This window comes from Coturnix japonica, chromosome 4, assembly GCF_054131305.1.
Source record: "Coturnix japonica strain WE chromosome 4, WE-NBRP24, whole genome shotgun sequence".
Lineage (NCBI taxonomy): Eukaryota > Metazoa > Chordata > Aves > Galliformes > Phasianidae > Coturnix > Coturnix japonica.
Genome location: NC_140666.1, coordinates 58,390,361 through 58,534,539, shown reverse-complemented (window position 1 = coordinate 58,534,539; position 144,179 = coordinate 58,390,361).

The following is a 144,179-nucleotide window of genomic DNA, read 5'->3' as shown; positions in this document are numbered from 1 at the left end:
AAAATTTAGAGGTTTAAAAAGTACTCATTTTTCTCCCCACGTTTATTATAGGTAACTATATCCTTAGTAGCTGCAGAATGTGAACTGTCTGAGTGGTGCTCAGGTACCAGGAGGAGAGCTAAAATGCTTCAGACACGGGCTGTGTTGCTTCAGCTATTGCCATGGTGAGGGTATTTTGCTCGTCAGAGCTGTTTGTATGTAAATTGAACGCAGTTATTTGTCTTTCAGAGTTACTTAAAAGTTAAACAGCCCTTTTAGAAGGAGACTTTAGTAAAATCCACACATGCATTCCACCCTTTTCCCCATAGGGAAGCAATTAGAAAAGCAAAGGAAGCATTCCCAAACAGCACTGCTTAACAGTTTTGTTTTTGCCTAATAATGATGGTGACAACTTAATGTCTCTTTAGTCTTTCCATTTCACTCCCTTGTGGTTTAAACAAAGTCAACTTTGAATCTTCTATTTTGTAACACTTCATGAGATTGTACTGTTGTTATTTTTTCCTGTTCCATATTAGGGAAAAGATGCAGAAGATAATTTGTTTGCTTATTTATATCCTACATATTCCTAGGAGCTGCATGTAAAACACAAACTTCCAGAAATGCAAATCTACTTTTTGAAGCTTTTCTTAACTGGAATTTTCCTACCTAATGTTCTGAGTGTTGGTAGGTAATCCAATGTGATTATACTTCCAAGGTGAACGCTAGCAGTTCTATAGTCAAAAGCTATGGATTTCATTCATTTAATCAGATCGTATTCTGTGTGGATATAGAAATGATGGGCTGAAATTCTGTGGCTCATGTTATGGAGGAACGTTGAAGAGCAGATCTTAGCAGCTCACTGTACTCTAAGAAGTGTTTTGAGGATCTGTCAGTCAGACTATGGGCTATCATGTCAGGCTCCTGCAGGATGAGAAATATACAAGTAGTAGTCTTGATATTTTTTTTTCTTAATGTATTTTATTTTATTATAACAAGTCATCTGAGGCAGAGCATGAATCCTTCTCTCTAGCCTCCAGAGCAGCTCTGATGGTCTCCAGTTTCCTTTCATATGTGCTACACATCTTTCAGCCCTGCTGCATTTGAAACTGGGGCTTTGTAGACAACTCCATTCCACCTGACAGAATCACACAGCTGGACTGTTCTAACACTCAATAATACAGATTCAATATACAGATAATACTGCAAAACAATACATTATCATGTAGTCTGAGCAATATGGACATTCGTGGTTGCAATGTGTTCCAACTTCTGATAGAATAACCTTAATACCTTGTTTGTACATGCTATGTGAAATTTGCTAGACATCAGCAGAGCAAACAGTAAAACCTCTACTGCTGTGTATATAGAATATCTACAACAATGAAGTTTTGAATCACCCACTTTCTTCTGTCCCCTTCACTGAGCTAAAAGAATAAAGGGCACTGATAACTGGTCAGCGTCTGTAGTAATAAATGGACATAGAAACACTGATGCTGAGTTTTTTGGGTACTGTTGTCAATGGGCTCTGTGGATTTTGAGGTGCTTCTCCAGTGTCAGATATGAACGGGCAGTGAGCTCAGTTGGCTGGTGGCAATTTACCTCTTGGCACTTAATTATCACACTCTACCCTTGAAACTGTCTCTGCTTCTAATTTTGTCTCTTTGTTGCCCTGGTCCTCAGTACTCTCAGTCCAAGATTCCAAACTTAAGGTTTCTTATCTTGTTTCTTGAAAATGTAGCGATTATGCACCCCTGAAACATACTCACAAGGCCTGTTGAGAGGAGAAGCGCCTTATTTTCTGGGCAGAGTAGCAGGTGGAATATTTCCAACAAAATCTAGCATACCTCTTTCAGCTCATGCAATTTTTGTTTACACACAGAGCTCCATTACTCCACCTTGCTAGACAAAAGAAACACCTATTGCATACCTATTCATGTGCAAGCATGAAACTCTATCCCCATTTGTCTGCTTTCCTCTGCCATCTGCACTTGCATGAGGCTGTATCAGAGTTTTATGGAACTCTTAGTGGTCATTTAGAGTGTGTTCCCCTTATTTGTTCTGCTCTTATATGGTCATGAGTTGTCTAAGGATGTTGTTGTTCCCATTTTGTCCTGATGATTTCTTGGTTTCAAGGCCAAGAAAGAGAATGTATATTCAGAGCTAGAAAAATTTCTGCTATCATGCAATGTTTCTCTTCAGGGAACGCTTGCAATTATCCAAGCATCAGATAATGAAATAATCTTTCAACTTTTAACCTAAGAATGCATATGTTCTTTCTTATTCTTGGTATCAATCTTGGTTCCAGCGTATTTATCTGACGCGTCTGACCATTGCTTGGATCCAGATGTCTGCTTCGTTCCTCTTTCTTAGTAAGTTCTCACTGCCTCTAAGATATTCTCTAGAAAATCACTGAATAAGTCAAACAGCCACCTAAATTTTAGTTGAGATTTTCACTTGAATACTTAATGAATATACTCATCCGCCGTGGAATTACCATGCGATGATAACTGAACTTATCATCAAACTAACTGCCATTGATGTTACTTTGTCTGTAACATAATCACTTCACCTTTGCCCTTTATCTCTGGTTCCCCAAAGGAACATCATTATATAATGCCCACTTTTTTCATCACTTAACCGAGTTCAGTGCAGAGAGCTACAATAATGACTTTGAAATGTGTGCTTTTCACTTTTGTATCTTGTTTCTTGAAGAGTCTGTCAACAGACTAGATTTCAACAAAGTGTACTTCAGCATGCACCTTTGGTTGTCAGTGTTAGTAAGATGTTCTAACCTGGATAATTTCATTTCATCCCCTTTGTAAAAACAAATTTGTTTTTCAGACCTTTTTTTCCCCTTGAGACCGCAATGATGTAAATGAGAACAATACTTTGTGCATTTATGCATGTTCATGTCTCAGAGCCTGCAGGCAGAATTTCCCATAAACATTTCATAGTTTCAAACAAAAACAGGTTTTCACATTAAAAGCTGCTTTTTATGTCTGTGAAGAAGTGCTGTCTGAGCTGGAAGTGCTCAGGCAAGAGCATTTCATTAAGTAATTCTTCTCTCAACTGTGCAGTCTTGAAAGGTTCGTGTTTGACCTCAGAGAAGGATGTACACATGTGAAGCCAATGAGCTCTTCCTGTCCCAGGAGTTGTCCTTTTGGACAGTATTAGAAATTACAATAACAAATACAGTATTTTTAAAGCTGCTTTTCAAGGCTAACAGCTAAAGACCATTTGAAGTCCCTGCTCCATTTTCCATTATATCACACTCAGACTTGAGTGGTGTGGTATCTAGTCCCCATGGAGATATGTGCTAGTCATAACTCCGTATCTTTAGATGTTATTTAGAAGAAAAAGCACTATTTGGATAGCCAGTATAAATAATAAGCATAAACACAGAAGTGATGTAACAGCCAAGATGATCAGAATCATAGTTCAAGTTCAGCAAGAGCTATTACTTTACTTTGAGTGTATTCAGTTAGGTAGGTTTAAGTGGCTCAGTCGGTATGCTTTGATTTGTTAAGAGTAGACTGCAGCCAGTTCAATTTGCAAACAGTAGCTCAAATTTTGTATTCCCTTGTAGCCTACACAAAAGCCCTATATCGTCCGCAGATATTATGACTTTATTTGCAGAATGGCACTTGAAAGTGACATTGCAGTTATTGTTTCTTATCTCCATGTCATCAGTTTTAAGATTTCATTCTGCCTGGAATGAAAGTGTTATTCTATCTAATGGAATTTATATTTTAGAAGTAAATAGCAATACCTGAAGACATCCTGGATGTCACTTTCAATGTTGTTTTTGGTCAATTCAGCACACCAGGAGCACCAGTAATTGTGTAAGTTTCTCTCACCCAGATATTTGTGCTAGGTAGCTTATGTTAATGTTTCATAGCAAACAAATGGTAAGTTTTCAAAAGAGGAAAAACAAAAATAAATGGTATAATTGCAAAGAAAGTTTTTCTAGTGCCATTGGAAATAGTGTAACAGTTAATAACATATTGGAAGCTCTTACCTTTATATGCTGATGGCATCTTAGACCAATTTAAAATGCTGGTGATTTGGCTTTCGTCTCTTTAAAAGACGACTGGAGACTAATGAGCAACCAACCCCTCTGACCTTTTGAAACTGCAGGTATCTTCAGCCTGCTGCGAAATTCATGCACATCTTTTGTGTTTACAGTGATAGATGCAACATACAAATGCACACATGTAAGAACACACAATTGAACTTCATGTTTCTTGTCTTAATATGTGTGAGTTATTCTTCAACATGCAAGACTGCACGCTTTATCCCTAATCCACACCTGACAAACTCTTTAGTAATATTCCCAGTTTTATCATTCTTCCTGCTGTTGTGACCCACTATTTTTTAGAAGTAGTCAGAATGCAGCAGCCCAGCCTGTTTTATATTAACAAAGACTATTCTTCTTAAAGCTGAACTTTGTGAGTGTGTTTTAAGCTCTCTTTCTTTCTTAAAAAATTCATGTTCTTGAAAACACTAGGTTGTGCATTTGCTACAAGAAGCTATGCTGGTTATGTACTTGGGATTAATTTATTTATTTATCTAATTATTTATTTTTAAATAAAATAACAAAATTCCCCATAGATAATAGAGTCTTGGAAGTACTACAAAGCACCTGGCTTCCTTCTGTTGACTGCACCATGTGGTAATCAAAATATCTAGTTCAGTGCTCTGCCTGTCTTCCAAGTATAGTCAAAGCACCAGTATTTCTTGGAGGGCACTTGCTAAGTTTTCTTTATTACTTTAAGCCAATTCTTGTGTAGATATTACTTCTCCAGATGTGAAATTATTCATATTTGAACCAAGTAAAATTGTCAAGTTGAGAATAGAACAAAAAATTACATTGTATTTATGTCTAGGATACGATTTTTTCTTTCTTTCTTTCTTTTCTAGAACAATCTCTGTACTAGAAGACTCATTTTTCTAATATGCAGTATTTATGTTACTGAGTTCATCCAGCAGTTCTCTTTGACTTAACCAGGCAAATACCTCATGTGTTTGTACAAAATAATATACCCTGTAAAAGTAAGATCTAGATTACTGCCTCCATTTCAACAGTGTAATTTATGGAAAAACTGTTGCACCAAATAAAAACTGCTGTGTATGTAAAGTAAAGAATGGGCTGGGCAAAATAGCAAAAGTTGTTTGTTTTTTTGTTTAAATTTGTAAGTGGTTAGTGCAGGAGGTCATCATGAACATTTTGCCTATTAGTTCTCCATCTAAAGAAGAGAAATGTATTCTGATATATAAAATGTACTCTGAGATTATGTTGAATGTGCATATGGTTGCTTGATGGCTACAGTTTGCCTAAATTTTTATTTTTATAAAGCTTGCATGTTATGAGTGCCTGCCTTTTTATTTTTTATTTATCAGGAAGATAAATATTTATTGATCAGGAAGATAAACTTATCTGAAAACTGATACTCCATTCTATCTCATCCATCCAGACTCTATAAAACTTCTTTTTGTAAAGCTCTGATGGGCCCCGCCTTGGGTGCCTGTCACAGACATTTTCTGAAACGTCAAGATTACAGGGTTCCTAATAGTAGGGTTAAAGAGTTATTTAGGGGAAAACAAAAATTAAGTATATTTTTTTCCTATTACATTTGCAAATTTTGTTCTTGTGTCCAAAGACTGAAGCTATATGGAATCACCATGGCTTCCTTCTTCAGACAATCATCTGCTGTTACTCAGTTCAGTCTTTCACTGTATTTTTGCCTTTTTCCAGTTCTAGAAACCCTTTCATGTACGCCATTACCTAATGAAATATGACTGTATATACAAGGGCTGCTCCAAAAGTGTTGGCGCGCAATGTCATAAGAGGATGTTGGTGTTATGGAGTAGATTCCATTACATTTTGTTGCTGTGTGACAAATGTTAGTAGAGGAGCAGTCTGTGACAAAATAGTGTCTGATGTGGAAGTGTGTATGATGCAAAGGTGCGTCATTGAATTCTTCCACGTGGAAAAAGAAATGTATCTGAAATTTTCTGAATATTTCTGGAGGCCAAAAACTGAATGTAATTTGTACATTTCAGCAGTTGGCAACAGCAACAGCCAGGCACTTACAGTGGTGCAGATTTTTAGGAGCACAGCATAAAGGCTCATGTTCATTGTTGATGAAAATTCATAGGCAATGTTGGTGAAAAATGTTGAAAAACAGTATTTTGTAGGTGAGAATTTTCTCTATCAATTAGTATTATTGTGCTCATGTGTGTCATGCAGTTTCCATGGAAAGAGATCAGAGGCATTACTTTCAGAGCAACCTATGTACTAGTGAGGTAGCAAAGGCTTCTTAGATAAGACTTTAATTTCTCTGCTTCTGAGATTTATGAGTTCTTCTGTAATGTGCCTGCTGTGTCCTTTGTTACAGTCTGTATCTTCAGCAGGTGGTTAATGGTGACCCACCCAGTATGATCATTAATTATGCTTTTTTACCGTATTAGATTAATTGCATGAAAATTCCCATATTAAATTGCAGTTGACTCTGACCTAGTTAACAAGTGCTTAATCTGTTTTTGAACAGGTGAAGCTTGCCTGACTTTTTATAGAAAGCTTCTGCAATTTTATTGTTTATTGCTGTTTGGTTTATAATTCATCTGTGGCAATGGGATCTTCTAAAATCTTATGAAAGATACTCACTGAATTACCAGTTCTCTGGAGTTGTGTTGCCTTCTGATTGAATCACACAGAATAATATGACCCATTGCTCTTATTTGTGTCAATTTTATTGCACCGTGTTATGTCATGAACATGGTTTGTGGTTGGAAAGGGAACTGTACTACTACACTATGGTAGTGGAGAAAAAAATTAAGAGATAAATCATGAACTTCCCTTATTATGGACTAATAGCCATCCTAATAGTCTTGTTCTATATTTACGTGTAGAAGCCAATTTTGTTTTAAGTTGAAAGTTACATGAAGAAAAGCTACATACTGATCCCACAACTACTGAAATAGTTTATTACCTTGAAATAGGCAATACATTCATTCTTCTTTATTCTGAGTAGTATATATATGTGTATATATATGTACTTGTGTATGTATATATGTATATATATACACTAAGAAGCAATTATTGTTAGCTTACATGTTGTTAATTTTGTATATGCTTTATTTTATTTACTATTCTTATTGACTGCTCAAGATAAACATACTTCCCTCCCAAGACTTTTTTTTTTAAATTTATCATTTTTTACTTTATTACCAGTCAGTGTGGTATCATATGCACAGCAAGTTGTAACTCTGATGAGCTGTGTCAAAGCCTCACAGTGTTAGATCCTATCTTCATGACATTATTGGAACTAATGCACTCCAGAAATAATTGTGAGGAGTTAAAAAAATGCTGTGCAGGAAGGCACTGTGACATGCAGCTATCTGAAGAAATTTATCTTCAGTAATACAAAGAGTAAAAGCATTTATTAAATTTGAGGAAAACTGGAAGCTGACAATCTCTTTTTATTTAATAAAATTATGTATATTATGTATATTGATAGCAGAGCTTTGACAAGCTCCTCGGATGTTTTAAACAGAATCATTATTCGCATATCTGACTCTGTTAATGTTAAGAGGCTAAGCTGATTTATTAGTACAGTATTACCTTACGCTTGGATTATTCTTTGGACATGTTTCCGGAGGGTTTAGTTTCACAGTCTCTTGGACATCATATTTTGTTGACTAGCCATCATTTTAACTTGGCCAAGAGCTATCAGATGAGCTTTCTGCCCAAGCTCCATAAACTACATCTGTTCTCAATAGCTGACAACACAGTAATCCTCCTGTAAAACTCCTTCTTGGGTCAGGCTATATCCTCACTTGCCCTGAAAATTCATCCTTTAATTAGTTAGCTCTGCAGATCTGTCACCTGCCTTGTACACTATTTCAATAAAACTGCCAATATTACAGCATATAGGATGTAATTAGAAAGAAAGAAGAGATATCACTAATGACAAAAAGGCAACACTATGGAAATTGGAGTATTTAGCAGCACTGAGAAAAAGATGCATCTCAGATAACATAACCCATAGCTATTGCTTTGTTTTCCCCATGAAAGTCAAGGCATTTGAATTTCAACTGGTTCTATTTTCTGTATAATGTCTGTACTGTCCTGGAGCTCACTTTGTTAATGATGACATTGGATGAAACTGCAGAGATGCGGTCACATTTTCTTTTTTTCTATTACCATATAATTTAGAATAAGGAAAATAAGAGGATGTGGTCGCAGGTAACCATACCTTCATTATTTACATCTTGTCTCTAAATCAAATTTCAGGAAATAAGAATCAGATGAGGAAAAGGAAAGTAACTGCTAGCAAGAGAGGGTGGATGTTTTGGGCTTATGTATCCATCCTAACGGAGATTACTTCCTTTAAGAGTGTGTGAAAGAATCTAAATTAACATTGTGAAATGGCAGCAGGGTATTTTGACTGCCTTCCCATAAAGCCACTAGTGTGAGTGCTCTGGAGATTAGATTAACTTGCTTTTCTAAAGTAACTTCACTGTCCTCACATTTCTAATCATTTTATGTACATTTGTCTTTTATCTAAGGTGCTTGCATTGTCTCTTTCTACTTTTATTAATGATTTCTCTGGATGCATGATGGCTGAAAAGTGACCTGACACAGTGGCTGCATAAATTTGGAAAACACTTTTTGAAATCTGTAGTACAGTCCATGTACTATTGGGTGTACAAATGAATTTAGTGTATCATAACACTCCTAGAAAACCAAGAGGACAAAGAAGATGGGATTGCTAAGGGAGACATTAGATTTCATTTCACACTGATAATAGTTTAGAGATAGTGCTGAGCAAAATGGGATTCAATTCTGCAGCACTTCTTTATTGCAGCTAAATGATTTCAATATCCAGTCTAAAGTGATACTGAGAGTGTTCAATAGAAGGGGGATGAAATCTGAGAACCCTGAAGGCTCAGAGCAGGCCACAAATCTCAGGCTGACTCAACGAATCCTTTCAGAGCCATCCCACCTGACCCTAAACCATCTTATTTAACCTGGAGGCTGCTGGTAAGTACCTTGCAGTGTAAGATATTGTTTTATGTTAAAAGGAACCATGCAACTAGATTGCATTTTGGACATCAATTGATACTACTGTAGTTACGGTTTTGGCCATGAACTTGATGCTTTCAGAAACATTTATGGCTGTGAGTTTATTGCCCAGCTGTTGTTGCCTGGTAGGAATATCATATCTGGGAAATGGTTTAAACCCTGTAGCCTTTCAATCTGTGACTGTTGAAAGTAGATGAAGTTTGCTATACAAACATGGAAGATGACCTATAGTCCCCTAGGCACTTGTCACAAATTTTGTATTTGGGTACATGTGTTTCTCAAAATAAAGAGGCAGCTTTCCAACCAAGATGAATATCCTGCTTCTGATAGACATACAGCTAAAAAAGGTGAGTGTTGCTATTGTTTTATTTATTTAGCAGTATCTGTTATCAGATTAATTTCTCACTTTCTTGAGACTAACTAATCTGTTAACATTTTGTGACACTTGATAGCAGTGGGCTATTCATACTAAATTAAATGATAGTGTTACAAGCCTGAGGAGGGGCAGTGGAACAAATGAAAATATTTCCTTTAGCTTTTTTTTGAATAAGAATTGAAGAAGATTTAAGTGAGGAAAATGAAGAAAAATGCATCAGATAAATCTTCTGTATGCATTTATTAATGAGAATTTCATAGTTCTATTTTTGTTTTCAGCAAAAGAGGATTGTTGGTTTTTTTCTGCAAGAATTACTCAGGAGCTACACTGTGTTGTCCTTGCTTTTCTCTCAAAAGTATTTAGTTTTCTAGACTGCACCTCACTTTCTCTACTTCTCTAACACAATATGGGGAAAAAAAAAACCAGGAAGGTTGATAGAATTTAAAATTAATTACTCTCAATTCAAAACTCACAGTTTTTTTTTTGTGTGTTTGTTTTTACTCTTGGTATGTGATGGCCACTAACTTATGTTAGCATAAAATATTTTGTGCTGTTTCCATTACATTCCCTGAGCACAAGCCCCAGCATTTGGTCTTTTCCTGTACTGTACTGCATGTTTGTTTGTTTGTTTGTTTTTTCCTAAAAAACAATTAGATTAAATAATACACGAAAACAACTGTTGTTCTTAATGTGGCTTTACTTAGTACATGTACTACATTTCCATTTCAATGCATAAATTGTGTTGACACTTGACTCAATCTGCAAGGGCACAGATAAAAAAGTGAGCTCTCAGCACTTCCCGTATTAAAAATGCCCTCAGCGGCATAGTGTAATTTTGGCTAGACAACCATTTAGCTTTCATTCTCTGGTCAAAAAGTTTGCTTTTAAGAACATTGACAGCAGAGGCAGGCAGGCACTCATGTCTGTTTACAGCACTCCTCTGAAAGATGCGTCACAAGCTGGCAGGCAAACAGGGCAGAGATCCTGGCTTTACTGCATCTCTCTTCGCAACCAAATGTAGCTCCAGGCTACAGTGAAGCTGAGGCCATTAATATTGGCTTCCCTACTAGGTTTTTATGTAAACTGACAACTCTGGCCATGGACAGGCCTTCTATATAGTAATCAGTGATTGCCTCTAAAATTTCATTAGAACTATAAAACGCAATAACAGTGGTGTTCTCATATTTGAAGTGGCACACTTTCTTTTTTGTTTTGTTTTGTTAGTGTGAGCAGATAATCTACTTTGTACAGAGATATGTTGCTTGTGGACTGTGCAGCAATTTATTGGCTTCTATGACATCCAGGGACCCTATTTTTTTAAGATGTAGAATAGCTTTGTAAACTGTGTATTGGTAGTGTTATTTTTAATTTGCTCTTGGCAACTGAATTTTCTTTTCTGCAGCAGAGGATAATGAAATGAGATGGATTTGCTGGATTCTCGTTTATTTAAAAAAATAATCACAATGGCAATTTACATATGTTTTACTGTTGGATCTAGATTTTGAATATTTACCATAACTGGATTAGATTCTAGTTATGTGCGGAACTGACTGGAAAATAAACTGGCATCCTGATTTGCATTCATTCTGCATCAGTGGTTCCTCTGTCAAATTTGTTCACTGTGGAAGATTTGGCCAAGAGCTGTATCTGTGTATTACCTGCTACTGCAGGCAAAAGTCTGAAGTATGTGTTGAACCAAATCCCTGACATATATAAGAAATGACATATTGCTGCACTGAGAATAGGAATATTGGAATTAAAATATACTTAGTGTTCAGTCAGGAAGCGAGTGTTTTTCTTTATTTTTTTTCCTTTTTTTTTTTTTTTCTTTTTGTGCCTAGATCGCCACAAGCAGATCTACATAGCGTGAAGGTAACTGCTGAGTGGAAGGTGATCTTAGTGTATGATTTCCATATGACTTCTGTATGCTATTCCTGCCCTATGAGATAGAGATGGTTTTGGGGGAATGAGCTGCTTGTGCTTTGTGACTACGCTGGCACTAGACCAGACAGCAAAAGAGCTTTCTATTAGCAACATATAGATAGACTAAAACCTTCCTTTCCAATAGAAAGTGTGTGATACAAGAGGAGAAAAAAATAAAATTTGCATTTATTCTTGTTTATACTTTTTTGTGCTTGTGGATTTTATTTCTAGATATAGTTAATTACAGGCAACAGGACCAAATGAATGTGAAGAAACAAACAATTGTGTGTGCTTGCAAAATGTGCAGTGCTGCCTCCTAAAACAAAACAAAACAAAACAAAAAAGCACAAACCAAAACAAACAAACAAACAGCGTTGTCTTTCTATACTAATTTTCAGTCCTTAGTATCTCAGTTTCAGGGAAAACCTCTTTTCTCATGTCTAAAGCCAGACTATCAGCATGGGGTGTCTTTTGTTCTTTGCTGACTCAGGTACAGCTGCTGATCTCTCTGGGCTCTTAAACAGAACCCAGCTCTCTTCAATGTGGGGCATGAATGAGGTATTCTGATATCATCTATTGAAGAGCTAAGTATTTGTTTCACCAGCCCTTTTTCACCCTGGTACTAGGCAAATGGTTGGTAGAAAAGTTTAAATCAACCTTTATCCTGCAGTTCACTGTCTCCTTCCTTGAGCTGTTATGTACGAAACTCATGCCCTTATATGCAGGCTGATGTTATAATCTCACCAATATATTTGTGTTCATATTATTACAGATTCATGTTTAGAATTTGTAATTCCTCTTCTTTCCAACCATAGAGCCTTAGAGGTGGATTTAGTACAAACTCTTGAAGTAGGTAATTTGTTAAAAAGCAGAACCACTTAATTGAATGTAATACTGTGCTAAAACACACATACATTTTCTGGGACCTATACTAGAGCAGCTACCTGACTATGCAACACTGTGCTGCATGAATGCACATTAATTTTCTGAAGCTCAGCCTGCCTGGACTGTAACTGAGAGGTTTGGGAAAGCTGTCTCTGAATTTTACTGGTGTGACAGATCCTGATTACAGCCCAGTACTGTGTGTTGGTGAGACTTCCCTGAGCAGCCCATGAGGTATTATTCAGTGAAGCTCTCTAAGGTGCAGCCATGATCAAGTCGAGAGCCTGTTGGTAAAAATCAGAGACCGGATTAAGAAAGGATGTTGGGTAGTCAGGTTCTACTACAGGCTGCCTGATCAGGGCAAGCCTATGGATGAAGCCTTCTTGCTTCAGCTACAGAAGTGATGATCATAGAGATGGAGCACTTCTATCATGAAGAAGGACTGGTGGAGCTGGGCTTGTTTACCATGGAGAAGAAAAGGCTCTGGGCAGACCTCATTGTGGCCTTCCGGTACTTGAGAGGAGCTTGCAAACAGGAGGGGGACCAACTTTTTTTATACAATCTGATAGTGACAGGATAAAGGGGACCAGTTTTGAACTAAAAGAGGGGAGATATAGATTAGATGTTATGGGGAAACTTTTCACTCAGAGGCTGGTGGGGTCCTGATACAGGTTGCCCAGAGAAACAGCGGATGTCCCATCCTTGGGGGTGTTCAAGGCCAGGTTAGATGAGGCCCTGGTTTGATGCCTGATTTTATTAGCTGGCAGCCTTACCAGCTGCAAGGGGACAGAAACTAAATGATCATTAAGGTCTCTCCCAACCCAGTCCATTCTGTGATTCTGTGATTTTATTTTTCTATTATTTCCTCAGAAGACACAGCACCAAGAAGGGAAACCCCAAACTGTCACCAGTCTCTGCAAATTGATTTCAACTATAAGCAGACACCTATGTAGTCCTCCTTCTCTAGTACTCCTCCTTCTCTGTCTTTTAAAAAATGCAAGTATCGAATAAATATAAAAGTGACTCATTCTGAGCTGAAGTAGCAGATGTAGAGATTTTGCTTACATGTACACTACGGAGAAAGACAATGCAGCCTTAAAAATAGTAATCACAGACAAGTGAGCTAGACATTTAGACAGGATTTGAGTGTCTCTTGTGTTTTAGGGAAAAGGGAAGTGCTTCACTGATGTGTCAAAACACAAAGTTGCCAGCTGAATCTCTATCCCAGATACTTGCTGTAAAGCCTTCAAAGGGCACAGGTGCCAACCTGGTGCAGTCAGGTGGTGGTTTTCAGGCAGTGCCTTTTGGATGGCTGAAGCCTATGCAAACTAGAAATTGAAGGACAATAGCTGAAGAGATATGAGAGATGTCTGGTTCTGTGAACTCACTAGGAAAGTCTTTGACTATCTTTATTTCTGTTACATCTCATTGGACTTGCTTTGGAAGTTTTAGGTCAAGGTAAGAAGAAAAGTGTGAGAAGTTCACAGTGTTTGGGCTGGAAATTTTTGATAAAGTTGAGGTATCAGACTTCAGAGAAAAGGATTAAAAACTGAGAAATAGTGCTAAGGAAGTAAATAACAAAGAAAAAAGCCTTTAGAAAAAGGAGGCAGAAGTGAAAAGAGGCTATTTGGAATATCAGCACTCTGTCCTTGTAAGTTAGCTCTGTTGTGTACCCATGCCATCCTGCCAGGTCTGTGTGAGCCATTAAGTTAGTCTGATTCTGTCACGTTCCTCATGGAAAGTTACGGTTCTAGTGTGCCCAGTTATATGTTTGGTGTAAGCCTAGATGTATCATTTGCTCTGCTGGACATGATATCAGAATACAAAATGAAATTAGGAAATGGAAGGACTAAATGTTTTCATTGTAGTATTTGAGCAACTTATCTATGGTTGATGTGGTGGCTACCATTCTATATTAATCATGCTTATATTGAACAGTTTGGAATCATTTATCTGTAAGGAAAGTTGCTTTACTAACCCCAGGAAGATAATGGTCATCTTAACAGCTAAAGAAAAAAATTACCTTTTGCTAGCTGTGGACCACAGGGCAGCGGGCAAGGTGCACTATCCTGAGTCCAATTACTGCTAAGAAGTAAATTATGCTTTACACATCAACCATGCAATAACCAGACATGGTTACTATTACTCTTGCAAAGTCTATTTCTGGATATGATTGGTAAGGGACTTTTAAAATCAGCTGCTAATAGCTGCATGCTCTATTTTACACCAGGTACCAGTGGCTTCTATTTCAAGACTTACTAAGTTGTGCTCAGCCTCTTGTATTCTTTATGAAAGTATGCATTTTTTATTTCTAGCTATTGGTGTGCTGAAGTTTCATTGTTGTATCTGTTATGTTTATTGAATTCAGGTTCTTGAACTCATATCAGAAGATTTGTTAAATACTGATGCTTCCATGAATTCAAAGGAGAATCAAATTCTGTGCAACACAGATGTAATCAAATGGGTGAAACCTCAGGTTTGCGCACAAGTGTTTACATATGATATTTCTTGTATTTAACTAAGGTGTTTGGTAACAGTCCTGATCTCCCTGCGCTCTCTGCTTGAAATTGGCTCAAGGAATAGCAATCTGAATACTTGCCCTCCTGCCATTCTACATTTTGAGATGACAGTTTTCCATTAAGAGTAATTTAACTACTATCTCTAGAAAATATACTATGCTGCTTTTATTATAGAAAATCACCACTTTGTGACTTTACAGCTATACTGCCATTGTCACTATATTATATTGGGCTGCCTAAAAAATGGGGCAGTGTTCTAACAGTATACATGGACAGCGATTCATAAAAATTAGTTGCTGCTGTGAGATAAACCCAAACATGTGGAAGTTAGATTATCAGGGAACTGTAATTACCCATAGAGAGGGGAAATGTTTTGGTGTGCTTATTTCACGTCCTGTGGACAACTATCTTACTATGTTTTTGACAGTAATAACACCAATAATTATGGAGTTTCAGGAGCAAAGAGTATCTTTCCTTTTATCTCAGATAAGATCTGACTCAGGTTCAGCAAGTAAGTGCTCAGCTCCACCTGCTTCTTCTGCCTTTTCCTGCATCCTGACCACTTCATTTAAAGCCCATGATTCCCAGCAGGTGGATGTGCTCTATATGTGGTAATTGAAAAGAATTTTACTTGGAGAAAAGAAGAAACAAAGGGAAAAATTTCAAAAGCATGACAGGAAAAAGAAGTATTTAAAATTAAGAATAGAGTGCTAAGCTGAGAAGAAATAATGTTGAGTTGAAGCACAAGGAGGAGGTGAATTGTAGCAAGGGCAATATGATATAAATATGATATAAATAACAAATTATAAGGGATGGAAAGTGCCATGTGAAAAAAAAAAAAGGAAAAAATAAAGAAAAAATATTTTATGCATAAAGGAAGCAGAAAATAAGAAAACAAAGGGAGAATCAAATTACAGCTTGCAGGTAACTTGTATTTTCATCCGTACTTTGGCTTTCCCAGAGTCAGGTCTCCTGTCAAAACCTCCTTCTTAAATTAGCTTTTCTTTTCTTTTTTTTTTTTTCCTTTCTTCCAGTCTGCCTCCTTTTGTGCCCCATTAAAATTGCCAGAGAAGTCAGCAGGCAGGTGAGGAATACAATGACCAGGTGGGAGTTTTTCTTTCTTTTTTATTTTTTCTTTTTCCTTCAATTGCTGTTGTTGGTTCTGGTGATTTTTTTATTGTTGTTTTGAGCCATGTTTCAATATTAGTTACTAATTGCAGACCAGATGGACAACAGGTAGTGTGTCGGTTCCTTTAATGACAGTCTCCTGGCTTTATATATAGGGAGTAATTTCTTGATTAGGAAATTGCCATTTTGAAAAGTGACCATAATCATTGGAGCTTTGTGGTGGCAGCTCTCCCTGCTGTTAGCAGAGATATGTAATGACAGCAGCACTGCTAGGATGAAAGAGATGCTTCTTCACAGAGCCCTAATACTGCATCCTTTTAAGAATATATTATGAGACACACTCAGAGACAGGGTACAACACTAGTGGGAACTTAGGGCTGGTTCAAAACAATTATTTCTGTCAGCCCGTAATAGAGACGATACTATTCAGGCACTTCTGTACTTTATTCAATAGAATGGGTTGAATTTCTTTTTTTGAAATCAGTTACTCATAAAGATCTTTTGTCAAAAGGCAAAATAGAAAAGAAATTGTTCAAAAACGTTTCAAAACATTCAAAAAAGTGAATGAAATTTTCTAACCATTTTCAACTTCTCAATGTTGAACTGCTTTTCTTCAGCCTTGCCAAACTGGAATTAGAAATGAATTCTCACTATAGTTATTTCTTTATCTCAAATATTAATTTTACTTAAAGACTTAAAGAGTGAATGCTCTGTCACATTTCCGAGTTGGCTCGAGTACTTCTGAAATAGATCTGAACTTTACACTAAACTTTTTTACATTTCAATTGCAAAGAAGCTGCAAATGAACTGTTGTTTGAACACAGCTAGAGGGCTGTTGCACTTTTTTTATTTTTTTTTTTTAAATCATTCTACTTAATAATCACTTGTGTAGAAGCTGTTAATCAACTCCATGCAGATAGCAAAAATATGTGATATCTGCGTGGTCTTATTTAAAACACACAAACAACTTATAATAACATTATTATGAATGTCTGGAAAACTCAGCAGTCAAATAGATCAGAACAATCTAAAAAGAAAAAAACACATAAAATCTGGTAGATAGCATGGTAATTTTTTTTAGATATTGGTCAGGAGTGATCTCCCGAGTTCCTAATTGACAATGACAGATTAGCACTAATAAGATAAGCATGACAGGGATGGAAAATGAATTGAATCAATGGGGGTACATCTTTGACATGCCAAAAGTAATAATAAAAAGCTGGTAATATTTGGTAATTCTTTTATCTTTTCAATATTATGTTTAATCATGTGCTTTCAGATTTCCAGCTGCTTTAAAAAGAGAACCTTTCTGTGACCTGAGATTTAAATATACATATATATATATATATATTTATAAAAACTTTCTAAGCCTCTTTATCCTCTGTAAGTTGCTGTTAAATACCTGACATGCAGATATCTTGTATGCAGATTAGTTTGGTATTAATTTATATCTCTCTATATTTTTTGCTGCTACTGCTTTTATGCTGCTCATGACCGAAATTTTACTTTCTTCACAGTAATCCGATTAATGTCTCCCATTTAGCAGAATATTGCAAAGGAATAAAAGCTAAACATTTCTAATTTCACTAGAGTGTTACTTTACTTGAAGATAAGTACTATAATATAATCTTGCTGAGTTGGTGCCATTACCAAGATGTAACTGATTTACAAATTTACCAAGAAAAAAATACGCTGTTACAAAGGTACTGGTCTAAAGTCTAGTCAAATCTTCTGTAGAAGTTACACAATAGGGTAATTTTTAAATTATGTTTCAGTTGCATGTACAGAATCAGTCCTTCAAATTTGAAATGACTACTGGTTTTGATTCATCGTATAGTGGCATATTTTAATTCACTAAGAAGGTTAGTAACTTAGTGCATTTATTGTTTAAGTAATTCCTTAAATCCTAAATGCTTACACGAGCCACTTTGCTGGCTTATATTTACTTTCATTGAAATATATTACAGGGAATACCTGTTATAAACGCCTACGTCATTAAATCTCACTGTAAAAATCTGTGTGATCCTGGAGGGGGGGGAAAAAAAAAAAAAAAAAATACTAATCTCTAATACCTGTTTTACCTGTTTTTAAAAGCTCATTCTTCTGATATAATTTAAAGAGACATAGAAAATCATAAAGTGGTTCAAAGGAGATTTTTCAGATATCACTTTGAGAAAACTGAAACAAAGAAGAAATTTTTTAGAAATTTTTCTAAAACAACATTTTCCTTAGAATTTTAGCTTGTTGCCTACATATCATCAACCCTTCATCTAAATGTCTGTTGACTTCTTATTTGAGGCCCTGCTTCACTAAATTAATGAGCTCAGTAGGTCAAATGGTGCATGTTCAGGAAACTTAAAGTTATTTTTATAGCCACTAGAAAAAGAGAAAAAAATAAATAAAAAAAAATGCAGCTTTAGGATTTTTTTAACTGCTAGGCCTATGGAAGTTGTTAAGGCTACGCTAAACTAGTGCTGCTTTCTGTATTTCAACTTCAGATAAAGGATACTTTTCCAATAGACAAACACAAAGCTAGTTTGTAACAGAGCTACTACAAAACACTGAAATTAAAATAATAATAATAATAATAAAATAATAATAAAAAAGAGGGTAATATCGCAAATAATATATGTACTGTATACCGTTTAGTATGCAACCTGAGAAGCTCTTGCTATTCTACAGAACTGAATAAACATAGGAGTTTCTAAAATGCAAACTTCTCCTGTTTTTGCATGAGGAAATGAAAGAAGACCGAGTATTGAAGGCTTTCTCCCCAGCTTGTTTGTTCTGTCTGTGCTGTTTTCAGTTAAAATGAGCTGCAAATGTGAACATTTCTGCCTGCAGGTATTTGGTGAGAGTGATCAGAAAACTGCTAGAAATTGTAAGAAGTTAAATGAGTGGAGATTTGGATGTTTCTATATATATTTGCCCCATTTAGCTATACTTCTGTTCCTTATCACATCTGAAAAGCTGACTTTTTGTTGTTGTTGTTTTTTGGTAGAGAATTTCAGAAAACTCTCTTTGGAAACTGAATGGAAGGATGAGCAGAAGCCCATGCTGTCCTGGGAAGGTGACTTGCTGAGGACAAAAAAAATGTGGTGAGAGACCTTGAAAGCAAAATCGTGAAGAGAAATGTACTTAGTCCCAGTGGCAGAAGTCACAGCCCAGGTAACTGCCTCAGAGAACTGCAGTCACAGTTTCTCACTTCATCCAGATTTCTGTTGAGCCTGAAGGCTTTTCAATTTCTAAAGTCCACAATCTGGCAAGTGTATGGCATGCTGCATGCTTTCTCATGGAGGACAGAAAGAACAAGAGAGAAGTTAAATAAATGTTTGATTCCTACTTTGTCAACTGAGTTAATATAGAAAGGAAGGGACAAGTTTAAAGTTTTTGGAGGAAGAAGACAGAACAGAGACTTCTATTACTGCGTCTTTCTGCTTTGTGAAAACAGCAGTGTGTACTGAGAAGATAATCAGACATATATGAAATTAAAGAGTGATTAAAGAGATAACTCCTGTTAAGCTGACAACTTACATAAACTTAGCAAGGCTAGGATAGCTTTATTAAAAGAACAGAAAGAGTCAGCAATGTGGTTATATTTTTAAGAAAATTACTGGAAAGTTCTGACAAAGAGTGAGCGTGAGATAGAAAAAGTAATATTGATTATACTGTAAAAGTATATTTTACCAACTCATGCAGCAGATTTTTGACCACATTATTCTAGTGGCCTGTGTTGAGGAGTTCCTGATCCTGTGAGTGGCTGCTACTTCATTAAATAACGTAGGTGATTCTGAAACTAATGCCTCCTATTTCTTTCCACAGAAACTACAACAGATACCAAAAGCACAATAATATTATTTGATAGAGCAAATTCTCAGTAGAAAACACTACTTTTCAACTAATCACAACCACTACCCAGACAGACGTTTTCACCAATGGTGAACAAGAGCCTGCATGCTGCACTTAAAAAAAGAAAAAAAATTTGCATGTCTGCCCATTCCAGCTTGTCTGTCATATAGTATTGCTGTCACCACTGATAAAACACACCACCCACTGGCTCACTGTGCCTGCATCCACTGTGTGATCTCCATCAACGTTCAGAAAGCATTGATGAATGTCAATGGCTGTCATTGTTCCCACATGGAGGAATTTAATGACACACCTTTGCTTCATCCTCACTTCTGTGTCAGATACCATTCCATCAAATTGCCCCTCTGCTGCCATCTGTCACGCGGAGACAAAATGTAATGGATTATCATTTGGGAGGTTCAGCCTCTACTGCCTAACACCAGTATCCACCTCTGACGTCATGGGCCAACAGAACAAATTAGGAGGGCTAATTACTACCAAATTGTTAATTTAAGTCCACTGAAATGCAGTTTGTATTTTCCTCTGTAATACTTTTTCCTTATATTCACTTCAAGCTTCTTCAGGTGTAATTTTATTTAACTAAAAGAATGAATTGAAAAGAAAGAAGGGAGAGTTTATGCTTAGTCTTTATTTGCTCAATTTTTTATATTTTTTTTAATCTGTTGGTTAGTCAAGGTTATTTGTTTACAAAAGCCAACTTGAAGCATCAGTAGCCCTCAGCACGCAGGAACTCCTCATGATAGCATGGCCAAAGCCTGCAGTTTCCCACAAGATGGCAAAGCCCAGTGCCACATCCCTCCTGAGGCTCAAAGACCCAACTGTTTTGTTTCAGACAAATGGAGGAGTTTCAGAGAGCTTCATTCTTCATCTTGGATGAAAATAAGTGGTTGAATACCAAATTTTCCATGCCACAGAAGTTCTTTTTTATGCTTTGTTCTCAGTCTCTTCTGGTTCTGAATTCTTTGGACTCAGTGCAGCTGCCACATATCCAGATGAATTTTGGTGAGTCGTAATTCATATTTTTGGTTGTTTGTTAATAATTCTTATTATGGAGATTCTTGGACAGCTACATAAATGTGCCATATTCTCCTATGTTAAATATTGTATTCAGTCAAAGGTGTCAAGGAGCTGTTTTTCCCCTTGTGTTTAATTGCCAGTACCATTGACAGAGAATATCAGTAAAATATTCAGTGACATATTCATTTCTTTTGAAAGCAGTTATTTTAGCAACTGTTTGGTTCAAGGGTGTTGGTACTTGTTTATTTTATTGCAACATTTTGAGCATGTATGCTTCAGTTGCACAAATACTTATGGGGGATTTTTATCTGCGTAAATATGCAGAGGCGGTAAGAAATATACATCAGTCCTCCTTTGTTTGACATTTGCTGCTATTGCCATTTAAACTTTTTTTTCTGAACTGGGGATTAGGAAGAGTTGTGTCTGACAGAGGAAAAAATACTCACAAACTTTCAGCAGGGAAAAAAATAGTTTATATTTAATTTCAGGTATTGGTGTACAGCTCCTTATGTTTCTGTAGGATTCACTGGCTGTCTTCCTTAAATCACATTGGTTACTTTTTTGTATTTTATCTGTATTATATAATACAGCTTAAGAGTAATTCATCTCTCCAGAGATAAGAGAGAAACTTTGGAAACAGAAGAAATAATAGAGGGATGTTAGAATAGGCACTTTAGCAGTCCTGTATTTGTAGCCCAGATTAATTTGTGACCACTTATGAAAAAGTACATCAGAATACTACCGTGTATGAACAGAAAATAAAACCTATTGTCAGCAGACAGATTTCTTAAAATAAATCCTCTTATAAGCCTCTAGTCCTGTATGGTTGTTTTCTTACATTTTTCAGTTCTTATGCTTTAAGGACTCTGGTTCATTATAAACTTTACGTAAGGAGTCTAATCATTGCAGTTAATATTATCTATGTGAAACAGCAAAATGAAGGTTTTGTGGTTTATTGTTTATTAGCAAAAAGCATTCAAATTATTTTGAATTCAACACAAGAGTATATATTATTGATTTGAAATACCATGCTGTAGAAAAAATGTGTACATACAGACATATTGCTTCTAACAGGGGCACATCAGGAAGGACTCTGAGATTCAAAGTTTTCAAGTAAGAAACTATTGTTTAATGACAATATGAAAGTACATGTGTACATTTTTCCTGACTTGATGTTATGTTACTTGCTTTTCTCTTGGACCAAAACCAAATACATTACATTGTCCTCTTACAGCCATTAACATATAATGGACAGTGTTTGCTCCTTGATCTGCTTCCACTGCTCCCTCCACAAGAGCTTTGTTATAGTGCAGTGAGCCAGGATTGCTGCTGGATCTGTAAAAATAATGACTCGTATTTTTGACTGACTTTGCTTATGAATTTGTAGTTCATGTGAATGGAGTTCCTTTTGTTTCGTTAAATGATATTTCCCTGTGCTCCAAGAGAAAAGTAGACCTTCAGGCATTGGTCTGTAATGATTGTACTGGCAGGATTTCCAGCTCCTGACTGCACTGGCAGTGTGAAAGCAGATGCTGAATGGCGATGGCTGTACTTGTCTGAATGTATTTTTCTGTAAAATTTCTTTAAATAAAGTTGCTGATCACTCATTAAGACCCCATAGTGACCACTCAGCAGTCACCTAATATGGCAATTCACCATCCAAAGAGCCATTTCTTTTAAATTTAGTACAGAAGAAACTCCCCAGCTCCTAATTTAGGTTTAACCTGTATGTGAGGCTTTTCCAGATTGCCTTCTTTCACAGGTTTTTCTTATCTCAGATCCTCTTTGCATCTAGTACAACACTAGTATTGTGAATTTGTTGCTATAGATGAAAAAGAAATGGAATTTTCCCCATTAATGTAAAGCATTGTATTTTGCTAGTTATCAGTACATAGTTATGTAAAGATAAGTTTTGACTCTTGAATGGTTAGTTCAGGAGCTGGAATTATGTCACAAATCATAAATAATTAGCCCTGATTCAGCAGTTCACTATGATTAACTTAATAAAATACACACTAAATATAAATCAGCAGTTAAATTCATGAAATTCCTGTGCTTCTCAGCAACTACTTTTTAAAACTAAATGAATTTTAGTGTTTATTAAAAAGTGTCATTTACTTTTGTAAATTGCAGCAAGCAACTAAAGCAGAGGTCACCAAAACACAAAAAGAAAGCTATGCAATAAAACTCAGACAGATGGTTTCACCTCCACAGCTATAGGATTCACAGTGGGGCTGCCTCCTCACTCTCGCAGGAGAACCACCACCCTCTGTAGAGAAACTTGTGTAATAACTATATTCACTCTGACAGGAGGAATTGTGAAGTAAGAAGTGTTCTCTCCTTCTATTCTGATATTACTCCAGAATATATATATATATTTTTAGTTATAAAAGAAAATTACTGACTTCATACTTTGGATACCTGAAGATAATGTACTCTTTGATTTTTTTCTTCTTAATTTTAGTATGCTTTCCCTCTTACTTTGCCTTCCCACATCATCAGTATACTCCAGAATTATACAGCATAGATAATAGTTACAGACTAATTTCCGACAGTATCAAACTTGAGAGTTTTTATGGAATTTATTTTTTGTTATTTTCTTATTATGATAGATTTTTTTTTTTCAAAACATCAGAAAAAAACCACTTCAAAGCATTTCTTCCTGAGGTGCACATGGAGAAGCTTCTACTCTTGCATCTATAGATGCAAGCATTGTGTCTCTGTGCTCCACCAAATTTGTCAGCAACTGCATGCATTTTAATCAATAAAAAGGCTGCAGAGAGCTCTCTATATTATGATGATGTATGACTGCGAAATTCTTTTTATTCAGAAAAGAAGGCAGTGGGTGGTGGGGCTGATATTTGCCTATGGTATTTCCATAAGCAAACATTCACTTAGTTGCCAAACATTATTATTGCTGTTGTTAAAATTGCTGCATTTATTTTATTTGCTTGGTAAGTGTTTTGCTGGGTGGGAGTGCCTGCTAACACTTTTTTAAAGGAAGCACAACTGTTTTTGCATTGCATTATTATTTTTTTGGTTTGTTGGTATAAGCAAGTCCTGCACTCATGCTTTTGAAAATTCAAGCTCCTGAAGTTTCACATCAGTGAATCCTGATTTATGATTTCTTGAGTACAGACAGGACTGTTCCCTGTCTGCAGTTGGTAACATTAGATTGTAAGGGAGGACCTGGTCACAAGATCTCATCAGCCTGGCAGGGAGCTAGCAGCTCAGCATAAGGGAGCAGCCAGCAAGGGGCTTCCTTCAAGAACTAATTAAAAAGAGAAAAAAAAGGATTTTTCTTGTATCACAGGTGGTACCATGGGCTTGGTGAGCACCTGGGGCTACAGTATGTTGCTCACTTTAGGCTCCAGTTGAATGGCTTCAGTGCAGCTGCTGGAAAGTTTGCAGGTTACCTGTAAGGGGAGATTGAAGAAAGAACGTTTAGTAAGTGATTTGAGTGATTCTGCATGCAGGAAATCTGAAGAGTTTCACAAATCCTACTGGGCTGCTTGCTTAGCTAGTGTTATGTTTTTCCTTTAGATACAATGGACACTGTGCAAAATGAATGATATCACTGAACACTCTCTAAGCAGAGAACATGACAAAGAATAGCAATAGTGGTTAACTTACGAAAGGTGATTCAATCAATGAGTAGTGCGTTCTGTGCTTAATGAATATTTTAATATAAATATCTCCCACCAATTCTCTCAATTCTCTTTCAAACACTTGCAATCAGAAGTACCTCGAAATCAAATAGGTGGACTCTGTTATCTTTTTTTCTTTTTCCTTCTTTTTTTTTTTTTTTTTTTAATTTTTAATTTTAGTTCAATGGTATTATTTTACTTATTTCACTTTTGAAATTACAATTTCATTTTTACTTCTTTAAAGTAATAGCAGAAAAACAAAGAGTATAATAAGAAGCCTGGGAATGAATGGCAATGGCTACTTCTGTGGAAGAAAGAGCTATTGAAACTGGGTAGTACGCAACCCTTATCAATAAAAGCAGGCAGATCAATTTTGAAAAGGCTGCCAATGAACACTCCATGTCTTTAAATCTTGGAAGCTGGGTCTGAATACTTAGCCGAATATGTATTCTACTTTAGCTCTGAAGTTTTGGGATTTGATGTAAGAATTACTGCATGACATCTTCTGGCCTCTGTTACAAGGAAGGTCAGATCTGTCGATCACGCTAATCCCTTTGGTTTTAAAATCTTTTAAACTATTGTGAAGAAGCTAGCTGCCAATTAACTTCTGTGCCTGGAGTACAGATCTTCAGCTGAGAGCTTCACATGCCTATTCTGATTTACCTTCATTTACTGGCAGAAGTTAAGAACAACATCTGGTTGCTTCCTAACCTCACAGGAGAGATTTTCATTTAACTTGTATTTCTTTCATTACAACTTCTGTTTCTGTAGTTTGTATCTGATTTATTTTACTGGAAGACTTTATTTTAGTTTATTTTAACGGGTAACAAATAAGGCACACAGACATTCATGCTGAAGTTGTCCCAAAGTATTAGGATTAAAAAGATAGAACTAAATTTATTTGCCTTTTTTATTTTTTTATTTTTTATTTTTTATTTTTTAATCTGAGTACTCAAGTACTGCTATCAGTACTGGATTTTTGTGTGTTTTTGTATATATGGTTATTCTGTACTGTTGACACTCTTCTATGTCCACTAGCAGTAGTGCAGCTTTCCAATGAATTGGGGTAAGATTTCTGATTCAGTGACGGAAGAGGATTTGTACTTGGTGACAGAGTGGAGTTCTTTTGGTTTAAGATGAGTGTAACCTAACAGTTGTCATCTGTTGTTTATTCTCTTGTCCTCTGCTGAAAGAGGAGATCTCTTGTGGTAGGTTGGCTCAATTTGAGTTTTAATGTGTGTGTCACTGTGTATTTATGGGGCTGTTTTGAGCTGGTGGGGAAGGTAGGAAGGTTTATGTGATGATCCTTGGAGATGTCCTATCTCCTGCAAGGAGAAGGTTTTCACAGGAGAGCCAAGAGTTGAGGGTGTTTAATGCTGGCTTCACCCTAGAGTGCTCTGTATGAACTGTGGCCCCAAGTTGTGGAGCAATTGCCAGACAGGGAACAAGAGCAATAAACATCTCTGAAACTACATGGGAAGTCACTATGTGAAGAGGAGAAAATATCCCAAGTGTCAAAAAATAGCTTGGTAAAAGAGAAAGACTACTATGTGTACAGTGTATATAAATGTTAAGGTAATGTTCATTTTCTTGAACAACAGAGGTTATATTCATGGTTGTAAGATCAAATTCATGTCCTACTGCTAATGTTGCTCTGCTGTTTTGCTGGTTATATGTAGTAATGTATACCAAATCATTACAGCTTAACAATTACTTATGCAAATATCCTTGCAGTGCCCCAGTGTTATGACTAGGAATTAAACCCATTTTTGGCATAGGTATTTTGTGAGAAACAGGGCAGTTCACAATACCAAGCTGCCAAAGAATTACTTCAGACCATAACATAGGGGTGAAACCTCCTGGAGAAGCAGTAGAAATCTTTTTGTTTGAACGTACAAAACAAGATAAAAGCTATGTTGCCTTTTGGGTCAACTGTCTGTGTATGCTTCTGTCACTACTGCTTCTAACATTTATGCGTACTGCACATTTTAGGATCATACAGTTTTTTTATATGTTTTCTTAACCTTGCTGTTCAAAATAAACTGTAGCAAAATGGGATAGCATTTTGATTGCAGTAATCATACCTACCACACTTAAACATTCTGAAGTGTTCTTCATCGCCTAATTTTCGGCTATCAGTAGTGTTTATGAGCCACTTTTCTCACTCTTGAAATCATAGCTTCTGCAGCAGAGCACCATAAGAGGTTGTCAGCAGCCTTTTAAACTGTGAACTCGTGTTTTTGAGTTTCTCAACAATTTTTTGCCTCTTGTTTGGGGGGAAGGAAGGAGAAGTAGCCATATTGTCTCATGACTTCTTTTTTTTTTTTTTTTCTCTGAGTGTTCTTATTATGAGACTCCAAAATTTTAAGGACAACATTAAAAAAAATCCTGATGGAATCATAGAATGGCATAGGTCATAAAAAAACAAACCCCACACTGGAAAATGATTTAACTGATTTCTTCCATAGTTTAGTGGACATTCATTATCAATTGGCACTGACAAGCCTGACCTAAACTATTAAACTATTAAGGTGCTTTTTTTCTCTCATTCTTTATTCATGAAGCATCATATCAACAAACTTAATTAAACTGACCACAAAAGAACTTAGAAATAGGAATTCAAAAGACATTGGATTTTTTTTCACAGAAAGCTAATTAGACTTCAAATTGGGAAGTCTTTACTAAACATCTCTATTGCTTTTTATTAGAAGTAAAGAATAAAAGGAACACCAAATGTCAAGGAATAGATAATAAGGCTTGTAGCATATTGAATCAATATTGGCAAATCTAACTGGTATGTCTCTGATAAAGGAAAAAGAACAAAAAAAGGAAGCAGAGAAATATAATGAAGAACTGACAAGTATAATGAGAGTCTTCATTGTTAATTCTCCCTCTACTCTTATCAACTTATAATTTTCCAGAGATGTTTAATTTGTTTCTTTTATGTCCTGTGATTTGTGCTAGTAGGTTTTTATTTCAAGTTCTGGGTTTTTTATTTTGTGAGTCTGGTTTTGCCTTGTTTCTTATTTGAGTGCTGAGGCTCATCTGAGTGAAAGCCATTAACTTTCACATGGTTTTCAATCAAGACCTTTGTAAAATGGCCAATTTCACATTGGCTTTAATGGAAAATATAGATTGCTTTGTATTTGATTTAGACCTCACCCTAAGCTTGTTTTCTTTTTCTCCCCTCAGGTTATAAAGCTTCACATGATTTTTCTAAGTATTTTCATAGTATAAGCATAACACTTGGACAATTGGCCTGCCTCTAATTAGTTTTAGACTGCACTGAAAATAAGTAATGTAGTTTCTAGTCATTTGTCTGCAGTTGATATCGTGAAAAGTAAAGAATTCAGTGGGAAATTTTGCTTCCACTGGAGCTGGAGAAAAAATTTCCATCAAATTTTTTCTTATATATCGAGGCATGCATATGTAAATATAATTAAATTTTAGATCCTGGTATGCTTTTGGCTCACCCTTGATAGAAATATTGATTATCTTTTATTGAAATATTTACTGCAGCTGTTACAACCAATATTTTGCAAACTATGGGTTAACTTTTTCCAAACAAATTCTTCTATACGAGATTTTCAACTGAGTCAGTCCAAATGAAGTGAAAGTGACAGTCCTGTTTAGAGATCTTATTTAAAGAATTGAGATGCCGAGTCTTCTTTCACTGATGTCAGTGCCAATTTCTGCTAAGGCAGTAATAACACCTGAAGCTGGGAGAGTTTTATAGGGAATGGGGGCCCTTAGAAGCAATTCTCAGTGTTATTTATATCTGTTATTATTTTTAAATATACTTTTCTGTAGTATCCAAGTACTTTCAAATTTCAATATTTACCTATCAAATGAACAGATATGGCATATGAACAAGTGAAAATATGGCTTTGATCAATGAGGGAGAAGAGGTAATTTCTGCTTGCTTCACTTACAGGTATTGTCAGTGCCTAAAAGGAAGAATACACAAAATAAAAAGGCAGTGAAAAAGCTATATCGATATTATTTTTCTTTGGAAATTATTTTGTTGTTCTTTATGGCTGCAGCTGGAAGGAAATACTTATGTTTGAAAACAAACAATCTGAAGGCTCAAGAAAGAGGTTTGTTATTTGTTTTTTTCCCAAACACTCATACTGAACATGACATATTTCTGATTGTACTGTTGAGACTGTATGTAAAACGGACTCCTTGTTTCATGTGTGCCACAGCGTTGCTCTCAGTGCACTATTTGCAAGGAATCCTAACGCATTAGTGGGCTGTGCTGGTGCTGAAAGTGGTCTGTAAGAAGTTTTATGGTTTTGTTTGGATGTAGTATTTGTGTCTAATAGTGTTATGCTACACTACACATGTGCCTCCCAGCTTCATCAGACCTATTACACGCTTACACTTCTCAGCCTAGTCACACTTGAGCACGGTTTGCATCTCTCCTCTCCTCTCCTCTCCTCTCCTCTCCTCTCCTCTCCTCTCCTCTCCTCTCCTCTCCTCTCCTCTCCTCTCCTCTCCTCTCCTCTCCTCTCCTCTCCTCTCCTCTCCTCTCCTCTCCTCTCCTCTCCTCTCCTCTCCTCTCCTCTCCTCTCCTCTCCTCTCCTCTCCTCTCCTCTCCTCTCCTCTCCTCTCCCCCATCCCCTTCCCCATCCCCTTCCCCATCCCCTTCCCCATCCCCTTCCCCATCCCCTTCCCCATCCCCTTCCCCATCCCCTTCCCCATCCCCTTCCCCATCCCCTTCCCCTTCCCCTTCCCCTTCCCCATCCCCATCCCCTTCCCCTTCCCCTTCCCCTTCCCCTTCCCCTTCCCCTTCCCCTTCCCCTTCCCCTTCCCCTTCCCCTTCCCCTTCCCCTTTCCCCTTCCCCTCCCCTCTTCTCCTCCTCCCCTCCCCTCTTCTCCTCCTCCCCTCCCCTCTTCTCCTCCTCCCCTCCCCTCTTCTCCTCCTCCCCTCCCCTCCCCTCTTCTCCTCCCCTCTTCTCCTCCCCTCTTCTCCTCCCCTCTTCTCCTCCCCTCTTCTCCTCCCCTCTTCTCCTCCCCTCTTCTCCTCCCCTCTTCTCCTCCTCTCTTCTCCTCCTCTCTTCTCCTCCTCTCTTCTCCTCCTCTCTTCTCCTCCTCTCTTCTCCTCCTCTCTTCTCCTCCTCTCTTCTCCTCCTCTCTTCTCCTCCTCTCTTCTCCTCCTCTCTTCTCCTCCTCTCTTCTCCTCCTCTTTTCTCCTCCCCTCTTCTCCCCCTCTCACCCCTAAAAAAAAGCAGGTCTGGTTTCTTGGCTTTTCAGGAATATAGACTGTTATTTTTTCTCACTCCTCTACTGAAAACCTGATGTCACAAATGCATGCAGAGTGTACACAAATCTTTAGGGAAAGGAGCAGATTTATATTTACTGAAAATCATCATTGTGTTACCTTTAGAAGCATGAAAATGTAATGGCAAAAAAATTATTCAAACCCCATGTATCCTGACTGCAAAATGAATTTGTAGAAATACAGAACATAATAAGTAAATAGACTCATTAGGCAGCATTTTCAGTCTTCTGCTGTTTTATTTAATTATTTTCATTTACTCCTGTTTCATAGAAAATATTCGCTTCTGTTTCTCTACATGAGCATATGGTCAATATATGGATATCACAACTATGTCTTAATAACCAGCTGCTATTCGTGTGTAAATCAGGATGGCTGAATAGCTCGCTGGCTGGAATAATATGCTCAGTGTACTCAGTGCTTACATTAAAATGTTTCTGAATACTTTTAGTCAATTTCCATTTAATTTTGGTAGCTGCTGATTCTTACTATAGATCATTGATAAGTCAGAATATCAGATAGAAAGGAGTTTAAAGGAAGTATGAAAACTCTTGGGAGGGCAGGGATGCTGGAAGCTCACTATTTCTTCTCTGCCATTATAGATCAAGGATTTGTTGGATGGGACAGTAAAAAACTGGGGTGTGTTTAGCAGAGTTAAGAATGCTAGAAATTGAGTAATTGAATGACTTGTGTAGAGTGCAGATGGGACTTTCTCATCACAAAACTCAGTGAATTAAATTATTTTCCTTCTGCATTCATATCTAATAATGTCCTTTTGATTTCACCATAAATGACTTCACCTCCGAGCAAAGAAGCAGGCTGAGTGGTGAGGTATGTATAATTGGCACAATTCATTCAAGCCCCATTTAAAAGCAATGTATTATGCATACACAAATTTTAAAAAGGACAATTATGGAGACACATCTTTAAAAATGTGCTTTTGTAGTGAATAAAACAAAATGATTTCCTCATGCTCCTGTGCAAGGTGGGTGGCTGTAAAGCATGTGCATAGATTTCTGGAGATACAATACAAAGGGGAGGATAATAATAATATTTTCCTGTCTCTAAAGAATCTGCACAAAAATTCCATCAGCATTTTGCACAGTATGATAAAAAAAAAAAAATGCATTAAATCCTCAGCATCAACAGAGGTTCAAAGTGAAACAGAATCAAGCTGAATGAGGTACCCATAAAGAAAAGAAATAGCTAAATGGATATTAAGAAAGTCAAGATAACTGCAAAATTAGCAACACAATAGCTTACAGAGTCTGCTTTTGCTAACAAAAGGCAATCGTTACCACCTAAGCATCTCTATACAGTCCTGGTAAGAAAAGGTAATTACATTCTGAAATGAACAAAATAGCATGGTTTCATGAAGACAACTTACATTTTGAAGTTAAGGTACTTGAACTTGAACTTCTCAGTTAAAGGATAGAATTTCTGATGACATCATGATGCCTAATGCTGCCAAAAGTTGTCTCAAGTAAAGAATAGGTTCTGACTGCATTACTCAGTTTCTTATCTTCATATCAGTGACTCCAGTGGTATTCTTAAAGGAGAAATTTGTGGGCTGCTTTGATGCAGGGACCCTCTTAGGCATAATTACTGGCAACACAGAGCAGACCCTCTACATCTGATGGACCGTACCACTGGTCAGAAAAGACATGGAAGAATTTCTTAGAAGGTGGAATCTTTCCTGAAATGAGTCTCCCATCCTTCAAAGAAAATGCAATCAAGTTTTAAAATAAATAGAGCATCAGTTGATACTCTGCAATTTTAAGAGTTTTTTGCAAGTGTTTGTGTACAGAGGTGACTTCTCAACCCCAGAGGTGGTCAGAAAGCTTTCTGAAGCAAGACAATGCATTTGCAGTTAATGCAAATTTATTTCAGGGAGTAGAAGCAGTTAGAGCTGGTCTTGGATTCAGTGTGAAATCTCAACCCAACCAAATCTGTGCAGGTTGTGCTGTCAGCTCTTAAGTTATGAAAAGAAGTCAGATTCAGGTAGCAGACAGTGAAATGAAGAAAACACAATTCTTTTTGACAGGGTGCTCTATTAGTTTGCACTGAGGTCCTTGAGAGGGAGAAATAGGAGCCTTCCAGCTGGCAGCTCTGGAGTTAGGAAGCATAAGAGATGGCAGGAAAAAATCTGCATTAGCAATGGATGTTATGATGGCCCCAGAAAGTCTTCCTGATGTCCAAAACCTGATGTACCCAGCTCATATTTGTTCTTAGCAAATCTGTCCCATTGAATAGGAGCCTGTGAATGCACTTGACAAGTAGCTAGCTTCGGTTTGGTTGTTTTCAATACCATTATCAATAGGGAACATAAATTGTAGAATCATAGAATGGCTTGGGTTGGAAGAGACCTTAAAGATCATCTAGTTCCAACATCCTGCCGTGGGCAGCATTGCCAGCCACTAGATCAGGCTGCTGAGTGCTCCATCCAACTAGAATGCTGCTAGAGATGGGACATTCACAGCTTATCTGGGAAGCCTATGTCAGTGCCTTTCAGCCCTCCGACTAAAAAAATTATTCCTAATGTAATCTAAACCTCCTCTCTTTTAGTTTAAGACCATTTTCCTCTGTCCCTTCACTATCAAATAGTGTAAAAAGTCATTCTCCCTCTTGTTTATAATCTTCCTTTAAGATTATAAACTGGACTGCTACAGCAAGGTTTTCCTGGGGCCTTCTCCAAGCTAAATAAGCCCAGCTTCCTCAACCTTTCTTCACAGGAGAAGTGCTCTGGCCCTCTTATTATTCTCATGGCCCTTTTCTGGATCTGAACTAACACCACCTTATCCTTCTCAAGCTGGGGGCTCCAGGCCTGGAGGAAGTACTCCAAATAGGGCTTCAAAACAGGTAGGGTAAAGGGAGACAATCTCCTCCTTCACTCTGCTGGCCAACCCTAATTGGAAATGTATAGCACTCAAGATCAATGTAGTACACAGACCAGAATGGAGTGGTGGCAGAAGGCTTCGTTCAGCTTAAAATTTTCGTGAGTCACTAAAACCAAAGTCTTTCTGTTTACCTGGTGGGAAGTCTTTTTCTCATTTAGTAGTTGACTACTAATACTTCTGGTTGAAGTAAACAGAAGATATCTACAAGGACAGCTCTGAAAGTAATGCCTTCAATTTTATGATGTTGGTCCCTGACCATATTGGTGGTATGACAGTAGAGGTTGGATCTTCCATACAGTAGTCCATTACATTTTCTTACTGTGTAATATATGGCAGCAGAGGGACTTTCGAACAAAATGGCATCTGACATTGAAGTGTGTATGAAGCAGAAGTATGTCATTGAATTCCTTCATGTGAAAAAAATGATACACACTGACTTTCACTGACAATTTCTGAATGTTTCTGGAAAGACCAACCGGTGGATGTGAACACAGTGAAGTGGTGGGTGGTGGTGTTTTAGCAGTGGTGGCAGTAACTCTGGTCACCTCTGCTGAAACAAACTTATATGAACATGGTGTGTATGCTCATGTTCATTGTTCACAAAAATGCATAGCTAATGGTGGTGAAGATGTTGAGAAAAGTAGCATTTTGTAGCTGAGAATCTTCTCTATCAAATAGTACTAATGAGCTCTTTCTAGCTGTAGTAGTTTCTGTGGAAATAAATAGAATGCATTATTTTTGGAGCAATTTACATATTTTGAGGTTTGCTTTTTGTAGTTTTGCATTTAAAGCTCCTTATTGGTCTTCAAAAAGCAGAAGCTTCTATTATTAAGAAGTACTTCAAAATCATATTTCAGATCTGTTCAAAATGTAGAATGTTAAAGAATAGGTAAAAAGCCCTGCAGAAATGAGAGGTTAAGGAAGGTCTAAACTATTTTATTTGGACCTGATTGTGTTTTCTTAAATATGGAGAGAAGATTAAAATCAAGTAACTGAAGCCTTTACGCAATTTGTCTTTGGGCATGGGGTATAAGTAGAAGCCATACCTGAGATCACTGTGTTACTGAAGCAGCCTGGAGAGAGCCAGTGTCGTTTTGCTTAAATTTAAGACATCTTCTGGCAGCACATGCCCATCTGCTAACCCTCTGGCTAAGAGTCTGGTCTGCAAAAGTAATAAAAAGATGCAACTCCTGTTTTCTAGTATGATTTTTGCCCCCTCAGACACCTCAAAGAGCTTTTTGGATGCCTGAAATTTGTAACAATACAGCAAACAGCTAACGAAGGCAAGGGCAGAAAGAAAAATAACAGTCAAAAGGAGAAGGAGGACAGGGACAAGAAAAGAAAAAGCCAGCATGTTCTTGCAGAAATTTGGGTGGGAGGTGTTGCTGTTCATTTTGTTGTTGGAATTTTTATAGAGGGAGGCTCTTGTGTGTGGAAGGATCTCAAAGGAAGATCTGACGTTATTGAGGAGCTGAAAAATAGCAATACTGATTATTTTACCAGTGAGTAATTAGAAACATATTTTAAAGATTCTGATATATGTTTAAATGTTTTTGGTAGTTTTATGACTTGTTTTAATGTTTTTTGTTGTTGTTGTTGCCATGTGAAAGATGGCAGCAGAGGGGCAGTCTGACAAAATGGTGCCTGACATGAAAGTGCATATGAAACAAAGATATGTCACTGAAATCCTAAATGTGGAAAAAATGGCACCTGTATACATCAATACTTGATGAAGATTGGTGAAGACCAGCCTATAGATGTGAGCACAGTGAGGCTGAAGATGGTGCATTTCAGCAGTGTAACCACAACAGTGGGTCACCTGCTCTGGTGCAGATTTTTATGAGCATGGCATGCAGCCTCTTGTTCATTACTGGCAAAAATACTCAGCCTGTGGTGATGACCTATGTTGTATGTGTATATGTCATCATGAGAAAAACTTATATGCAAAGCAGAGTAAATACTGATGAAGAGCAGAGTAAATGCAGGGTAAGAATTTTAAATTAGTGTTGGAAAGAGTGGGAAGTAAAGTGGCAGAAATTAAATCATAAAGGCCTTATGAATGCTAATGTCTGGATGTTAAAAATGGAATGCTGAAGCAGGTGTATCTCTGTGAGGAATGAAGGTAAATGTAAATGTGTCTTATGAAGGACCTGAGATGGGATCAGTAAGACCTCCCCAGTCCTCTCATTAGTTCTATAGGTGGAAACAAATCTGAGTGACAATGGGATTCAAGTTCCTTGGACTAGTGAAGTTACAAGGATTTTGTCTTGAAACTCTGAAGATGTCTTTTGTCATCCCACTAAGGGCCAATGAAAAACTAGGAGTTAATTTCAAAGATACAATGGAAGGGATGTATGGAAACATGGAGGATGGTATTATTTTAATTGTGATCTGCATTATTTTAAAAATAAAATACAAAATGTGAAATTGTAGAAATGATAGATGTTCTTTTTAGTTTTTTTTTTTTTGTTTGTTTCAGAAAGAATTTTTTCACCAGTTTGAGCTACAGATGGGTCTCATGGGATTTGCTTTCAAACATAAGGGAGATATTCAGGCTTTCAGATTTCATTACCACTTTCCTCATTATTGTGTGCCTTGAGGAGCTATAAATAACACATGGCTAATTTGTGAATATGACACGTTCCAGGGGATATGTGTATTTTAATCAGGGCACCTTCTGACATTTGGTAATTGGTTCACAGATTTGTTATATAATTTCATGATTATTGAGTTGCTAGAAGGAAAAAAAAAAGCTAAATTTGTTATCCAGAATCTACCCTCATTGGACCCTCGTAGCATCTGTGTTTCTTACAGGTCTAACTACAGATTTTGAGTCAGTGACAATCTAAACTATTGTTTTTGTTTGTTTGTTTTCTGTTTCTTATAGATTTAGTCGTATAATTAGTAGCTGTGTTCTTTACGGCATATTTCTTCTAGTCAAAACTTACTTTCTATTTGTGTATCTATCACTAAAATACTTTTTTTTTTCAGATATATTTATATTGATCTGGTAAAAAAAAAAAATCAGTTTTTATGTCAAAGGTATGTGTTTGTTGATGGGATTATTTTACTTGTTTTTAAGAACAAGTTTTGCTGGTATTCAAATTATGATCAGTTGCCTTATATTCTGTGAAACACCCATTGAACATCTGTACAAAACAACCATCTCCTAAAACCATTCTATTTCAAGGTGATGTAAGTGCATTACGTTCATGCTGAATTTCTTCTTATGGTTTGATCTTTTGAATGGAGATGTTGTAGTGCTAAAAGGAGCTTCTCCTTTTCAAGTCCTTCACAAGTCCTGGCCAGGAAGCATCAATACAATCTGATTGTTTGTGTTATGGAAATCCACTGATTTTGATAGAATTACTCAAAATCGAAGTCTACAATTTGTTATTGTTAATGCTGTTATCCGCATTGAAAATCTTGTCTCTGATGAGGCTGTTGTGACAGTTGCATCCTCTAATGGCTAAAGGGCAGATAGTGCATGAGGCGATCTGTGCCCTGGCACATGTGGGTCCTTGCTCCAGGCAGTGGGTTTCTCCTGTGCCAGACAGCACATTTATTTATGCAGGCTCTGCAGGATATGGTCCTCATCTCAGGAGTGAATTTACATCATTTGCAGCACAGGTACACTTTTAGGTCTTTTTACAACATAGACACTTGGTTTCTACCCACAGACAAGTCCAAGGAAATTTCATTAATAAATCAGTCTAACTTCTGCTAGATAAGAAGGCAACATTTACTTATTCAAGCAAATATTGATACTATTACTTTTTATTTATTTATGGTGCCTTTGAGGCTGTCCAGGTAATGACTAATGCAGTGATATTGTGCTGACTTTAGCTGTCCAATGCTATAACAAAGAGCATTTTTTCAGTGACGTGCAGTATTTCTCTGCGTTCATGATGTTGGCCATAAAATAGAGACATTCCCATGAGGCAGATTAAGGAACATCTTTGATGTTTCCATTCAAAGAATATTACTTCCATAAGGTGGGCATTAACAAGACAGTAGTGACACATTTTCACGACAAGGTTGCTGACTGAACAGATCATTAGAGAAAAAAGGATCAAAGTTGCTTCCACATGTTCTGTTTCAGTGAGATGTAAGTACGTCACTGACAAAAAAGCGAAAGTAGAAAACATCACATCAGGCAAAGCCGACTCCTCTTGTCTTCCTCCCCTTATTTGCTTTTAGCAAATCAAACCTATTTGCATTTTGAAACAGGCATGTTAGAATCTGCCTGTGATGGTTAGTATAACTCTGATAAGAGATTTATGAATACAGTATCAGAAAAGTTGATGGCCATTCTTTGCTACTAGTGATCACGACAAATTACAAAATCAAAAAATGAAGTTTTTAGTCCTTAATGGCTTTCCAGATCTCTGTGTCTGGAATTGCTTTTTATTTTTTTCTTTTCTGTAAAGACAAGGCACACATTTAAGATCAAATGTATTTACAAAGCACAGAAAAAAATATAGGTTGTTCAGCAGAACAGGAAGCTTCTAGTGTTATTTTTCAGAATATTCCTAATAACTCTGTAATCCCAAGCACAAAATTCCCTTCAGTTTAATTGGAAAAAGAAGCTGACGTAGCCTGTAAAACTATGGCTCTTCTTTCTCTCCTGTAACTACTGATAGGGATATGCAGTATAAAACCTGGAGCCCAAGGGCATGGGAAACTGAGTTAGCTCCCAATAACAAAGTGTTCTGCAGGTAAGAGAGGCTCTTACATTGCGATATAATGTCTTCTGAATATGTTGGATTATCATTACTCACATTCATCTTTAAATGCTGATCAGATTCTTGTATATCTGAAAGAAAGTGAGGAAGAGCTGCCCTAAGTTAAATGTTATGCAGTAGGGTTGTAAGACATGTAGCCAAAGTGCTTCTCAAACTTTCTACAGATACTCCAACATATTTGAAGCTTTTGACAGTAAAGAATAGGCAAGGGCAACAATGATTGATCCGTGTTTTTAAGAAAAAAATTGAAGCCATATTTCCACCAGAGGCTTTCGACAGACATTGATATATTTATCAAGAAAAAAAATACCAAAACAAACACAAGCACAGCCTTTGCATCACTAACATTGTAGCCTGGTGCCAGAATTTACAGCTGTAATGTAAGATTCATTGCCACTCTCTTTATTTATTGGAAAAATCTCTTGCAGCTGAGCAAAGGCATAAATATAAAATTAAATCACAAAAACTACTTTGAACTAGTGCTAAAGATACTCCTTAAATTCATGGGGCCTGGACAACATCAAACTAATACTGGAACACAATTGAGACAAATAGTCTTTATTTAGCCATCCATTATGCCAAACACCACTTTACAGTCAATATGTAAAACCACAGATTATTTGAAAGTATTTGTTATTTGAGCACAACTACGGGATTCAAAGACAGAATGTTTGAAGAAGATACATCCATGAATTTCTGTCCTTATGATGTCTCATTTTCGTGTCACTGCAAAATTACTTTTATAGGATGCTTTACTAGTGTATATAAAGGAAACTTTATATGTTCTTGAAAAATGGCTTTCTAAACTACTCTAGCCTGCCAGATGATTCTTAAAGTGCATAGATATGAGTATTAATGCCTGCATTATGTTAATACTATTTGTCCTTTTAGGTCAGTACAGACTTCTGAAGTGTTTACAGTCTGCATAAGCAGTCACAAGCATACAATAATAGTTATTGAGTATTATGGGTTTATAATAAATGTATTTTTAATATTTTCCATTAAAAATCTTCTTAAGAGTGCTAGTTGTAATTGCTGGACAACTTCAGAGCTATGTTATTTCAATTTACTGACTTTATCATAAAAGTCAGTAAAAACTTTACGTACAACATGCAAACATGCCTTCTTGCTGTAGTCCTGATTGGTGCTATGTGGATGTCCTGCACATGCTTGTGTGGTTGCACTTTTTGAACAGATATCATTTTGGGATCACAGGACATGTCAAAGGTAACTCTCAGAGCAGAAATGGAACTGACTTTGGATCTGTGGGTGGGGTTCATGTGGGCAAGAGAGTCTGACCCCAAACCCCTTCCATTCCTGTGTGCAGCTCCCTTAGGAAAGCTACTGGAAATGCTGCTGCCCATCATGATAAGTGTGAAAAGGGAAAAAAAAAGAACAACTATGTTCTTCAGTCAGCCAATGATGGACTGGAGCCACTAGATTTCAGGGATTTTAAAAAGGGGCAAACAAGACTTCTTCTGTGTATATAAATGATATCAACTTCAATTTTTTGAGGTCAAGAAGTAAAATTTTCTCTACCACTTTAATCATTATGTTTGAGTACTTAATCTGCTCAGTCTTGAGAAAATGGAAGAGCAGATTCTGAAGAGATAGAGATCTGCCCTTTCCCAAATAGTCCTGCTTGATTTCTTGAAGCCTTATTCAAGTCCTACCAGATGCAGACTCCACTGAAATTGAAAGGAAACGTTTGTGCTGACTTCAGTGCTTTCCATGTCACATCTGTAATTGCCACTTTACCAAGGACCTGACTATAATTGTTTTTACAGTGTCTCTACTTGTGGGATATTCTCACATCCTTGTGTTACCTTGCAAACTGATGGGGGACTTTTTGCTTTCTGTCTTAATACTTCTTGTGCTAGGACATCTTATGCTTATTTGAAGCATGAAACCATGAGATGGAAATATATTTCAGGGATATTCTGAGTTTTCCTCGAGTATGATGTACTGTGTGCATTATAAAGAACTGAAGAGAGTATGGTATAAAAAAGATGAGAGTATATATACTAGCAAGAAAAGAAGATGCGGAGACTCATTGTGTAGATGAAAAATTGCATGATGGCTTTGTGATCAATAGAGGTCTTGAACATGGTTGAATAAGAGGAAAACAGGAGAGAGCAGAAGGGTAGCACTGGCAGAAAACAGAGCTACAGATATTCCCTTAATCACTCTTCCATGGGAGGAAGATACATGGAGGAGCAGAACTACTTTCATGTTCTAAAATCCAGGAGAGAGGTCAAAAGACAAAACAGCCCCAAGAGCAATTGGTGCTAATGTGCTATTTTGGATAATGATGGTCTGCATTTCCTATACAGTGATTTTTCATCTCTAGATCTCATAGCTCTTTATCTCAATTTTGCAGATTGCAAAACTGATTAATTACACTAGCAGCATTAGTATAATTAGTGCTGATTATTCTCCAAGCTTTCTCTTCTTTAATCATCTGGGCTCTGAACCTGTAAATTGGAACTAAATCCCTATTTATCAAGTAGCATAGATTTTAGCATCTGGAGAGGGTAGATTTTTTGCTTATGTTGCTTTACCTTAAACTCAGATATTGTTGTAGAAGATTTTTTTTTCTTTGGTAACATTTGATCTCTTGGACACTAAGCATTTGGAAAGGAAAGGAAAAAAAAAATAAAAAATAAAGAGCAGCACAATGTCTGCTTCAATGTGTAAGTGGATTGAAATGTCTGGTTTTATCTCTCTGGGATGTATAACAGTTATCACACAAAGTGAAGGCAAATTGTGCAACTTAAAAATGACAGGGACAAGGGAAAGGCCTTTGTTCTCATCTGTGAGACTTCGTGTCCAGACCTTGTGTCACCAATATTTACTTTCAGAGAAAATTGATGAGATTTACCTGGAGATGCCACAGGCTTTTCATGCCTCTTGGATTAGCATAGGAAGTGCCTTAGTTTTCATTTTCCTCGTCCCGGCAAACCAACCCAAGTAGCTGTGAAGCCCAAGGATTCCATAGCTTGCACCACCCCCCTCCTACCTCTACCCCTTAGCTAAGTATTGAGGATTTTCTGTTGACTCCTAATAGTAGTAGGTTCTCTAGTTTGCTTTTATTAGGACTTTGTTATATTCTGGTAATTCTTCATTTTTTTATTTTTGCTGTTTATATAACAATCCATTCTTTATCTACAAATGCAGGAATAAAAGCATGAATGGCTTACTGAAGACACAGAAATTGCCTACCATACTACCAGTGTTATTCAGAAACTGTATTGATATGAAAGAATCAGGGAGAGAACTTCAGTGGCCAATCAGGACAGGTTGGAATTTTCTCTAATCAAAAGATGACAGAAGAAAAGTAAATATATGGAAGCAATACGTGAATATTCTAAAAATTCTAAAAGATACAATATCTAAAGAAATAAGGAATGTAGAATGCTTGTTCATTTTGTATTCTTTGTATTATGAAGTCTGGTTATGGTGACATATCATACCTTCATAGGAGGGAAAAAGAAAAGTGAACCATAGCTGTGATTGAACGATGTAAGTAAAGGAAGTAAGCAACTTGCTTTGTCTTAGATCTTTCAGCAGTGCTAGGAGCTGATAATTCTTACCCTTTCTTTTGGGGCTTTTTTTATTTTCCCTCCTTAAAATGCTGTGAAAGTATTTACTAATTATGATGAATAGTCTTTTTCTAGTTTCAGTTTCTTCTATACAAAAAATCTTTTTCTGGCACACATATCATATAAATGTCTACTTAGCTCAATGATTTACTATTGATTGCTTTTATTAAGGCTATCCTATTACTCATGTGCTTCTAACTCTGGCATGTTTTTTCTGTGTTTAAATTTTTAATGTTCCAAGCTAATATAAAGATTTCAAGGATTTAACGATGGGTGCTCAGACTTAGTATATTACCCTAACAGTGGCTGGCCTGCACTATCACCAAAGCACAGACAGTTGCTGACAGCTCAGATAGAGGCAGACCCACTGAGGAGAGGGCAGGGCTCCCCCGCATCCCTTTGTGCCAGTGGGGAAAACATGAGAGTTACATGTGCACATAAACAGCCCACAGGAGAAGACCAAACCAGGTGTCTGATTCCAAGGCACTGAAACTTTTGTTTAATTGTTTGTTTGTTTTAATTTATATACAATAATAGAAACATTTAGAATTGGAATTTAGCAATGTTTTGCTGTAGTCTTTGCTACTTTGACAAGCTGATAGCAACAGGGACCTTACTTTCAGCTTTTTCCTGCCCCAGTCTGATCATCATTCTCTGGGCAAGTAAATATACACCAACTCCCAGCATTTTACCCATTGCATTGTTTTTTTTTCTTTACTCAAAATGAAAAGAAACAAGGAAAAAAAACCACAGTCATACATCTTGGTCCAGTCGTGAACTGCTGGTTAGGTGAACAACTTGCTGGAGATCTTTAATTGTTGATTATAATTTACTGGAATACGAAACATTTCAGACTGTGCCAAAACCATTTCTTCTAGTTTGTTAGAGTTAGACTGTAAGTAATATTCTGCTACACAGAAGTGGTTGAGAACCTAGGGAGCAGGAGGAAGAGATGCTGGGTTGAAACAGTGGACTGTGGGAGCTTGTCCTCTTTTTCCCACTGTTCCCCACAAGTGTAGATTTACCCTCTCTGATCTTGTTACAGTTCCAAACAGGTTTTTGACAGGGTTTTGAGGGATACCTGTACGCCCTGGAGTCTCCACAAACTTCTGTCCACAGACATAGTACTGTGAATCAGCTGCTTGATTTATCTTGTTCAACTATGCATTTCAAATGAATTTAAACCTTGTTTAAATTTGATGGTTATTATCATGTTTCTACATTTCAGATGCACTTAGTCTTTTTCCTTTATGTGAGAAATATGTGTATATATGTATGTATACACACACACACACACACACACATATATATAATATATAATATCTATGTATATAGAGAGGTATGTATCTTTATACGTTGATTCATCTCCTAGATTTGGCATATCAGTATTCTATAGGATATGTATTTAAATTACATTAATAAAATGTTGAAGTTTAGTTTCAGTGATATTACTGAGAAGGGTATGATACGGTAATTGTAATGTATGATATTTAGCAGCATTCACTGGAGATTTAGCATGTATGAATTTTTATTAGAAAAGTAATACTTGCCTGGCAAACATGGTTATAGTGAGAAGGGAAAATTAATCTCTGGATTTACAGTATCTTTTTTTTTTTTTTTTTTTTTTTTAAGGGAAAGTATTTGTGTTTCTGTTTGCAAGTAGTGCTGAGTCCATGCTTGTCCTCATCCAGTTGTTTGTACTTTATGCCCCATCAGTCAAATTCTTTGTTTCTCATTTTAAATAGGCACAGGAAATTCATGGTCCTCCTTCAGATTTGGCTCTGTTTTTCTTCAGGTATGGTTTCTCTATTTGAAAAAAAATTAGGAATAGTTATTTTCTTCAAGTCTTCTGAATCAAAGTTGTTAGTGTACTTAGTGGATTAAGAAGTTGGAGAAAGTCAGATCGCTGTTGAGGACAACAATGTGTAATGTGTGTCAAGCTAATATAATTTTTTCCAGAGTTGATGGCTTTTTAGTCTAAGTTTTTAAAGTTCATTTGTCTACATCTGCAGGGGAACTCAGCAGGATCTAACTCATATGTTGCACACTACTCACAACTAGGAAGGTGTTTGTTATTTTTGTACATAAAAAGAGACTTGACACCGAAGAGCCACAGAAATGAATATTTTTTCTTTGTATGCTGGATTGATATTCACATTGTGGCGATCTGCAGTACGTGTCATATATTAAAACCAAAAACAGAATATTGAACCTAAATTACACACTTATAATACTTTCAACCTGAGCTCACCCAGCCCCTAACTTCTTGTGTCATTTCATTTGGCATTTGGGACTCTGTACAAGTGCCAAAGAACCAAAGAACTCTGTACAAGTAACAAACTATCCACTTCTGTATAATGTGCTAAATCACACATATTGAATGGTCTTCATGACAGTCTTGTGTGTTCAGCCCATCTCTTCACTGAATCTAAGCAGCAGAATGCTGTTGTATGTAGGCACAGTTGTTACCTCTGTATTGATCTCTGCGGGCTGATGGCACTTGAGTGGGAAGAAATTAGAAGGGAAACAGGATGTTGTTCTTCAGTATCATTTGTGGAAGCACAGGTGGAGTAATGACAGAAATAATACTCTATCAGCCTAAGAAAAGGGCAAAAATAAAGAAACTATTGATTCTTTTCAACATCGTTAGAATCAGGGTTGTATCACGATCACTTCCTTTAGAGAAATGACTCAAACTCCTCCCCTCCAATCCTGTCATTTTTATAATGATTTTTTTATCAGATATCCTATTTTCTGTAAATTATCTGTAATAATATGGCACAAATTTCTTAACAGGCAGCAGTCTTCTCAGTAAGAAGGTTTGTTTAATTATTTTGTCTTGAAAAATAACATTAGGCAGTTAAGTCAGAATTGTAAGAAAAGTGATATTTAAAATAAGATTAGGGGTTAAAAAAAAAAAGTGTTATTTGTATTTCCTATTTCAATTTTCTTCTTTGTCAGACTATTTATCTTAAATGTATGTTTAAGTCTTTCTCAGTTAGGATTTGATGCTGAAGACCATTAGAGAAGTAGTAAATACTCCAGAAAGTTAAAGCAATGATGTTTTGTTAATTAATTATGTGAAAGAATGTGATGCTCTGTTTGGTACCATACTGGTGAACACTGGAGTATAAATACAATGCAGTATAAATTATTTAACTACTTCTTGTAAGACTGAAGGCTCAGGAATTTCATCCTGAGACATTTCAGTGTTTCTATATCAGCATACCAATATAGCTTCTGCGTTTTTACATCCTTATGTCACTTTACAGTCACTCTTCTCACTGACCTGAGGAACACCTCTACCTTAAAGGCAGATATTGCAAAAAAATATCTTTGCACAACTGTTAACCTCTGTTTCACAGTTTCTTGAAAGATTTAGCATTCTTTCTTATGGAATCAGAGAGCTCATTTTCTCTGAAAATGACATAACTTGTTACTTTTGAGGGGTTTGAATCTCTCTCTGATGATTTCATTGAAAAGTGTTTCTTGTTTCTAGTGTTCTTATCAACAATATCTTGCACTTCATATTAAACATAATTGTATGTTTAGAGGATAAATCTTTTTAGATAAAGGCTTTAAGTTTCACCTAAAGGCTTTAAATTTAAAGTCAAGTAAATAAAAAGTTGACTAATTGGCCTATGTTCTTTACACAGTACCAGAGTAGCCTTTTTCATACTTAAAACAAAACAAAAAGACACTCCATGCTACCTAGTGTGATAATGCACAGGTGGGCAGCAGTTCCTTGAAAAGTTTCATCATACAAAGGTTTGTGTGCCTCTGATTCCAGTAGTGGCTGAAGATGCGGAGCTGAGCTCAGTGTTTTGTCATCTGGCCAATGTAAGGTTCGCTCAAAGAAGATGACCAGTATGTCTTAGCTACTTTTTTTGTAAACTCTGCAAAGACTCACAGAGTGGTAAACATTAGAAATGACATCTGGTCCAACCCCCTCTTCAGGTGGGGCCACCCAAATCAGACTGTCCAGGAGCATTTCCAGTCAGCTTCTGAAGGTGTCCAAAGGTTGATACGATTGTCTCAAACCTCCTCTTTTCCAGGCTGAACAATCCCAGCTCTCACAGCCTCTCCTCACCTAAGACAGTCTCAAGTCCTTTGATCATCTTGATTCTCCACCACTGGACTTGCTCCAGTATGTCTAGGTTTCTCTTGTAATTGGTTACCTATATTGATCTGGAGCTGTTACTTTGGGGAATAAACACCTCTCTTAACCTGCTGGTGATACTTTGCTTAATGCAGCCAAACCTTCATTCTGGCAAGAGCACATTACTGATTTGTGTTCAACTTTGTGTTTACCAAGACTCCTAGGTACTTTATAGCAGAGCTACAGAAAAAGTCCTGACATCTTTATCAGATGTAACCAGATGAGGATAATGTTGTTTCTCTGCTTGTGATTAACAGTTTTTGAATTCCTTTTCCTCTACTGCAGTGCTAAATAGGTTGACTGAAATTCCGTAGTTTTCCCATTTATATGGGGAGTGAGGGACTGAAGCAAGAGGGGTTGTTAGTATACAATACCTTTGGTTGTTTTTCTTCTATATGGTGAAATATTTTTGCTCATCTACTGAATCTTCATTTTTCACTCCTTTTGGGATAGACATCAGAACAGTGTGAACTGTTCTGCTCAAAATATCAGCATAAACAATAGCAGAGGAAAGGATAGCAGTGGAAAGAGTGACATCAGAGGGATTTATTTTCAACCTACAGCTTTTAAATCGTTTTTACAGTTCTCCAAATAATTCTGACTTCATATACATATAAATAATCACAAAGTATGCAATGGTTTGCCAAAGATGGTCCTATTTTTAAAATAGTGTATAATTCAAAGAGAAAACACTGAAATAGGATCAAACTTAAATTTTTAAAGCTTCATGCTATACATTGTTATTTTTGCAGTAAATTAAAGAGGCTTCTAGCTTAACTGAACTTTCACCTATACACTAGATCAGTACTTCTGATTAGTTTCAGTTTGAATAACAAAAGTTATTTTTTCATGAATTGCTTAAGTATCAGCTCAAATTCGCTGTTTGTCACGCATTTATTACAATGAATACTTGGTGACACATGAAAACAGACCGCATTCTATCAGTGCCTTAGAGCATTTCATTATTTCAAAATTTTTAATTCTCTTTGCAATGGAATTCTGCAAATGATGAATTCCACATGGTTTTGTAATTGCCATGGCACCAAAAGCTTCTTTACCTCAAGCTACTGAAGGTATGTTTATTCTTTAACAAAGTAGAGAAACCAGAAAAACTAAAAAACAAACACAGTTTTCCTTGAACTTTGCTCTGGTCTCACATATTTTACTCTACTCATGTTTCAAAGGGTTAAAACAATTGTTGTATCTATGCAATTCCTGTTCCAAAGGGTAATATTTAGGATGGATATATCAATTTAACCACTCCAAGAATAAAACAGAAAAGAAAGCTATGAGGATGCAGTTATTGAGCCAATGTGTACATTCTGGATAATGGTTCATATACCACGGTAGGATTCAAGGTCCCAGAGTGTCAAAATATAAACCATGCCACTTAGATTTAAATCTCTATTTGTGCATCAAATTAAATTTTGTTCTAGGCTTCTCTAGGATTCAGGCTTATGCTAAATGTTTTACTGAACTGAGATGGCAATAGTGACATAGGGAATTGCTGCTGATGAATTGTAATATTGTTGACAGGACACAGTGAAAAGACAAAATATTCTTGGAGTAGATGAGCCAGGACAGCCAATTTATGTAACAAAATGAAGGACCTGTAAGATCTTGTGCAACACACACGGTTTTGTGTAACTGGAACAGCAGATTTTTTGTTGTCACATGTAAAGAAGCATGTAAGGTTCTAGAAAATATTTGCCTTTGAGCAGCAAATCCCCAGTATGAGAGAACAGTGTTTCTCTGTATTTGAGCAGTGGTTATCTGACCTTTTTTCCAAATTGTTTTAGGTATACTCATGCAATATTTCAATCAATTTTTCCTTTGCCTGGTTTTGTTGTTCTTTGGTTGGTATAGGGAGGTGCTAGAAACGCAGAGTGAGGTATTCTTTCTCAAACTAACCTTTAGGTCCCCAAACTAAGTAATAACCGCTACTTCTATTATTAATAATCGCTACTTACTATTTCTAAGTGGATTTGACCTTAAGGTTTACTCACACCAAAGAACCAAAGAGGAAAGAGTTGATACTATGAAGGAAGTAATGAGTAAACCACTGTTCCAGGAAAGCTATCTGTCATCATTTTTAATTTAAACTGATTTGTCAAACATGAACTTTACAAAATAGACACAGTAGATCAAATGAAGGGGAAGTAATCTCCAGATACAAAGGGCAATGCAGGCAGAAAAGTGACCTCTGTATGTGGGTGGGAGAAAGTTTGGACAAAGATCACTAGTCCAAAAAAACAAAATTAGCAAGAGAAGCAATGTAATGCCTGGATATTATAGTGGTTAAAATAATACATAATTTCCATTAATGGCTTCTTATGTTGGAATTAAGATGATTATAGATATTTACTGGATAGACTTACATGCAGCTCTTGAGAGAAGTGGTAACTTAATGGCTTGCTCTCTGCCTCATCAAGATTTTTAGTTCTGAGGTGGCTTTCTATGGTATCTCTAAGCAATCTAACCAGAGTGGAAGAGGAAAAGAAAGCCATCTCTTAACTTCCTTCTTACTTGTATACACCAATCCCTATGGAAAAATAAGGATGTTCTCTTCCTTCATGCTGTGTATTCCTGGATAAGAACTATGTTGTCCACCTCAAACATTTTGTGTTTAGTGAATGACATTAGAGAGAATCAGTAAACACTGCAAAGTGAGAAAAATAAGTATCTTGTCTTAGGGCATACACATCATCTTACAATTTTAAAATATTTTCCTGTGAATGTGTTACCTGATGTTTATTGAAAATGTTTTTTCTCCCGCTAGTCTATTCTGCAGGACTGCAGGGTGATAGCTAGTTCTCACATGGGGCTAAGAGCTGGATCTGGAACCTGAAGCACTTGTGGGTTGTCACATTAGGCAGAGTTGTGCTTCTGCCCCACAATGCAGATGTGCAAGTTGCCCAGTTGTGTCATGTGTGAGAACCACAGCAGAAAATGGTATAATTCATGAAGGAGTTGATTAGGATGATAACTAATGTGAGGTGCCAGCTAGTGTTTAGCTGTTGTAAAATAGGGTGTAGGGTGAATACAAAGACTGAGAAGTACCAGGTGTATGCATCTCTTATTTTAGCAACGCTGAAACCCACAAGTATGCGTTTGGAACCATTATGTCCCTGCAGATGTCAGCGCACTTGTCTCTCAGAGGTATGTTCCTAGATGTAATGTGCAACTGGTTCTTACTTTTGCAAAAGGACTAGAGAAATTTTAGATACTGATCTTCATTATTTGACCTCTGATCTTTTTATTCATCTTTTATATCATCAATTGCTACAAACCTCTGAACCTGGCAGAACTGAGTCATCTATAAAAATACAAATAGGTAAAAGTTGGTTTTAAAATCACCATTTTCTTGTCCATTAGGCGTATATAAAATCAGCATACCCGTAGAAGTGCAAACAACATACATGTGAGGACAAGCTGAAATTTAGTATTTTCTGGCAAATTAGATTTATCCTTCAGCATCCACATACTGTCTCATAAACACATCTGGGCACTGCTATTTTTGAAAAGCTTATTTTATCACTTGCTGAATGTTTTTGCCCCTCAAAAAGCATTTCTTAGCTTGACAGATTTGTACTTGAAATAAAGCAACCACTCCACACTGCTATGCATGCCATGTAATGAGCCACATATTTTCTGTATGAAAACTTTGAACGTATAAGAACAAACCTTTTCATTAGTTGACATATGAACTTGTATTAACTAATAGTTGTACATTTTTAACTCTTTGTAGTCATTTTACTGCCATTGCCTTTTGTTCCGTACTACAAATAAGATATAAGGTAGACAGTGAATGTAGATCTATATCTAGTATTGAATTAATCATAGCCAAAATTGTGCAGTGTCCATGCTGCAATGAGTGATGTTCTGATGTAGAGTTTGGCCCTACTGAGTTTTTTTCTTTTATTAACTTTCTGATGGGAAATTTGATCACCACAATTCAGTTATTACCATGGCCTGGTTCCAACATGGGGCTACTCCAAAAGTAATGCCTCCTATTTTATTATGTTGGCTCATGACATCAGAGGCAGAAGGTAATAGTGTGGCAGTAAAGGTTGAACTTTCTCACCAGTATTCCATTACATTTTGTTGCTGAGCAACAGGTGGAAGCAGATTGGCAGTCTGATATGGAAGTGTGTATGAAGCAAAGGGGTGGAATCAAAATCTGTGGATCAACATGCCCACTACCACTTGCCTAAAAATTGTCTAGATCAAGAAGAGCATGTGAATCACAGGGCTGGCACCTGAGCACTGAAGGATGATGATTTTCTGATCCAGCTGTTCAAGCTTCCAGTTTCTTTTGCTGTTTTTATTATTTTATTTATTTCCCTGACAAACATACTCTGAGCTCACGAGTGAAAGCAAAACTGAACAGATCTGGTATTTCTTACCTTTCTTAAGAAAAAATACTGGCAGGTAAGAAGGAAAACATACACAAAAAAGAGAAACACCCAAACAACCTAATTAAAATTACCTGAAATTTAAGGAAAATTCAAATATTGTAGTAGCATGTATGTATCACCAAATACTGAGGCAGCATATAAAATATGTTAGAGATTAATAAAGGAGATTTCACATTTAGGAAAAATTATATAGTTATACAGTATACACATTTCATTTCATGTTGTTCTTGTAATTAGCTGTTTTGTTCTTGATAATAAATTCCTTTTCCTTTTTACAGATGTTTATATATCTTATTTAATCAGACAATGTACATATTTGTCTTACAGACAAATGCATTTTGTGTTATGTACTGCATCATTGACGCTTCCAAAAATTACTTTCTATATCTAGTCTTCATAGATCAACAGAACACCTCTGTAAATCTCTGTGCCCGAGAAAGCTTTTTTTTTTTTATTTTTTTATTTTTTTTTACTAGAGTTAAATTCTCATTCTGATGTTCTGTAATCAGCTCTGTCAGAAACACTGTGAACACTGCGGATATTTATTTCTTTAAAACATTAGCCTGCTAAAAATTCAAACTGCTAATTATAAGCATGAGAAAGGGAATCTGCATATTATATTTAAAATCATTAAAAGATTGATGAGTGGAAAAATCCTGTCAGATTAATTTCTTTACAACAGCCTGTGCAATTAAGCAATGAATGAATACTTGTAAAAATGTTATTCCTTATTCTCTTACACTAACTTGAGATTGACTCCAGCTTACAAAACTATATTTTCCTCTCCTTTAATGGCATGTACACATGGGTCAATTATAAGAAATCATAAACATGAGGCTTGAAATACGTGAAGACAGAATCTGATGTGTATTTTCTGGCTGCCTTTTGTGGTAGCAGTGAATGAAGTAGAAGTAACACAGAGAAAATATTGGTTTTGTACAGATGTGTACACCTAAGCATTTACTATGGTAAATCATTCACCTGGTAAGGTGGAAGTAGGTACCTGGAGAAGAATGAAAATCCTTTAATCATCTGTGCTAGGGTTTTCTCCCTTTGGCCATCTGCCAATGAAACTTCATTTTGTTTGAATACATCTGACCACATAGCAGTATCTAATCTGAAGCAGGTAACTCAAACTTTATTTTGTACCACTTGCAGCATAACTTGGTGCCTTGCTTACTTAATTATGATCTGCATTAATACTCTGGGATTTTTCAGAAAGTCTAACCTAATTTTACTTCACTAGGATTTAAGTCCTTCTAACTCTTCTTTGTTTTTTTCTCAACCATAGAAGTAGATAATTGTTTCCTTCTTTCTTTAGCTAGGCCTTATATATGCTTGCATGTCGTTTGCCTTCCTCACTGTTTACTAATCTGAATTACATGACTCCAGGGGTCCCTGGAGACTTTCAAGGCAAGGCTGGAGAAGGCTCTGGGCAACCTGGTCTAGCTGTGGCGACCCTCTTCATTGCAGAGGAGCTGGACTAGACAGCCTTCAGAGGTCCCTTCCTATTCTAAGGATTCTATGCAAGACTGGCATCCATAATAGGCTCTAAATGACAAACAAATATGAGCAGGCACTTAACATCCAGAATGAGCCAAATGATACTGAATTTAGACAGTAAATGCACAAAATTATATCTTTCTGGGAACATCACTCTGAGCTGGAAGTACCTGGAAGTTGGTATAGTACTGGGGATGTATCATATGTTTGCTCTGTTCTTATTTGTCTTTAGACAGGCATCTTCTTGCACCTGCTCCTGGAGGCAGACTTGACATACCTGACCAAGTACTGTTTGGCACTTGTATATTTTTAGCTTGCACTCAAAAGAGGATGTCACCTATTACCTTCCATCATTCCTCTTCTTGATTTACTTCAGCGACTATTTTGGAATAATTGTAATGTCAGTTCTGGGTTAAATCAAATGGGAATATTTTAACTATCTGAAATTGCAATGCTCATTTTACCTCAGCATTCTCAATGTTCTCTGGCACTTTTTCTAGCACACCCCACACTTATCCAACTCTGTTTAGCCTTGGAAAGGTATGAGTAAAATAGCTGAGGGTCATATGGCTACTATCCATGCATAGCTAATCCTTTATCAGAACAGAATTGAATTGCAAAGAAGATTAAAATCTTATGCTTATAAATGTTTTGATGGTAGCCAGTCTGGAAACAACCAGAACTGAGTGAAATATCTGCAGTGAGATGAAGATGATTATCTCTTTGCTTACTTACTCTGAACTGGTGGAAGTACAGTATGCTAAAAGCATTATTCAAACCAGTGTTAATTTAATCTAATCTGATATGTAGGTGTGATCTGTCCTCTCTGTCTAGAGTCTAAGGAGATTAATGAAACATCTATTAGTCTAAGACTGGCACAGTCAGAACTAGGTTTATTATGGCTTACATAAGGCTCACTTTTTTTGGGTAGTATAAGTATTCCAGCCTCACAGGGTCCACCCTTTGCGCATTTTATCTTCGTAGTGCACTGAAGTGATATTCTGACCCTCAAAATAGCTAACAGTCATTCCAGTTTGACTCTGCATGGAATTAAAACAAAGGAGATACATTTATTTTGTGAGAAAAATATGAGTAGATCAACTATGACAACTGTAAAACAAACAGCAAATGGTAGAATAGCCAACAAACTGTTCATCATCTTAAAATAAATGAATGAATGAATGAATAAATAAATAAATAAAAGGTCTATCATCATCTAAAAAGGCTAATATCAAGGGAACTGCAGCCTAGCCAGTCTCACTTTGGGCTCGAGGAAATTATGAAGTGAGTCATCTGTGAACATACTTCTGGGCACATGAAAGAGAAGGTGGATGGGAAGAGGCAGCATGGATTTAGCAAGGGTAAATCTTGCCTGACCTTGATATTTCTATGATGAAATGACTGGATTAGTTGGCAAAGAAGAGTACTGAATGTCATTTAACTCATCTTAAGCAAGGCTAAACTGAAATGTAGTGCCAGAAAGTTGCATGAACTTCTTAAGGAAGAAAGTTTTAGTGCAGTTCATCTCTGCTAAGCCACTGTGGGGAAAAAATTCAACAGTACAGTATAGGGGTAGGTATCCAAAAGTATGTATAAACCATCTCTCTTAATCTAATAGAGAAATATTTGTGTGCTTTATGAAATTACCCTGCATAGTTCATGGTGGAATTAAGTCCTTTTATTTGGCCATTGTTACCATAATCATGTCAGTTGCACAAATTCAGTGATGATCTAGAAAAATCTGAGTCAACTCTATTTGTGTGTCTATGTGTAAAAGTATGTCCATATATAAAAATATGTATACATCTGTGATACACGTTCAGTAATGAATTGGTGTTACAAGCAATAAAAAGCAGTACTGACTGAGACCAATGTAATAGTGTCTTCTGGTAGTTTCAGCTACTGAGTAAGAAAAAGATAAATGTCAATTTCCTAGGCATAGTTGATGGTGTTGACAATTATTAATTTGCTTTAGTAAGCCTGAAGAATTGAAGCCATGTAGCTAATATGAGTTCTAGCATTTCTTTCAATTTTTGAGAAAGACATGCTAATTGTGAACGTCCATTTTGGTGGTGACTAGATACTATTGTGATAGATTCTTCAGAAGTGCTGAGAGAGAGATAAAGTTAGGCTAAACTGATGTATTTCATATTATGAGCAGCTGTATGAGCCCTAAATACCATACCCAAGTGATTAATTTCTGAATGGTGGTGAAAAGAGAGGGGGTGCTTAAATAAATCAATGGTGATTTTAATAAACTGGGAGCTTCTAGGTATTAAATCTGTCTGCATCTGATCTGAATTGCAATTACCTGTCAAAAATTCATCCATCATTGCAAGTTGCAGACAAACTTTCTGGCAGCAGATGTTTCAGGAAAGCTATTTCATATGGGAAATATACCGTTTGTTGTATAGCAGTCCCAAGAATAAAAAAGCAAAGTAGAAAACATTTCATGGATAACAACAATAACTTCTGTGTCATAGCTAAGCCTTATTTATTGGTGAATATAATATGTAAATGGGAATTTCGAGAATAAATCAGTCAGTGAAAGACTACTTATAATTCAAATGATCTCAAATAGATGTAGTAATTAATTCAGTATTTGAGTACTTGTGAAAGCTATAGTATTTCTAACAACTTTAAATTCATTATCAGATACTGTATGCGAGGCTAGAAGACCAGTGCCTGCATTTCAAAAAAAGGCATTATGCTTCCATCAGCCACACTACAGGAACTGTTTAAAGAGCTAGATAGCCTTCAAAATGGTGTTTTACTCTCAGATATGTTGGAAGCTTCTTCAAAAACAATGCCTCCTATTTATGTCTGAGGAAACTATAGCAAAAAAAGAAAGGGCAGAATGTGAATGAAGGATTGAATTCATAATACCGAATTTTATTTTCTCATTTACACCTTTTCCGTCATTTGATACATGATTGGTCCCTTATCATATGGCAAGAAGGCAACGTAATGAACATTTCTTCGCAGCCATCAGTGAAATTGTCATATAACACTGCTATTTCTCATCTGAACATGCACCTTGAAAATGACCTTTGACGACAGGTTGGACATATGATTAGAAGATTAAGGTCCCAGCCAAATGATAGACCGAAAGCTGTTCCACTGTCATCTCTAGCAAAATCCTTCATTCTGTTTGCCAATTATAATAGCAGAATCTATCATTCTTTTCAATTTTCATTATATCAGGAATTTACTTTGTACAGTTTCTTTGTTTGTATAGTATTTTAAAATCACATTCCACTAAACATGGTTTCTAACATAATTGAAAACAATTCGCTTATCAAGTAACTGCTGATGGATGGATCCATTTATATCTTATATATGATGTGCTGGGCTTCTTATCTTGTCACCTCTGTCTGGTGTTTGAGAATTCATCTTTTATATTAGTAGCTCATAAAGTATCAGCTTGATACACTCTATCAATTGTGTTAATTTGAGCTCTACTCTCATCATCCTATAAAACTGACAGCTACCAAACATTTGGAGAAAACATCTTGGTTTGTCATTTATGCTGCAATACGTCATTTTTTGGAACTCCTCAAAGAGAATGAAAGCATAAATTCTTGTGGCCTCTTCCAAATCACTCTGAAAGTAATGGAAGGACTGTTAGTTCAAGAAATTGTAAGTCTGTCTATGAATACCTTAAAGAGACAAACGGCTTAATATATAATGGAGATTAGGTATTTTCACAATGCAGTTTGGTCAGAAACAACTCTGCCAACTTCCTTTTTTATCCCCATGGTCCATATTTCTTTGTCAGTGCATAATGTCATTGCACTATATATTTTATGCATAAAAATGCTATTAAGAATGTATTTACATATTGTATGTTTATTAGTCTCCTTTATTTCATTCTTACTTATTTATGCAGTATTAGCTGTAGGTACTTTGTGCGAATCACTTCTCAGGCCTGTTACAAAATCTTGTGTCTTCTCCAAAGGGTTTACTGCCTTAGCACTGGTCTTTCTTACCATCTGTTAGTTCCCCTCTGCCAAATACACAGAGGAAAACCAAAATATGGGAAGCAAGTGGTCATCTGCATTTAATAGTGTAATACATGGGTGCTTGAACTGGCCCTGAGCACTAATTAGAGGAGAGAATCCATTTCTGGATAGTTAATGAGAAGTAGTAAGTAGAGTGTAAATTACAGTGAACCTTGAAAGTAAAGACAAATAATTTTTTTTAATGCAGTAGAGAGGCTGGAGCCAGCAAGGGGAAAAATAGAGAGGCAAATGGCATGGAAAATAATCCTGGCAGGAAGCTTCATAATGAGCAAATGGGGAAAGATAATTCATATCAAGCCCCGAGCTCAGCAATAGCTAAGACTGGAGGGTGCAAGCGTAAAACTCATCATTTTCCTCTCTTTGGTTTAGGGATCTCAAAAGGATAACTACCAGTTTTAAGAGCAGCTGGAGGAGCGAATGCTTCTTTCTGTTCATTCTGAAGATGAAAACCAGGTGGCATGGAGTGTGCTAAGGCAACCACCGGCAGTGCCTGGAAGAGCAGCATGGCATCGATGCGAGAAGGTCAGATGTTGGGGCAAAATTTCCTGGGGCTTCACATCCACGAGATGGTGCCACAGCATCACTGGATGGGCAGAAGAAACAGCTTTGAGGTGAAGTGGTATGGCATACAAATGAACACTTTCTTCTAGTCCTGATGGGTTTCTTGCCTCCTTGTGCTAATGGTAAGGGTATGATCAGGACCTATTTAGCTATCAGCTTTAACTGTTTTGCTCTATACTGTTTATTGGAGAAAAAAATACAGCTTACCCTGGGGAGAGCAAGGTACTAGTGCCAGTCAAACAATGCCAAGCTCCTTGATTAGAAGCAAACTATTTGGAAGTGGAATTCTTCCCAATTGCTGTTTTTGTTGTTGTTGTTGTTGTTTGTTTTTTGTTTGTTTGTTTTTAATTTAATTTTGCAATGGCAAAGTTATTGAAAAAAGCTGTTACAGCTACTTTGACCATGCATTCCTACAGCTTTAAAAATTGAATTTATTCTTAGTACAGACCATACAGATTTCAGGCTTGTATACATAATATATTTCAACATTGCTAAAACACCTTTGCTCTCAGCACATAAATATCATGATAGGGAATTATAGAAGCCCACTAGAAGGACAAGAGGTCTAAAACATAAAATAACTTCATGTCTTTTCTAAGACTGACAAAATAAAGAGGACAACCTCTTGAACCATTTTCCTGAAAGAAGTGACCAGGTATTTTAGAGGCATTTTTCATTCTTATTACTAACATTTTATCAGAAGAATGCAAAATGTATCATGCAGTAAATTTGAAGGCATTCAGGGTCTTTTCTATTATGACCATGAATGTTTATTTGTGGGATAAAATTGCCCATAAGCAGCAAAGTCTGTTACTATCATATATATATGCCTGGTTCTGTTAGCTCTTGCTTTACCCATGACTGCTGTAATGCAGTACTGACTTTAGGTGCATCAAATATAATCAAAATTATCATAGATCCAATACTGCATGACCATGTTTCTGTCATTCTTCATTGTGTACTGTGAGCTTTCTTTTATTAAAGAGAACGAGTATGAAACTGGAGTCACCCAAAGGAATTGCAGCTACCTCCCTAAACTATCTGTTGATATCTAAAGAAAGCAATTTAATCCAGCAGTTCTTAACCCATTCAATAGAAAGACAAAAAATTTCAGTTTTCAAGACACTAGCCTTGAAGTCAACTTAAAGATAAATGATGTTCTTTGCTGGTTTACATTAGGGATCAAGAGTCTTTGTTCTCAGTAACACTGTGAATAAATTAAGCAAAAGAAGGCACATCCTTTAGCTCTTTTTCAGGGTCTTGGATTGTAATTTTTATATTTGTTTTTTCTATCCAGCATTAGGCTTCAGTAACAATGTTTAAGTAATGCTGGGTACAAAACATATATATATATATATATAAAAATATATATATTTTTTTTTTCTGGAAACATTTCTTTACCTTTTCCCTTCCCCTAATGTAAACATGAACATTTTTCTTAATGATGCCAGAATTTTGAGACTCAACTTGAACTTTTAGTTCTCCGTAGGAGATCCATCACATATTTTGTGATGAGAAATATCATTCATACCAATCACTGTGTTATTGATGCAAGCAGAGCTCAATGAATGATTCCTTTCATTGCAGGATCATCTCCTACCACCTTTGGAAAATACTTTCAAAGCTCCATGTAACTCAATATTGTTAAAATGTCCCTTATCTATAGCTTAAAACTGTTGTTAATGGATCCCAGTGTCACTGTGACCATTGTAAACTCATCACAACTATGATGTCTAAAACATTAAGGAAGTTTCAATTTTGTATGCAGGACATAAATTCTTTTTTCTAAACATAAAAGTCAGAAAATCCATTTTTTTACAGAAAATATGAATAACTGATTAGGTTAAGAAAAACAACTGTGTTTTGTTTTATGCAAGACGATAGTTTAACTTCTGTTTGGAAGGTGATTTTGCCTAGTAGTACACCATGTAGTATTTCCATCTCTGCAAAATTTGTCACCTTGTCAATATTTAACCAATAAGAAAAGGAAGCAAGTAAATGCTGCCTTCAGTGCTGTTGAACTAAAGCAGACAGCCTTTTTATATTTACATGTGGCTTATTTCCCCTCATGTTCTTGAGACTGAAAATTGAGAAGGCTAAGGACACTTCCAAACCATCCTCTGAGATAGTGGTTTTTTTCCCTAACTTTCCTTGTTTGCTTCCTTTTTGCTCTTTCTTTTTTTGAATTATCTCGGTTTTGCTTCGCATTATGGCTTTTAATATTAACACCTGAGCACAAAAAATCAAAAATTAAGATACTGTTCCACTTGACTTAAAGCATTATGCTGAGCTGTTGAAATAATCCTAGTAATGCCAGCTGCAGAAATTAGGTGAAGATAATTTTGCATTATGTAAAAGATTTCAAAACTAATTGCATTCATTTTTCAGTTAGGGAACTGTAGTATTTGGTACTTCCAGTTTCACTGAGCTTAAGCTGTTCTTACTGGACATAAGTCATACAGAAAAGTCCAGCAGCTAAAAAAACCTAAGTAATAAATAAAAAAAAACAACTTCAGCAGCCTACTTGGAAACGGAAAACAGAATATTGTTTAGTTTCATAGCAGATGAAGAGAACTGGTTTCTTGGTCTCTGAATATATATAGCTATGATTTAGCAGAGCAAGGCAATAACTAGCCATGTCTGTAGAAAAGAATATTTATGAGACATATTTTCCTGGCTTTTTTAAAATTGAAACGGTGTCATTTCCATTGTAAACTTTTTCCTTATCTATCCAGCAGCCTGTCTTTTTTCTTGCACTATTTCAAGTCCACAGTTAAAACCTGCAGTGCTGAATCCTTCACATTCCCAGGAGAGATTTATACAAGATGGAGGGTAAATGGGTACTAATTCTGCTTGTTTTCATGTTCTGTGGCAACCAGTGCCAGACAAGGTCTTTAGGATAACAACCAGGCCGGGAAATCCAATGAGTTTCTGCCAAAACCTGGTCAAAATTATAGGACCCATGCACTATGTTTGTAACTAGCAGACTTGGGCAGGGCATGGCCTTAGAAAGGTACAGTATTGATACTGACTTCTCCAAAATAAGGTGCACTGAAAGGTTTTGTTAGTTGTTTTAATAAAGGCATCACTTGCAGGAAATTTCTGCCCAGATGCACAAAGTAGGTCAACCTGAATTCCACAGACCTTTGTACTGACAGGGTTAATTTTACTTCTCAATGAAATTGCCTGTAAATATATTCAGAAAATTTTCCTATGAAGTCTTCAGTGGGAAAAAAAAAAAAAGAAAAAAGAAAAAAGAAAAAAAAAAAAAAGAAAAAAAAAAAAGCTCAGAGATCCAAATCGTAAAGTGTACTCAGAAGTTACTATCTGTTTGGATAAGATATTTTCGTTTCTGTTCTCAAGCAATGGCAAATATCAGGCTTTTGCCTAATACAGCTTAAATCATATTGAGATGCTTCCTCTCCAGATCATTTGCCCATAGCAGCTGTGGGTGAAATCACAGATTCATCTGCAGCAAAAGGACAGTAAGAAGCAGTAGGGGACTATGCTGTAGTTAACATACTTAAGATGGCAAAATTGACTTTTATTAAATGTAAATGTAGCATTGGCCAACAGAGTATGGAAACAAGCTACTAGTACTCTTAGATGTCAAAGTGTTTTCCTCATAGTGATGTGGGGGTTTTGTTGTTTGTTTGCTTGTTTTATCTTCATGGAATAACTGGCAAAGATATTCTCAAAATAAGATATTTCCTCCAACTTGTATTTATCGTCTCTTTGGATACAACACCATACTAAGCGAGATGGAAAGATGGAATAGATGAAGAAAACTATTTTGGCACATCTGTAAATAAGGCCTGTGCATTTCATTCCTTAAATGCTTCAAATAGTTGGTAATTGCAACTGTCTTAAAATTCATAATATTTCCACAAATACTTTTGACTTTTTCAAGATAAGAAAAGGGATTTTTCAATTTTGAGATGGGTCTAAATTTCAAAAAAAGACATCACAAAGGGTGACACAGATTCTTAAAAAATAAAATAAAATACCGAGAATATGAATTTCTACATGAATTTCCTCTATATAAATATATATATATAAAGATGAGTGAATCAAACTGTACTCTGACAGATACAATCTTGCAGCAATAATTTCCAACATTTGCATGGTCTGATGGGCCACAGAAATTAAAGTTAGCAAGATTTTTTCTCTATAATCAAAGTCATAGAAAATTAAATATGTGAGATTTAAAAGGAAGAAACACGTGATGTCATGTGTCACCTCATAGATGGTAGTGTGTCTTGGGGTTGCATCTACATGGCAATCTCTGATCTGTTCTTGTAACAATGAGCATGAAATAATATTGAAATAGGTTTAAAATTCCTACAGCAATGCACCTATATAGAGATAAATGACTTTAAATGCACCTTTAAGCAATTGTGTAGATCTCTAAGCTAGGAAGTTATTCATATGAAATTATAATAAAGCTCTGAACACAAACAGAAATTTGAAAACTGCAGCTTTTGGCTGCCTTTCAAAAAAGGCACTTTATTTTTACTATACATCTACTAATCCAGAATGAAAATACAAGTGAAACTGAAGGGTAACTGTTGTGTCCTGTATTGACTGTGCAAGTTATTTTACATAGTTCTGGGAATGCACAAGTTTTTCATGCTTTCATTTATAAAAATATTGCATCATTAGGTGTCTGGGGTAGATACTAATAATAATATGAGAGACAGCTCTTTACCTTGTATTTTCAAGAAAACATGCTGCAGTGGCAAGACTGTTCCATGTAAATGGTGCCCTCACATAATTTTAACACTTCCCTTCAGTTCTGTCTTCATTCCCTCTCGCTTTATTGCCTGATTTTTATAGACTCATTTTAATTTTAAAATCCCTAAGGTGAGGTCTTTATGTTCCTGTTCATCTAAAAAGCATCATGAAGCCTACAGGGATAAATACGTATCATTCATGATTAATGCTTAACAAGGTGCCTTGCAGTTCTTGGCCTTAGTATTGACTGTTGGCTCACACATGCACCATCCAAGAAGGTGGCATTAAAAATCATTTTTTCTTAGACCTTGCCATGGTACTGTACGTGATATGTGTAAAACAGTGGTGTGGGGATACATTTGTTTTCAACCAAGGATTCTGTCTTTGCTACAATGTAGCATGAATTGTTGTGTGGTTAATTCACATTAGAGAGATTATATTTTACAACTATAATGGTCAGAAGCTTAAATTATTTCAAACAAAACTCTAAAATCTTGGATTATATTTCTCTTATTTCTTTGATTTCTTGCAAGTTCTCTTTACTTTAGTAGAGAGGTAGTTTCACACTATTGGACTGTGCCTCTTGTGCTTTCTGAAGTTTTGTTCCTTAACAAATATGTGAAACACGTAAGCAGTGAATGTGTCAGTAAAATATATTCAGTGTTAATCCATCATTTGTAATCATTAATAGTTTTTATTCTAAGCGTCCTGGAGTACATCACAGATGAAGGGTCAATTTCTTCATCTCTAATTTGCACAGATTGATATTTCAACATGCAGATATTTCAAAGTTGAATGTAATTACTTATTAATTTCCCTGTGTAAAAGCTAATTATTTTATAGTAGCATTTCTTTTTACCTTCTTGTAAATTATAAATGTGCTTGCCATGAATTCAGTGGTTGAAATAGGGAAATAACACCAGCAACAAAGAGAAAAAACAAACAAACAACAAAAATTACCATAATTCTGAAAGTAAATACTGTAGATCTTCCCATTTACAGATACTGGGCAAAACATTTGGATGGGGGATGCAAAGCATTGATGTAACCAGCTCCTGAGCTTGTTCTGTTTAACAAATGCTCTTCTGGGATTATTATTATTATTTTTTTTAATTAATTAATTTATTTTTTTAATCAGTTAAGCTTGTTAGCACATGTAAGTAATTCATGACAACCACTAGTTTTCATATTCCTCTTGTATGCAAGCAAGTTTTCATTCATTGAGCTTGTTGGGGTACTGCTAAATGGATGATTCTTAAGCATGCTCAATTTTTTTCCACAAAAATAAAATTGCTGTATTTTAATCTATCTCAAAGTAATATAAGTCTAGGGAAAAGGAAACAAACAAGGAAATGTTTTATACTTGGGTTTATCTTTTCATATTTTTTAGCAGATGAGTGGGCTTTTTTCAGAGCCACCTTTTGAAGTCACTATGTTATTTTGTCATTTCTTTCTGAAAGAGTAACGATACTGAATCTTTATCATATTGATCGTTTTACAAGTTTTCATCTGGGGTCCAAGATAATACATAGCATTGTTATTGCATTATTATTTTTCATTTGTATCCTATTGATTTGCTGCCAGCAACTTACAGGTCAATTTACAAAAAGATGAGATATGATTTTTTTATTTTTTTTCCTAAAAGATTATGCCACAAAGGGGATGTTTTTATAAGGCTGTAAGATCTCAGGGTTTGTTTTTTCTTCTCACAGGAATGCAAGACATTCATAAATTAGCAGTGAAGTTCTACCTGGATTTACACCCAGAGTATCCAAGGCTTCCGTATAATTCATATGAGTAAGTGGCTAGGCACAAGCTTACACTTAAATTGCAATTTCACTCCTAGGCATGGTTCTTTTGTCATTTCTCCCTGTATAACTTAGAAATAATAGCATAATTTCAGTATAGTTATATACATATAAAAGAGATTAGAGAGACTTTATATATCTAATCAAAACAAACCGACAAGGTTTAAGACATCCAAATGACAGTTACTAAAATTATAGATGAAGATTTATTTTTGGTGCTGGACAGCTCAATATCTGCACTGAAAAGGCCCTTCTTACTCAGGTCTTGCTCTTTCCCAAAGCACTGAAATTCCTCTCCAAACCATTGGTGTGGGTTTCTTCTATGGGACCAGCATTTAGCCCAGCTCAGTTCTCAGAAACTTATAGCCTTTTGTGGCTGACCTGCTTTGCCAGCATAGAAGGGCTGAAGAATTCTTGCATCCTCCATTCTCTATATCTGCACTGGAAAGGGTACCATTAGGCCATAATTTGAAAAAATGTTTGTTTTCTCACCCAAACCTCCCTAAAAAATGTACAAAGAGTACATTAATGTCAGTACTCAGTCTGTATTTAAGAGGCCCACTTACAAAGGAAAACAAGAATACTTAGCCAAGTTTCATTACTACTTAATTCTATTGTCATTAGAATTTAGCTACTTGGAAAGCAAGTGTCATGGTTATGATTTTTGGTTACTGGTATTCCACATAGTGTGTAGTGCACTGGGAGTTAAAGTGTTAATGCTCCAGTTCGAGGTACCTGTCTGGAAGAGAAGAACTACATACCCCAGGGGGCCTTGCAGTCAGAGAGGAGATATAATTCCTGGCAAGGTCACCTGATTGCTCTCTTCTCTCTTCCCCTTCGCTTCACTTGGCTTCTGCCCGTCCCAAATGCATGCATCATTTCAGCGTTAGCGTAAGGCCTTCGGTTCATAATATTTGATTCATTACCTTCAATTCTCGGTATATTGTATTATAGTGTGTTATCTTACTTTCCAATACCATATTTAGTAAATTCATTTTTTTCTCCTGATTAGTTGCTGCTGTTTTTAATTATTTTGGGGTCACCTATTTCCCTTTTCCAGAGATGCGGATTCTGTGAAATCCCTCCATCCCACTAGTCATGGAACCAGGCCCAACCAGCCTGTAAACCATTGACAGCAAGGATTAAAGCAGTATGTAAAATAGTGCAGGTATGCATATGTTTTTATTACTTTGGTATAAATCTACCACATGATTTTCAAGGGGTATTTTTAAAATATTTAATGCAAATTGTGCTAAATGCAGTGAGCTTGTGTGTATATACACCCTGATATGTGCTTTTACTTTTCCTCTGGAACCCATCCAGGTATATCAAACCCACAGTGAACAACACAAGGCCTTCCAGTTCATGCTGTGCTTACAGTGTATTGAATGTCTCTGGCATACTTTCAACAGGAGAAAGTTTGACAAGAGAATTTTTTATAGCACAGAATACCTTTTTCTGCCAGTGAAAAATTTCAGTTTTGAAAATGATCTGACATTCCATGCAGGCTCGTAGACTGAAATCAGATATTGACATAACACAATACAGGACAAAAAAATCACAACACAGGACACTAAAATAATCTTCTCAGTTGACAAGCTTTATTCTAAATTACAGACCATTCACTGACCTTGAAAGTAGAACAAAGACCAAATCAATTCCTTTTTCTCAGTGTGGCACAAAAATAATCAAGTAGCTGAAGGTGATACCCGTATGTTGTAGGAATATTTCCAAGACTTTCTTTTCTGTTCCCTTACTTGTCCATTTTATTTCACGTTTTGACAAAAATTTGAACACAACTGTATAAAACAGCAGTATTTAAAACATATACATAAAATCTCAGAATGTGCTGTGGCAAATATTTCCCTATGCTTTTTCATTAACAATGGAGAGAATAGATGACTATACTCCAGCACTTCTTGACATTATTTTTAATCATTATTGAATTGAAAATATAATTTTGCTTTCTTGATAATGTTCATAACTGTTTCGATTGATTTAGATTTTAAAAAATTATTAAAAAGAGACTTCAGGAAAAATGCCAAATCTTGTAATGTATTCATAAGATTTGCTTTTACACATTTATTTATTTATTTAGGACAACTGAATATAATATTCAGCTGTTAGAACATCTAAGTTTTTGTTTCAGAATTTTTCAGGAGTCAAAGGTTTTTCAAGATGGTCAAAATCTATGATTTCATTAGGCTACAATCAGCATTTTTTTTTAAATTTGTTTAATAGTTTCACAACCATATAGAGATCATTGTTCTGCCTAAATGTTAGACATCATTTTATAAGTAAAATGAACTACTTTCTACAAAACCAGACATCTATGTGTATTTCAGAGTCCTACAAAAGGAAAGCCTTGCATATGTAAATAATTTGAGCTCAACAAGAACAAGGAACTTTGCAAATGTTTCTAAGTTACAGTACTGACACATTTAGAAGAGATGACAGCCACTTACTTTACAACAGGTTCTCAAGTTTAGAGATTGACTGGGACATTTTGAGTGCTATAATCAACATCAGAAATTGGAATACTTGGAGAGAATCAATAGGTAGAATGATGAACTGAAATTGTTGATGATATACAGCCCACGATCTATGTATCATCATCATAGTATCATAGTATCATAGTCTCGTGAGGGTTGGAAGGGACCTTAGAGATCATCGAGTCCAACCCCCCGGGATTCGAGCCTCTGTGTAGCAGAGCGGCACTTCTACCACTTGCGCCACAGGGGGATTCGAACCCAGGGCCTCCAGTATTGCAACGTGGCATTCCTACCACTGCGCCACCGGGGCACATGGTAAATACATTTCCATTTTCTGTTAAATACACTACAGAACCATGTTTGTAATAAGATTTGCTGTACATTTTAGTTGTTTATAAGTAAAAAAAAACAAACAACACAATGAAATACAAGTTTCTTAAATGCACATTGCTGGATAGGGACAAGGAATAATTATATTAATTACATTTATTTTCAGCAATAAAATGCAGTCCCTGCATTAAAAGATGGTCCTAATACACTGATATTAAATGCTTCTGGAAGTTCTCTAACACACTTTTTATTGTTTTATATAACCCTAGTCCTGGGCAAAGTTGAACAGCTCATCTGCTGTAAGGGTAGAGTGTGTCCTTCCACAGCCTGTATGTCTTTGAAGGGTTACTGATGCACCATCTGCTTACTTGGCCCTTAGAATGTGAATAATTCATGGAAGGATCCCAAATGTTGAATAACAGGTTCAAATTTGCATTGAGGATAAATATTTTTATATAGCTTTAATGCAATTACTTATATTATTTCCTCACATCAAGGCAGATCTTTCAGAGATTTTTGTATGTAAATCCATCTATTCTGGTAAGTTATGAAAGCACATTACAGGGTTTTGGCAAACAATTCCATTTTATACAGTGCTATTACAGAGGAGCTGCCCAAGCAAATCAAGTTATCAGTCTGCACATCAGAGCCTTAATCATCTCAGTTTTGCTTTTGCATGCAGCAGCAAATAGGATAGTCATTCATATTATAATAATCTCTAATTTAAGTTCAGCCAATGTTGCAAAACCAACAAATTGTTTAGATATTTTGTTTCTGATATGAACACTTACTAGCTCAGATTTCAGAAGACATTTGATGGCTAACCTTTGACAATATCATGACTGTATACTGCACAGAGCTATTCTGTTTGTTTTGTATGCATAGACAAAACATTGCATAGATGTTATCAACGATCCCTTAGCGGTCAATCAAAATATAACTTATTCCCATGCAGTACGGGTAAAACATATATCTACGAGCTCTTTTTCCAGGGTAGAGAAGACAAGATTTCATGCTAGATCAAATCATGTAGATTAAATGTCAACAGCCATAAACTTCAAGTAGGACTTGGAGATTCAATTACTGGATTATGCTGGTCTGTTCTAATTCTTCATAAATCTTTTATATATGTCTTTTAATATCTTTACATAATATCTGTGATGATAAATTATTGTGTGATGACAAAAACATACAGAAACTTATTAATAAAACCTCTGTTAGAAAGCAAGTGCTTCATTAAAACCGGGAATAGTTATCATAGCCTACAAGTGGTGTGGACAGGACATTGTTCTGCGATAATAAATGTGTTTCTCAATTTAATGTTCATATATTCTTTGAAGAGGATGAATTTCCTCAGTCAGTACACTGGTCAGCTTTTGAGTGTTTTGTTCTGTTTCTGTTCATACAGAAATTCTACAATTCAGCATCAAGACATTTGTAGATAGGGCATCCTCCTGCTAGGCAGTTCTACAATGTAAATTATTGCACAGCTTTCTTCAAGAATAATTGCCTTCTTGTTATGTGATGATTTTTTCCCCTCAGTTGTCTTTTCTGTTCATACCTCTAATCATGCAATGAGAGGAGAGAGTGAAGTGCAAATTTATATTTCTGTGTCCCAGCACATCCCCATCTCCCAGGCTTTTAGTTCTTGATAGATTTCTCTTTTTCTTTTTTTTGAGTTCTGAAAGGGTCAAGCCATCACAGGAGATAATCCAGTCATTATGTTTTCCATTTGTGCTGGCTTTTTTGTTTGTTTGTTGTTATTTGTTGTTTTTTTTTTTTTTACTGTTTAATAATAATTCAGAGAAGCATTTTTTGGAGACAATTAATTCTCTGAAAATTAAGCACACAGACACTGTAACTACCTCTCTTTTCCCCATGACATCTATCATCGTTATTAAATGACTCTAGAAACACCACAGAGATTGGAAATCCTGTTCAGATTAAACAAGTGTCCATATGCTACTCTCGATTAGAGGAAGCAAAATGCACCTGAAAACCTGTCAAATGTAGGAAGAGATGAGAGTTTACTACATTCCCAATCGGGTATCCCAGGACATATTTTTGCAAGGGGAAAGCTCATTAGCTGCAAGAGAGCAAGTAGCAGTACTCTGTGAAAACTTGGGTTACAAGGCATGTTACCTAGGACTGGAAAACTAAGAAAATACTGTGAAATTAGTTCTTTTAAAGATGTATATTTTAATGTAACCTTTGTATGTATGCACTTGTGTTTGCAATTTGTGCATACATGTTTTTAAGGGCTTCCAACGATATGCCTTAATTTCTATATTTTGAATTGTCAACATGTTATTTTCAGTCATATGTATTCCTATAAGTAAATGTACATTCAATTGGATATATATTAAGTTATAAGCTATTTGATGACTTGTACAATTAATATCACTTTATTTTCCCCAGTGCAAAACATTTATCTTAGATTTTAAAATGGATTCAGTATGATGAATGGAAAGCACCTTCATCTGGTGATGCTGAAGGAGACTGTGGATTCCGGCTGCAAGCCAGTCCTGTGGATGGCAGTTCAGTGGGAATTTGGTTTACATGCCACATCCAGTGGCCAAGAGAACTAAAGCAGACATTTTCCCCCCTAATTCATAACCTTTTGATTCTTTGAGTAGATACAAGCGCCTACATTGGAAGATCTGTTTGCATGAGCTAAGAAAAATCTAGGAAAAAAAACCCCAAAAAACAAAAAACAAAAAAACCCCAAACCACCACAAAACAGTACTGAGATCACAAAGAGGTGTTTTGTTTTGTCATAAAATCCAATGAAAGCTGGGATTTCTGCTCAAGTATTTACAAGAGACTATGAATCCTTCACCTGTCTGTTCTATACATCCTATATCTGCAGTCACTTGCAGGAACTTATTAACCAGCAATGCTGTAGAGCTTGCAATGTATTTTCTTTCTGTACTGTGGAAGCCATCAGTTTTCAAATTCCTGTAAGACCAGAAGAGCACTCACTGTGGCAGTGTAAAAGCACCAAAGGTCTGGACTTCCTACTCTGGTAGATCAGTGCCTTCCATTTTTGTCAAATTCCAATTCTCTTTTGGTAATGGGACTGTATATGGCGCTTTGTTCAACCCATGCCAGATTCTCCACTCACTTTTAAACTGTAGGCTATCTTCTATTACAGGGATCATCTGCAGAAGATCCATGGATATATTCACCTTGCAAGACAATTCTTTTTGCTAGGCTAACTTCTGCTTCTTTTTTTTTTTTTCTGCACAGTAGCTTTTATTCAGCAAACACTGAAAACTTCACAGCTAGTCTTCAGTCTATAGTGTATGATATTTCCTTTCTTGTTTTCTTGTGTTTTTCAGCCATTGCACTCCCTACTCCCTTATTATCCCCTTTAAGAATGTATGGTCATGCTTTTCTTAAAACATTCATCTCATTTAAAAAATTCAAATTACATCTATCAGTATGAATTAAAATAAATAATAATTAAAAAAAAATCTTTTTTAATCTTTTTTTTTTTTTTTTTTTTTTTTCAGGATGTCTTCCCAGGGCTGAGGTGTCACCTCTGAATTAAGTCCACAAAGAACAAACCAATTCTGAAGTGAGTACTGTTGCTTCTTTTTAACCATTAGTACAGATATTTCCCATGATAGTTGCTTTTTAATGAAGTCTAAACAAGTGAAGTCATTATGGTTTATTCCCTGAATTATTTAATCACCTACAGACAGTCATGAGGATCTTCAGAAATGTCTAAATTGGTTCAGAACAAGACAACAGAGCATGTATTTTACTACTGAAACACCATACCAGAGAACAGTCTAACACTTTGTCTTTTCAGTGCCCTTAGATTAAGACTTGGTGCTTGGATATACAAAGCACAAGATACTTGGAAAGATTCCAGGGCCACTGGGTAAGGATATTTACTGTGTTATGCAGTTGGTGAGTCTAAATGATCTAATGATCTTTATGCCCAGAAAAATCTCTTATTCTACATAATACTCTTTGACCTTTTTCTTTGTCATTTATTCATCTCCACTTAGGAAAGACTGATGTGTGACTTATTTTACTGATGGCACGCTCTGTGTCCCAGTACCATTGTTAATGTGCTATGATTCTTCATTCAGTCATTAAAGTTCTATTAAAGACCCTGATATTGTGTTTATGTGGACACTGGAAGAGTTCTAAGCAGGTTGTTATTACTCTTAAACTGTCTTGTACTATTCAGCATACTCTAAGCAGCAATTACAAAATGGGTTACTTACCATCAAACCCGTACACAGTAAGCTAGTGAAATATGTTTCAGAGGTATAATTCACCCATCCACCAGAGCACAATAAAACACCATCTGTATTTCTGATTTTATTGGTTCTGTCTGCTTTCATCTGGTGCCTGAACATTTTATCTGTCCATACTGTTTTTTTCTAATGTAATAAAAAGATCAGACAGGATTTTGCCCTTTACTTTAAGTGTTTGCTGTGTTTAGAAGTAAATAACAACCAATTTTTGTGTTGTATATTTTCAGACATTTGAAGGAAGAAAATATTTTGAGAATAAGCATGCTCTACTGCATCCAAACTATGGTTTAATAGGAACAGACTCTTCTTAACACCTTATTTTTGTTTTGCTCTTATATGTACCTGTACCTGTGCCGTTTTTCTTCAAAAGCAAAGGAAGTGCAGGAACTGATTTCCTTACAGTAGGTTTGCATGTTGAATTAGTTGTTAGGTGTCCCTACCTTATAAAAATTTCCCCCTGTGCCATTTCCTCCACCTGTCTCGACATCAACTTACTTTGTCACTTTCTGCATTTATTATGGGAGTGGATGCATGTGTGGATGTATTATGTAGATGTGGATACATCTAGCTGACAACTCTATTCCCAAGACAGAAGCATCATCCATGGGTGATAAAAGTGTCCCAGTATTCTCCCATCTGCTACCCAGGCTGCCAGGAGTCTCACCTATCTACCAGAAAGGTGACAAACATAGATCCCATCAACTTGTGGCCTGCATGGATTGTTCCCAAAGTGTGATAGTGCCTGATTCTCAGCCTCAACCTGCAAAAAATAAGTTCTGATTGGAGCATCTAGTTTTTGATACTGTGTCCTCTAGCTTACTAGCACACATCTCTGGGAGTTAGGGACCTCTATGTTTCTTCATGCATTTTAAAGGAAGAAGTGACACATGGGATGTATAAAAAATAAATTAGGGAAATATAAAATTTAACCAACCACAAATGCCCTTAGCCATGTCTGAAATGCTGCTGAAAGGTGCATCACAACACAAAAATTAGAGAATTTCAGTACAGTTGTCTAACTTGAACTAACTTCTGACCATAGGGATCAATCAGGACTCTGAATCATATACTTTCCTATAAAAAAATGCAGGTGAGGCCACCCTGTGACTTATTAAAACACTGAACAACTCTTTTAGCTAATGGCAAGTTCCATTTCAGAGAGACTCAGTAACTTAGTTGTAAAGGCTTCACTGGGAGAGGAAATATTTGGATTCCAGTGCCTGCAAAGATGGAGTCTAAATTGTTTACATCAGGACTGTGATGAGTGGAGATCCTTGCTTACAAGCAGATAAGTCTTTTCAGAAATGAGCTGACACTGAGCACCAAAACAGATCACAAGAACTACAATAAAAATCAGTGTTCTGCCAAAGCTAAAGGGATAGGAATCTGTCAGGGAGAATGATAGAGCAAGAAGAGTTTATTATAACAGGCAAAAGAAAAAAAGTGAGTGAAAAGTGTAAGGAACTGGAAAGGACTTTAAGGGACAAAATGCTGTTTAATGGGGGAGAAACTGAGAGACAAGCAGATTACAAGCCAGTGTGATGATTAGCATTTTTTCAAGACAGTTTGCAAAAGGTGACAAGTTGTAGATTAAAGGCTTTGATTTGCCTTTTTCTTACTCTGATTATGTACTTATATCACTCATTCAATACAATAACCTATCCTGAACAGTTGTAGGAAGCAGCATTTTTTTGTTGACTTTTAAACTGGGGGAAAAAAAATGGAATTTGAAGTTTGCATTTCTTTAATGGCTGAAGGGTAAAATAAGGAAGTATAGCTGAGTGAATTTTTTGCTTGTCATTTGGTAAATCAACATTCAACACATAAAGTCCAAAACTATTCAGTTCACGTGATCTCTGTCTCCATTTTAAAAATGTATAAAAATGAAAACATTTATTCCTGAGCCTGGAAGACCCTTGTTTTTCAGATATTCCATTAATGGGAATCATGAGTGCTATTTTATTTTGGAGTCCGAAATAGCTGAGATTAGAAACAAAAGCAGCTTTGGGATTCCTTTCTTCCCATCCTTCTTGTTTTTTTCTATTCGACCAGGAAGAAGTGAAATCTAGGTGAATAACAGTAAGACATCCTACATTAAGTCAGCAAGTGAAGTTGAAAAGTCAATCTTAGAGGCTTAGAGGAGCTGTTACTAGTAGAAAAACTGCCTGCAAAACAAAGCCAGAAGATATCAAACATCCTAAGATCTGCTTTCACAAATCAAAAAGGTACATAAAGTAGAAAAAATAAAAAAAAAAATAAAAAAAATCCTTCCTCTGGTTTGTTTCCGCAAAATGGCAAAATGAGAAAGTGTGAAAGCCCGTAAGTGAAGAGAGAATATGAGATGGTTGTCAGTGTAACGTCAGCTTCTAGCAGAACAGAAATAACTCACAAGTCTTGGAATAAGTTCTCTACTGCCTTGCACACTGTACAGTCTTTTAATCAAAAGCCAGAATGAACAGTTTCCACCCAGCCTCAAAATACCACATATTATGCAGAAAGAGGACTATTGCAGAAAAGCTGTTTTTCCTGTCTGTAAGATCTAAAACCACTACTATGCAGGGTTCTGTTTGAGAAATGACCTTAGTGGCATTCCTTTTTCCTTTTGTATAAAATGTATTTTGGCTTGTGTTTTGTTTCAGCATACTGCTGCAAATCCTTGTGGGACACAGTATGGGAGCCCTTCCAGGATGTGACCTTTAGATATTGACAGAGGAGTTGTATATGCATATATTCTCATATGGTAAGTTATATATTGACCATAATGACAATCTGAGCAGTTTCATTCTTAGGTATTTGTATGGCATCACAATATAATTAGTCTTCCATAACACATAATCTTTGGGTTAATTCTTTTGTTTGTCTAGAGCCTTAAACACTGTATTGCATTTTGATAAAGACATTACACCATTTAAAACCAGTATATTATAGTATCTTCCATCAAAAAATGAAGCATAGGTAATAATCTATGATGTAAAGCTATTAATGTATCAATCATTGAAAAAACAGAGCCACAGATAAACCACCTCCTACCCCTTGTTTCGTGCATACAGAAATTGTCTCTCTGATTTCTTTATCCTCGCAAGGATAAATGATTCTCCTTAGGAAGTAACTTACTTGTCTTCTGGTCATGTGCATGGCTGCATTTGAGACCATAGTGCTTGGCTACAGGGACAAGGTCCTTTTTTGTGAGATCCAAAGCAGTGCTGCCACCAGTTGCATTGAAGCCCTGCAGCTGATGTCCCAGTGCACAATAGTTGCAATTGGCATAGCAAGCCAACAAGCTACAGATCAAGGTAAGCAGCTACATCTCTCCCTGCACACAGCCCTCACTGCATAATAATTAATGTAGGCTTTCAGTACTCCTGGGGTTTATGCCTTGAGAATTAGAGAAGATATGCATCTTCCTAACGGTGCTGTGCATCATTGAACAGACATGGTTGTTTATGGTGAAACAAAACTGTGATGTACATATGGAATCAGTTAACTTCAGTTAACTATAATGGGTTTTGAGTGGTAAAGTATCTATGTCCATGAACCTCAGTACATGATGATAGTCTGATATAAATGTCCTCTAGAAATTAAAATGCCAATGCTGCATTATATATATAAGCATTAAGAAGCTTTTTTTCTTTTTTTTTTTTTCCTTTTTTTTTTTTTTTTTTTTCTTTTTTTCTACGCTCTCCATTTGGTCTTCTAACCAAAATCCTAAATCCTAATCAACGAATTTTGCTATGGATTGTATTACATATGTATATATATTTTATACATTAATGTAAAAATGCATGGACAGGTCTGAATATACTGCTCTTAAGTTAGTCTAGGTTTAGCAAGCACTCAGCAGACTTGCCAAAGCATGCAAAAATATTTTGGCTTAACTGTACTAGTATCTTTTTCAGATCAAAGTGGGTTATTCTTTTGGACATATAGTTTCTTACACTGAAACTGCCTGGAAACATAACAGAAGTAAATTAATTGCATGGTAACATTTACAGCAAACCCCAGGTTCAGAAGGATGCAAAGGGTCAACAAACAATACAGTAAATGAGAGCATGAAGACACAAAGTTTCTCTTTATTTTTTGCTAAGGATGTAAGCTGGCATTGTTGCTCTTGGAACAGCATCTTGGACCCCTGCTAGCTGTGCAGCGTCTCAAAACATTTTCTGGTTTTGTTTCTTGCCTTTGTAACAAGGGCTGAGTTTTGTTTGGAGATTTCAGCTTTTAATGAGTGAAAATCTGAGTGAAGTTCAGCTAAAGTCTTCATCTCTTTCCTGTAATAGCTGCAATATAGAGTTAAATTAAATAGGACAAAACTGATCTCCAGTCAAGTAAGCTATAGCTTTTCTGTTGGCTGTTAGGTCAATTTTCATGCAACGCCCCTAAATTTTAAGGAAAATCTTTCCCTTTGCAGTAAGATTAACTAATACTACAAAATCTTCAGTCATGTAGTGCATGATCCCATTAAAGCCATCTGTAACATCCTGCCTTCAAATTATAATTGGGGTGCATCATTAACAATGAAGCTGAATTGCAAATAATGATTGTAGAGAAGGAAAGCTACTGTACTGACTTCAGTAGGATGAGGATTTCATTTGGAATAATCTTGTCTGTAGAAGATCATGGCCGGTGTATGGAATTGCCTACATAGAATTCTAGTGTAAAAGAAGGATTTTTACTTGTATTAATTGCATTATTTGTGAAGAGGTTTAACGTTCAGTTGGGATAAATGTTCTTAAAAGTCATAAATCCCACTAACTTTAATGAAGCTATACGGATTTTCACTGCCTGAACATACAGCTTATTGTGTATGTTTATTGCATTATTTTGTTTTCTATTTATTTATCAGTTTTGTGCCTGCACTATCCCAAGCATGTATGGATGGTTAGTCTGAAAGTGCAATGGGGATAAAGAAACATTTATGCCAAAGAAATATCAAGAGGACTATTAGAAAGCTACTTAATATGTCAAAGACTAAGATAGGGAAAGAAACAATGGTGCACTGATGGTCACGTTGGGTGATTGTTTGCTCCCTTACCCTCAGTGACGCTGAGTGAGGATGTACCTTGCTTAATGTCACCTGAAGGCAGCAGAAAAAGTCAAGGCAATTTATGGAGTTCTGATACCTGTGATGGATTGTGATGGATTTCTAGAAAGTTGCCAGAGAGGGCATCTGTTTTCTGGAAGTGTGAAATGATGTGAAGTTAAATTGCTGATGCTGGTAAATATTTGTGGAGGGCACTAGGCCTATTTTTACAGGCAATGAGTCCAGGAACCAATGATGAGTTGCCTCCTGAAGAACTTGATAGTCCTGCTCCATTCAAGGCTGCACTTAGTCACATTTGTTTCACAAGCTGAATCTTTGTGCCTGGCACTCTCAACAGCATTTTTCTAATATTTTCTTGATATAGGAGATGATGAATCTACAATTTATAAGTGGCCAAATGCATGTTCTCCGTGGCTGGGGAGGGACTGGAGCAAATGTAGCAGTTAAACCAAATAATAAAAGCAGAAAAAAAAGAAGCCAACTTTCCTTCTCTTACTGTGACCTTCAGAAGGCAGTTGTCAGAGAGACTTTTTCTGCTCAATGTATATCAGGAATGGACAAGTTGGTTTAGATTTTTGTGAATAATTTTGTGAATAATTTGAGCAGGTAAGTTAGCTTTGATGGTATGTGAGGTGGAAAGACTTATGCTATAGCCTAGCATCCATGCCCCCCAGCTAGGACAGTGCTGCCTGTGCTCCAGCCTCAGTTGGGGAGGCTTTGGTTTGTTTGCCTCACAGAAGTGCAAAAGGGGATATAACTTTATTGTTTGTTTGTTGTTATTATTATTTCCAGGTAGATCTACCCATTAGGTAGATATTATTCAAATTACAAAAATTATGACTCCAGCCACAGGCAGAGTATGAGATGCAAACGTTCTGGCCATTTGAACTGAAGGGAAACTATTTCTGCAGACTGTGACAACTTGGGGTTTGGACACAAGTGACTCAGAACATTCTGGGGGAAGGTCCTTGAATATACTTCTGAGGGCAGCTGTTTCCTTTCAGTTCTGCCCCGTATCAAAAGAAATGAAAGAAGAAAAAGAATGAGACAGCATTCATATGCAACTGAAGGGGTAAGTGGACTAAATACTGGGAAAGTGAGAAGAGAGGAAGGTCACTGTCCCAAAGAATTCTGCAGATATTAATTTTATGCTCATCGTTTGATTTTTTTAGCATAATTTGCACTGCTTTATTTTTCATGATTGTTGGTAAAGGGCCAGATTGCTCTAAAGGGCAAATATTTTACTGTGTACAAATAGTGGGATATTCAGAGACATTGTTGACATTAAACCTACTCAGATCAGTTATGTCAACTGAGATGGCAAGAACAAAAAAATCCACCTGAGGGTTTCCTACAGTTGATATGCAAAAGTACCCTCTCATTTTTCTTGCATAATTATAACACACGTGCCTAGATCTCCTGGATATTGAACAAACTTTTTGCTTAAATTTAGCCAGGTTTCTGTGCTGAATCAAAAATGTTCAGTGTTGAAGTGAGGATGCTTTGGCTTTGAATACAGAGAGAAGGAGACATCAGGACTTCAGGTGTGGAGCCCTCAGTACAAAAAAGATATGGAGATTTTGGAAAGGGTCCAGAGGAGGGCCACGAAGATGATCAGGGGGCTGGAGCACCTCCCCTATGAGGACAGGCTGAGGGAGTTGGGTTTGTTCAGCCTGGAGAAGAGAAGGTTGCGGGGTGACCTCATTGCAGCCTTTCAGTACCTGAAGGGAACTTACTCCCAGGAGGGGAGTAAACTCTTCGAAAGGGCTGATAATAGCAGGACTAGGGGAAATGGTTTTAAGTTGAAGGAGGGAAGATTTAGGTTGGATGCTAGGGGAAAGTTCTTTACTAGAAGAGTGGTTAGGTCCTGGAACAGGTTGCCCAGTGAGGTTGTGGATGCCCCGTCCTTGGAGGTGTTCAAGACCAGGTTGGACAGGGCCCTGGGCAACCTGATCTAGTAAAGGCATATGTTTGGTGGCCCGGCTAGGCAGGGGGGTTGGAACTACATGATCCTTGAGGTCCCTTCCAACCCGGGTAATTCTGTGATTCTGTGATTCTGTGATTCTGTGACTTCAGATGTTGTTTGCTTAAGAACCCTTTTATTTTTTCTTCACTTTATTGTTTTTATTTTCTGTATATATTCATTCTTGGATTCAAAAGAGTTAAAAATAATAAAAGGAAGCCTAGGGTAGGACAGCAGTAAACAAATGTAACTGTCTATGAGAAATGACACTCACATATTTTTCATTGATCCTTGAAAAATTAGATGAGCCTTAGACTTACTGTTGGATTTATCTGCCCTGGTTGTGCGAATGTCTTAGGGCATTCCCAAAGTACCCTGAAGGAGGAAAGTCCTTATTTTATCTCCCTTTTCTTGTAAGAGCAAAGATGAACAAAGTGAAATATCGATTCAATTGCTTAATAAACTGATAAACCTGTATGAGAAAAATGTTTTCTGCTGCATCATTCGTCATAAATGAAATTATTAAAATTAAAAAAAAAAAAAAAAAAAAAAAAAGCCTAAACCCTGGTGGCCTTTGCAAGAAATTGGATAGACACAGTAATCTTAAAACAATTGTTCCTTCAGTCTTCCTAATCTCTGAAGACAACTAAATTAACGCAGAAATCAAAGAGCTTTCATTCACCCTGAAGCAAAGTGTTCCTAAAACCATGAAAACTCTTATTGATACAATTTATTGCAGACTCTGTCCTGAAGCAGAAAAAGTAACTTTGCACATATTTATTTTAATACTTTTGCCCTTTGACTGAAGCTTGCTTTTGACTTGCGTGGTCCCATTAAAGAGCAATGCCTGGCAGTGACATGATTACTTAATACAGCCTCAGTGCATACTTTATCTGTTTATGCAGAAGCATCATTTTTTGGGCTCACTGCTGAGAATAAAAAACAAAATTGACACACCAAAAAGGAAAAAATGCCACTTACCGATTTTCACTTGTGCTCTACAAACAGTCCCCATTGAATGTACTGCATAGATCTGTCATTCATGGAAATGCACAGCTAAACAAGTGTGAAACAAGGTTGGAGACATTTTTCAAGATACCCCTAAAGTGCAGAGACAAGCTTTCAGAAAACATTTATCTAATAAATAAATGTGATGAGGGATACTGAGAGATTTAAAAAAAAAAAAAAAAAAAAAAAAAAAAAAAAAAAAGAGAGAGAGAGAAAAAAAAAGGCAGAGGAGTTGTAGATCCAAAATGCATTCAGCTTAGGAAACAGAACTCTATAGTCCTCTGCAGACATCCAGAGAGTGTATGCCATTCAATCAAATAACACATGTGAAATGACCCTCTCTCAGCCAACTTCTGCTTATCCTGTAGATGTTAAAGAGGTATTCCATGTCTACCAAGGTTCTAGACTGGAAGCGTTGTCCAAACTCTCCTTGAACTCTGTCTCAGCTCAGGGCTGTGACCACTGCCCTGGTCCATGCCCCCCACCCTCTGTTAAAGCACCTTTTCCTGACACCTGACCTGGCCCTCCCTTGAAATGGCTTCACAATGTTCCCTCACTGTAGGCTGCCATGAGACCTCCACTCAACTTTCTCTGCTCTGGGCTAAGCAAACCAAGGGGCTTGATTGACTCATAGTACATCTTCCCTCTTCCCTCCAGACTCTTCAACATCTTCATAGCTCACCCTTGGACACTCTTGAATAGCTTCATGTCATATATTGTGGCCTCTCAAGGTGAGGCCAAACAGCACAGAGCAGAGTGTGACAATCTCTCTCCTTGCCTGGTGGCAGCCCTGGACCTGACACATCTCAGGGTATGTTGTCCCCTTTGTCTGCCAGGGAACAAGGCTGACTTACCTTTAACGTGCAATCAATCAGAAACCCCAGAACTCTTTCTGTGGGGCTGTCACTAGCCTGTTGTCCCTTTGTTTGTACATTTATCAAGGCTTGAGGCTGTAAACTAACATTTCTGGAATCAGGACTCTCCAAAGTGTTTCTAACAAAATACTCCATCTCTTCTTGTCACTTTTTATTCAGTGTAAGTAAGACAATTTCTGAGATCAACAATGAAAAGCAATACATAAAATCTAAGACAAATGATCATAAATGGCCCTGCCAAGAAACTAGATCATATATAATTTAATGGACGTAGAAGGTCATTCTAAACACATTAAATTAAAAAAAAAAAAACAAAAAAATCAAAAACAACACACATTACAGACAGCCAGAGCAGATCCTTATGTCATTGTGATATTGAAATAGAGAGATAACACAACTGAGAATAATTTAAAAGGAAAAACAAAGCATGCAAGGTGTTTTGGAATGTATTTTGTTAACTTAATGGGGGTTATATGTAAAAAGCAAAACAACAACAGTGGTTATTTGGCACATATTTAAGCAGATGAAAGCCTACAAAGTTTTTACAAAGTTTAAGTGCTAGGCAAATGAAAAACCACATCTTTCTACAGCAGTGTCATACTAGGCACCACAATACGAAACACCACAGTCATCCATCACTATCAGGACTCCTAAATTCATCCTGTTTTGGAGTGTACAATGATAATTCAGATTCACTTTAAGGATAGCATTTAATAGGGGAAGAGGAATGGATGCTATCATCTCTATTAAATATAGGCAGAATAAGCACAAGAGAGCACCAACTCTTTTATCTCCTTAAAGAGCTGAAAATGTATGTGTGCACTTTTTCATAGTATTATTCCCACAGAATTTGAGTATCCATTTTCAATCACATGGGAATTTTCTTAATGTAATTTTTCTCAGCAATATTTGAAAACGTCTCCTACAAATGAACTTGGCATGCTTCCATGTTGAACTATTATGGTTATTTTAATTATGCAGGAAATTGGAGCTGATCATGCTCTTTTACATGGCAACAAGACATTGAAGTTAAGCTGTGTAGGATACAACCAAAATTGCAAGCACTGTGCCTTTCTGCTGTCACTGCAGAAATGGAACTGAAACGGAAGTTTCCAAAAGTACACCACTTAGCAGCAACTGTTGTCTTCTGCAAGTGGTTTTTAAACAAGGGAAAAAGAATAGAGGGAGGCACAGTATTGGAATGCTTCTATAGAAGGTATGAAAATGCAGTAGTAACATGAGAGTAGTAAATACCAAGATGCACCCAGTGCAGGTTTAAAAGCCAGACTCCACATGCCCAGCCTGTGCTGCAGTGTGTGGTGTTTTTTGGAGAAAGCATTTTAAAAAATCAAAAACCTGCAAGAGCAAACGCCCTGCTGCCTTTTACTGCTGTGGAGCAGATGTGAATGTGAAGGACTCTTTCAGCATCTCTATTTCACCCCATGTGTTTGAGGGGTAGACAATGATATTTCCTTGTGGATTTCTTTCCCCTGAACACAATAGCTTTATCCCTGTAAACAACAAAAACCAAGCTTTTACTGGTGCTTTTGATAGTCTAACTCAAAGAAGGAGCTGTAATTTTCCACCAGAGTTATTGCAGCAAATATCCTTATTGAAGATAAAAATACTTGGTAAGATTTCCTTATTTTCCTTAACTCTCACTGATTTCAGGCAGTCTCACTTCCAGTAGTCTTCATCAACCTGAAATGTGTTTCTCTACATTTGCACATGAACTGCATACTTGTATTTCTGCCTTCTTTTGAAGGAAATCTTGGCAACAGCCCAACTCGTGTAATGCATATATCTTCTCTTCCTGTGCAAAACGTTTTCATCTTTCCCTTCCATTTAGTGGTTTCCAGATCACTCTGTTCCTCTGAATTGTCCTGTGGCACTCGCAATGAGTCTGTCTTGAAGCTATCCACTGAGACAGATGCTTTTAAAACCTTGAAGAATCAGATGTCTTCCCGTTAGGGCAATTTCTGCTTGAGTTAACCAGTCTGCTATTTCCATGTTTTTCTCTGCTTAAGGGTCTGCCAAGTGCTAGGAGCCTACATTTCATTTAATTTTAGAATCTTCAAAATATCCAGCATGAACCAAAAACTAAAGAGTAATTCGCATCTTATAGTTTTCATATAAGTGGAATGATGCACTAAAACTGAGAAACATTATTTGAAAGTGATACGATAAAGAGTTTCTACAGTTCACTAAGATATCTGTTAGGCCAGAACTGTACCCATCGAAGACGACAGATTGACTATATTTTCTTTCCTCAGTGGGATTTATTTTTCTACAACACATGCTGTTTGAAACTGTGATATAAGTTAAATTCTAATTTTTTGCAAGTTTGCAGATGAAAGTAAAATTTGAATCTGTTGCTTGTAGCTCAAGAACATCTCTAATGTAAACATTGCTGTGTTAGTGAATAACTACTAAGAAAGCATGAGAGAGAATATTTTAAGTTACTATATTATGGTAGTTAAAGTTTTCCTACATTTGAACTTCTCCCTTAAGCAAATGGCACTTCGATGAAAAATGATTGTTTCATTTCTGAATTTCAAGCTGGCAAGCTATAATCATTCTATCAGATTTTCTCACAGTGTCACATTGAATTTATTGTTTCCAGTACACAGGGAAGCACAAGGCTTATGTGAGCTGGTGTGAGATGAGGTGCCAGAGAAAAAGTTCAAAATCATTCACATGGAACAACTTTTAAGATGGGCTGTGATTTTCAGTATCTAAAAAGATAAAATGTTTACTTCTTGAAATTAGCATTTGAATTTCTCTATGAAGCAGTGGGAAGGACTGCATTTGACTTATCATGGTGTCCACAGCTCAGAAAATTCAAGAACTTCTGGTAGTATTTTAAGAAACTTGAATAAATGTCAAAGAGCATACAATTTATACAACTGCTGCTCTGAAAGTAGTGCCTCCTGATTTATTATGTTAGCCCATGACATCAGAGGTGGCGCAGACTGTTATGAACACGGCATGCAGGATCTTATTCATCACTGGTAAAAAATGCACAGCTAATGGTGATGAAGATGTTTGATACAGTGTTGTCATGCTCTCTGCATATGTTTGTAGTTTCCATGGGCATAAATAGAAGGCAGTACCTCTGGAGAGACCTGTGTAGATCCTGATAGCCTCCTTCAGCTAAAAATGTATATTTTATCAATTAAAAATAGTTTTCATCTTTAATGTTTTTAACAAAGCTTTTGGAAATTAAAAGGAAGAACAAGAAAAAGCAATGTGATATTTCCCAGATATCTACAGAGCAATATTCTATGCTGTTTCTTTCTTCTCAGCTTTTAAGGAAAATAAAATAACATTGAGTAGATCCATTTTCTACAGAAACCCACAGATAGGCTAGCCACTACTAAGATGCAGTTGTAAGAAAGAAACACAGTTTTCCATTTACGAGAGATTGTTCAGAAGGCAACCGACTGCATCATCTTTTCTTTCTCACAGTTCTGACAATGGTGCTAAATATAACCACAAGAACCACTTGGGGTTTCCTTAATATTTTTTTGACTAAGAGCTATTTTTTTGTCAACGTTGAAAGTGAAATACACATAGGCAGTAGGAAAATGTCCTTATGATATTTCTGATATAAGCAGCAAGAGGCTCGCAAGCTTTGTTTGTCTGGATGCTATCAGTGAGGATGGTGGTGGTGGTGGCAGCAGCAGCTCCTGACCCGCCAAAACTTCTCAGAGAGATACAGCTATTTCTCAAGCAAACACATAGTTTGCCTGCACTGTATGTGCATTATATAGTCAGTTCCTCCCAAAATACCTTACCCAATATGCCTGTGTGTGACGGCAGATGTCCTGTGCAAGGACAGCTGAGTGTAACTGCAAAGTTTTTTTTTTCTACTATATAGCATGATAGTATGTTTGTAAAACATGAGATAGAAACACAGCAGTCTGTCCATGATACCTAAAACTAAAATCCTACATTAGTGCCACCTGCGTTAAATCTCTTGGTGTTGCACCTGCAGCCAATACTGACCACTGTGTACAGAACACACTCCAGTACCACATCTACAATCCAGAGCTGAGATTTCCTGAGGAGAAAGTGCCCAATGATGGAATTTTACTTTCCAAGTGTGTGGACAACTGAAGGACAGTTTGAAAAACTGAAAAACCTTTTTTTCTATCAAAACTGGGAGGTACTTCAAAGACTTTAGAATATTCCATAAGTAGCTCAGAATTCCTTTTAGTTTCAAATAGAAACTCAAGCAGTAACAGAGCAGGAATGTACTGCTGGCCAGGTGGAGCAGAGTAGCTTCTTACTTGGTCTTCTTGCTACCTCTGCACTCACTGCAAATTGTGTCTCTTCCTTTGGCCAAAGTCAGAGGAAGGACCAGGCATGGAGCCAAAGCTCAGTGTATCTGGCTTGTATTCACATACGAAATTCATCTGATGGCAGCTTTTCTCTGCAGTAGGCTTTGAGATGAGGAGGAGACAGATGTGAGAGCACATGTGAAAGCTGGCACTGGCTGTGGGATAAGGAGCCACAGGCAGTCAGCGGTGCCACTGGTGAGTCTGGGAACCATGTGTTCTTTAAGCAGTAATAAGTCACTGGGTTTAATATTCATTTTAGGTTTAAATACCACAACAACTAATAGCAATATGCATTATGCAAAATTGCCACAATAACCGCAGGCTTCAAAACAAAGATAAACAATGCTGTTTTCTTTTCTTTTTCTTTTTTTCTTTTTTTTTCTTTTTTTTTGTACAATTACATAAAATAAGATTGATAACACCTGCTGACATTTTCTTCCTTAAAATTCTAGGCCAATACTGTGCTACTAACTAGATTTCAAAAGCAGGAGATGAAAATGATAAATTAAAAGCAATGCCAGATTTGTCCATATTTAGCTTTCCATTTCAGAAATCTCTGTATTTATCTACATGGCCTTCTACTTTTACTATCTTTTATTTTGTCTCTCTCTAATCTCATTATTATATCTTAACTCTAACCTGTTCTGCTTTTCACAGTAAAGCTTGCTGTAATCTTTTCTGATGACATTAGCATGGGAAACATTTTTATCAAATAGATAATAACAAAATAAACTGTATTTGTTCATTCTGCAATAAATAATATGATCTAAAGTTCATGATGTTGGGGACTGAGGCTGTAAAACACAATGATACAATTCATGATTAGCTTTCTAAATAATGAATACTGATGTAAGTCAGGGCTCCACAGCTCATGAGTTTTCAGAATTCAGGATCAATAAGAAGATGTATGCTTTAAGAAAATTTATTTTGTCAGTATTTCTATTTATGAGCTAAAACTATAGCTAGTGAGGGACAAAATATAGACTGTATATTTGCCGTGTGCCATGTGTATATATGCACTTAAATAAAAGGCTGAATTTGGATGTTCTTGATAACCTCTCCTCCCCTTTCCTCTCTTTTTCAGATAAATGGGCAGTTTTCTATAGTTACTCATTTAACATAAGGTTAGTTTGGTCTGAGAGGTTCGTTTGTATGGAATCTCACCACTCTTCGTAGTGAAAAATAACATTAAATGAGGGAGATGAGGGAAAAAAGTCCTCTTCGCCAATGTTAAGAATGTAAGGATAATTTATTTGTTAAACATTATTTCCATCCATAAGTAATTGATTACTGTTACATCAGATATTCTGCATGATCCCAGCAGTTATTCTCAGCCAACATTAGAAGCTTTCCCAGTGCTCCGCTTTATGATGACTGACTACTTATCCAAAGGGCCAACTGCTAATTGCTTTAGTCTTTATCACATTTCAAAATGGAGCTATTCTTTTTGAGGTCTTCATCTGTAGAACATGTATATTGCTGTGAAATACCACCAAAACAGAGATTACCACTTAAGCTTTCTTTGCCCTTTCTTAGCACAAGAGAAAATAGAAATCCATCAGAAAGAGAATATGGGGTTAAAGCATCTTATTCCTTCTTTTCACTGGTCTTGGATTAACCTGTTTAACATTTTAGATCTTTTTGATATGTCTGCTTATTTTAGTGGAATCCCAGCAATGTGAAGTTACAGCAGTGCAGAGCTGAGCCAAAACCCAGCAGTTTATATGATCTTTCAATCTGTTTATCTCATTGGGAATTGCCATCTCATGCCAAATCAGATGTGATTCAAAGGACGTTTGAAAATGGATGTGATGATTTAGACATGTCCAGACAATCATTTAACATGCACAATGTGAAAACGTAAGTTTTGCCCACTTGTACAATATGCCATTGGCCTTGTAAAGGCTAGCTTGTATTTAAAGGTACTTCACTGCATTCTCTCTTTTTTTTTTTTTTTTTTTTTTTCCCCTGCAATGAATTCTGGTATTTTACTCAGAGAAACCACATGAGCACGCGGTTTGGAAATGTGTGACTTGGATGCCTTTCCCATACAAATCAACTGCAAGTTTTTTGTACGCTGTTCCAGAAACACTGGCCTTACTGGACATCATCTGTTCATTTGCAGCAAATCCAATATATCTTCTAAACACTGGGCTAACTGCCCATGGGTTGGTTATGTGCTGATTAAATGCATACTTTAATCTAGTATATCCCTAATAGAAAGACAGTACCCTGTAGAGAAGCAGGAGGAGAAAAAGACCGCCACCCTGAATTTCAGGATAAATTCAACAATCTTTTTATCATCCTAGTTTATGCTTTCTTAGATTTTTGTTTTTTCTTACATTTTTGATTTTTCAGCTTTTGTCAATCTTGCCAAATTTAGCATTCAATTTTTTAATACTCTGTCTTTTCGAGCCTGCTTCTGGTTCAGCTCATTTTACAGTTGTTAGATTTAGCGTGATCTTTTTTACTTTAACTAGCCATTTAACTAACCATTTACCATCATTCCTAATTGCTATATGAAGGTGAATTCCCATCTCTAAACAGAGATTTTTTATCCAGGCCAAGAGAAGTAATCACCTGTGCCTATATTTCATAGTGTCAGGTGATATTTTATACACAGTTGTTTTCACAGACCTCACAGATCACTTGCAGTACAATATTTGGGGAGCTGGAAGCCTGTCTTAATGATCATTGCTCATGCACATGGTTGCTGGAAAATCATTCATGAATATTGAATCCAATTATTATGAACAGGTGCAACCAAGTAACTACATTTCACGCTCACTGAGATATCACAAACACTTAAATTTGATAAAGTTAATACACAAATATATACTCTGGTACACAACAATAACTTCATGTACATTCATGAGAATGCAAATATAATGATCATGATTCTCAGTTTTGGGGTTGTGATCAAGATTCATTTGCAGTAATTTTAAACAATTATTTCACCTCATTGCTTAATTCTTTCTACAGCTGCGAATTCAATAAAGGGAGAAAGCAAATGGCTTGTAATCCCCTTATCACTAAAACTGCGACTCATTTAGGTGTCTGGGAGAAAGAAAGGAAGTGATTGGTGCTTTCTGAAAATCTTTCTGAGCTGCATTTTTCTGGTGCTTCCAGTAGCATTTAATTGGGATCAGGTCTCAGCCTCCTTCTACAACTTGAATGAGTCAGTCGTGGGCACATACCTGACCATGTACTCATAGTATATACTCAAGTGCTGGCTATACAGTCTTTGCCAACAGTTGTGTTTTCAGTCATATGGAAAAGCATAGCAGCTTGTGGGTAGTCAAAGCCAACCCACAGAACTCTGGTGCCACCATTGTAAATCCAGCCCCACCAGGAACTTCTTAAAATCCAATTTAAAATACGGAGGCTGCTCCAAAAGTAATGCCTCCTAGTTTATTATGTTGGCATGTGACATCAGATGTTGGTAGTATGACAGCAGAGGTTGAACCCTCCCATCAATATTCCATTATTGTTGCTGTGTGACAGATAGCAGCAAAGGGGCAGTCTGACAAAATGGTGTCTGACATGGGAGTGCATATGAAGCAAAGGAGTGTCACTGAATTCATCCATGCAGGAAAAAATGGCACCCTCTGACATTCATCAGTGCTTGCTGAATATATTTGGATAACAACCAGCAGACATGAGCACAGTGAGTGGCACATTTTAGCAGTGTTGACAGTGACAGTGGGTCACCTCCACTGGTGTAGATGTTTACAAGTGCAGTATGAATGCTCTTGTACATCACTGATGAAAATGCATAGCTAATATTGACAACGTTGAAAAACAGTATTTTGTAGATGAAAAATCGCTCTATCAAATAGAATTGTTGTATTCTTTGTATCTGTTGTAGTTTCTGAGGACATAAATAGGAGGTGTTACTTTCAGAGCAAGCTACATATTTTCCATCATTGCAGAAATCAGAATATAAGAACTGGTACAAGAAAACCATTTGTCTGATTTCCTATCCAAATTATATTAAATTTGCCAGGATTGTTCTTTATCTTGCTTAATTCTTCCTGAAATCTATGTACCAAAAGAAAAGATGCATATACTTTCTTAGCCTTCCACTGCTGAAAATAAATTCCTGCATTTCAGAATGACAGACTTTTTTTTCTACCTAAAAATCCTTTATCTGCATGTATTCTCATAGTTTGTATTCTTTCCTGAGGTAGGATTCCACAGACCTAACCAGTGTTGCTCAGCTCCATTAATGCATTTTGATTTGGAAGCAGAAATGGTGAGTTGCCTCCACTGCTCTGCCGTGATTGCACATTGCATTCACAAGGGAAAAATGTCCTTATGAAAATTGGTCTCATTATTTTTATGCTTCATAGTTTCCAATAAAACAATTTTCATCACAATTGGGACTGTTGTACATCACTGAGCAGAAAAGGAAATGTTCAGCAACCCAATAACCTTGTAGAAATTGTTGTTTCTGACCTGAGCCCCGAGCTGAAAGTTTTAATGATAACAGCAATAATAATAACAATACTATTAATCTCTAATAACTTTAGAAAATACTTCCTCCTGTTAGAGAAATTCTGTGTACTGACTCTTTGAGTTCCATCCTCAGTACTCACTTGGTTTCTGTACATAATGATTCCCTATACATTCCTCCAAAGTCATCTTCATCAATTCAGTCTTCTATCTGTTGGGCAATATTCTCCCTCATTATTTCCAAGGTGATAGCAGGGCACTTTGCAATTGGCCTTCAGTGAGATCCGCTCACAAAATCTCTCTCTCCTTTCATTTTTTTCTTTAACAGCAAGGAATAAAAAAAGGCTTTTGAGTGTTTCATAACCTAGACAAGGACTGAAAGTGGCCTGAATATGTCTGGAATAATGCAGACCTATTTTTGATTAGTTCTGGTTATGTAAAATCAAAGACAATTAGGATTTCCTCCAAAACTTAAAAATTAAAGAAGGAAGACATTATTCAAGCCTATTTAAATAGTCAGATTAAGGTCCACTCCTCAAGTTTTTAGCTTTTGCACTTCTCTAAGCAACATGGATATGTAGACTAGGAGTAACCAGGATATGGAGCACAGAATGGTACTTGGAGGTTGAATTCATACTCCTATCCAAACTGACATACACATCTGCACACTCATTTTGCATTTGCCTTAGGCAAGGACAGGAATTCACTTTAGAGTGTCAATACTGCTTAGTTACAAGGAGGGTGACTTGGAGACCATTTGCCTTTCTTATGTTCAGTGGGCATCCACTAGGCAGCTGTAAGATAACATATTTTAGATTAAGCCTTGTGTAACTGCTTGGAAGATGCTGTGTCTTATTTACATTTTACCATCTCTCCTGGAAAATATAATGCTATTATCCATATGTCATCTGCTTATTGTTCTTGAATAATGCATACAAGATTTGTGACTTCCCACTGTGGTACTTCATATTCATGTTGCTGTAATATTACATCCATTTAAAGTGGTACTAATGTAGTGGCAAATAAGGCTATCCATACATTCAGCATATCTTTTCTGTCCATAAAGAGAAGCCAAGTCACAGATGGTTTTTACAGTGTTATAATTAATAATCATGGGATCATGTTAATGTCATCTTAACATAATAAAAAAGTGGATCTATAAATTGTTTCCAGCTTTTTCACATCATTTACAATGACTTTTTGTAGCTTTTCCCAACAGCAGGATCTCTGACAGTAACATTTTTTGAGCTGCATTCACGAAGAATAATTTCATGTTAATGTGTTTTTTTTGTTTGTTTGTTTGTTGTTTTTTTTCTTGGATATTATTTGTGAAGTGGCATCATTAATTTTTTCTATCATTAGTCTAGTTCTCTGTAGAGCTAGATTTTTAAAACAAAAATCTTACATTTTCTTTCTCAGATTTCCAAGCAAATATACTTTGCAAAACAGTGTGTTACATCATTCCTATGCTGGCCTTAACTTTCAGCAGCCTAAGGTGAATGTCATTCCCAAGCCTCAGCACTGTAATATCTATGTGGGCAGCCCAAACCTGGGTTGATACAGAAGTGCTACCTGTTCTTTTGAGGTAACCCTTATTACCATTTCTGTACAGCGATGGAGGAATACACAGTATAGACACTGGTGAACTGTATCACTGTATGTGTATGTATTTTCTTCAGTAATTTGTGGTGTTTCCTGTTCTTTTTTCTGAAAAGACAATCTGGGTTTTTCTCAGTCTTGTTCCCACTCACAGGGACAAGCCCTGCTGAGAGGCTCTGCACTACCATCTTGGATCTTGACGGTAACTGTCAGTGAAATGGAATATGTTAAGGATGGAAATATCCTAGCAGTTTATTACAAAACCTCAAGTCAAATTTGATTCACATTCTTTTTTTTGAGAATGGTGAAGAGTAAGTGTATTCCCAGACTCACCTGGCTGCTGAGGAGCCCAGCCATTGCTGTACATTACAGGCATGCTGGAGGGAATGATTATGTAAATTGATTTTTTTGTTTTTACCTAAATAGATGCACTATTTCCTACTCAGAAAATATTAAATGTACTCTTACACACTGTAGCTGTAAATTACCGGATGTCTTCTGCTACTCTAAATCAGAGTTCTAGTGCACAAGGAGCAAGAAAATATATATACAGCCATATTGTTGTGTAGATCAGTAAAAAGTCTCTGGCAGTGACCCAAAGAGATGCTACCTGGAGAGTCTAAGGCTACAAGCATAATTTGTGCCTGGCCTCTCCCAAGCTCCAGTCCTCTCTTTATTGGAAATTCAGTGAATCACCACAGAGATTTCAGTTTAGTAAGAACTGATGTCTTTTTCCTTCCGGTGTATGTCTTGCTGTTTGAATCCATGGAAGATCCATTGGCCTATAGAGGTGGTACATTCAATGAGTTAAGTACCCCTCCTTTTTCAATGATTTAAAAATATTTAGTTTTAGACTGTGGAGAACAGTAAACTGCTGTTCCTAGAGATTTTCTTAGTCAAGAGTCCTAGTACATTTAGTTGTACTGTTCCTTATCCCAATCATCTTATCTTTATAGTCATATTAATTTTACTTCAAAGAACACATCAGCTAAACCTGCAATAATACTACAGACACAAATGAAATATAATGTGTTTGTTTACTTTTTCCAGGATATTTTAAAATTCTTTTGTCTACTATACAAATGCGGTGACATATAGTAAAAAAAAAAAAATGCAATGTACTTTTGGATTTTAGCAATTTTGACAGGACATTTTTAAAGGTGTTCAGTTCTGGAGGGCACCTTTGCAGATTCAGTTATGTAGTCAATACCACTGATGAGTAATCCTAAGTGACTAAAAACTTGGCACCTGCCTTGATCCACTGCTATTTTTCAGATATCACATTGATCACTTTTACAGTCTGTTATAAAGAAAGCTTAAACTGAGCTTTTCACAGACTCAGAAATGCTTATGGTGAATATCCCCAATCACATTTCAAGAGCATCCCATCAAGTTCAGTTGATAAAGATGAGATTAACCTATTATGGATATCATTTTTTCTAAAACACCGATATTTTCATTTGTCAGTTAACGCTGGTGAGAAACAGGTTTGACCTTTAGGACAGGATTATGTGAAAAGTTGTCAAAATGGATCAGGAGCTCACATAAAATAGATGCAGTACAGCATTACCAAGACTGCAGAGTTCATTGATCCTTATGGTCTTCCAGAAAACCCCTTCCTTCTAGAAACGTCAGTGGCAAACATGAACAAATAACCGCTTTGCTTAAAGATGAGGGCTGCTCTGACAGTAACACCTCCTATTCATTATGTTGGCCTTTGACATCAGGGGCGGATGTTGGTGGAATGGCAGTAGAGGTTGAGCCTTCCCACCAATATTCCATTACATTTTGTTGCCATGTGACAGATGGCAGCAGAAGGGCTCTCTGATAGAATGGGATCTGACATGGAATATTTTTTAATTATTTTTTTTTTTTTGAGGAAATATGTATCATTTGGTATTAACTTATTAGGTGATATTAGGTAAGTAAATGTATTTTAAAACTTTTTAAAGAATATTTTGTTCAAAATAGCTGTAAGGTATTGAAATAGCTATTTTATAACATCACTTATCATGATTGAATGGTACAAAGTAATGTCCGATATTGTCTATCTGAGTAACTTCATCCTTCTTCCAAGTTTGCTGAATGATCATTAACTGTTTCCTATTTCAGATGATCGAGCATTTTATTGATGAAGCTTATAAAGAACTTACACAAAACAATACTGAGATTCAATGACAGATCTGAAAACTGAATGGCTTTTCTGCACAGACCAACCATTGGTTATATCAGCAAGATCCTTATATAACCAAAAGTAGTCCTCCAAAGACAAACCTCTCTACAGGGCTAAAATATGAGGCCCAGTCCTGGAGAGGGTTAACCCTCAGTTCAAGAATAGTTATTCACTCCTGTAATTGAATACAAGAGACATAGGGATTGATTTTCACCTATACTCAAATTCATGGCTCCTGTGAGGGTCTGAGCTGCTGACAAATAATTTCAGCTTCAGCCATTGATTATGCTTCCACAGTGAACGTTAGATATACAGTAAGATTGATATAATATATATTGCAGGAGTAATATAATATAAGCACTCTCCATTTCTTAGTCCATCTGTTACTACTCATAAGCTGTGCCGTGCACAGGAGATGTAGGATTTGGCTTCCTAAGAAGGAAATGGCCATCAAGTAGAAAAATGAATTCACCCTCATTATATTGTAGTGGTATGGTGAAGATAATCACTGAAGCTCTATTCCATTTGTTTTGAAACACATAGTCTTTGCCTTTTCAAATTGCCTTCACCATATCACCACTCATGTATTTGCAATGAAAATCTGACATCAGAATAATAGCTGGAGAAATTATCCTCTCATTTCATATTTACCTTGTTTCCTCTCCTGAGTCACTGAAAACACAGTGACCTAGGTCCATGATTTTACTTATATATATTTTTAACTACATATACACACATGTATAAAAACATTAAGTGTGTATACTGCCAAACTCTGTAGCTCGCTACTCATCTTCCCAGGTGTATTCACACACCATAATTTCTGCTGCTTAAAATTGGTAGACTGCAGAAAGTAGCACTCCTGTGTTCCCTCTCATTTGTATTGTGAATTCTCAGTTCTCTGATTATTCTGCTGCTGGTATCTGACCAGTAAATCCCATATCAGAGTCAACCAGAGTCTATTCATAGGTTTTACCAATTAAAAATGTGTGCTATTATTTGTTTTTGTTTGTTTGTCTGTTTTGATAACCTAAAGGATATTCTACTGTCTGCTTTTAAAATACATTGTTTTCTGTTTACCTCCTTATGGCTCACTGAAAAAAAAGATACATGCTTACACACTTTCAAAATGTTTTCTCTTTTATTTCTTCAGATTTCCCCTCCAAAGCTTCATTGTAATCAATAATTCTAACTAGCTATCTGACAGAGTGCTTAACTTTATTTTTCCTAATAAAAACGAATAGTTGGAGTAGAATGTGTCCAAAGCCATTTATTTCCATTCCTTCCTCATGACTTGCTTCTTCTCTTTTGTATAATGAATTTTAGCATTTCAAATTCTAAGCTGAAGAAAAATCCTTCTCTTTGAAGAAGAGTTTCTCATCAAGAGAGCCTTTTGCTTTAAAGTAAGGAAAGAAAATCCACCCTGATTGAACAAACACCTTAAGACATTTTTCTAGAATTAAAATTCTAGAGATTTAATGCTTTGCAGTCTTAACTCAACTGAAAGAATAAGAATCATGGTGATAAAACAATATGATTACTTCAGTCTCCATGTAGTCTAAACTACAATTCTATAGGATTTCTTCAGTAGACTATGTCCATGGTTATCTTAATTTTTGCTTTGTCAGAAGAGTTATATGATAGGTTAGTTCTTCAGAAATACTCATCATCATTTTCAGAAAATGTAATTTATTTCTCCATTGTGAAATGCAAGTTTTGGAATTATTATTGTTTTTATTATTATTGTTATTACAGAACTTCCAGTGTTGGACAAATTCACTGCTTTTGGTACCTGCCTGTTTTCATCCCTTTTCTTCCAATTCCAGTGCCTAAACAATTGATTGTTCACTTGGAAAAACAATTTGTTTTCCCTAATGAAAAAAGATAAGACTGCATTACCTATTTTGTGTGGAACCGGGGCTCCTCAACCTTCTGCATTTTTTCCTTTTACATCATAAGTCTTACTTCTAGACAGAAATAAGAATGAGATATTGCAGCCTCTAGAGCTGCTACTTACATAGCTGCTATAGCTACTGTCTTAGCATGCTCAAACATATTCTTGTTCAACTTCTCTTTCACTGTTTTTTCTGATTAATGCTGGATATCCTACATGCTAGGATATTGTTGTTGTATCTGCAGAAATACTGTCTCTCATTTGAAGGGTGGTAAGATTTTTTTCAACTTCAATGTTTATTTTGTGCATATTAATACTAATTTCAGTTCCTAATTTTCCAGTAAGACAATTAGGAAACTAAAAGATCCCAATCATGGAAAAAGTAATTAGTTACTATAAGATAAAAGTTTGCGAATTTGAACACATTTGTATGTACTTAGGTATATATGAATTGGTTTGCATGCATAACTTTGAATTTTACATAAATGACATAAACTCATTTAAATATATAAAAATAAAATTCCAGTAATGGTAGATTACATCCACCCACAAGAAACCAAACCAAACCAAACCAATACAACAGTCTTATGTATGTTTGGTTTTGGATAAAAAATGCACAGCTCAAAGACTATGACTCAAACTTTCCTAAGGTTTTGAGTCAAATTATATCCGAGTGTTCGCTTAGAAAAGGAAAAAACAAAACAAACAAAAAGCCTGGAACACAGAGTTCTGTAGAAGATAGGCATGGTAGTTAAAAACCTTCCTGTGAATGGCCAAAAATACACAAACATTGGACTTGCTGGAACAAGATACCTGTTGTAAAGGAAAGCTGACAACAGATGGTCATATTGTTGAATGTTTTTGTCTCAGATCATCACTGGAGTTTCATCTGTTAATGGTGAAAGAGGTAAGATCTCCAAGACAAGAAAGGTGTACTTAGCTCTGATTATTTCAACTCACCTGACTAGCAGAGTTTTGGGAAATATTGGCTGTTTGGCTTGATGAACCTTGGAACATCAGCTGGTTACCTTTTTGTGCTGCGGCTTGTTGTCTTTGCTCTTTGCAGCCATTTCACATGTCATTCATAGAGCCTGAAAGGGAAAAAAGTTAACACTGAAATTAGATATCAGTAGATCCACTAGACTGTTTCACACACTGGAAACTTCTTCTATGGAAAACATTGCTCAGTTGTAACACTATGCAGCAGAGTTGAAGTAAATAAATGTGGGGTGGTCATCAAGTAGATAGATAACAGGTCTTCAGAAAAATAGCTAGTCAAGATGAATATTTTATATTTTTTGCTAAAGCAAATGTTAAACCGAGTTATGCTGTAATGTGGCTTGTAAAATAGAAAATGGATTATCCTATAATACTCAGAACTTCTAGCATCCACTGAAGGGAATTCCCTTTCATTTTGGGCATGCATCTTCAAGAAAAGCTGTAGATGAATGGCAAAAGCCCAAAGTATGGGAAAAAAAAAAAAAAAAAAAAAAAAAAAAAAAAAAAAAAAATAATAATAATAATAATAATAACAACAACAACAACAACAACAATAATAATAATAATAATAAATCTGAGAAATGCAGTCTATAAGAAAGCCTGTGAATTCACATCTGTATTATAGTTAAAAATAGCACAAATAGCAAAATACATGAAGGACTGTTGCAAGGAAGGAAGCAAATGTTTTTTAATAACTTGTATAGAGAAGAAAAAATGCAGCAATTGAAGTTACGTAGTAAAGTTTCTAATTGTAACGCTCATGAGACATCAGATAAAGAGGCTGAAGATTCTTCTCAGTGAAAGACTTAAATACATATGGAAACACACCTGCTATAGCAGACACAGTACCAGTTGATCCAGCCTTGGAAACTAAGCCAGGTCTCTTGTTAAGAGCCAACAACTTGACTTTTCTTGCAATACTGTAGTTTATTAAATGTGAAGGAGTGAAAATGGCAGAAAGCAGAACAGAATGGTGAACTGTTACATTACTGACCTATCTCCAGATAGGTGCAAACAATGCCGTTTTAATCATACCTTTATTGTTTTCTTCTTCCCCAGCCAAAAGTATATCCTTGCTAACTTTGGCTGAATGTAATTTTACCTCTAATTCGGTTTCATTTTTAAGAATCTTTCTTTATTTAATATACACTCATGTTTGTCAATTTAATATTTATACCAGTTTAATATTTAACACATATGCACACTTTAAAAGTTTGTACCGCAATGCTCCACTTTCTTTAAATTATTAACTGAAGTCGAATGAGTAGCCACTTTCAAATCTTCAGACAAAAAACATGTTTTAATCTCAATTTTTAGTTGTCATGGTGCTACCTAACATTCAATAGATACTTTTCATTTTAGGACAGTATAATTCTATTAAATGGATGCTTGGTTCAACAGTTGATCCCACATTTACACCAAATAAATATGGTGCTAAGTTTACTTATAAACGAATGTAGTATAAAGGTAACTGTTGTTTCTTCGAGAAGAGTCCTCTACAACATAAAATTTCCTCCAAGTCAAAGAAAGTTTATTTCACTTCTAGTAATTTTATTGTGTGTGTACTAGGTGGAAATACAGACCTGTGAAAAGGCTCATTTTAGCAGGGATAACAACTCACAGAAGTTATTCTGAGGAATGGGGTGGAATGAATCATATTCATACGTGTGCGTCTTGGATGGCAAAAATCAATGCTTTCTCTTAGCAAAGACACTCTCGGGGATAGAGAAATCAGAGCTGCGAAAAACCTAACAAATTTTGCCTGACAGATTTTCCAGGCAAACTACACCGCTGGTGCACTGGGAGTGTGCTGAGGATGTCAGTCCCTGTGCAAGTCAGTGCAGCCCTGCTCACGGCGGCTCATTTTGGAGCTCTAGGGAGACCAATAGCCTGCACATTGCCCCAACATACCCAAGATGCTGGCAAGCAGTCCTGGGGTTGCGAGGAGCCAGAGGCCTGCCCTGTGCAGCTTGCTGGAGGATACAGTGCACGTGGAGAGGTGAACCTAAAAATGTGCAGAATAATAGGAAAAGGCAGATGTGAAAGGGAAGGAGAGAGCAACATAGCATTTCAGGGTGAAGATAAAAAAAGGTTAAGTCTCTATCCTACTAGCATCAGAAGCACAACTTCTTCTAGCCTCAGTAACTGACAGATGCCATCTCAGTGGCCTGGTTTGGTCCTGTTTCCTGTGATGCTGATGCCATTGGAGGTGTGTGCAAGGCCTCACCACTCTGAGATGGCTAACAGTGGTCAGGTTCTGGGATCCCAATTACTGCTGGTGTATAATTGTTCCTCTTATAGCATCCCAACTTCCCTGAATCTTTAATAAAACTCTGAAAAGCAATAATCATGTTGGGAATGGTGTATTCTTGCAGGCCTATGCCACAACATGTAGCCATTGTATTTGCCTGGGGAACAAGTAGAAATTTGTTCTTCTATGCAGAAAATGGCCCTTCTGAGAGAGCGGAAAGCATCCTTTTCTTGCCCACTATCACCAGCAATTATACCTCTGCTTCTTTATTTGTCAGAGCTAATAACAGTGTTGTTGTGATTCAGAAAAGAGAGGATAAGAAAATGAAATACGCACCACCAGCATGGTGCAGATGGCAACTAAACTGCCTCTGTTCCTTGTTAGTGAAAATTATTTGATGTGAATGTTGTTGCCTAATAGGACCCCATCCGACTGCAAGTGACTGTAGCACAGGCAGCAGAATAACGGAAAATTGTTGCAGTAAGATGGTTGCTAGGATAATGCTAGCAGTAAGAAAGGAAGTAAGTGAAATTGAAAATTACATATTTAACAACCAGATAAATGGCAATAATTATTTGGGGCCAGAATTACCTTCATTTGCTTCTTCCCATTGTGGGTCATTAATTACAGGAGTAAATCTGCTGATCTCAGTGGGATAATTATCTTGACATTGGCCTTGCCTTGCCGAGGGGTTTTCAAACCATGGATGAGACAGCAGAATTTCTCCCATCAGTAGCATGTTGAGGAGCCGTGGTAAGGCATTGACACAGATGGTACACAGTAGAACAAGGTGGAAAGCTACAGGGAATCACCCAAGTCTTTTCCAGTGATCCTCTTATCTTTTCAATACTATGGACCAAGAAGCAATGCTGCTTTATGTTAAAAAATGAAATAATAATAAAACGTAAAACAACAATCTCAGGACAAGAAGTTGCAAGAGACATATAGCCCTCATTTCTAAAGGCAAATCTGCCTTGCTTTCATTTTTCAAAAGGAAAGGGCTTACTTCATTCTCATCAGAAGTGCTGACCCTTGTTCTGTTAAACAGGATAGAGCCTGCATAGATTCCACCTGGAAAATAACATAGCTGAAAATCAAATGGTTTACACTCACACCAAAATATATAACAATAATGAAGTTGGAAGAGCAAGGTTGAGCCTCAAGCCTGATCCTACTCATACCATGTAATCGTCAGGTTTTGTAAGCTCAGGAGAATTAGACTTCATTATCTGAATGGAACTTTTCACAAAAAGCCTCAGGAGCTGAAGGAACAATGAACAATGAAGGAACTTCAGCTTGAAATCAATTCACTGCCATGCTGCTCAGTTCCTTGGTGCACTTTGTCACTTGGAGGTGAGTACCACCAGTGTTTGAATGCTTTCTGCAATTACAAACCCTGCAGCAAGAGCATCCCTGCATCATGTGAATGCTCAGTTGACCTCTTAGAGAAGATTAGTGTAACTAAATACCTTGCTGAAGAAAGTGACCAAGCTATTGAGCCTATGTATGTCTGCCCACCCTTGGTCACACCAAGTTCTGGTTCTCACAGTACAAGGGGACCTCTCTGCTAGATCAGCTGTTGAGAACAGTGGGGTAATGAAGGCTGCTGTGTGATGCTTTCCCAGCATTGTGCCAGCCTGTGAGTTGGAGGTGGACATCCTGAGCTTAAGGTGGACTTAGAGTTGCATGCATTTTTCTGTTTGCTTACTTGCTTGTGTTTTTTGGGGGGTTTTGTTGTTGTTGTTGTTGTTGTTGTTGTTTTGGTCTTTTTTTGCTTATTTGTTTGTTTTTTTTGATAATTATACATTCTTTCCTTTGTCTAGTTTTTCTGTCTTACCTATTTTTAACTATATAGTTTTGACTTCCACAAAGTCCTGTGGCAAAGAATTTACCATTAGATTACACATGAGAAATGTATTATATGTCTTGGCTTGTTTTGAAAGATCCATATGATCATTTTATTTGCCACCTCCTAGGTTTGTGTAATGAAAGGTGAGGAAAAAGCAGCCCTCGCTGAATTGCCACACCACTTGCAGAGCTGCTGGAGTCCTTTATAGCCCTTTTGCCTATACTATTTCTATACATACCCCATGTTCCTCCTTTTGCTCAGTTAAAAGGTTCTAGTCTATTTACTCTTTGCTTATATGGACATCTACCACACTTGTGGCTACCCCTGTCACACCTATCAATGCCTTATTTCAACAAAATGGTAAAGCTGGAAGACAGGAACTGCACACAGCACTCATTATGTGTGAGCACCATTTATTAGCACTGGTGTTGTCTGCCATTTTATCACTCTTCTGGCTTCCTCCTAGGAGATGAGAAGAGTTTGACTCATTGAAATGATCACAGTCATGTTTCTAGCGTAGTTATTGATGCTAAGTCTAGAAGCATGCATTTTAGATGAGATCTCATTACATTTTATTTCTTACTGGAGGAATCATTAGGATGAGTGAACTTACACCATTTATACCTTTTCTACATGAAGTCTAGATGCTGGATTGAAGTAAAGTACTCATGAGTGTGCCGCACTCATTGCAGACACTAATGCTGTTTATCTGCTCTTTGCAGGCTGTGCTGTACTCAAGGTGACTCTCACAGATACCTACATGCATAAATATTACACTAACCACTATACCTCAAGATATACATAATGCATTACTTAGTCGAAGCAGCAGCATGAGGCAATGCATTACACAAGGTACTGACATTGAAACAGACTCAGGGCTCTTACCAGCACTGAGAGTGCTTAATGGGGGCCTGCTCCTGACAGGCAGCATCACTCAGCCTCTCACAAAAGAGGGCTAAGGTACTTACCCCAGAAATTGGAACGACTTTCTCCACAGCATAGATCAGCTACAGCACTACTCAGTGTTCTTTTAGCATGATTCAGTATCTGAAGAAAAAGGAGTTGCTGCTGCTCACAATAAGGCCAATGAATATTTTGCCACTGGATTCAGTGAAGATAGAGATCTACTTCTTGTGCTTTTCTGTAAAGAGTAAATCAAACTGATGTCATTAGTGAAATAATACACATAACCCATTTTCTGCAGCTCTTACCATGCACTATTAGTTGTTCAGCTGTGGATCTCACACTGTGTGGGGTACCCGGGAGGGAGCTGCAGCTACAGTGGGTGCACAGTGTAGTTAGTGCCTAGGCTGCTCTCCAAAACTCAGCCCAGAAATTCTAGTGCCCTCACTGTCCTACTCAAATCCACAGGTTGGAGACTTAAACTGCTCTTGTTCTTTCAGCTTTCCTAGTTCTTCCTTTTTACATGCACTGGTATCACTTATGTTGTGGTTCTGTGATTCGTTATTGGCATTCCACACCTGAGCATCATGTAGTGCACTGGGAGTTAAAGAGTTAATGCTACAGTTCTGTGGATTGCCAGTAGTTCTGGGTGCCTCACCCAGAAGAGATGAACTACAGCTCCCAGAAGACTTCATTATTCTTTTTCTGTTTTTCATTTAGAGAGAAAGATAAAACTGTTTGGGAGTCACAAGACTACTCTCTTTTTCTACTTGTCTCTGTGGTGTGTGCTCCCTGGCCCTCCTGCCTACAGCACTAGAGTATGGCCTTACATTTTGGACATTCTCTCATTTTATTTATTAGCTTTGATTCCAATTATATTGTATTATAATCTCTCACATTCTGCTATCATATTTAGTAAATTAGTTTTCTCCCTTAGCTCGTTCTACTGTGTTTTTTTGAAGAGGCCCATCTTCCCCCTTACCTCTTTCCTTGGGTGTGGGTCCCTCTGCCCCATTAGTCACAGAACTGAGCTGGACCAGGCTGGAACCGTGACAACTTAGTATCCGCAAAAGCAACTGCTTTACTCTGCTGCTAAATGCAGCTTGACTCTGCTTAGGATCTCTGTCAGCAGAGCTCAGTCTCTGAAGAGAACCTTGTACACAAATCATAGTAAATACAGGAGGTTTTGAACTCAGAAGTCATCACAATCCACAACCCAAATTCTGTGAGATGAACAAATGAAGCTGGATTACGTGATGATCTTTGACTAGATTTCAAAACGTAAACTTCCTGCACTTACATTTAGCAAAGGGACTCAGAAATGGAAGCAATCAGTTTTTAGGACTTCAGCCCATCGTGCCTGTACTTAATGAACTCTTACATGCTGTTTGAAGATGAGAACAAATTTGTCACTTTCTTACTGCCCCTTAAGTGAGGAATGAGCAATGAGAGTAAGGAGGAGAAAAGTCTTTAAGAGTTATTATATCCTTTTCAAATAAACTACACAGATAATCATTTCTGTGTGCCTTCTCTGCAAGTATGGAATTTAAAGATGTTGATCTAGGTTCATTTGTACGTGAAGCTTATGAAAAGAAATATATTGGAGATGAATTTAGCTATAGATATTTTACTTGTTAAGACTTTAACTCACATTACAGCTCTTAGTGAAACACTACCTTTAGCATAATCATAGAATCATATCACAGAATCACAGAATGGCCTGAGTTGAAAAGGACCATCATGATCATCCAGTTTCAGCCCCTCTGCTATGTACAGGGTCACCAACCACCAGACCAGGCTGCCCAGAGCCACATCCAGCCTGGCCCTGACTGTCTCCAAGGATGGGGCATCCACAACCTCCTTGGGCAACCTGTTCCAGTGCTTCACCACCTTCTGTGTGAAAAACTTCTTCCTAATATCTAACCTAAACCTTCTTTGTCTTAGTTTAAAACCATCCCCCCCTTCTCCTATCACCACCCACCCTTTTAAACAGCTGTACTCCCTCCTGTTTATACGCTCCTTTCAAATATTGGAAGGCCATAGTAAGGTCTCCCCAGAGCCTTCTCTTCTCCAAGCGAAACAATCCCAGTTTCCTCAACCTTTTCTCATAGGAGAGGTGCTCCAGACCTCCGATCATCTTAGTAGTTTTCCTCTGGACTAATACTTCAGCTTCAATTGATGTTTGAAATCTGTTTAGATTTTTAACACAAAATTTACTTCTAGAAGTGACTCATGAATTATCTGTACACGTTGCAAGGTCTCTCATTAAACTCACTGCACTAACAGGAAGCCAGCACAGCTAACTGGCACAGCACTATAATAAGAAAGCCACAGTAAGATAATCAGGGAGTGGATCATGCAGTCATAGTTGTAAGTACATAAAATTCATCTCTTGAACGCTTTTTATGCCACCGCTACACAATTATCTTTATAATACTTCTTGAGCATTGCAATGAAAATGTGAAAAGTGACCACTGGAAAAGAGACCAATTGAAATATTCAATGGATGAAACTTGATTGTCTGGTGGGATATGTGTTCCTGTCCCTGAGATGTCTGCATGGAGCTGTAGAGTGTATGCAAATTCTACGCCATACTTAGTGCAAGATACACTGAACTGCTGGATGAATGTCAGGGACAAAAAATAAAATTCTGTGGACAATTCCAGTAAGTTATCACAAGTAGCAGAAATATTGCCTGATCTTCATTATTTCCATATGAAAGTCTTGCATAAATCAAAGCAGCATTTTTTGTCTATAGGTAATCTAGTATGGGAATCTGCCATACTAGTACTTCACCTCTTCATTTCCTTTATGTCTTTAAATCAGTAATACAGCATCAAAACCACCACAGGTCTGACTGGCGCAAGTTATTTTTTATATCTCTGTTGTGTTCTTCAGCTAGCAAGCCACAGAGCATCCTCTGTATAAGCACTTCATGTTTTCTCCCAGGAAGCTGATCTTTTACAAAAATCAATTGACTGAAAAGTCCACAATTCTTGCCTCTCTCATAAATCTCTTGATCTCTCACTTTCTTTCACAATTCTTTTTAACCTTTTCCAGATAAAAGTCTTGATTCAGATGCCTTTTATACAAAATATAAATAAGCTAATGACAGCTATTTTTTTTTTTTTTCCTAGCCATTCACTGTCATACATCTTCATTGGTTTTTTTTCTGAGTTCTGCCCTGATTTTCAAGCTGTGCACCAAAACCTCCAGAACTGCCTCTGGGCCTTGGGGGCAGTGACCTTCATCCTGCCTAACAAACCAGCAGCACCCTCAACCCCTGTGATACCACCACCCACATGGGACGAGCTCAGAATGCACTCAAGAGACCTCACATCCTTTATGTCTTTTAACTGTTTCTGCTTTTCCCATAAGCAAAATTCAATCCCCCTCAGCAAATCATACAGCTCTTCACACAGGAAAGACAGACTGCAAATGCTCTGGTGCATCTTAGTACATTTAACCTGCTAGAAACAAAGAGGAGAAAACAAGCAGTTTTCACTTTTGAAGACCATCAGCTCATGAAGAAAAAATTACTGTTGATTTTGTTTGTGTTTTTGTTTGTTTGTTTGTTTTTTAATCTTTTTCTATTTATACAGAAAATAAAGAAAACAATTGGAAGTAAGGGTGCCAGATAGCTACCCCTTCTAGTGGAAACCATCTCTGAGGCTTACTATGAAAGCCTACACCTGCTGCCTTGTTAGAAGAGGAAATGGTGCAAGAGGCAGGTGTTTCTGCAGCAGGACCTTCTTGTCATTTTTGTAAGTCCAAGCTACAGAGGATTGATTCACCAGGGTTGGTGTGCAGGGTTTGTCCCACTCAGTTTCTTTTCTATTATAAATGCCACAGATGCATCAATACAGACTACTTTTCACTTTTAATTTCCCAAGAAAGCACTTTCAAAAAAGAAGATGAGACAACTGTGAAAAATTTGCCACTTGTTTCTGTTCGTGAGAGAACACCCACCATTCACAGGTACAGTAAATGTCTGCTCTCATTCATGGCTATAATGAGGCTGTATTTCTCCCAGTTTATAATACTGCAGTCAATGCTAGACTAAAGAAACATTTTTTCCACTCCCCTCTCTGAAACAGATACCAGCTGGCACCCATGGAAAAGTACAGAGCGATGCCTCATACTTTCCATTATTTAAACAGCATAGCTTTATTGAAAAAGAAAAAAAAAAAACAAACAACACAACCTCAACTTCACCTCCCCAAAATCTATCAGCTAGACACGCTCCTTCCCTTTTGAATACCATAAAATTGCAGACATTTTCCTCTAACAAAAAAAAACGTGGGCATTATAATGTTGAAAAATATTTCTAATTTCCCACATTTTATGTCTAAAAAAAATTATTGGGAGGAATGTTATTTTCCTCTTTTTTTTTTTTTCCCCCTTTTCTTTCTTTAATCCCATCTCAATGTGCGTATTGTGCTTAAGGATTTCTCATGTTTTCAGTTAAGTTTTTCAACTTCCATTACAGAAAACAGCTGCTACTGCCCTCTTGGCAGAGCAGGTATTTGGGAAGGAAAGCACTTTAGAACTGCCTCTAATTAAATATATTTATGTACATATATTTGGATTTTTATTATATATTGTAGTATATATATATGCTTATATCATATTAAATATATGTATATGTATATAATTATGTATATAATTATATACACACACACACACACATATATATATAAAGGAATAAAGCACCTTTAAGCTTATGATGACACAAAAAATTCTGTCACTCAGTTTCTTATCTAAAGTTTAAAATCAGTGTTGTGTTTAAGAAAATGACATAAAAAGATTGTCTTTCTCCAGCTTCTCAACGTCTGTAGTTAGAAGCAATCACCATTTGTGTTTCAAAAACTCACCAGTTCTGTACCGGTGAGTAGAGGCTGTTTTGTTAAATGTCATTCTTCATGAGCTGTCAAGCATTTCACACTACTAGAAAATAAGACATATTATTAAGGAGTCTTAAGAAGGTCTCTAGGACATAACTGTCAGCCTTTCTCCTTTTTTTTTTTTTTTTTTTTTTTTTTAAATATCAGGGGATATTTTAATGTACTGAATTTTCAGTGTAGGTGCTTTTTTTGTTTTCTCAGCTATCCCAAAGTTGCCTGAATTCCAAAGCAAAACATGTTAAAGGTGTCTCAGCACAATACGTTTCAGGTGGTTTGAATCTGGGAAGGCTAGCGAGAGTGTGAGAATTGCTGAAGAAAATGTATGTAGTTAACATTTCCTCAAATCACAACATTATAACTGCAAATTTTCTGTGTGGTTGCCATGTTATTAAAAATCAAATGATCAAACTAAAAGATTAATGTCTCAGGCACAAATCCCAAACATAGGGAAAATATGACTAGACCGACACCCCTTCGCAGCTGAACCAATCTGCAAGACAAACCTCAAATACATTGGAGAAGATCTTTCCTCCATCCTTCTGATTTAGTAAGCATGAAAAAGTACAGGTAGGAAAACCACTAAATAAAAAAATAAAGACAAAAGAACCTGGAAAACAAATAAACAACAACAAAAATATTGGAGTTATTCTGCAAAATGAATCATGGTAAAAACTGTTTTTCTTCAAAGAAAACAGAATAAATGCTAAATGATAATGTAGCAGTATATTTTGCTCTGACATTCATTGCCTTGCCCTGTTAATGTGCATGGATCACCAAAATAATAGAAATTATAATCTTCAGAAATTTATGAGAGGGAAACATCAGTTGAACAACAACAACAACAAAAGTATTACAGCAATGACAAACTGCACATATATTATTTAATTACTTGATGGTTAATGTCCAGCAGAATGCAGTTCTGAAACTGATAGATTGCTGGACTGTTATCTCCCTTAATTTCTCTTTAATAGATTAAAAACCACCCCTCTTCTATAAACATAGTTATAGGTCCAGGAAAGGTGCATGATTTATAACGTTTCTAACTAGATGGCACTGTGATGAATTACCACTTTAGAAGATTAGTAGATTATTGGTTTGCGGGCTCTATCTCATGATTATTCACATTTAAAGCTTTGATTCCAACAAGAGAACCCTCACAGATGTTGCTGCTTTTCCAATTGATGTGTGAGGATTCTGAACGTCACGGCTAGCTCTATATTGGCCTGGGCCAAAAAGAGCATGTCAGTCAGCCCCACAGAAACCTCCTGGTATGAGGTTTTGGTTCCCTTCAGGAGGTGCACCAGGACAAGCCTCACATGTATGGTGAAGGAGTAACTGATAAGGGATCTTCACCGCTGTGAAGTTAAGCAACCCAAACACAGCATCTGCGGTATATCAACACCCACATTGATGATAGCTCATATGTTCCAAAATACTGCTTATAAGCATCTTTTTAACGTACAGCATTACTTCAAAATTGTATTACCTACCAAAAACTTCTTCTAGTTGTTCCTCCTGCGCCACTATCAAATAATAGTCATGTGGAAAGAGACTAGAGAAAAAATACTTGTGTTTTCACCCCTCCAGTTCATTTTAAGTGTTGCCTACCTACTTGTCTCCATATTCTGGGTGGTTCCCAGACTGTGAAAGGGTCCCATCAGGGGATTATAGATCTGAATTTCAAAATAAGGATGATGCAAGGAAATGAGGAAGATGAGGTGATCAGGAAACATGTGCTGTTAAAATTCATTTTCAAAACTTCATTGGAAGGAAAGAAATGTTATGTTTCTTTGTATGTTCAGAGAAATGTGTACATTCTCATGTGTATGTAGGCATATGTTAAGAAGAAAAAGGTGAAAAGGACCTTGAAATCAGCTCAGGAGGTCCCTCTTTAGATGCCTTGTCTACTCTTCAATGATGTGTAAGTGTGCTGAAAGTATGTTCAATAACAGAGATTTCACACCTTCCTTAAGCAGTCATTCCAGTGATGTGTGCACAAATGTGTGCTACCACATTTACGAAGATACCACCCAGTTTGCTGGAAATATGTAGTTTAAAGAAATTCAGACTTTGTTACTTAAAACTGTCCTAATAAAAGTATTAATGAATTGGAAGGATAATTTCCATTTTTTAAGCTGACACTATCATTTTGAAATGAATTTTTGATATCTGTTATGGCATGTTTTCCTCTGGATGAATAAAATCATAACCAGGGGAGCCAATACTAACATCATGAGTCCTGTGCACTGGACAGTTAATTAATAGCTGATCACTCTTCTTTTGATTACATGTATTTTTTTAAATGTGAAGATCACCATAATTGAATGTCATACAGAATATTATGCAAAGCATCAGTCTTTTTCACAAGACAAGCAGGAGATGAGTGCCATTGGAAAGGATGTGACAGAACAGAGATGCTAGAATGTTTACCCACTGGAAGTCTACAAATGCAAATTACAATAGGACTTATTCAAGCCCTGTGGGAATCAGAGAATAACTGAAGTCCTGTTGGAATAAAAAATCCACTGGAGCAACAATTTAATATGCCAGGATAACGACAACCAAAAAATGTCTGAATCAAATAAAGCCCTATGATCAGCCTGGTGCATATTGGAAAGCACAGTAGCAGAAGTTATGTTCAGCAATGAAGACCAAAATAAAAGTGTTACCATGATGAGACCGAAGACTGAAGCAACATTAATATAACTGTATTCTTACAAATTAAATCCAGGTTACAATCATCTCCAGAAACATTCATGTTAACAAATTCTTTAGTCTCCTCTCGCCCATGTAGAACTATGCTTTTTATGTGTCCTCTTAATGAAATATGTGTGATGTCCACTTACAAGTTAATTTCCAATTAAAATGCTATTTCCAAATAATATGGTTCTGCTAACTGAATTTCCTAGCAAGCCTTTGGCATAGTACTTCATGAGCACCTCTGCCATCCATCAGCTGCTTTGCTGTCAGGCCTAGCGGTGCGCTGAACAGATGGCTGAGGATGACACTTGAATTCCGACTGATGAGTTTCTGCTCAAGCAGAGGAGATGGAAACCATTTCCATTTAAAACACAGTTAAAATTAACCCACAAGATGTCACTGTTGCTTCAAAGAAATTTAGCAGCCAAGGGATCTTTCTGGGCACAAACCGAGACTGGGGCTGACTGGTTCAGAGCAGGTCTGAGCTGAGCTGCCATCTCCTATATCTGCTGCTCTCCTGCCAGTTCTCCAGCCTCACCATACTGTGCAGTTGGAGATTTGTAACCCCCAACACTGGGACTTCTCACCACAGTGCCCCTGTGTCCCTGTGCTAACCAGTACATGAGGCCTTTGGAGATATGGTTCAAGCAAGGCTTGGTTTATTTGAGCCATCACAGGAACACACAGGCCATATTTGGGCCGTGGTCCCACCTGGAGAGTGCACAGGCAAGCCCATCCACACCAACAGGAGTTTTCATCACTGTTCTTCACATTCTTGACTACCACTTATACTCACATCTTTAAAAAAAAAAACAAGTAACACAGAGCAGCTGTGGCACTATCTACCCAAAGGTCATCCTGCTTTCTGCTATCTCCTCTATACTTACTGTCATACTGTTGTTTGGAAAATCTCCCCATCAGATAAAATTAGACCTATGCTATCACTTTAAAGCTGGTAAAATGAAGGCAAGCACCCCCTGCAGCTTTAAGATCCCAGTTTTGGGTACCTCAGTGAACCAGGAGGGCAATCTAGCAGGAAACACCACTCCACCGCTGATCTCAGTGCTCAACAACTGAGGACATCCTTGGCCTAGCTTTTTTTTTTTTTTTTTTTTTTTTTTTTTCCAGTGAAATATTGACAGGAAAGATAAAAAATTGAAGCAAAATCTACCAGAACATACAATTTCAGAACATGAATGGCTTTTTGCAAACTTGCATTTCCCTAATTTTAGTCAAAAAGGGCTTCACACATTACCCTTTACAAAAACATATCCACTGCAAATAATCTGATATTTGCACAGGCAAGGATTCAGACTAAGCAAAAGCACATCCTCACAGTATCATGATATCAGGCTTCCCTAAAGAGTTGCCCATTTATTTTTTCGTGCTATTAATCATGTTTCTCTAAGAGTGAGTGGACAAATGAATGGCTTGCATGCATGCTTGGTGCAATGATTTCACTGAAACTTCTTGGCATCACTGCTCTGCAGAGATGGCAGAGCTACTTCCATCATTGCTGCACATGTAGGATGAAGAGAGCAAAGAATAAGTTCTTCCTCAGGATCTTGCTTTTTCTGTTGGGCTGATGAAGAAACTGACATTCTCTAAAACAAAGACATCTATTTTTCTTTTTAATACAATCTCAGCAGAAGAGACCATGTCCCCATTGTTTTCTGTTATTCACCCTTAATTCCTTTCAAGATAATGGCTTTGATGGAAATAAGAATGCTAAGATTTGGTGGCTTCAAGTACCCTCACACTCCAGCCACACTACATATTGCTGTGGAAGTGATCTCTTTTTGGTGCACTGACAGTGACTTCAAAGAAATGGAAATAACCTGGAATGGAAATTTTTCTAGTCAGGCACATTATATGCTGACCACATCTCTACTGCATGAAGATGGAGAAGATATCTCAAATATCTGCACAAGACCTCCCTTAAAAGTATTCCTGCTGTATTGCTGAATGAATCAGATCTAGACTTGCTATAATTAGAGAGAATTCCAGTTTCTGTCCCAATGTTATCCTAGATAGTATTTCTCTAGGTAACACAGAGCTAATGCAAAAGAAATATATTGTACATAAAAGTAAGGTTTAGTGCGTGGGTTACAATGGCACCACTTAGTTTGTTCTAAGTCTCAATATGAAGTAAAAAATGCAGAATAAATAGGCAATACTATGTAGGGGAGAGCAGCTCTAAGTACATATCTATGTATATTTATCTTTAAGCCTGCTTTCAGCTGAATTTATTAAATAACTCTTCAGGACCATGTCAGCAACTATGCCTAGATATATGAGCATCTACAAGGAACAAAAGGCTTCCATTAAATAAATTATGTGATCTCTTCTGGGCTGAAGAATCCCTGGACATTATTCATAGAATGCCACTAAATCATGACTATGCATCATGGAGAGACACAAACTCCTTGACTGACTGCAGGTGTAGTCAAGCAGTTTCCTGCTGCCCAACCCCAGGTGCCCCAAAGGCAAATCAGCCTGGCTCTCAGCATGGTGGTGAGTGCCCTTGTCCTGCCACAGATTACAGCAGGGCTTGAGATTCAGAACACCAGGAGGCCCTGTGTTTTCTCCTTCTGGGTGAATTCACCTAATGGCTCCTCTGGGGACGTTTCCCTGTTCAATCAAAATAGATTTTCCACAGCAAAGGGAAATTCCTTACAGGGGACAACACACTGTGTGGCCACAGCTTTATGGGATTTCCTCAAGGGTCAATAGTATTCCTATTGCTAGATTCTTTGGAAATGGTAAACACTGAAAAATTGGGTTATTCCATTTGAATGTGTTAGGTTATATTTTCGACTGACAAAGACAAGTTGGTGAGCATTTTTGAAAGGTTGATTTGTTGTACTGAAAAAACAAAAATGCCATCCAAGAGTCATCTCAAAGATATAGTAACCTTATAGCACTTTCCTAAAACAAAAAAGGACCCATTACTGCTGCAGCATGAGTAGCTTATTTCCTGTTCTGTATCCATGGAAGGTCTTTAGCCAGAAACATTTCATGAGTTCATTTTCCCCAGGTGCTTTCTTGGGCTTGATATTAATTATTTCTGATGGTTAACATTTACTGAAAGGTACTGTAATAACCCTTCTAGAAACAAGGGAAGTAACTAATACCTTAGGTAAACAAAAAGGGTTTTTCTCCAGGGAAAAACAGAAAGGCAATAAGAGAAACCTTAAGTTTAGAGTGAGCTGGTTGCTATATATTAGCACATGCTCAGGGAAAACTGCAGGAAGCTGAAAGAAGCACCAACCATTAACATCATGGATGGGCTAGGAACCTCTGTTCCTGTAAGCCACAGGGTGCTAAAGGGACCGTAAACCTGAGAAGAAACGTTGTTAGCAGTAATTCCTGGAAAGACAGCTGAGAAACATCACAGTACCAGGCTTTCTCTAATCATAACAGATGTGTCCTTGAACTATAATAAAAAAAATAGAAAGTCAAGATATTTAATGATTTCTCTCCAAAACTACTACATTTATGCATTCCTTCAGTGAAACTCTTCCTAGTCCCCTTCTGTTCCTTCTGTTTGTGTCAGCAGAGATGATGCACCCTTCAATATCAAAGGTTGCCATTCAAATGTAATTTTACAAATTGTGTCATTTTAAAGCAATAGTGGTAGGATTTTGATTGAAATGTGACCTACGCAATTAGCCACAAAGTGATGAGTTCATTTCTTTCTTGGAAAAACGTGATTTAAAGTGTTTCCTCTAAAACAGTGAAGGACTTGGCTTTGAAGCTAATGCAATATTATTATCTTGAAATAGAAGACTTCAGGGCTTTGACTGAATGCAGGTGCATAAACATCTTAAGAGCAATAACATCACAAAGAAGTACAATGAAACTTATTAACCAAAAACCCTATTGATGTTAACTTGCTTCTAGCTAACTGATGTAAATGTCACTGAGTGGGGAGGTGAAATGAAAGACTTGCTTTCTCAGACTCCAGAAGCATCTAAGAGATCAGAGTGGGGTTTGGACAAGAAAAAAGCTCCACTCTTTCTGCAGAACTGAGAATAACCATAATAAAGTACAGCGAAGTCTACCCAGAGAAAAGTAGGAACTTAGACCAAGTCTATAGTGAGATTTCTCTTCTGCTCTCCCAGTTTCTCACAGAGTCTGGCTAAGAGATTTCACAAAGCAAAGATGTGATCTCTGAATTCAAATTAGGATATGGTATTTATTTCATGCATTCAGCTTATCTCCTTTTCACCCTAACAAAATGTGTGTAGTATCTGCATCTCTTTGGAGGCATTCATTTCCATTTTAAGCGCAATTCTGTGACGAAGGTCCTAAGCTTTGCTTCTGATGGGACAGAAACCCAGGCTCCTGCTGCCTTGGAACACCAGAGCTCTTGCACTTGTTTGGATGCTCAGTGCTCCCCTCTGCAAACGAGAGCATGCAATAGTTACAGCATGGGCAGGTTTTAATTCTAGGCATAAATAACTGATCAGACTTCATGTACTAAGGAATAAAGTCACAATTCATCCCAGATTAAGCATCAACAACTAACTGAAGACAGCAGTCTGAGATGTTTCTTAAAGAGACAATTCCCCCTAAATTTGGTTACTGCATTTTCTAGAACTGAAAATCACATTGCATCATTGTTCAGCAGTAATCAGGTACCTTTGAAGTCAGTTACTTAAACTTCTGTAGTTTCAACATACTTACATTCTTCACTTATTTTGTGTTGTGAAAAATGTTTTATTCTACTGATGGTAGGTAGGATAAGCTAAAAGTGTTAATTCTCAAGGAAAAATAAGGCAACAGGTCAGTTTTTATAAACAAGAAACTACTGTGAAGTGGGTAGACTATTAGTGGTATCAGGTAACCTCTTTTTCAGTTTTTATAGTCTCAGTGGTTTTGTTCAGCTTCATACATTGTTGTCTGAAAGGTGGAGAACACATTTGATTTATGGCCCATGAAAATGTGAGAGGTGTTTAACATAACAGGAAAATATTAAGCTCATGCATTCTACTATTATTAGTCTTGCTCTCATTATCTATATCAGAATTGTGAACTAAAATCAGTATACACGTTTTTCCACCATAATCCTTCTCATTTCATTTCAATATCGTAACAAACCAAGTATACTACAGGGGAAAAAAGCTGGTCAATCAGCTGTTGTTTTGTAGTGTACTGGTACCAGATAATGAAAAATGATTGTTATTCCGCAGGTATCCCCTTATTCTCCATTAGTCCCATTTGCAGCACTAGGCTTCATTTAGAGGCACCAGGTACCACAGTTCTACTCACAGCCATCGATCTGCTATTGAGATCAGTTTAGGCTTCTTGAGAGCTGTCTCTAGACAGCTTAGTGCCACAGGTCTCAACCATCACAGTCAATGTGTATTTGTCCTAAAAATATTCTAGCTCTGTTATCATTGTTATCTGGCTGTTTCTTGTCACTCCCCTCAGGCAGCAAGGGGTCTTGCATTTGAGTTCACCAAAGCCTTCTCCATCTATGCTGTGACATGGATTATGCTTTGCTGAGAATCAGACTATGTGCTGTTGTTCTCTTTCCTGATTTCCTTTCTGTACCCAAGGAGCATTTGGAAGTGTGGCATTTACTTTGCATAAATAGCCTTTGTGACCACAGCTCAGAAATCAAAGTATCTCAAATTATTCTTGGAGTGTCACAGTAAAGGGAGACCAGTGGTGACTTAAACTTACACTATTATTCCCAATACCTTCTGTACCTTCTGTTTAATATCTACTAATGCATTACATGTTGACGTTACAAAATCCTGGCATTCGGTAGGAACTAATGACTCCCAGTTATTTTCTCTGCCCAACAATATTAAGAATGGATATTCTGAAGAACAAACAGTTGTGACTTTAACACAGCAATATTTGAAATATGCCTGATTATCCATCTGAAAGTGAAATTTTATTCTCCGTAACTAGTGCCACAAGAAATCCAAATCTGTTGTTAAGTGCACAGTTCTCCCTGACTTCAATACTTCTTGCAATATCTGACAGGAGAAGTGAACTCCTGGCCAAACAATTTACGAGTTAAATTGAGGCTAATGTAGCTCACAGCATTTAGAAAAATTCCATACATTTGAGCATGAATGACATATGCACATTCTTTTTCAGCTAACTGGTCACTAATTTCAGAAATAGAAGATGAACTTTAGAAAGGCTTTTGCAGTAGCATGGAAGTGAGGTAACTAGGTAACTACGTAACCAGGTTGTAGCTGAGACACTGTGGTCCTACTAACAGTTCTCTATGCTCTTTGATAGTAATCATAGTATCATATCATAGTATCATAGTCTCGTGCGGGTTGGAAGGGACCTTAGAGATCATCGAGTCCAACCGCCCGGGATTCAAGCGTCCTGTGTAGCAGAGCGGCACTTCTACCACTTGCGCCACAGGGGGGATTCGAACCCAGGGCCTCCAGTGTTGCAATGCAGCATTCCTACCACTTACACCAACGGGGCACACGGTAAATTTCTCATTATTTGGTTAACAGCACAAGAACTAGGGGAAAATCTGCCATTAAAATGAGAGGGAGTTGTCCCAGTTGATTAGAAATTTCAGACTCAATTGTCACATCAGTGTCTAGTTTTTTTACTTGATATTGTAATTGTCATAAAAAGTTGTCAGGGGAATTTGTTTCTGTTGTCCATTCCCTGTTAAGATACACATTATCAGTTAATCTTCCCCTTTCTTTGGGCCTCAGCAGAAGTCTTGTACGTATCTCTGATCTGGAAGTGTTTTTAAATTTGCGATACTCATGTAAACCTAAATCCAGAAAAGTGCCAGTAAACTCTAAAATAAGCAGAATTTCAGCCTTAGTCTGAAACAGAACAAAAGCAAGGAGCCTTTCCTCTGTAATGTTTTAACAACTGTTTTGAAGCTTCAGCACTTAAAATCGTACTTGAGATACTTCTAACCAGTCTGTAGTCTCAAATAACACTATTACCAGGGCAATAAAATGGAATTTTTCTTAGATTGTGTAGGATCTCCAGAGAAGATGGGGAGTGAGGGTGGGGCTTATGGAGCCTGGTGAATTGAAATAAAAAGTGAAATTGGAATTGAGGCAGTTACAAAGCATTTCTGAGTTGAATGGCAGTTCAAAGAAAGCTTACTAAGTGATGAACACAACTTCAATACAGCTCTATTTGAGGCTTGGATGAACAAAGAAGTATGTGCTAATAAACTGAATCATCAGAAATAAATTGTTTCAATGTTCATTTCTTGGGAATTAATATCTGTAAGCTCAGGTTCATCACATCCATTTAAGCTTGTGTTCTGATGTTGTACATGACAACATTATTTTGAAGAAGGGTACCGTATTTCTAGAATTGAGCTACATGTTTTTCTATAATGAAAATATCTTTTTTTTTTTTTTTTTTTTTTTCCCCACAGAACTGTATTTGTCTAAAATGAGAATTTTTAATTTTAATTAAACTTTATGTACAAAAGGGTGTGAAATGTTCTGTATTAAAGCTGCAAGGACACTAAGGAATCTGGGTACATAATGCCATTATCTAGCAGCTAAAATACTGACGAACACTGCTGAATTCCCTTAAAAGGAACCTAAATGTACTGGCTAACATTACTTTGCTAACTGCTAGAGGATACAACCAAGGCAAGCCCTGTTTAACTAGACCTTTTATAAAAGAAGAGAGAGGAAAAGATGAGTAACTGCAAACTGGAAGATATTTTAGCCTCATTAGGTGCACAGCCTGGAGGCAAGAATTACTGCTCTCATTCAGCTGAGACTGGGAAGAAAGGCACCTTCCTCCTCATCCTTTTCTTGCGTTGCACTGTTCAGTCAAGAAACTGGGAGAGAGCTGTCACAAAAGATGCATGGGCTCTGTTTTTAACCCACCGGACATAGCTTTCTCTGCTGGATGCAACACACGTTGCAAAGAGAACTGGAGGATTCAGAAGACAGCAAAAGCACACTGGCTTTGTGGCTACACCTGCTTTAGCTCATTACATCCAAATTACATGGATTTTATTAAAGCAACAGTTTTTTGTTCAAGGTCAGTTAAAAGCACATTTTTGTTAGAATTTCATAACAAGTTACACAAGAACTAACTATTAAAATGTGTTTATAACTAAAAACAAACAAACAACAACAACAACAAAAACAAAAACAACAAAAACCACAAAAAAACCCCAAAGTTTTACAGTGACTTCACAAAAAAGGAAAAACTCGAGTTCATCTCTCATGCAAGGGAATGGGAATACCAAAGTCCTATCTTCAGATTAAAGCTTGATATTTTTGTTTCAAATTGGAAAGTTATTAATGGTACAGATCATATGACTGGGCTTTTCCTCACTACATATTTCAATCTGAGATATCTTCTTTCCTCATAAGCCCTGTCTGTTTACATTCTCACATCATCATGCAAACAACAACTTTCTCACCAGCAACTTTACCCAAAGCACCCCTTGGAGTGAGAAGCAGTTTTTCTGGAATTAAGACTGTTTCTGAAATCAGTGTCAATACAGTCTTTAGACAAGAATAGTTACTGAAACTTCCTATAGTTAGCAATACCAAGAGACTACATGGAAAATCCTGGAGCCTTTGGTAAGTTAGCACCATGCTCCTCTAACCTCGTCAGTGGGATACAAGCATGCTTGCATCTGAGACTGTTGATTAGGAAAATAAACTACATGCATATGCATAAATGGCCCACTGTGGCAGCACTACATTAAACCCTGCTGCACTGGAACAAAGTGCCTTCATTACATTTCTATGATAAACATCTCTCTTGCACTGCTGCAATTATCAATGGGCTTGATTAAGGGATTGATTTGAATGCAAACAGCATAATTGACCCAAGAGGAAAGATAAATGAATGTGGCCAATGCAGCCTTTAAATAAGTGTGCTACAAATGCACGGAAGCATGGGGAAATGTCACCAGTCACGATTTATTATTTTGCCATTCTCCTCCAAAAGAAAAAGAGATTTTCTTTTGTTGTATACAGCATAAATACTACTTCCCAGCATGTTATGCCTTTTCAGATTGTCTTCAAAACTTTTAAATGGGTCATCTTGTTTAGTGCATCTATGCAGTCATGATATATATTAGCTGCAACTCCATAAATAAATAAATAAATAAATAAGAAAAAAGCAATGAACATTTATCCAGAAGCCCTTTTATAAACAACAATAAACAAGAAGTATAAGATTATTAGAATAATACTTCAGCTTGTTGTCACTTTCTACTGAGGGGATAAAAATGAAACAAAGAGCCTGAGCTCTCTCTGAAGTACTGAAAGCTGATTTCTGAAGCATTCAAAGGGTATTAAACTTTTCACATAGTGTATCTATTAAATGTCTGGGACATTTATCCTCTGTTTAGTATTGTTTCATTCCCATATGGACTAATATTTACAGCAGTTAGCATTTCTTTTGTGCTTTTCATCTTAAAATTGCCCTATGCATATCTTCTAACATAGTGTCTTAAACCTTTGAGAGGCAGCTAAGTAAGAGAGGGATTTTGGTAGATATCTCTGTCTTAGAGATGGAGAAACTCAAATATGAGTCAAGTACTTTTTAAAACAATGTGTCAAAGCAGTTTCAGCCTTGGGTATACCTTCAACCTTTACAATGAGATGCTGAGCATCCATGGGGCATTGTTCAGGATAGGTGACCCTCTGAAGCCATTTGCAGCCAAACACTGTCAGTGTGGGGTTTTTTTGTGACCTTCCTGCCTTGGTTTTTAAATTGGTCCTGATGAAGATAGGTGAGGCTTGTTGCCCAGGTGTGCACCCTGGCTCTTAAGACTGACCTGTCCCAAAGTCTGCTTTTCTATTGAAGCCTATGTTACTTTAGTGCTTCAACATATTTGACAGGGCTCTGTTTTGGAAGGAAGCTTAGGGTAGTCTGTTTTGAAACTGTATCAGAAATTAAGTTGTTCATATGGATACCTTCTCCTTTTGCAGGCAAGGGGAACGATGGGCACAGGAGAGAAGGAAACTGCATCCAGCATAACAGGGATAGTAAAATCGGGTGACCATTACAATATCTGCACTGAGAAAATTTGATCCTTTTGCCCTTCCCCATACCAGCAACATCTCAGCCTGGAAACTGCAGGTGAAGGTAAGAAGAGCGGCGCAGTTTAAAGGTGGGCAAATCCTGTGGTCCGGGCCGGGTAAGGTGTTGAACGCAGGAAATATGGCATGCAGAGTGTAAAGAATTTTGGAATTAGCATAAAAAAAATTGCATGAAGAAGTAGACAATCCAGAGAGTTAATAAACAAAATCAAATGTAACATCTATTGTTTTTGCCAGTATGTCCTCAAAAAGTAGTCCCCAACCTATTTTCCTAAGCAAACTAAATGATGAATTCGGCTAATATTCAGAAGAATAGCTAAGCTAATGAAATTGCTGAAATGACAACATCTATCTTACATCATAAAAATTGCTGATGATGGATGAGTGACATTCTCTAAAAAGTAGGGAGATTAATAGCATTGCTTTCAGATATCCTGAAAAGACTGCTCACTTTCCAGTACACACTCACCTCCTATTCATGATAAGATTCCATCCATTTGCATCCATTTGCACCGCTGTCGACTCAAACTGAAATAATTCTTAAAAAACATAAAGAAAACAAATTCTTTTTCACAAGAGGCAGGTACATTTACATTAGCTTGAAATGGACTCATAGACATGAAAAATACAGTTTCCTCTCTCTGCATCATAGCTTCTTGGTTTGTCATGGCAGCATTCTCATTTCTACTGGTAGTAGCCACTCATAACTTAGAGCCACTTCATTCATTTCTTTTTTGTACTGAAACATAGATCTCTAAAACTTCATTACTATAGTCTGCATCAAACCAAACCAGAATGAGATTTTAATAATAATAATAATAACAACTGCTTTGATTTCTAGTTCAGGGACAAACACATTCTTTAGACTAGATGAATGTATTTAGCATTTCACATTTTGGGAAGACTGTCTTCCATTTTTCACTCCTGAGCACCACTACTGAGATCATGTCACTTTAAAGCCATATCAAGGTCTTGCATACTGATCATTTTTGAAAGAAAAAAGCTCTAACCAAAAAAATAATAATGTGAATACCAGTTTCAACTGTATTTTGTTTCAAGGTATGCTTAATAACTATCTGTCATTTATTCACATTGGTGTATCTACAATGAGAAGGTTGTGAGGGTCATCCTCTTCTCCTTGGTAAAAATTAATAGGATGAGAGGGAATGGCCTTAAGTTGTGCCACGGAAGTTTCTGGTTGGGTATTAGGAAAGGTTCTTCTCCAAAAGAGTGTTCAGGTGTTGGAACAGGCTGCCCATGGAGGCTGTAGATTTAATATCGCTGGAGGTGTCAGGAAACTTTTAGATGTGGTACTTAGGGACATGGGTTAGTGGGTGATATTGGTGGTTGATGGACAGCTGGACTAGATGATCCAACCTTAATGATTCCATGACTCTTCGAAGAAAGAGTGATTTATGTAGTACCAAAAAGTCCATAGAAATAGGTTACAGTTATTGGATACATTTATTCAGATTTTTGAGAAAAATCTGAATTTACAAAGTTATATTTAAATATACCCATATGAAATAGATATTTGAAGTTACAGATTCTTACTACTAGGTATTACTGAACATTGCTTGAAAAATTCAAGCTGTTTATGCTAATCCCAACTTCATAAAAAGTCACGTGGTTAATTAAAAATCAACCGAAAGCAACATCAGTATCACAGTAACGTGAAAGAACAGGAAAAGCCTTAAATTATGAAATACTTACGTTTGGAGAATGCTTCTTCTCTTCACTTGAAATTCAAGTTTTAGGAATAGGAACACTATAAATCTTCAGCTGAATAAGGAGCACAGCTCTCCAGACACATTTGTGATCTAAAAAAAAGATACAAAAAGAACTGGTTTTGAGAGAATGTCTTCTCAAATTTCATAAAATCACACAAGTTACAGAAATTAGGTAAATGATACCAAGAATTCTGATGCACCCAGAGACTGCAGTAATCTTGATACATGCCCAGAACATCTGTATTTCTGTCATATTTGGCAAAGGAGGAAAAAAAGTGAGGTGTGTACAGAACACAACAGAACAGATTTAGCTTATAACACAATACATTTTTCCTTGATAGAACAGTCTACAGAGTTTTGCCATCTCTAAAATGGGAAGTCAGAAACAATTCTATCTTGAAAAAGAATTGAAAAATATTTGTTTACTGAAAGTTCATAAAAGTAAGCTACTGAGTAAAAGACTTCTCATAGATATTAAGGTAGAAACAACCCAAGACTCTCAGAGCAATGTTACCACAGGATGCTCCTTGTGAGCAGCTGCTGATAACAAAAGCAGTGTAGCTGTGTTACTTTGCCCAGTGACAACACGAATGATTTGGTAAGTCAGGGACAACACAGTGGTAACCCTGTCTCTAACAATTGGGTTTAATGAGATGTGTCGGTTTCTTTGCTGTATAATATAGGCAAATATTGAAGGAAGTGGGGCCTGGAACCCAGATCTTTCCCTTATATATCACCTAAAGTTCTCCCACTGCTACAATATAAACATATTTTACAGAACCTGGGGTGGACTTCACAAAATCAGGGAGGGACAACTTTTTCCACCTAATCAACTTACTGCTGATAGGATTTCCAAGCTCTGAAGTTTGAAGTGCAAAATGCTGAAAAGATACCATAGTGCTCCCACATCCTAACAGAGAACTCCAGCCATAGAACCTGAATTTTAAAAATGCCATTATAACCTGTGGTCATCTCATCAAAGGCTTCCTTGATGTTTGCACTGAAATAGAAAAGCTGACTTATGTTTTAAGTTCCCTGAGCATGTAGTACAGCTACTGACTTACCCAGATCTATAATAAAACCAGTCATCAAGCATCTGTAGAGTTACTGGTGATCTTGTAGATGTATTTCCAAGACTGCAATGTTCTGTGAAGAGCAGCTCTGTCTTAACATGGTAGGAGGTAACAGAAAGGCAGAGAACAGAGTGAATTCACACTGCCTGTATACGGTATCATACGTGAAATTTTACTCCTTATATAAAGAAATGAGCTAATAAGTAAATACAGGAAACAAATACAGGTAACAAATAAAGGAAATTACAGGTAAACAGCAGTTTAAAAAGAAATCCAGTTTGAATCACTTAATGTTGATTTTTCAATTCAGGGCCCTTCATTGTCAGGATTAATTCAAGTCTACACAGCTTTCCTTGTCCATTTAATACAATATAACAGGGATAAAACAGAGCAAAACTAATGCAAATCATGCTGCTAAGAGCCCTTCACCACATAAAGGCATTCAGATAGAGGTCAACTTATCCTCCTTCATGTAAAATCTGGCAGCAATGGCAATATCCCACCTCAAAATTAAACATCAGCTGAGAAATATGGATTTCTCAAACACTTACGTTGGCCTGAGCTAAGCTGAATGAAGCTAATTACAATTTAAACACAAGAAGATGAGAAAATTTGCACTGGTTTTACTTCATGATCTAGTTCAGAATGACAGGACATGTAAGACACCTTCATCACTATTTGGCTTCAGTCATACCTGTAGCAGGAAGCAGCTGCCTAGCACAAATATCCTCACCTGCACTGTTCTTTTTCTTCCTTCCTTTCTTCCTCCTTTCATTTCTTCAGTCATTTAAAGATGAGTAGTTTAAAATATAAAATATTTATTATGTGCACATTCAGAAGAAGAAGCTAAAGATGCTATGGAGTAGAAATGCTAGCTAATCTTGAACAGTTCACATAATGCTTTTAAGTGAGACATTTAATGTATGGAAGAAGACATCAAAAACCAGATGCTCTGGTCTTACAGGTATTTTATTCAGTTCTAATCTCTGGTTGCAATAAGTAGGCTTAATTTATCTTATATTACCTTTCATCTGTTTGATTTTCAAATATGTTTCATATGAATAAATAATAGAGTATAAGATAAATGCATACAGGCAAAGTTGACAGCTGTCAAGCTTAAAACCAGCAACATTTATTAATGCTGTATTTCTCCCTATCCATCTTCTATATGTATTACATTGATAGACTTTTGTACTAAAAGTTTTTTTAAAAAAAAGTAAAATCTGAAAAGGACACTGCAGGGGAAAAGGTACTCAAATGCTAAGAGACTTCTACAAGTCTGCATGTCCTATATTCAAATTAGGCTTCCAATTTAAAAAAAATAATAATAATAATAAATGGCAAAGAATTTAAAACAGATTCCAAAACACACTAAGGTCCCCGGTTAAGCTCTCAGTAGAAACACTAGCCTAATGCTTTCATTAACATTATGAGTGGCATTTGTTACAATGGTGATAAAGTCATTTAATTACCATGGAGAGCTTTAGAGATATGTGAGCATATCTTGAAAAGATGTGGCATTTGATGACAGGGTGTTCTCATGACAAGATTGCAGATGCAGTTGGATAGTTTAGAAACCTAGATCTGGATCTGCAGATTATCAATCACACTTTGATCTTATTTAACAATATAAAAAGTAGTCAAAGACACAGACATAGGCTATTTTAAAATTAAGCAGATTTTTGGATTTTGCATGTGTGCAGATGGACTATTAATAACAAAGTATTTGAGTTCCCTCTGCTGCTCTGCTGGTTACAAACACTCATTTGTGTACCACCTTTATCTAAAAAAAATGACTGAGAAAAGCAAGTTATACAGCACTAAGGCTCAGACGTGCAAGGAGACAGATATGCTGCCAACATACAGCAAAGTAAGGACCAAAAATCCAACTCTTTGTGATTACTCAGCTCCTTTTCATATACTTCCAGGAGTGAGGGCAGCTTGGCTGCGTCCCCAGCACCACCAGCAGGCAAAGAGAGCAGAGGGGCCTCCTGGGGGAGAGGGAGGACACCAGAGAGAGGTCATCTCTGCCTGGCATTCATAACAGAAGAGAGCTAGAATGTGGTACGTGTCCATATCTCATCAGTTTGAGAACAGCAGAAAAAAGCCTTTAGGGAAGGAGCAAGTCCTAAGAACTCACACAGTACCTTACCTTCAGCATCCCATTCAGATATCCCTTTGTGTAGGCTTCCAAATCCAGTGATCTCTCTGTATCATTTTTTTTCTGCCCTGACTACATCGATTTCCAAAACATTGTATGATTTTCAGACTAGTGCCTCTCCTGTGCATTTTAAATACTAATATTTCTTACATGGTCAGAATAGTTAATTGAGACAGAAATTATCTCAGCTCTTATGAACATTATGGGTGGCAATGTTTAACCTATTTACTAGGTCAAATTGGTCACTGACATTATTAGGGCAGATGCTCAGGGGCTCAAGTCTTGCTGCAAAAATGTATCCACTAATGACTCTACTTCTCTTTGAGGAACAAAAATACGACAAATGTGAAACAAATTCAGAACATGGCTTGACAGTCATATAGAAACATTTCCTAAGCCTCTATCCATGTATACAAACTGCACATTCAGAATCATCATTTGTAATGGCTCAGTGGAAGCATTTGTCAATGAAGCCCTTTCTACTCGTATGTTATTCAAATGTTTATGGCACTTTCATTTGTACTGGACATGACACTATGTCACTGCAGCATTTTCCTTCCTTACATCTTTGTAATATTATTAGTGACAAGAAGAAAGGCATGCTGTGTGCATAATAACAGCTTTTCAAAGGCAAATAGCTCAGCTGCTGTGCCTGATTTCTATTTTATAAAGGGCAACAGTTAATGATTAATTATAAAATAAAAATGATGCAAAACAGCCCATGATATCTGACTTTTCAGAAGCTATTATAGTACAGGCAAAATGTCTGTCTGCCCATTGTGAATTGTGTTAGGTGAACACAATGTAAAAACTACATCTTCAAAGTAACAAATGCTTAAAATAAGATCATGACTGCATTCTTTCATGCTTCCACAAATGTCTCCATATTCTCTACTTAAACCTCTGCAACAGCACAGAGATAAAATATAAAATAAAATAAATCATTTTTTACAGTACCAATTAGAGTTTTGGAACTATTACAAGCTTTAGATATATAAAATGGTTTCTTCCCAGGAATCGGGTTATAGAACTGAGTCTGTCAGTCACCCACATGCCTACATCCTACATCCATGAACTTGTCCATCCCTCTGCCCCCCTTGCCACTCTCCTGACAGCCTTTATCATTAAACTCAGTAAATATGACACTGAGTTTTGTCAGACCTTTTTCAATGGCTTCAGAAAATTCCACTCTTCACTTTTTTGGCTTCCCCATCTCAGAGACAGAAATAAGGCTGCCTGGAGAGTCAGTGCTGAAAGCAAACACAGAATAGAGCACATTGAAATCTGGTGGTTGGAAATGGGACTAAAGAACAAAGTTCTATTCTATTTATTCAAATTTTTTCAGATTTGTTCTATTATAGGAAAAGACTAATTCCCTGAAAATTGCCTACCCTATTTTAACATTATGTGCTGTTGCACAATACTTTAAATTGGCATAAAAAATAAGCTTACAAACTGCAGAAGCTGATACAAATACACTGGATGGGTCATTTATGATAATGCATGTGACCACATTAATTAAACTAGAAAATAAAAGAAAAAAAGGGGGAGAAAAAAAAATACAGGTAGCTCAGTGGTGGATGGCATAAAGAAGCGGTTACACTCAGGGGAAAACTTGTCAGAAAGAAGATAAGCCTATGCCATGCTTCAGATCTGAAGCAAAGCAGTATTTCTTTATAATGATAGAAATGAAGCTATACAAGTTTTACCCTGAGTAATGAGTATGAGCTATCATCACCAAATGGCTGCAGGTAAAATGTTCAGCATAGAATCAACTTCTTTCCTTTGATTTCACATCTAACTCTATGTAAACAGCTTTAAGTAATCAAGGACAGAAATTTTTGTCGAACATTCACTCAGTATTTCACCTATGGGAACCACAGCCACCAAATGCAGTGTAGCTACATTACTACCACCTAATAGTGATTATTAGCCTGATAGATATAGATAATCAGAGGAAACGTTCAGGGATCATCTCTTGTTCTGACTGGTTTCTGCCTCCACCAGGGACAGGAGGTAGCTGCCAGCTCTGCCTGGAGTCAAACTCCTTTCCTGAATCTTGGGTGCCAGACCTGTCAGGGCCACAGCCCTGTGGTGGTGTTGCTCACTGCCAGCAGCACATCCTTCTAGCCACTACTGGGCATCTCCTCTGGCATCAGACAGCAGGGGTTGTTTCAGAATTTGGTAAGTCAGTACCTTTCTTCAACTACGTCACTGTGTGGTTAAATTTTTATTTCTGATGTAAATTCTATAGAAATCATTTCAGGAGTGTGATTATTATTATTTTTTTTTTCTTGTTTGGTTGTTTTTTGGGGGGTGCTGAAACCTAGTTATATTTTCTCTGATGAAATGTTATTTGTGAATGTTGCCATGAGTTAGGTAAGTACCATGATCCATCTTACATTCCTACAATTTCTCCTTTTCCTTTCAATCCTTAAGGCAGTTTTTATCTCACTATTACAAAATATTACTGAAGCTAATGCTTTAGTAGGCTCCAAGGGTGAATGGGATATATCTGTAGATATTAACAGCCTTCAGAGTCAACTCACAGTATCACACAGTATCACAGTCTCATGCAGGTTGGAAGGGACCTTAGAGATCATCGAGTCCAACCCCCAGGATTTGAGCCCCTGTGTAGCAGAGCAGCACTTCTACCACTTGCACCACAGGGGGGATTCGAACCTGGGCCTACCGGTGTTGCAACGTGGCATTCCTACCACTGCGCCACCAGGGCACACAACTCAACTATCATTAAATAGTTTCTAAAAGAATATAAAATCTCACAGATTCGGAGTCTCTAGGAACAAGAAATTCATCCTCCTGAAAGACGTATTTGTAACTGTTCTACTGCAGAATTCCTGTGCTTCTTCTCAAACTATCCTGTTCGTACCACCAATGATCTTTTATCCTAACTCAGCCAACGAGCCAGTACTATTGCTCAAATATATTTTATTTTGCTGTATTTTCAACCTGCCCATTTTCTTTTTATGCTGACTTGCAAATTCACAGGATTTTTTTTCCATTTTCTTTGATAGTTTTTGAAAACAAACTTCCTTATTACACTATTTCCACTAATGGTTGCAACTATATAAGATTCAGACTAGCAAATAAAGTTAAATGAGCAGTTTCCTTCTCAAAGTGGGGTAATTAGGTAAATTAATATTTTATACAGATATAATATTTTACAACTACAAAAAGAAAACCTGAATCTGTGAGTGCTGATACTCTGATAGCCTGCTAAGAGTTGCAGAATACCACTCTACCCTTAATGCAACACTAAAGTTAGAGAATTAACGAACAATGAATTGGCAATACAACATTTGAACTTTTCTTATTTTTGAGAGGTCTGGGAGAATAACTGAGCAATGTCACAGTTCTCATTTCTAATACTTCAGTGAGTTGGTCCTGTCAGTTTTATTTCTGAGCAGTTATTTTTCCCCTCCTGCAGAAAGAGCACTGGCTGTGGCATGGATCCCTGTGGATTCTGAAAGGCTTCTGTCACTTTCTGGGCTTGAACTACTTTTTTTTTTTTGTCACAAAGAGCTATGAAGAGTTGCTCTATGAAACTCCAGCTATCTATTCAGAAAGGCTTTTGGATTAAGTTTCTTTTTTATTTTGCTCAATATGTTTGAGTTTGATTTATTTGATACTTATTTTGAATCCAAAAGTTGAGTTGGACCACAATAAAGCATTTATGTATTAGATTAAAGCAGAGATCATTATCTGATCTAATGTCTTAAGATCTTCAGCCTGCAACCTTAGTAGTCCTATTCCCAGAATACTGTGAGCTTTTAATCTTCCACAGAGAACACAACAAGTACTTACTGCCAGAAGGTTTGGTGAAGGCATATTTCACCTTACAATCATGGATGTATCTGTTCCCCACCATTTATCCTGGAGTCCATTCAGCAGCTGTGAATAATTATTAACTATTCTGATGGTTCTCCCTCAGTCTTTTTTTTTTTTACTCAAACTTTCCAGTGACTACATCCCAGATGCTGCTTTAAAAACAAATACAGATTCTGAGAAACATGGATTTGATGGGGGTGCTCACTTAATTAGATGATCTTAGTGGTCTTTCCAACCTTAATCATTGCCTGATTCTATGTGCTTTTTTTTTTCTTTTCTTTTTTTTTCTTTTACTTAGCTTTGATTTGATGCTGTATCTTGAATAACATCAAAGTGGCCTTCCCTGCCTCCCTTCTCTGTCCTAGTGAAGTTAGAAGTGCTGTTCATAGGACAACATATCCTGTGAAAAGGAAGGGAAAGCTGGGATTTGTGACAGTTCCATGGGCCACCGACAGAAAGAAGCAGGAAAGGGCATATACAGAGGGATCCTGGAATCATAAAATCATTAAGGTTGGAAAGACCACTAAGATCAAGTAGTCCAACCATCAACTTGTCCTTTTTATTCCACTAACAATGTCACCCAGTGCAACATGTACAAATTTCTTGAAGACAATCAAGGATGTGACTCTACCACCTCCTTTGGAAGCCCATTCCAATATCTCACCAGTACCTGAGCACGAATATAGATTTAAATGCAACTGGGAATGGAAGATTCCTGAAGAGTGCAGCCAGAACTCTGAGCAGCCATGGCTTCAGAAACACAAGAGTGGATACCTGACCACCAGACAATTTGCAATGTCCTTCTCTCACAGGCACTGCAGCCGCTACCACCTACCACGTGTGGTATAGAATGACACATCTGCAAAGCTGGTCTCCAAGCACTTTTTAGTCCCAGAATTCTCTCAGAAGTGAAAATTACAATTTTACTCACTACCAGAAGTTTGCCAAGTATCTCATTTACCTAGTAAGGTTAAGAACCCTCTACACAATTACAAACCTGCTACTTAATGTCAATAGCAGTATAAAAACCATGGCTAGCTTTCTTAAAAGCTATGCTCTCCAGGTATTCCTGTCCTGACCACCACTGGCCACAACAGTTAATTTAGTTGCGATTGATTTTCTGTATTTCCTTACTTAGCCTGAGAAATAATTAGGTTTCATATGTCTTTCTACATTATTACCAGAATTGAGTCATAATGCTGTCCAAACAAAATAAAGCAGATAGCAGTTCAGTAGCATCGTAGTTTGACCTTCCAGAAATGAAGAAAAAAGGACAAACAATTGAAACTGGTCATTGTATTTTTTTTATTTTTTTTTTAAGCATAATTAATTACATTTGCAAATATGTTAGCTGCAATGTTAGAAAAGCAATCAGACAACTAACTATAGTGGACCTCACAACTGAAGGCTCAAACAGATGACCACTCATCTGCTGGCTATCCCAGGTGTTCATAGATTCAGTACTTATTTAGGTTTATAAAAAGACATCAGTTCACAGAACTCCAACACATCTACTAAATGTTTTACACAGAAATACATACAAACTCTACCCTCCTACCAGCAGGACTGCTTTTCCTTCCTCGTGTCACAGAACCATAGAATTGCCCAGGCTGGAAAAGACCTTAAAGATCATCAAGTCCAACCACAACCTGACCATACTACTCTAACTAACAACCCTCTGCTAAATCATGTCTCTGAACACCACATCCAAATGGTTTTTAAGCACATCCAGGGATGGTGACTCAACCACCTCCCTGGGGAGCCTATTCCAGTGCTTCACAGCCCTTCCTGTAAATAATTTTTTTCTAAACTTTTACCTCAACTTTCCCTGGCACAAATTGAGGCCATTTTCCCTCGTCCTGTCACCTGTGAGAAGAGACCAACCCTCGCTCTCACTGTAAGCACCTTTCAGATACTGGAAGAGAGCAATAAGGTCTCCCCTCAGCCTCCTTTTCCCCAGACTAAACAGCCCTAGTTCCTTCAGTCATCTCCTTCTCTAATCCCTTCACAAGCCTTGTTGCCCTTCTTTGGTCCTGCTCAGCATGTCCATGTCCTTTCTGTACTGGGGTGCCCAAAACTGAACACAGTACTTGAGGTGAAGCCTCACCAATACCGAGTACAGGGGCAGAATTGCTTCCCTAGTCTTGCTCACCACACCATTCTCGATTCCCTATACTTGGCCCTACTGAAACTCATACACAGCTAACCTTGGCCCATTCATCCAGTCTATCCAGGTCCCTCTGTAGTGCCCTTCTCCCCTCAGGCAGATCAACTCTCCCTCTCAACTTGGTGTCATCTGTAAACTTACTGAGGGTGCACTCAATCCACTCATCAAGATCATTAATAAAGATGTTAAATATAAACAGCCTCAGTACGAAGCCCTGAGGGACACTGCTTGTGACTGGTTGCCAACTTGATTTAACTCCATTGGCCACAAATTTCAGGACTGCCAGCCCAAGAAACAGCTCTTGAACCTACCAAAGCATATATATTTAATCATATGCACACTGAAATGCTTCTCTCACCACTAGATCTTAAAAATGTGGTCATTTTCTCTGCTCAACAAGTAGGTTTGATTTTAATTCCTTTTCTTAAAATGGGAGGGGCCATAACTTTTAGAACTTTTTTTTTTTTGTCACTCTTCAAGGAAGAATTATCAGCTAGAAATGCACAAACCAGTCACTCAGTGTTCTTACCTGGCTATAACAGGCTCTAAATAATGCTCAGAATTACACTATAATTATTCAGGGCACATGCAACAGTGCACGTTGTCCACGGTACATATGTGGGGCTACATTGTTTAAAAGAAACTGTGATGTGAAGGCAGTATCTTTGTCTAGGTTTCACATGCCACTTAACCACCTCTGGATGCAAAAAAATGCCCTAACTTCTCCACCCTTCAATGCTACTTAGTGTGCCAGAAGAAGGCTTTTTGGGTTCAACTTGGTTTTTTTTTTCTGTTTTGGAATTATTCTTCTAGTGTAGAAAAATATGATTATCTTTTACATGGTGGTGTACCATTTCTCCTGGATTAATGCCGTTCTCTTAAGATCAGCTCTTTTACATCTCTAGATGCAGTCTTTATGAAGGGACTTTTTTTTCTTCTGTAATTTATTCCCTTGAGAGTAGTTTACAGCAACTAAACTAATTACACGAGAATCTAAGTAAACATGGAAATGCTAATACACTTCCAAGTGCCTGCACCTAATGATTTAGTTTTCAGTTTTATATCTATTTTTAGGCTGCATGAGTTTCCCATGTGACAGCAACGCTTCATTCCCCTCCCATTCTTGATGCCATCTCACCTTTTGCAGCTCCTGCCTCATCCAGGAAAGGTGAAGCTGCTCCCATCTGTGCTGAACCTTGGATAGTTCTTGTCATGGCTTGACAAAGATAATCTGAGAAAATTAAAAAGAGAAAATAATATCATTAGGAAAAATATTCAACTTCATGTAACTTTTCATTAAAACTTCATCATGTTAAAAGTGAACATATAATTCAAAATCAGTTTTTTTACAGTAAATGTAGACTCTTGTTTGATTAATTGCATCTGTAATATGTCCTTAGGCTACGTTAATACTCCAGTGCACTAACTACTGATTAGATAGTATACTATATGACTACTATGGATTAAAACATATATAATTTCTTAAAAGTCGCCTCTTCATTCATTTATATCTGGTCTTCAAACTTTCTGTGAATTTATTTTTTTTCTTTTTCTATTAGCCAACACCAAAACCAATTCCCATTTTGAAAATAATGTCATACATAGAAAAATGGACACTTTTTTAGTTGACATACAAATACCTTATTAGGGATGGGGAAAACTTATAACAACTCTTGTGACAGCTCTTCCAATCTTGTTATCACTCACACACTCAAGAGAAGTTTCAGAGAAATAATGTACTGTAACCTGCTGTAATTCAACTCAGCTGTTTGGCTCCTATACTTTTAGTGTTTAGTAGAACACTCCTGACATCTATTTTCTTTAATGAGCAGGAAGGTAACCTGCTGCAGTTTTACCCATTGACTTCTCCAGAATCAGACAGGGTCCCTTGTTAATAAAAGACTGTTTTCCTAACATAACAGAAAAGTTTGAGGTTAACTGTAAGTCTGATTCTGCCACTTTCAAGTAGCAGGTAGAAGCGCAACCCTGTCTTTTAGTTTTTAAGGTATAGTAATTACATTTCTTCCTCAGTATTAATGAATGTAACTGCCAGTGTGGGGTCCTTCATGCTAAATAAGGCTACTTGGGCAGAAATTGTGCCACATTAAGAGGTTAATGTTCTTCTTTTTGCTGATCCCACTGCCCATTTCATCTCTACTGGAGGTTACAGACTTCTCCAAACTGTCAACTAATGGCATGTGTAATTGCTTCTAACCCAGTTCTGTCTAAATGCATCCAACAGTTAAAACACTTCTAATAGTAGGGGTTATCTAACACAGCTCATTTTAGCAAAATTGGCTTATGGCGAAACTACATGTACAGTCACACTGACAGATCTGAGAGGCTGGTGATTTCAGTGAAGGGGTGATGAACAGCTGAAGATGAGGTGTGGAACAGCAGGAAAACTTTAACACAAGTTAACTCAATCCAAAACGGCAATCTGATGGGAGCGTTATCATACTATGTCACGTTCATCTTTCAGATAGATGTACAATAGATATTTATGCATGATTTAACAAAGCACTGTTTAGTGAACTTCACGCTGCATCAATCAGTTTTCTCAGGCATTATTTTTCCTTTATAGATCACAGAATACCAGCAGTGAGAAAGCAAATAGAGTATTATTAGGGAAATCATACAGCCTAGCTGTAAGCTTTCATCTTGTCAAACATGGAGGGGAGGAATTACCTGCAGACAGGCACAGCCCTTTATTTATTTATTTGTAATGAGAAGCAAATCAATACTGATGAAGAAAAGAGAAACCGACTTGTTAACACTAAGGTAGGTAAGAGCACTTTCTGAAATTATGAAATATGTTTCTGTTGTGCCAAGTGAGAGATTTTGTGAGGTTATCTCTTTGAGTGCTGACACATTGCTCATGGAAGAGCTGTTTTACCCTGCAATGTGCCAAACTCACTCAGGAATAATGGTGGAAAATGCTTACAGAGCACCCTGTTCTCCCTTCAGGCACATGCAGGCTTAATATGAGGGTGTCAAAGCTGTTGAACAGAGCCTGTAATTGGCTTTGTCTGTTCCAGAGAGCAACTCAAGAGAGCTTTTCAAGGCATTCTTAAATGGCTCAAGGCTCAAGTTAATGAGGAAGGAAAGGCATGGCTGGAATAGTTGGGTGAAGCAAAAGTTACACATGTATAGTAATGGAGAGCTTATAAATACCTTTCTATAATAACCTTCTCTATCACAAAAGCACTCATCATAAGGATCTGCTGATGGTAAGTTACTATCAGTTCATCCCTTCCTCAGGCCCCCTTAAACTGCTTCTGCAAGGCCATCATCACGTAACTCAAACTAAGACCACAAGATACCTACAATGCAGAGAAATTCCAACAAACTTTTGAACTTTGTCCATTTCTGTAATTGCACTGTTGCCCACCTATAATTAATAGCTAACAATAATAATAATAATTAAAAAAAAAAAAAGTATTTTAAACAAATTTAGCACATAGCTGGTTACACTGTCACAGTTACAGATTCAACAGATGTGAAAAAGACAAAGTGAGGAAGGAATGCTGGCCCTTCATTCCGACAGACACAGAGGCTTTTGCATGTCTGTTCACACCTTCCAACTGCACTGTTTAAGGCTGTCTGAAGATCCAGGCAGAAAGCATCGAAGCAATTTACATTTAATAGCTGTTTCAAGGTTATTTTTACCATTTCATGGTAAACTGTTGGAAATCTAATTATTATCTTTCTCTCCACACCTCAAAAGAAAATCCACAGTTCCAGGGCCTGAATGACAAAATTTACCAAGATAGATGCAGGTTGCAGTGGCAATCCTGACACAAGGTCAGACACAATTGCTTGTGATTGAAAGCCAGAGAGGGTTTCCTGGGAGGCAGCTGTAGGAAGGGAGCTGCCAAGAGCTGCAGATTTGATAAGCTGACCAAACGGTCCTGCCAGCACTGCCGAGCACCTTACACTTGGGGCTGTCTGTGCCTTCTGTCACAGCTGAGGTTTCAACACTTCTTAGGCACACAGGCTCTCCTTGCTTCATAATAAAAGCTTTCAGCAGCCAACAACTGAAACAGGTTTTACTTGAAAGTTCCTCCATCATATGTACAGATCACTAAGTGAAAGAGATCTGATCAATTTAAGTGGCATCACTGATCCACTCCACTGCCTGCATCCCTTAGCTCAGCAGGAAATCCCAGCAAGCTGCTGGCTCTGCATGGTATCCAATATCCAATATACGTGTCTGCTACAACAACAAAAGCCAGGCCCTGCGATACTAACTGGAAGGTGGGGTTTTTTTGGCTATAATGAGATCTGTCCCTTTTTGATAGTTTATTTGTTTTTAAGTATTGCGCAATGCTTTCTATTCAACACATTGTATTGCAGGTTCAAGATCATCATGGAGTCTGAACAAAAAGCAGCATAGATAGGTCTCCCATAAAACAGTCTTTGCTCAACACATTTGCACTGACACTTTCATTCTTTTTAATTTTTTTAAGATCCTAATTGAAAGCTCAGCAGAGAAGCTGTCAAGCTAAATTTATGACAAAGGTAGCTGCTTCGGCAGGTTGGTTTTCCCATTGCCAGCTGAAAATGAGGCTGACAGCCATATGCATGACAGACAAATAGCTCATGCTGAAGAACTTTTAAAAACGTGTATTTTTATAATTGATCTGAAGTTTTTGAAACAGGAAGACAAACATGCTTTGCTGTTTTTCAGAGCATTTATAGGTTGTGTTCCAGCAAACGACTTCCCCAAGATTTCTCATAAGGATAGCATTTAATTGTAAAGTCCCACTGAGATTTAAGCGACATTGAATGTAGATTTAAATGCTGTGTTAACAAGATTGTTTTTCTGAAAGAATTTCAGAATACAAAATTCAAAGAATATCTGTACAAACAGGGGTTCCCAGCTCTGAGCTACACCAACATTGCCAGCAATAATAAAGTGCTGCTGTGTAGACATTTCTGAACCACAAAGTTCCAAAATTTCCTGCTAGCTGAGATTTGCTCATGTCCTTTTGTCTCCAATCTTTTTTTTTTTTTTTTTTTTTTTCAGTATTTTTATTGATTTTGACAGGAACTGGTAGATCAACATATTTTACCAACTACTGGAGTTACATCTTTGATTTTAATTAGACTTGAGTCAGACCCGGACAAAATAAATAAATAAACAGGCCACATCCACAAATGAATGGAGAAACTCTATCTCTGGAAAGTGGTATGTAACAGTGATTTGAATGCATATTCATCTATCTTATTATATAATGGCTTTGAATAGAAAAATCTGTTTTCCTTATACCAGTGTCTCTGAATATTCAAATAATTTTCTTTTCTTTCCTCTGCATTTCTTTTCAATATTCTGACTAAAAAACACTTCTACTTTCAAACCCTTTATTTTCACAAGTTTCCTCATTTCATCAACACATATGTTTTCTCCAATGCCTTTCATCAAATTCCATTTCAATCAGAACTTACTTACATTTAAAATGAAAAAAAAAAAAAAGTATACAGTGAAAAGGGTACAACAGATGGGGGAATAAAATAAATCCCAACAGAATGCAAATTTTTTCAGCTGTTGCTTAAATATAATAAAATCTTTACCATCATAGAAAAAGGGTTTTCTTTTCCCAATGGTTTCTCTCTGCTTTTGCATTTATTTATTTATTTATTTATTTATTTGCAGTAATTCCTTATATTGATGCCTTAACTCTGTCAGCTTGGATCTGAGAAAAACTGGGAGCCCTATAATTTATGGTGGAAGGAAGCCATTTGTGGTATGCATTGATCATACTTTCAAAGAGCAGGTGTTACCAACAGATTACTTTTGGCATGTTTCTTGTGTCATTCCTTTTTTCAGTTATATATTTAAAATCCATTATTAGTAGTATTTGCTCTATCTAGCCTTACACATCTGATATGGCAATCTGAATTAGGAGGAAGGTCTCACTTGTCTTCTCAAGCAAGTGGAGAAAGAGACTCTTTCAGAGTCTGAGAGCTAATTCACACATCCATCATCAGCTATGATCATATAGGCTGTCAAATGCCAGGAAGAAAACACACTGCCTCTTCTAGTCATTAGAAGGAGAGGAATGCTATGCAGAACCAGCAGGTTTCAGAAGGCGCAAGGAACTGAAACCATGCTTGCTGGCCTGAGGATTAAAGCAAAGCCACTAGTATGCACCAGGAGAAAGAGGTGCAATAAACGATCGAGCAATTCAACTGTGAATTATTTTATGTCTGGGTAATTACACACATATGTGAACAAAGAAGCCTGGCATAGATGGTGAATGTGAAAAAGTGGACTTCCAATAAATTTGCAGGATCTTTGCCTTTCTCGTGTGAAGGCAGGTAAAGATAACCACCTTCCAGTGTGAATACTGTATTGCTCTGGTTCAAGGCATCCCTTCTGCAGGACCTGGGTCACCCACAGGACATGCAGTCTTTTGGAACTATGTCAGGGAAGCTGTGTTTCAAGGCAGCTGGATCCCACAGCTAGAAAACTGCTTTTAAATCCTAATGAATTGTTGAGTGTCATACAGTATAAAAATCATGCTAAATGTATTCCATGGATGATATTAACAAACGTGACTGTTTCAGACATAGCATGGCAGATGTCATAATGCACCCTTTTTCTAGCTGAACATAAGAAAAAAATGCACTGAAAGATAGTAACAAAAGGCTACATCATTATGCCTGATACCAGGAGAACAAATGATCTGATGCATCAGTGAAGACTGTGATAATCTTGGCCTTGGGGCCTGAAAAGTGGCTCATGTGGGAGCTTCCTCAGAATAGAAATAATTGGCACTTTTCTCTAAGAGTAAAAAAAACTCACTGCATTGATCAGAATGGGGGAAAATTCAATGTACATGACCAAGGTAGAGATAGAAATTTTGATCAAAAAGTAGAGAAATTCTAAACCTAACCCTACTCATTCTAGGCACATATTTTTGTTTGCTGTAGACAGGAGGAATGTGTTTCACCAGGAAAACATTAGCTAAAATTAGCCTGTAAGCATCCAAAAGCACTAGGTTTAAGCATATATGGAAACCCTTAAGCAAATACATGAGCTTACAGATACTGTCAGTGTTTTATAGCAGAGTAAGCTGAGAAGGAAATCTCCAGATTTCTGGTCCTATGCCTTTAGAATTACTAAGCTATGCTTCCTCCCTGAAGAGCCCAAAGGAACCAATCTGTTTATCAGAGTAAAAAAAAAAAAAAAAAAAAAAAACAACAAACAAACAAACAACAAAAAAAAACACACTTGAAATCTTATGATTATTTGCTTAATATTGATTTTTGCTCACTATATCTAAATATTCCCACTTTCTATCACATTCAGTAAATATTACTAGTCCATTTACAGTCTACAACCAGAGTTGCTTATGCCTTCATCTATTTACAGTCAGAGAAGCATTGACAAAATCAGATATTTATGAAGCTCAGGTTCTAATTATTAGAGATGAAGTTTGCTGAATGAGTTCTTTTATCTGCAGGATACTGCAACCATACAATTCTAATCCGTTAAGCTTGAAAATTCAGGCTAGACGTTCTGAGCAAAAGCAAGCCAACTTCTCCCAGGGGATGTAAAATAAAAAAAAAGAAGAGAGAGAGAGAGAATGATAAACAGCCTGCTAGTCTTCAGATGATAGTTGGCTGACTGAGACTGACTCACTGAGCTCATGCTTGGTGTTTTTGCCATGAAGTGGAATCACTCATCCTCATCAGTTATCAACACCTTCCCTTAAATATGCACACAAAGGCATGTTGTTCTAGAAAAGTAAGGGCTGCAGTGGTCTTGTTCATTTTTTAGTCATATCTCTGTCCCAACCACAGGATTCTGACAACAGTCCCCAACTACCTAACTAACTAGTTAATCCCCTTCCTAATGGGTGGTTCTGGGAGGGATGTCTGTGCCCTGCTAGGCAAGACCTTTGGGTGCCTTCTGATAAGAAATTGCTCCTCTGAACAGAATCCTCCAGCTAATTCCAGGAACTCCATTATGGCTTATATGTTTGTCACAGAATAAATATTATTGCTATCTGGAAAGGAGCCACAAGCAGCTGTGTTAACTATATCAAACCAGCACCTTTATTTAATCACATTTGTAATCATTACTAACTAACTAGTAAATTGAATATTTACACAAGACATTAAAAAATTGGGGGTACCTATAACTCAATGGAATTTGCACTTTCTTAGAATCCATTAACACCCATGGATTGTGCAGGTGATAAGAAAAATACAGCTAAAGTAGCTTGATTGTGTAAAAGAGCCTGATAAGCACTCTCCCACAAGTATATTGTTCTTTGCATTATGGAACAATTATTGTAGCTACCGGAGCAAGTTCTACCTGCTGCTTCATTACCACAAAGTATTAATTGGAATTTTATAACACATTTTTTTTATATTCTTTGTTCATCCATACACTTAAAATATGTTGATTCAATATAAAGAAATTTTCTTCTCACACTGTCACTTATTTCAGACACAGACTTTTCAGTTTTGTTTACTTTACACATTTTTACCTCTGTGAGATCCAAAGGCACTGGATCTTGCAGGACACATCCTTTAAAGTAATTTTCATAATGGCTTTGTGACAAGCACTGCTTGTTTTCTTCTAAAAATCACCAAAGATTTTAAACGCATGACATAAATTGCTCTTGCTATTTAAGATATTGGCAAAATGCATAACAGCCATTACATGGTTGCTAAGGCAGGAAAATCTAAACCCTGACTTATGAGGAATTTGACATGGAAAAATGTTGGGGGTAAGATGGGAATGGGAAGCTATGTCAGCAAGTTGCAAGATTTAGAAGAGGTGCAGGTATTTACGGAATAGATGGTAGAACAATTCAGCTACTGAAAAGTACGTAGGAAAAAAATCCAACAGCTGTTCTGAAACAAACACAACTCAGTACTCAGTTACTAAATTTTAGGAGGAAATACCCTGTTTAGGCAGCTTACCCCATAAACTACAGTCTTCCTGAACTTTTCTGGCTCATGCTTTGAAAAAAAAAATAATAAAAATCAGTGAAGACTGTTATGGCTGGAACTGTACTGATATAAAGGCCTCTGCAGTCAGAGGTCACTGTGGCAGTTTGTATGTTCTTTTAATTGCCCAAAAAGAGAAAATCAATAAGAAAAAAAAAAAAAAAAGAAAAGAAAAAAAAAGTAGTAATTTAAAAATAAATAAGAGATATGCAAAACCAAAAGGATTTGGACAGTGTTCCTACAATTCACTATGAAACTGTAATTCCCACAGATACTATTGTTAGTGGTGATAGAGACACAAACGATCCCTGCATTTTCAAGGGAATCTTCTGATACTGAAGAACAATCCTTATATTTTTCACTTACACAAGGAACATCATTAGTGTGTATGGTAACTGTTGAGTCACAGCCTGAACCACTGATTCAGCACCTGGGGAAAATACCTGTCCAGCCCTGGGAACACAAGTGTGGAGCCTGGCTGCACCTCTCTTAGATACCATTTAAAGGCTGACTGCCACTGAAGAAGGGTCTCTGATTGGAGATTCCTTCCTTGATGTTTTCCCTGTGATCCTACATCTTTGGAGATGGGTGTCTACTTTTTCTTTTTAACCCTTTTCTATTGCACTAGCCCCTTTGTTGTTGCACCTCCTGTATCACCGTTCCACCACATCGATATTTCTGATTGTTACAGTGCCACTAACACAGAGAAAAACAAAACTTTCAAATAGGTGCAGTACTTACCCACAGCTTGGGACATTTAATTGATCTTCTTATCAGCCAAAATGACCCTCTTTAGTGCATTTTATTTTAAAAAGGCTTATTTTTTTAATAGAGCTTTGATCCATGGGTATCAGTAGTGACTGAAAAACAGATCACTGAGAAGCAGCCCAGAGTAACAATACCTTTTTGAAATGAAAAAAAAAAAACAAGTGAAGTTATTCTCAAGAAACAAGAATGCTTGTTTTTCAATGCTTATTTTTTTCTTAAGCATAATCATCCTGGCAAAGGTTTTAAACCTATAATTTCTGCTGCTAGTTTTTCTTCTCCTTTGTTTTGATGCTCAAGATAATGAGTGAAATCAATTTTAATTTTACTATGTGGACTTTCAAATTTTTTTATTTTTATTTATTTATTTATTTTTTTATTTCCCTGTGGAAGCTAGTGCTCCATTTTTATCATATTCATAATCACAATCAACACAGCCTAACCACAGAAATCTTGGATACATTTGGAATGTATATGAATTATAGTAGTGACATATTTTAATCCTGGATATACTGAATACTACATGTTATTCTGTGAGAAAGTTTATCAGAACACGGGCTTTAGAGTGAATTGGGCTTGTTATCAAATCATGTAAGATACTAAAGAAATTCATCTATCCAGCAATGTTAACCCATAGAACCCAATTGTAAGAAAAGACAGCTGACTTTTCTATGCATCAGTGAGACAGCCTGTTTGCAAAATCCAGTGCTTAAGAAATCTTCTAAAATCTATTTATGTCTTACATAGCTGGTTTCTCTTCCCATGTGTTTTTTTACCAGTTTTCAGAGTTCTCATTAGAGGAATTTAGAACAATTGGTCACAACTCTTTTTCTTGACCAGTTTGGATATCTTTCATTTCTATTATTATCCTAGAAGTAAAACAAAATGTTGCAGGTAAACAGTCTTGTAGTCTCTAAATAAATAAGCTGAATTTCTTCATGCAGAAACTCTCCACTCTCTCCACTTTCACCCACTTAATGCTGCAATACTGCTCAGTCACAAAGCAGCTGGCAGTCCACTAGCACAATTCATGCACACAAGGGATGTTCTCTCTCAGCAGATACCTGCAGGCCTGATACGTATTTTTGAGGGTACAAACCCACTCTCATCTGATATCCTGCTGATAGGCTCCTTTTGTCTGAGTATTAGTAAATGTCTCTACAGATAAGTAAATATTGGTATCAGCTCTAAATAGAGATTTAGATAAGTGCAATTCCAAAACTTGCCCATGGGTATAAAAAGACAGGAAGTAATAGTGCCTTACATATGTGTTTCTAGACAGAGCTGCCTGGTATTCTTGTCTCTAGCAGACAGCACATGGAGATCCCAGTTCGCATTTCAGCTCCAGCGAGACTTCAGGTTAATAGCTTTGTGTCTCACCATCTTAAGTTCCTCTTCTGTACAAAACAGGTAAAAATTCTTCCTAGGAACAGCTATTTAATAAAATGATGGAATTTGTTAGGCACACTTGCATAAACAGCTTTCATGTTGTGACAATAACAAGGGAAAGCGTGGATTACAATGTATCTTGTCTCACTATCAGTAATTTTGCTGAGTTCCATTTAAAAGATTTATTTATCATCAGAGTGTTTTCTCTGCACTTCATTATACAGTATGCACTATGAATATAGTTTATGCATTTTTCTCAGGATCTAAAATAAAAATATAAAACTAAACTTAACAGCTGATACTGAAGTATTACGTTAAGACCACTGCCAAGGTAAAGTGTTCAAAATTGTACTTTGTTTTCATTCTCTTTGGTCATTTAATTAGTTTCATTCCTGTTTGTATATTTAAACTTCTAACATAATATTTCAGTATATTCGATACCTTACATGGAAAAATAATATGGTCTTAAAAAAAAAAAAACAAAAACAACACTAAGACTGTGAGATTAATATTGCCAAAATACATGTGGAGATAAATTATGGATGTCCTGGGATTGCTACTATTAGATATTTCCTAATCTGTAAGAGAATGACTCTTGATGTACATTTAATTGAATTCATTTGAATAATATGTATAATCTTGCACATAAAGATATGTTTTTCTCAATTATTTTAATATGAGTGATACCAACTGTGGCCATGTCTACAGGGAAAATATATTACTAAAGTTGTTATTTAATAATGATTCAGACTCTAATTAGATTTTTGGTGTTTCAAGCCAGCTCAAGCATATCTGTTTTTCAATATTTACTGAATACTTACATTTTCATATAGGAAAAGTCAGTTGAAAAAATGTTGGAAATACACAGTGACAGTCCCCTTATTTCTCATCATTTCTACTCAACAATTTTCTTTTTATGCAATGCAAAAATAAAGTTAAAGTTTGTCACCTTATGACAGGGTTTTCAAAGTCCTATATATGGCTTAGAACATACATCTCCAACTTTCAAAATCTGCCTAAACATTTATTTATTTCAGAGCACCATTTGTCTTTGCCATTTTTAGGTCCTCAATGTGCATTGAATTATTTTAGCATAGCTACCTTTAAAATGTTGTTTTTTTTTTGTTTTTTTTTTCCCTTAGTCTTCCTTTCTTCACCTTAGGTTTTGGAATTAATTAAACTTGATATCCACATTGCACTCTTAGCATTAAATGCATACTTGATTATCCTACTGCTATGCCTCATTGAAAATAGCTCCAGTTAGTGAAGTGGAACAGAAGGAGATCAATAAACATCTATCCGGTGTTGTTAGTAGAATACCTCATGTACCACACACATAGGATGTGCATAAAGCAACATGGTAAACGAAGAGCCTTTCAACTACTTCAACAGACATTAATCACTTTGCTTTGTATAATCCAGCCAATACCGATGCTAAGCACGTAGGCAGGGAACAGAAAGATGGATGCGTGTTATAGATATTAACTAAAAGATTTTTAGGCTATGAATTCACTTTATTTCATTCTTTTACCAAAGGTTCAATTCTCCAATTTAAGAAGCGTGTAAATGATGTCCCATCATGATTCTCCTTCAAACCAGCTGTTCTCTCAACTCATGGTATCTCTTCCCAATCTTCCAATCCCTGTAAGACTGTAAGACAGCAAGATGAATCTCACCTGGAATGATTTTGCTATGTACGAAATGCACAGTAACTGTATTTCAAATTAGTTTTGAAAGTCCCCTGAAACATGTAATTAATCTTGTCTTTTTAGTGAAAACTTCAGCAGCATGTAAAATTATTTGGTGAAATCAGGATCACAGTAGAAAACAGATGTTGTGTGTCTGAGGTGACCTCTTTGATGAATAAATTACAAACAAAATAACCATTCTTCCCAGGCTTGTAGCATGATTCTGCTGTTGGTGCATGCCCCTAAGTATTCAGTATTTTGCACTGAAGAAATGAGACTGCAAAGAAATATTCTCCTTTGGGAGGACATTCTCAGGGCAGCAGAAGGAAGACACTGTGTATACTTAAATTAGGAAGGAAACAGAGAGGAAGGATCATTATTTTCACTCTAAAAAGCTCCCATATCTTTGGTAGGAGAGACATATGATGTGGCTAAACTGAGACTAGAAATCATCTGATATATACACAGGGAGGTTTGTGTTGTTCATTATTTCTACTAAAATGTCTCCAAAAATTGTTAGAATAAAATTGCTGTTTGGGAAAGTTCTGCAAACAACAGATATAAAAGGCTTGATCTCAAGAAGCATACATATGTTATTTCTCTTTCAATTTGTTTCCTTTTTGCTTTGTATTTTTCTGTTTACTTGTTTGTTTCTGCCTTGTGATATCTCATATTGCAGCTTGTATCTGAGCCTTTCAAACATTCTTCATAAAATTTCAAGTGACTCTTAAATTTTCTTTCTCTGAACAACAAAAACTCTCTATTTCCATTCTCAAATCATAATTTGAGAACATTTTTATTTTCAAAATATAGAACCTATTCTTTGTAACCATGTGTGATAGTAGCAAAAAATCGACAAAAATTCTGTGTTTACTTAAACCTTAAGAATCACGATGATTATATACTTTGTATTCATTCCTTGCTACTAGTTAAGGAGAATCCAGAATAATTTTCCTCAATTGTGTAATTGCAGAATATGCTAAATCTGCACTGTTAAGCTTTGAAGAAATATGTCAAGTCTCATGTTTCAAATGTGTTTTTTTCTCTCTTCCATGAGCCTCTGATGCACAGAAAGTATAAAGCTATGAGCTCTGGAAATTCATACAGTGAGAAGGAAAGGATGGTTTTGCAATAAAAGAATACAAGAAAGTTACTGCCTGTCTCTGCAAAGTATACTTAATTTGTGTGGGACTTTTTATCTATTTTTTTTCCTTCCTTCAGAGGCATTCTTATGATTTAGCACCCTACATATTTCATTTTGCAGGTTCGCTGTCTGTAAACTGCTTAATAGATATACACAGCATCTGATATTCATCACTCTCTACAAGGAGCTTTTTAGAAGATCTCTACAGTTTGAGGCATGTATTCTGCTGAAAACAAATAAGGCTTAATTTCCAGAGTATGCTGTAGTTAGAAAGTCCCTTCTCATGCTTATCCTGGAATCCATGAAACAGGAGCTTTTCCATTTCTTTTCTGAGAAGAATACAATAATGTAACACTGGGTAGAAGTCAGCACTTTGCCAAATAAGTTATAAGAATACTTAAAATGTTGCATAAAGTGTTTACCCCTAAACAAACACTCCCCCAGGTGATACAAGTAAGTAGAACTGAGATGAGCAATGTAAGTGCATTGAAAAGAAAAAACTGGCAGGAGGTGGGGGGAGAGAGAGGGTAGAGATTTTACTATGAATCAAATACTTAGGTTAACTCATAACAAAGGAAATCAGTGATATTGCTCAAAGCAAAGATGGCTTTCCTAAAGTAGTGCCTTGTGGCTACATCATCTATGGACAAAATAATCATGGTCTGGAAGGTCTAGTCTAAATAAATACCCAGAATCTATTCGAGAACTTCATTTGCAAGCTCATTTACAATTTGTAAGAATATATAGATAAGTCTACTGGAGACATTTTTCAAATAACTGCATGGCATAGATCTCATATATTTTGCAAGTCAAAGCTACAAAGTTATCAACTGGAACTTTCTACTCTCTACCCCACGAGCCCACAGGAATAAAATGCACTGTTTATTTTATTAAGAAATGTTATTAAAACAATTGATCTTGGATATAAAAATCAAAAACACGCTTTGTTCTCATACTGTGTGACATCCTATATGTCTTTAAATTAACTTTTAAATCATAAAAATACACTTAGATCCAGTCTCCAGAGCAAAGTTTTATAAAGGAAGACTCAAGGTAGTACTTAATTAAGTAAAACTTGCACAAACTGAGAGATGAATGGTAACCAAATTTCTTGTGACACTGACCACATCCTCTGGGGTAAATTTTCTGAGAAGAATCACAGTAGAGCATGAAAGCATATGTCAACTGAAAGTTAGTCACAAAGTGCATGTGTGTTAATTAAAAACCACTTTGTGAAGAAATGGCCCCTGTGCCCAGTATGTTTTACTACTAGTACTTATTTTTTTCTTTGGTTTTTCGTTTCTGATTTTAAGAGCTATAGTAGTTAGAGATGGCTTACTATGGCTTACTATGGCTTACTATGAATATACATGAAAGTAGGAGGGCCTAAATAAATCTGTAATAGAAATTTTGCACTAAGAAGTGGGACATGAAAGACAAGCAGTTTCTCAGATGCTGAACACTTCTTAAATTATTTAGACAATGTAAAACATTATGAATAAATGGTTTGGATGTAACTAAGGCTAGATGCAGAAAGATGGTTATTAAGTCTCCTTCAGTCTTAATCACTGCTAAAGAGTAACTTATTGCTGTCAATTTAGGAATCCTGCAGCTGTCAGCATGAGCAACAAATATCCTACAAATTCTATCTGCAGACATGCAACAAGTTTGAAGCCATTTACTTGTGAGAGAAGAGCACAGGGCTGAGAAGTCTGCTGTGGCCACTGAGTGCCATTGTAAAAGACAGCAGTGTGTTATAAGCAATGGCAGAATATGGCATAGGGGTTTGTGTTTCTTGTGCATGTCCCAGTGATCCTTATGCCAATGAGAGAATACTGTACTGTAGAAGGATATTCATGGAAACATGGCTAAGCATGCTCTGACAGGGAGAATCAGCTACCTACCAAAGGAAAGACAGCTTAACATCACCTTCTGCACAACTTGTCCAGGTGATCCTATTCTGAACTACAGAATCATTGGGGGTGGAAGAGATCTCTGCAGACAGGAATGAATGAAGCAGTTCCGGAGGCTCTTTTCCTCTTGAACAGAAGGGCAAAGAGTGATCAGACAGAGATTTAGCAGGGCTTTACCAATGTATGAGTCACCAAAAGATATAATCTTCACTAGGTGATGTGTGGTTGGGATATAACACTCCTTATACTCCAGACACCTGGTGAAGTAGTGCAATTATGCACTCATGCAGTCTCAAAGCCTCACTCTAAGCCTTATCCTGCCACAATAGAGCAGACTTGAGCCCATTGATTAGATATCTATTCATGGTATAAAGGTACTTTACATTTTAAAAGAATTCTATTTCTCCGTGGAATATATATATATATATTTAACTTAAATAAAATGGTCAATTTGAGAAAAATTAAGTAGTATGTTTAATAAAAACATAAAATGCAATTTTAAGCTGCAGTGAGCTGAATAAAATATGAAACAGGAGCTTGCATTTTTTATTAGAGTTCATTCATCTTGTTAATGACTTATTGAGTATCTTTGAATCACTGAGCATGATAAAAATTGATCCCAGTGGCTACACTGTTATGTGCTTTAGCAACTCCTTTTTACAGCTGTGTTCAACTGACTATTCCTCCAGTCCATTCTCTGAAACATTGCAGGCTACACTGCAGCATATGTGATTTATGGCTGGGAAGTACTTTAAAAGGTTTAATACTGTTCTGAACTGAATATAAATACTTGATTTTTTCTCTCTTGCATAATAGCTACTCAACAACAGAATAACTTACCTATGATGACTGTCTATCAGCTTTGCTTTATCTATTTGGCTGTCCCAAGCTTACTGCAACTCTGTTTTAGATGCAGAATGTTCAAATAAATTTTAAACACAGGGTAACAGGAGTTCAGTCCCAAGTTACAAAGTTTAAATGCATGCAATATTTCACTCAGGATATCCAGTTATGCAGAAGAACCCTTCAATTAACTCCTTGCAAAACAACAGCTTGATTCAAAGAGCTGCCTTGGCTTGATTGT